The following is a 144,179-nucleotide window of genomic DNA, read 5'->3' as shown; positions in this document are numbered from 1 at the left end:
AAAAGCGGCTTGCTTTTTCGAAAGTACTGGTTGTAGCCTAGACACTCTTTTTTGAAAGAGGCTTTTTAAAAAGTATCTTTCGAAAAAGCCTCTTTCGAAAGAGGCTTACAGTCTAGACGTAGCCTTAGATACAGAAAGAGTTCTCCATTGGATTTAGTAGCTAGCCAAAAAAAAGTAACCACCACCTCACTAGCAATGCTGATATGCTATCTCCTACCAATCTGGAGATCCAGATTCTAGCCTGTGATATAACAAAGGGATTATAACAGATTCCATGTATATAGTATCTTTTACTAAGCCGGATCAAGGGTACATAACAGGATAACATTGAAATGATATACAACAGCTAGGTTACATCTATACAACAACATTATTTGAAAATAACTAGTGTTATAACAGCAGGCAGTTATTTCAAAATAATGTCGAAATACTATCAAGCTGGAGGACTTCTTACTCTGACTCCTGTAACCCTCATTATATGAGGAGTAAGGGAAGTCGGAGGAAGAGTGCTCTATTTCGAAATAAGTGTTGTGTAGACGTCCCCAATTTTGAAATAAGGTACGCAATTGATGTAGCTCAATTTGCGTAGCTTATTTTGAGTTAAACCCTACTGCGTAAGACACACCCCTAGAGACAGAAGATGAGCATACTGTGGAAATAGCAAGAGGAATTCAAGTATAAAGAAAGTAAATACTAAAACTGGAATTTGGCCAGAACATCAAGGTTAATGCCTCTAGTCTGAGTCTTTCCATCTTCTCTGTAATGATAAGTGGCCAGCACCTTGGTTTTACCGCTCAGCTGAAAGACATAACTTTCAATGTCTGTCTTACCAACCCCTCTTCCTGCAGCAATGTGGAGTTACCCCATGAGACTCCCATTCAAGTACTCAGAGTTAATTTGTGATACCAAAGCCAAGGTTAATAGGACTTCATATATTCAAAACACAGATCCGTCAAGGACTGAATCAGAAGTAAAATACCAGAGCATAATGGAATTCCGTTTTTCATTGCCATGGGGTTCAAATAATTACTTAATACAACATTCATTATATATTCAATTAAATTTTGTCAACCACAAGAGCTTAGAAATACAAGCCTGTCCCAACTATGTTGAATAGAATTAAAACCAGTTTACTAGATACCTGAGAACTCAATGGAAAAAATTGACCAATGTATGTTCGGGGGTTTTTGCATGAGAACATACAACACATAATGTGCTTCCTGGCAAAACCCCAGACATAAATTGTCTTAATGCACTCCGCAAACCAAAATCGCTTTCCATGGTCTAATCGAGTGTTCCATTCTTTTGTTGAGAAACAGGAATATAAGCTCCATAAAAACCTCTGAAGACCTGTCCAGAGAATAGTTCCATCTGCAGCACTCACGCAAGACCCTGCTTCCAGCCAAGCTTCCATAATTACTCTTCCACTGAAACTCCCCCATCTTCAAAACTCAGCCCACTTCCGAGCAAAGCAACTTACTCAAGCATGTGTCAATTTCCACGAATCAGTCCCCAACCTGCCTTTATTTAAAGTATCAGCAAGCAGTCAGATATTCCGACACCAGTAGGAGGAAGATCTTCATTGCCTTGCAGAGTTCAGACTGCAGCTTAATTAGTATAATAAACATCCATAAAACAACAAAAGGTGAGAGGCAGAGTAGAAAGCCGAGTTCCAGTTCAATGACTTCCTAGCTCCACATGCATTGATCTATACGCTGTAATATTCTGGCCTCCTTCCTTCCGTCCCATATTCTTGTCTGATATGGTGCCAGATTCACAGTGTGTGGATCATACTGTGTTAAATTAGTAGTTTGGGGGTGTCTATATGTAAAACCCCCCAACTCCCCACTGTGCACAGTACCCCGGGCTGCACAGTACTCATTAGAAGTTTTGCTGACTGAGTTTTATGAAATAGTAATTAGAGGTGAGTAGTTCTGCCACCTGGTACTTTAGGTTCCTTCAGACACAAATGTAATTTAGCAGCCCCACCAAACCAGTGGAGCTTCTGCGTGCTTTAAAAAAAAATGTAACCAGGCACACAAATTTGCAAAGACCGGGGGAACAAGCCACATGAAGGAGCTTCCTGCAACACAGCATGAGCCCTGCATTTTGTAGCATTACCAATTTCAAGACACATTTCTTTCTAAAGTGGCTAGAAGTCAATAACTTCCTATGGGTAGAAGTAGCTAATTGATTTTGCTGCCACCCATGAGCCAAAATAAGCAGTGGGTTTCCTATTACTTACTAGCCAATTTTGTACTGCAGATGGTATTTCACATTAGCAAACTCCAGACAAATTATTCAAGTTTCACATCTTTTTTATTGATGCTAATATCATGTTTCAACAAATGGCTATACATTACAAAATAGACAAAGAAATATTGTTATAAATATTGGCTCGGGCAGAATATATCCCCCTACCTGAAACAGTTATAGAGTTATAGAGTTATAAAGGGAATGTGCTAAGAGCATGAAGAAAGGCTGGCTGAAAGGGAAGGTGTGGCTTTAGACCGCATTCATAACCCACTTGTGTGACAATAACGAACATGAATGCAAAGTGCTCCACTTAGGAAGGAACAATCCGTTTTACGCACGCAGAATGGGAAGTGACTGTCTATGAAGGAGTCCTGCAGAAAGGGATCTAGAGGTCATAGTGGACCACAAGCTAAATATGAGTCAATGGTGTGACATTGTTGCAAAAAAAGCAAACATGATTCTGGGGGGCATTAACGGGTGTGTTGTGAGCAAGACATGAGAAATGATTCTTCCGCTCTACTCTGCACTGATTAGGCCTCAGTTGGAGTATTGCGTCCAGTTCTGAGCACCATATTTCAAAAAAGATTTGGAGAAGATCCAGAGAAGAACAACAAAAATTATTCAAGATCTAGAAAATGAGCTTGAGGGAAGGCTGAAGGAATTGAGTTTGTTTAGTCTGTAAAATAGAAGACTGAGAGGGGACATGATAGAGATTTACCCACCTGGTTCAAATCCAGCCAGGGCTGGCCTGGAAAAAAAAATCATTATTGCTCGGTGTCCTTTATGACCTACAGTTATGGGTCTTTATTGGCCAAAATGGTGTCCATGCCACAACCATCACCACAACAGTTGCCACCTTTGTTGGTGACAGTGTTCAGTTCTATACCGATACTCTCACCTGAGACGGCCCACAAAGGCGGTCTGTGTAGATAAGAGCTGACAAGTGCCAGTACGGCAGTGTATGCCAATGTCTGTGCTGTATACACCCAGTGGATTACAGCAGTGACCTTGAGAGCTGTGAGCCTGGCCAGTGTCCTTAACACGTATCTAAGGGTATGTCTAGACTACATGCCTCTGGCGACAGAGGCATGTAGATTAGACTACCCAGCATAGGAAAATGAAGCGGCGATTTAAATAATCGCCGCTTCATTTAAATTTACATGGCTGCCGCACTGAGCTGATCAGCTGTTTGTCGGCTCAGCACGGTAGTCTGGACGCTCCGCGGTCGACATCAAAGGCATTTGTCGACCTCCCAGGTATGCCTCATCCCAGGTTGGTTGTGAGGGCAGGGGAGTGAGGCATACCTGGGAGGTCGACAAATGCCTTTGATGTCGACCGTGGAGCGTCCAGACTACCACGCTGAGCCGACAAACAGCTGATCAGCTCAGTGCGGCAGCCATGTAAATTTAAATGAAGCGGCGATTATTTAAATCGCCGCTTCATTTTCCTATGCTGGGTAGTCTAATCTACATGCCTCTGTCGCCAGAGGCATGTAGTCTAGACGTACCCTAAAAGACAAAAGTTCTATCTTTGCACATCGAGATGGCTGAATAAAATGGCTGCTGAGGGTGGAAGGTTTCTGAATACTGAGTGGTGGTAGCTTTCTAATCCTTCACTTGAGGGAAGAGGAAAGAGAAAGGACCCTGGAGCATTTACTGTCAGTAAAAATAATGCCATGTCCTTTGATAGCAGAGAGCACTTCTCAAAAACCATTTCACTGAATCTCACACCGCCCTATGTTCTGGGGTGCTCACATCTCTAGGGTGCCTGTTCCTGGCTGTGCTGGGGAATTAGCTCCCTCCTGGTCTGCTGCCCACTTCTGCCACTCATCTACATCCTGCTTTGAGGGCTCTTTTTGTGGGTGGGCTCTCCAGCCAGCTCACAGGAGTCATTCCTTTCGGGGGTAGCAAAGTCCTAGTGGATAGCTCTTCCAGGCACTGACTCAGTCAGTGGTAGGGGAACCACAGAATACTAGGGCTGGAAGAGACCTCAGGAGCTCATCATGTCCAACCCCCTGCCTTAACCTGGGACTGCGCTCTACACCAGGTTCCAATCCAGGGACCCTATGTCTAGCAACTGACCTGCTTTCTCCTAGACCCAGTTACTATTTCCTGGACTCCTTCCCACATGTCTGGATTTACCTCCACCCAGACAGATTACTTCACCCCCCACCCATAGCACGCCTTCCTTCTCCGACCTAGGGCATAAATGCAGACTACTTGCACTGCAAACTTCTTCTGGGCCCAATTTCCAGGCTTTAAACTAATCCCACCAGGTCCTCCTCAGCTGGGCTCCCTCCTAATTCAACCTTCCCAGCCCTGACTCTCCTTGGGATATAGCCTAAGAGATTAATTAACTTAATTTAAGCTGCTCTGCCTCGTAAATCAGCGTTACAATGGCTCTTTGATGAGCTGGGTCAGCTGAGGCCTAGAGAGGTTAAATGATTTGCTCAAGCCCATGCAGCCATGTCAAGGCTGGGACTAAAATTCAGGATTCCTGACTCTCAGGCCTGCACTTTCACTACACTTTTCCTCAAGTCAGCACTGTGGCTGTTTATAGGCAGCACTAACGCTGTTCTCTAACATTGGCGTTGTCTCGACAGGCGGCGGCTGGAGGACTCTGGAACAGCGCAGATTATGCTAACGCCTTACTCCTTTTAGGCAATGCTCCATGACACCATGAAACGGGGACGCCTCTGTGGAATAGCTTGGGGTGACGCAGTGCATCTCTGAATGCACACCCCACACGCTACTGTAAGACTCTTTGTACAAGGAACGCCTTGTGAGGTATCTGAAAACTGGTTGGTAGTATTATGGTAAAATGCGTGTAGCAGTGTTATGTGTAAAGCTCTAAATATCCTCTATCTGATGCTAAAATACAGGCTCAGACACACTTAGCATCAAGCAGACCTACCTTGGCCTAAGGAATGAATGCTCCTTACTTGGCATTTAAGCAGTAAACAGAGTCATCAAGCAAGACGAAAGAAAACAGAAGCTGGTGAGAGCCAGGGTCTGACTGGCAGGCTGCAGGTACTCAAAAGTTATTTGGGAATGTGCCTAGCACCTTTAAAAACCTGGCTCTTGGACTAGACCTCTCCTTGGTGATCTGCTCCCTGTGATCCTACACGACTTTGGGACTTGCTGTACACTAGCAGCCAAAGGCGGTACGCCAGGGAAAAGAAACTTCGCCCAAGCTGAGAATACAATGTCTGGAAAATTGAAGTGACAAGATAGCATGAGTAGCTTGTTCCCAAATTAGCAACATGCGCTGTTATGATCTTAATAAAGACAGACACAGGTTTTCATCATGTTCAAAATAAAAGCTTTTCAATTCCTTAGATTCAGCACGGCACATGCAGCTTAAACTGCAATCAGGGTGATTCTATGATCATTAACAATAGTTACATAATAGGTTGATCCAGGAGCACCAAATCTTGCGCTGGGGGACAATGCAGTGGTTCAAGTAGACCTAGGTTAAGGAAATGAGGTTGATTTCAAGGGGCTGGAGGAGCACACAAAAGGAGGAAGGGCTCAGCCACTGCGAGATCGGTTAGCATGAGAATTCATAGTGTCGCATGGTGATGCAAAATTGTGGCAGGTTGAAATGCAGCATAAAGGAAAAGAGAGTTACTCAAAGCTTTTTCCTCCAAGGCTCAGGGAGAGGGACAAGCTAGTGGCAGAGGCAGAGTTGTTTCAGACCTGCTGGTGACAGGTGGGTATAAGATTTGTAAGGTTTGGTTTCGTTTTGATGGGGAATTGCTGAAAACAAAACCGTGAAACTGTAGCATGGATATAGTTGGAAGGAAAAAAAATCTCTGCATTCCAAAGCCTGGACGACACAGCTATAGCTGAGGAGATGCAAAAAGAGCCATTTACAAATATATCCTTGTAGCTTCCATCTCCCAGTCTGCTGATTAATGTAATTAGGGCAATTTCGGATCCCTTTCCTGATGAGCTCCTCATGAGACAGCACCTTCTGTTTGTGATGGACAAGGGCAAGGTAAAGTCGCGCCCTCCTCCCCCATCTCTGTCTCCCTTCTCTAACTCCCTAACTAATGTTTGTAAGTGACTTGGAATTATGAAGCCCTACGCAAGTGCTAAGAATTACTAATCTCATTCTCTTTTCTGACTCTTCCCCATTTTCCTCCTCTGCATCCTTTCTCTTGTTTCTTCCCTCACTTCTATTTCTTGTTTTCCCACAGGCTTCCAATGCTCATGCCTTCCACTCTGTGTGACCCATGGTTCTTTTGTCCCTCTGGTTTACCTGCTGTATCTTTTCTCTGCTCGTTCTCTCTTGCTTGACAGTTTCCACTTCCTACCCTGCTCTGATCTCTGCTTGGATCTTTCTGCATCTTCTCTGCTTCCTGACTTCTCCAAGATGTATATGCACAACGTGGAAGCTCTTCATACTGAATGGGCCTATTTCTGGGGGAGCAAGGATCTGTTAATTGTTTCTCCCAGATTGTCATGCATTCTTTTTGTGTTGACTATTTCTTCCATATTCCCAAGAGTATTATGCAGACGAGTGGTGCAGCTTCTGCCTGGAGAGCTGATAGAGAGCTCCAAAAACTCCTTACCAGGGGCAGGCAGGATCCCAACAGCTCCTCTTGCCTCACACATTTATTGTATCATCATCTCTCCAGGATGAGCATTAGATGAAAGCATATTCCTAGTGGCAATGTGGAAGGACAGCCACAAGAGTGCTATAATTACGGTGACCATATTTTCTGAACAAAAAATGGGGACACATTGGCCACGCCCCCTGACTCCTTTAGCCATGCCCACTGATCCCTTAGGCCCCACCCACCTGCCACAGGAAGTCCCGCCTCTGGGTTAGTACTTCCAGTGTCAAGATGGAGACACGACCGGAAATAAAGGGTGTCATGTGACCTCTCTAAAAACTCCTCCCACTGTCCTCTACCAATAGGGATGGGTTTGGGTCTGCAATCACATTAACCCAGGTCCCGGACTAGAGTCCCATGACACTGCAGCACCTCAATTTAAGACAAGATCCAGGATCCGAGATCTATTATTTTGCAGGGTAGATGCAGCCCCATTTGACTCATCCTGGGAGTCATCCTGAACTATCCCACAATTGCATGGGACAACTTCCTTAGCCCTCTGAACAGATGATACTTAGCAGATCCAATTAACTAGTAATTAACTGGAAAGGGCTGGAGCAGCTCCCCACCTGCTGCAGGCAGGGGGCTCCCCCAGCCCCACAGAAGGCCTGCTATAGACAAGGGTCGCTCTCATTCAGAGCAGGTAGGGACTGCACCTATGTCTGAAGCAGCCTCTCTCCATGGGGAGTCCAGCTAGTTGGAGACAGGGGATGCTCCGGAGGGGGCTGGGAGCCAGCAGCAGCCCCAGTGTGATCTAACATAAACCAGTTCACTGAGGAATGGGAATTTACGTCCCTAATGAGAGATACTGTGACTGCGTTTTTTGAAGTTACTGCAAAACTATCAAGTGTCCTCCATTTCCACAAGTCATAATGGCAATACTGAACTAACTCTGACAGTTACAGGGTGGAGAAGACCATGTCACTAACCCTCTCCCCCCACTTCTTGAACGGTCCATTTCCCATGGAGGTCAATGGGGCTGGGCTATTTTATATGTAAAGCTACTGAGAAATGTATATGTCAATACCATGATGGCAATGCCTATATTAGGTAAATAATACCTAATAATATTGCCAAATGAGACCACTTCCCAACCTGCTTACAAAGGGTCTGATCCAATTTAAATTTAATCTAGGACTGAGCACAAATCAATCTGTTGATTTCACCTAAGACGACCCAGTTTACATTTAGTCACCCTTCAAAAATACAAGGGACCAACCAGTAAAAGCCCCACTGCCGGTAGAGGCAATCTTTGAAGAAAATTGGAGAGACTTTGAATTGACTTCTGACAGCAACGCTTTCTCTCACAGAATGTAGGGTCGTTAGCACAGATTTCACTTTTAGTGTCAGAATAACTCAGAAATGCGTCATCACAGCCAACTCCATTCAGGTCTAAGCAACGTGCAGCCCAAAGACAGAAGAACAAATCCCTTGAAACTTGAAGACAAAACATCTCACCTCTTCACAGAGCTCACAGAGGGCCTGTTTACCCAGACACACAAGTCATGACAACTCTCTCTGGAGAGAGATGATACATCCTGCCTCCCTGTGGATGCACCAGGTGTTTTCACGTGGCATCTTAACATGCTGTTTTAATCATCAACTGCTTGGATGAGGAAGACTCACAAAGAGTCTGTCCATCATCCACACCACAGTGACATGGTGATTTCACCGCCGTGGTAACAGAACCGATCTCTCTGTGGGCTCTTGTGGAGCAGCTGGGAGCCTGGGGTTGTTTCTCGGGGGGGGGGGGGGGTAAGAGATATAAGGGTGCCTCTTTCAGTGATTCTCAAACTTTTTGGCCCATGTCCACCTGGCTCAATGTAAAGCTTTCTGCAGACCAACACTTGCTAATGGAAACTCACTGTTAATTACATAATTACGTCTGAGCCATTTTGCTAGTGCTGCAGCTAGGGAGAATGGTTTAATTTAAATTATTAAACAGATTCAACATTTTAACTTTCTCATGATAGTTTGCCAAACTTCATTTTAAATAAAGTAAATATTAATTTCTGTCCAACACAAAAGATTTCAATATTTTCTTCATTTATGGGAACCTTTTTTGGGTCGGGGGCCACTGACCCACAAAAAAAAATCAGCTGGAGACCACACAAGTGAGAAGCAAAAAAACTCCTCCAAACCCCCCAGCCCTCACTGATGTGGCCCCCATCTGAGACCCTTCACTCCTGTGGCACTCCAGCTCCATGGGGTGAGAGTAAGGGACAGGAGGGATTGAGGTTCAGGGCTTCCCATAGTCCAGATTTACTTTTCTGGGGTTCCGGAGTTAGGGGATTTTATGGACCCCCTTAGTCTCCGAGGTGGGGAAGAAATGAGGGATTCAGAGTGTGGGACAGGGCTGCCAGCAAGTGGGGGTGCAGGATCTGGGAGGGAGGTGGGGTGAGAAGGGGGAGAGGTTGCGAGGTCTGGGTGGGAGATAAGGTGCAGAAGCAGCCTGGGAGTACGGTGTGTGGCCAGGCGGGATGGGGCAACAATGGATGCAGGAGCAGACTGTGGGGACGGAGGTGCAGGAGCAAAAGAGGGTGCAGGAGCAGATTGGGAGGAGGGTGTCTGCCCAGGAGGGTGCTTGGAGTAATGTGTCTTTCCAGGGGGTGTGCATCTGGGGGAAGAGCCTTGGTCATGTTTTCAGGATTTTACCTCCTCACCCATAGACCCTGAGCTGCATTTTTAAGAAAAGGAAACGAAAACTCTTGTCCTGGCAGGGGAGGGTGACGACCACCCTCAGTGTGAGCCCCACGTGGAACGTGCACGTGCCTAATGCCACGCAGCACCCGCCTCATCAGCGCAGGGAGCTGTCTCCCGCACGGACCCCACAAGCGCCAAAGGCACCACACCTGGCCTCTGCTCCTAGCAGGAGGGTGCTGTTGTGCATGCACATTGTGGCTTGGCATGGCTTGGAGTAAGGCCGCGGCTGCCTTTTCCAGTTCACAGCCCTGCCCGTACCATAGAAAGGGGTGGGATTTTAGCACCCGCCCTTTGATTGACACGACGCTCTCCCCCGCCCCGCAGTAGTTTGCAAGGTGTCTGCGGTGTCCCTAGAGTTGGGGTGGCTGGTGCAGGAGGCTGAGGCATTGGTGAGTGCAGTGAGGGGGTGTGCTCGGTCTGCAGGGGGGCAGGTGCTACTGACTTGGCCCACAGGAGAGACGCTGCTCACAGGATGGGAAGACCATTGGGAGAGGGGGTGCGTTTGCAGCCCCCTGCATACAGGCCTGAAATCCAGGACATTTCATTACTTGATGGGGACACTGGGCCAGAGTTTTAAAAATAGGGACTGTCCTGGAAAATGAGGGATGTATGGCCGGCATAGCTAGTGCCTGCACCTCGGGGGCGTCAGTCAAACTTTTCTTGGCATCCATTGAGCCAATGAGGAGAGAAATCTGTTTCTGAATGGCTGTCTGTCATTTAACAATCTCCTTGGAAATTCTGACAAATGACTCCGGTGCTAACTGCTGAAATTCCTACATCAATTCAGTAGAAAACGAGCACTTACCAAATAAATGTCAAATCACCCTGCTATCTGCATATCATGTGCCAGTCTTCTCTAGACAAAGAGCATTAGTAATTGACAGGACAGCAAGACATTAAAATTCAAAAAGAAACAGCCCCGCCGCCGCCCGCTCCCCTTCCCCCCCCGCCCTTGGCCCTTTGATTCCATCCCAGTACAGCTGAAGCGTGACAACGCAGAACTTCTATTTAAAAACAGCAGCCACAAAACAGCCTGCTTCAAAATTTCCTACATTCTGCTTCCCTGTGTGGCAGAGTTGTACTGACTTTGTGGAGTCATAGCAGCTGCTTGTAAATGATGTATGAAAAGAAAAATTCCTGGCCTTCCAGTGCACTGAGAGAATTCTGTAATCCCTGCTAGGCTGCTTGCTTATATTAAACTCAAACACAGCCAGGAGAGAGCTTGAATGCAAAGATTATTAGCTTTCCCCCACCCAATTACATCTTTTGCTACTTTAGAAGAGATTTATTTGTCTCTCCAGGAGTCTTCTTATCTCCCTCCACCCTAGCTGTAGGATTTGGGGAAGAAATATACCGAATGCATTTGTTTGGAAGAAAAGTTTTAAGACTATTTTTTTCCAGGGGTTGGGTGGGGTTCTCTCTGGCCAATAATACAAAGAAGATTTCCTCAGAGTGGCAATCCCACTGTCACAAGAGGTTTCTGGAACAATGTCACCGTAAGACAGTCTGACAGCAACCAGGAGGAGCCTAGCTGTGCTGTATTCCCATTCAAAGTTCAACCCCTCTTGGCTTGGTGGTGTGCACAGACTAGTCAAACCGGCCCTCGGTGACACATAGTTACAGTTGTTCCATCTGGCGCTGTTTGATTTTTAAAAAAAAAGTCTGTATTTTAATCACAGTAGCACCCAAACTCTGAAGTGACGTGATGGTGGGCTACATTAGACTGTTACAGGAGCAATTCTTTAAATGCAGGTAAAATAGGTACCCCGGGCTGCTTGATCTGTTTTTAATTCTGGAGTTAAATAATGACTCCAATAAAGCCAATGGGAGTTTTGCTACTGATTTCAATAGGGCCAGGATTTCACTCCTGATCTTTTCACCATATTTTTGGGTGAGGCAGGAGAACTCCACTATAACACAGTAGTTAATCTTTAGAATACAGCCTGTGAATTAACAGAGCAGCAACACTGCACAAAATACTGTGTTTATTCACACTTGCACATAAAGGGGAGTTAAGTGCATAACAAAACCTTTTCATGGATTCTCTGTTCAAGGGCCCTGTGCTACCAGCTCTAAAATACTGTATCAACATATACATGTGTCACAGGGTGGTTATGCCCAACCCCCTCTAAGGCAGGGAGTTTAGAGTCCCCTGAAGAGTTCTCTACCCCATGTGTGTCTCATCCCTATGGCTCAGGTCCTATAATTACACCCCATCTCTAAAGAGACAATCCAACCTAGCAACCCCAGTCTGTAAAACACCCCTTTCTAGAAGGATAGAAAGGCCTAGTAGCTAGAGTCAGTAGCAACACTCCCTGCTCTCAGGGCAGTAAGGCCTAGCAGCCCAAGCCATTAATCACACTTGTAGCATCCCCCAGAGGGAGTTAATGGGGATGGGGTAGGAGGACCCAGGCCCCCGCTCTCCAACAGGTCCCTTTCAGTGCCAGGGCTGCCCACCACTAGCTCAGTGCCAGAATCCACCCAAAACATACCAAGCTCTCAGGGCGTTAGTTCGAATTAACTTTGATAGGCGCTACACATCCAAACTGCTAGTTCGAACTTAATTCGAACTAGCGGAGCGCTTAATTCGAACTAGGTAAACCTCATTCTATGAGGACTAATGCCTAGTTCAAATTAAGTAGTTTGAATTAAGGGCTGTGTAGCCACTTAATTCGAACTAGTGGGAGGCTAGCCCTCCCCGGCTTGCCCTGGTGGCCACTCTGGGCACCACCAGGGAAACTCTTCTGCCCCCCCTCCCTGCCCTGGAGCCCTTAAAGGGGCACGGTCTGGCTACGGGGCCCGTAACAGGTGCAAGCCTGCCAGCACCCAACCAGCAGACCCTGCACCTGGCACGGCACGAACCAGCCACCCGCTGCCACCCAGCCCTCCGCCTCTTCCCAGGACCAGGCTGGCGGCTCCCGGGAGCCTGCCCGGGGCCGCAAGAGATGGGCGCCCGCCTGGTCTAGTGCTGACATCGTGGACCTCGTCCACGATCTCCGCACTAGGCACAGGAAAGTGGCCGTCTAGGGCAGGAGAGCTGCCAGCCTGGCCACCCAGGAGCAGGTTTGCATAAAATCAAGGTGGTCCAGTGAGACCCCGCTACCCTGAGCCCTGAGCTTAGAATGGCCGTACTGGGTCAGACTAAAGGTCCATATAGCCCAGTAGCCTGTCTGCCGACAGCAGCCAACACCAGCTACCCTGGAGGGGATGGACTGAAGAGAATGACCAAGCCATTTGTCTTGTTCCATCCATCTCCAGCCTTCCAAAACAGAGGCCATTTCTATCCCCTGGCTAATACCACTCCATGGACCCAGCCTCCATGAATTTATCTAACTTCTCTTTAAACTCTGTTATAGTTCTAGCCTTCACAGCCTCCTGCAGCAAGGAGTTCCACAGGTTGACTATTTGCTTTGTGAAGAAGAACTTTCTGTTATTAGTTTAAAGCCTGCTACCCACTCATTTCATTTGGTGTCCTATAGCCCTTCTATTATGGGAACTAATGAAGAACTTTTCTTTATGCACCCTCTCCACACCACTCGTGCTTTTATAGACCTCTATCATATCCCCCCTCAGTTTCCTCTTATGTAAGCTGAAAAGTCCCATTCTCTTTGCCTCTCTTCATATGGGACCTGTTCCAAACCCCTGATCATTTTATTTGCCCTCCCCTCTCCCACCCTCTCTCTTCCCCTCTCCCACCTCCTTTTCCCAGTCTCCCCGAGTTTTGTTCAATAAAGAGAGTTTCTATTTTTGAACACACGTGTCCTTTATTACATCAGGAAGAGGGGCTAGGGAGCGGTAAGTGGAAGGAGGTGAGGGAGGAATGGGGTACGAGCCCCCGATGGGGAGGACTGGGTTGGTTCTGTGGGCTTCTCGGAGTAGAAGCTCTCCTGCAGCCCTCTGATCGACCCCTCCCCCGGATGGCAGCCTGCGGCAAGTGCAGCTGGGCTGATGGCCGAGTGCTGTGATGTGCCCAGTGTGGGCACTCAGGGCACTCCAAGCCAGGACTGCTTTGCAAGCGGGGCACCCCTGAGAACTGTCTGTCCGGGATGGGGGTCGGGTCCCTTTAAGCACAGCCCTCGGCTAGCCTGAGACAGCAGCTCCACACTCTAAGTCCTAATCTGATGCCCTGCCAGCACTGCTTCCGGCCATCCTTAACCCCGGTTCAGGGTCCACTCTGTCTGGACATGCTAGTTCGAATTAGCAAAACGCTAATTCGAACTAGTTTTTAGGTCTAGATGCACTAGTTCGAATTAGCTTAGTTCGAATTAACTAATTCGAATTAAGTTAGTTCGAAATAGTGCTGTAGTGTAGACATACTCTCAGGGTTCTAACTGCCCACCCTGGGCCATTTCTACTGGACTCACAGCAGTCGCCTTCTTTGCCACATCCCTCCACAACGGTGGCTTCTCTGGCCATTCCATCCACTGCTCTTCCTCCAGGGCTCTGGCAGCACCTCCTTCCCCAGCAGCGCCCAGACTGTGCCGCCCCAATGGCCTTTATAGCTGTCCTCTAGGTGGACCGTGCCCAGCAGGGTTGTGGAGGAGGGGCTTTTAGGCCAGGTAACCTTGGTTAACCCTTGCCAGTCCAGTGCAGGGTTGGTACCCCCCGTCAGGAAAAAGTATCCTGGCCCCAGCTGAAGTGTGTTGTAAGGAAGTGGCAGATTAGCAGCCCTCCTGCTGTAGGAAGGGATGGATTATTAGAGCTCCCTGATGATGTGCTCTTAAATCTCTAGGTTCAGAATGGCCATGTACAAGAACCAGGAAGGAGTGAGTGTGTGTGTGTGTGTGTGTGTGTAACCCACACACCTTCTGACTGTGCTTCACTGTCCCATGTAGTGACACCAAGACCACTCAGAAGCTGTCTACACAGCATCCCTCTTCCGCAAAAGCCTAAGCGAATGAAGCGCAGATTAGCATATTGCTGCACTTCATTTGCATAATTAATTAGGATCCGTTTTTGTGCAAAAACCCCCTCTTGCACAAGAACTGTTATTCCTCATTTTTCAGGAAGAACGGCTCTTGTGCAAGAAGGTGTTTTTGCACAAAAAGGTGCTGTATAGATGGCGCCTTTTTGCACAAAAACCTCTTGTGCAAAAACGGCTCCTAATGAATTATGCAAATGAAGTGTGGCAATATGCTAGCCTGAGAGAGACTGAGTCTGCTCTACAGCCTGCTCTAATAGCCTCCTGGCTTTTAACTCCTGCAGTTGAGGCCCATGTTCTAAACTCCACAGGTCCCTGGTTCAATTCTGCCTCCAGAAGACTAGCATCTGCTGGTGTTACAAGTGGAGATTCACCTGGGAAGTTTCTAAAGCTTGGGGATGTGCTTCCTCAGCTAAGAGAAGCATATAACCCGCACATTTCCTGGGTGTGAGGTACAGGCCCACGTAGTGGCACTGAGTCCACTTATGTAGAGAATAAGGAGTCTGCTCTGCGGCCCTTACTAACAAACAGCTAGCTTTTAGCTCATGCTGTATGCTCCAGAGGTGCCAGGTTTGATTCTGCCTGCCGCTGTTACAGGTGCATGAGGTATACTTTGTATTTCTGCACACAAGAAAGAAAAACTCTAAAAGGGAAAAGAAACAGGAGCATCTTCCACTGGCCCATCAGCATCTGGAAGCTTTGGGGGCCAGCACAGGGAGGGTATACTGAGAAGTGTAGTAAAATAGGGCACCCATTTTAAAGAAACCCTCTCTTAAAAGGGGGAGGGGCTCAGCCACAAATATCACCTTTAAAATCAAATGGCACAGAGTGATGCATATGAGAATTACATTCAGCAGCTAGATAAAAAGAAAGCAGAGGGTGATCACCCATACCAAGCCAAATACCCAGATAAAAATCTATGCTGCAACTCCTCCTACACTACTGCACTTTACCAGATGCCCCCACACACAATTTCTTTCTTTCTCTCCCTGTCGTTGGGCTGAGAGAGCCCCAGCAGACAAGGACTCTTTGACTGAGCAGAGAGCAAAGAACTGGAGGTGCTACACCCTTTCTCACAAAGACCAGGAACACGAGTCTTGGGAAGGAGAAAACCAGGAAACATACGCAGAAAAGTACCCCAAGTCCAGTGCAAAACACCACGTGAGTGTCACCTACTTGGCTCCCCATGTGCTTCCTTCCTCCAGAGCAGTTCCAGGGAGCTGGGATGGCCCATTCTGTTGCGGTATGCAGTGGTCTGGAGCTGCTAATGTACTGTGAAGGGAAGCTGACTGCAAGAAAGGTTTGATTAAGATAAGTTAGGTGCTGCATTCTCCTTTTTTCCTGCTAGCTGGAGTTGTATTTTGTTTTACAGCGGCATGCAGAGCTCCCAGCTGGGATCAGGGTCATGTTGGTTAGCAGCTCTGTAAGCACATGTATGAGATAATACCTACTTTGGAAAGCGGATGGTCTACAGCATGTCAAAAGGCATTCAGGACATCACAGTCACAGGACTCAACTTTTAACAGTTATTCTATCCCTATGTTCCCAACCTGTGGTCCATGGACCCCTAGTGGTCCGCGACGGTACTGTAGGGGGTCCGCGGAAAGTTTAAAATAGAAATTAAAATAAATGTGCAGTATATACAAACACTCATGTATTTTAATCAATAAATATTCATATATTGTGTAATTATAAATATATATGAAATATTTAGTTCCGTGATCATGTTACATGAATACGTCACCCTGCTCTAACTGTTCAAAAGCTATTACAGTGGTGGAGAGTGTTTAGTTGGGCTAGCAAAAATGGATCAGTGGATCAAGAAGGGATGCTGAAAGAAAGGAACTGGGGGACCATTTTGGAATGTCAAGTTCCACTTCAAACCAAACACACAGTAAATGGAAAATGTGAAAATATAGCAACGTATACTTGGAGCTAGGGCTTACATGGACTGGCGATGAATTGGAACCATGTCCATTATGTTTACTCTGTAAGAAGGTGCTGTCAAATGAGAACTTAAAACCAGCTAATCTTTGGCGTCACATTGAAATGAACATGGTGAATATGTTTCTAAGCCAATTGAATTTTTTTGAGAACAAATTCAAAGAATTTAAGGAAAGTAAGAAATTAATCAAGCACATAGCCACAGGCAGTGACAATTTGACAAAACTGATGCTATGGCTCAGAATGCTAAGGAACGACTGAGAGTGTGCAGAAAAGTCGCTTTTGTTCTTTGCAATTTGATGAGTCAATGGATATCGCAAACCATTCAAACTTCCTGTCAGTCATCAGATATGAATACAACAGAAAGGTCCAAGAAGACTTTCTCTTTTGCAATTCTTTGCCCACGTGCCCAACTGGTGAGGCTATTTTTGATGTATTGAGCAGTTTTGTGAGGGAGCATGATATGACTAGTCAAAATGTGTGTGGATCAGTACTGACGAGGCTTGTGCAATGATCGGCCAGTACACTGGAGTAGTTGCTCTAGTTAAAGCAGTGGCACTGTTAGCTATATTCATTCATCACAGCATTCACAGGGAAATGCTATCTGTTAAAAAAATGCCTGCTGACCTAAGGATAGTTTTGAATGAGTCGGTGAAGATCATCAATTTCATCAAGGTCTGTCCACTGAATTCAAGACTATTGGCTGCTTTGTGAAACAAGATGGGCAGTGATAAGAACATAAGAACGGCCATACTGGGTCAGACCAATGGTCCATCCAACCCAGTATCCTGTTTACCGACAAGATGCCCCAACTTCTTCTTTACATTTTACACAGAAGTTCACTGGCTTTCGAGAAGAAAGTTTCTCTTGTGCCTGTTTGAATTGTGTGATGAACTGAGGATTTTTTTTTTCTGGACAAGCATTTTGAGCTCTCTCATTACCTCCTTGAGTTTCCTTGGCTAGCTAAATTGGCTTACTTAGCCAATATCTTCAGCTACCTAAATGGACTTAATCCAAGTCCACATGGAAAAGCTGGGACCATCTTCCATGTCCATGACAAAATTGATGCTATGATCAAGAAATTGGGCCTGTGGACATCTCGATTTCAATAGTGCAACTATGATTTTTTTCCCAAATCTGTCCGATTTTTTTGGCCTGCTCAGAAATGCAACTCACAGATAACGTAAAATGTGAAATCAGAGAGCACATGCAAAACCTCCAAGTACCAACACAAACAACACTGTTACCAACACAAACAACGACTGGATCAGAAACCCATTTGTGGACATCCCAAGATGAACTATCACATGACAACTCGTTGAAGCTTGTCTTCAAACAAAAGCCCCTGACTGACTTTTGGCTACAAGTTGTTACTGAGTATCCAGAACTTTCTTACAAGGTTGCAAAATACCTGATGCCTTTTCCAACAATGTACATTTGTGAGACTGGATTTTCTGCGCTGGTTGCATTAAAATCGAAGTACCAGAGCCGACTGATCGTAGAATCAGATCTGAGGCTGAGACTGTCATCACTCAACCAGACATCCACACTCTGTCATCTTCTCTAAAGCACCCAGCCACCTCATTAAGTAAGTAAAGTACAGGGTGTCCACAGTGAAATGTAACAAGTTTGAAGCAATATGATTTTTTATGTATGAATGTGAGAATGTTGAATCTTGCACAGATACCACATCATATATCTAAGTTTCTGTCCTTATGTTCTTCCATGTTTCAGATTGACACCTGCAATGTTAAACAGTGTGTGGAGGGAAACTGACGATCGGTGTGACATAGTCTGTGCTACGAATGGTGTGTATGTCGAATGTGTACCCTAATGTACCCTAATAATGTATACCTGTATGTCAAATGTAACTTAAGCCTATTACCTATGAGTTGTCTACATATGGTTCTGTTTGCATTATTCAGTAAAAATATATGGTATCTCAAAGTTGCTACATTTCAATGTGGCTCTTTCTTTGCTTCCCAAGCCCCATAGGGCTGTTCTATCTCCACTAGAGGCTGGGCAGGCCTTTCTGCATGGCCTCAGGGTATAGGGAGAAAAGAGTTGTTTCCTATCCCTGCCCTGAGCACTGAAACAGAGTAACTGAGAATCAGGCCCTGGTGGGCTTGTCTTCATAGGGTCCTAGAATGCTAGGGTTGGAAGAGACCTCTGGAGGTCTTCGAGTCCAACCCCCTGCCCAAATCAGGACCAATCCCAACTCAATCATCCCAGCCAGGGCTTTGTCAAGCCGGGACTTAAAAACCTCTAGGGATGGAGATTCCACCACTTCCCTAGGTAACCCATTCTCTAAGGCAGGGGAACCTTTTTTGGATTGGGGACCGCTGACCCGCAAAAAAATCAGTCAGGGGCCACACACAAATGAGAGACTCCCCTCCCGCAAGAAACCAAAAATAAAACCCCTCACTGATGTGGCCTCTGACTGAGGAGAAAGACATTTCCCACATTCCTCTTCTACACCAGTTGCCGAGTGTGTTGTAGGGTTGCCAGGTGTGTGGTATTTTCGCTTCCTTTTTTTCCTGGCAGGGAAAAAAGCCCAGAAAATACCTGACATTTTAGGTGTCAGGTATTTTCTGAATTTTTTTACTGGACAGGAGGCAAAATACCGGACTGTCCCGGTCAATACCAGACACCTGGCAACCTTATGAAGGACTGAGCCTGCAAGGCTCCTAACGAGATAAGGTGCTAAGAGAGACAGGCATTCTGGGTAACGGTCAGGAAATGGCTCTCAATTTGGGAGAATGAATTAACCATGCGGTGGTGCCGGGTACAGAGCTTGCTGGTTGAGTTCCTCTGTGCTTATTTGCAGCGTGACACATTTGATCTGTGTACAGGCACCACACACCAACAGGCACAATGATCTGTTTACACAGAGCCAAACCGAGGCGTTAAAGAGAAACGCCAGATTAGTCACATACTAGCATCAGGCCTTTCCGTGCTGTAGCCTTAGGTGGCGTCTGTCATTCTCCACTGTCACTGCACTCCACACAAGTCGAAAATCACTCTGACGCAATGGTTATTGCATAGGCCAGGGAAGCAGGATTCCAGGGCGTTGGCCCAGAGAGAACGGGTGCAGAATCCGTTTCACTACATGTAAATGTGTTGCCCACAGAAAACAGTCAGGGAGCAATTGAGAATTTAGAGATGATGCAATTTGAAGCCGCTAATTGGAAGGTTTTGCTTCTGGCTCTGTCACTCATCTGCTGTGCGATTTTCAGCAAGTCACTCACAACATCTCCATATGCCTCATTTTCATGATCTGAAAAACCACCTCAGGTTTGGGATACCGTTTGGCCGTGGTGGCCTTATAAATCATGCACATTATTCTACTCCTGAAATCTAGTCTCAGCATGGGAACACGCAAGATCCCTGTCATTGCTCTAGGACAACAGTTACTCATCTCACCGAAAGACGCAGGAACCTATGGGAGAACATAACGTGTTTGACTCCTGTAGGGAGGAGCCAGGAAGGGCTATTTTAGATTCCATATGCTGCAGGAAGTTATGCAGCAGACAGGAAAATATACAGCAGATCCCTGTTTTTGAAGTGGAACACCACACCGTTTGCTATTGCTAGTGTAACCCAGACATGCTGAGACCACTGACAATGGAGAGCGAATTCTGTTCTGCAGCCTTAGCTAAGAGGCAGTTGGCTTTAAGCTCATGCTGTAGAAGTACATGGCTTTAGGCCAGGGTGGGCAATCTAAGGCCTAGGGGCCACACCTGGCCCCCAGCTCGCCTGGATCCAGCCCCTGAGGCTTGGGGCTCCCCCTGCCCAGCATTGGGGAGCCCACTCTGGTGCTCCTTCCTCCCTGCCATCCTCTCATGGGTCCGGAGCACACAAAATCTACTAGCCTGGGCCTGCCTAGGCTCTGGTGTGTGAGAGGAATGTGGGAAGGATCTTTCTCCTTCTCAGTCGAGGGCCACGGCAGTAAGGATTTGGGGTTTTTTTTTGCTTCTCACTTGTGATTAATTTTCTGTGGGTCAATGGCCCCCAACCCGAAAAAAACTCCCACTCCTTCTTTAGGCCCTGTGGTCGCAGGTTCAGTCCCTCCTGCCGACGACCAGGGTCCATTGGCTTTCTACTAGTATACACTGGGGATATATGCACTTCAGGTATTTTTAAAAGTAGCACAGAGGAAGCACTAAGGCAGGTGGCAGCTGTCTAACATACTTGTGAAGGCTGGAACATCAGATTTTATCCATAAAATACTGATGATGCGTCATTTTGATTTGGTCTCTGTTTTGTGCATGTGTGTGTTTCTAATGGGGTGTGTCTAGTCCGTCCCCACAGGTCGAAATAAGCTACGCAATTTGAACTACACAAATTGAGTTGCTTATTTTGATCTAATTTCAAAATAGCATAGTCTGCACTGCGTCAAATTTCAAAATAAACCACTATTCCAAAACGTCCCTTAGCCGTCATGGAATGTTACAGGGACATTGGAATAGTGACCCTGTTATTTCAAAATCTATTTCGAAATAATGGGTTAATTCAAAAGATGCGGAACAGAGGTAATCCCGAAATAGCGCCGCAGTCTAGACGAGTGTTTCTCAACCAGTGTTACGAGTACCTTAGGGGTACTTGAGAGAAGTCTGGCAGGTACGTCAAAACAACTGAAATTTGAAGAAAACTGAATTTTAGTTTTAATTTTTTACTGTGCTTTATTATTTTTGTACTTTTTACACCCCAAAAATTCATTACCCACCAGGATACGATTATGTTGTTTAAACAAATGTGTTACAATGGTAGAAAACAATTGTGTGTGTCTGAAAACTGTAGGTACTGGAGGTATATATATATATATATATATATATATATTTATTTATTTAAAAGGGGTACTTTATTAAAAAAAGGTTGAGAAACACTGGTCTAGACATACCCCTACTGAAGAGGTGACAGGGATTTCCAGCAGTCCCTGTTTCCTTTTCAGGATTTTCTGATCTGCTCTATTAATTGTCTTCACTCTCCCCTTCAAGCTCCCCCCTCCCCGCCCCCGCAATTGTTTTCTTCTTAAAAGAAATGTCACTATATCTTCTCCAGACTTTGTAGATTAAAACAAAAGAAATCCTGCCTGCAGGGCACTTTGAGTTTAATCATTTATCTTTATATGCTTTCATGCATTCTGGGTATACAAATATTATGTAACCTTAGGTACTTATGGTAGTCATTATTATAAATTGCCTGGAACTTTTGCGTCCCAAATCTGCCCATTCCCATTAACGGCAAACATCGCTGTTTAACTGAGCTGCTAGGAAAATGTTGATGGTTTTGAAACTTTGAAGGAAAAAGAAAAATTATGAGAAGATTTTGTAAGATTTTTTCCATTCTCTCTTTTCATTTTTCAACCAACTCCATAGCGGGGTGGGAATTATGAAAAATTACCAGATTACAAAAAAATCACTATGTTGTTCATAGTGATTTTTCTTTTCTGTTAGCTTCCAGTCTCTACCATTCTGCATCTTTGCGGGAAGCAAGAGTCGATCATCAGAGCTGCCTGGATGCTTTTCTAAACAAATCAACTCCTCACAAGTCCTGAAGAGGATTGAGGTATATTTTTTAGATTAAACACTAGGTGTTGTTCTCTAGAGACTGAAAAAGGGGACTAGAGGTCAAGACTCCCTGGGTTCTATTCTCAACTCTGCCACTGATTTGCTATGTAACCTTGGGTAAACCTTTTAACCTCAGTTTCCTGGGCCTACTAATACCTCACTCCCAGAGGTGTTGTGAAGCACTTTGAGAGCCATTGTTCAGTGAAGGTGCAAAATATTAATTTTTAGCAACAATCTCCTAACCTACATACCTTAGGAAGAAGGAAATGAGAAAAGAGAGGCAGAGATAAAAGACAAATTAACCAATGAATGGAAATTACACGGAGTCACTGTGTGTTAACATACAACCAGGGTTAGGTGCAACCAGGGTTAGGTGCAGGATTCCTTCCCTCTATTGCACCTGGCATCCATAAATGTGTAACCCCTTTTTTCCTCCCTGGTTTACTTGGGAGCAGGTCACACTCACATGTGTGCCTGAGCGCCTGATGTTTTTAACATAAAAGCAGATCCTGAGAACTTCAGTGGTGATGTTGTTTAGTTGGGGGGTTCCCCGTCCACCCCCTTGCTGCAGTCCCTTGCTCCCTAAGAATATACAATGGTGGTGCCCCCACCTGACTGGACCTGTACACACTTATGGTGTGCATTGGGAGCCTCCAGGAATAAAATGATTCCAGCAGTAATCTGGATCTAACTCCAGGACAACAATAATATACATCTAATTGATTACATAGAATTAACACACCTTTACTTAACCACTTAAAGAGACAGGGTTTAACAGGTTAACAGTGAATAAAATCAATTAACAAAGTACACAGAAATAATAGGAACTTATCTATCTGGCATTTGCACTGCCACCATTTATCCCACGCCAGAGTGTGCGCTCCTCTGAAGTCAGCGTCCCAGACACTTGCTTGTGTGGGTACACTTGGAGGTCTGCAGCTGGAGAGAACACAGTTCTGTGCAGGTCCCGTGTGTGTTATTCCAAGCTGAGCAGCCAGCAGCAAAATCCCTCTGCCACTGGAGCCGGCTCCACCAAATGCCAGCAGCTCTGGTTCACTAGGCTGGTCGTTCTGCCTCCCTTTGGACCCAGAGTTAGTCTATATCCCTGAGGTCCGTCCCAGGCAGCACTTTCCCGAAGAGCCCAGCTACTTACAGTTTCCTCTTGTGTGCAGGTATATGTAGCCCTTCTCAGCCACAGGCACTGCCAGAGTCTTTCCCCTCTAGGGACAATCAACAGCCCCTGAAGCAGCCTGCTAGATTCAAGCCCCACCGGCTCTCAGCCCCAGGCTGTAGCTGCAACACAACAGCTCCTGGACTGAACAAAAGCTCCTCCACATCAGCCTGGTTCCTCTCTATCAAAATGGAGAACCTCTCTCCCAACATGACCGGACAAGCCCTGCTTCCTCCATTTACCTCAGGGGCTCATGGGAGTCGTAGTCTCTAGGACTAGATTGCAGCACACAGGATCCTCCATGAAAAAGTCAGAGGCCCCTTTAGTAAGGGGACTACAAATGCTATTCCTCTGCTGATTAGCATGATACACGGTATCCAAAGAGTTCAGTAGTTCAAGGCCACTGGACAGACACCAAACCAAGATGTGAGGCCAACATTCCTCAGCAAGATACAGGAGGAAAGCAGCATGCCTTCTCTCTCTATTTTTAATTGTCGCTCTGCTGCCTCACAGACCACACATCGCAGCATACGTCTCAATTAAAATCCCCCATATTACATGACCAGTTGCACAAGTGATTTATGCTTCACACGCCCTGGTAGCTTCGCACATGGCTGTCTCGGGATCTGAAATCCTCTTGGAGATTCTTGGTGTGATGAAATGCCTCCCACAGGCCTTGATGTGTTTTAAATTGATGTCTGGAACCACCCAGTGCTGAGATGAAACATGACGGGGATGACAAAGCTAACACAAGCTCCCCTCTGCCCTGGATTTTGAACGACTCATTTGGATCTCCCTGCTGTGAAGTCCTCTCTGAGCTGGCAATTGGCACTAGCAGTTTGTCAGGCTGTGTTTTTAAAAACCGTTATCCCGAGGCACTGATGCACACCACAGCAAACCTTGTAAGTGTGGTTTATAGTGTCCCTGTGGCTCGACACATTAGAACAAGCACAGTGATGCTCCTGTCACCGATGGTTTTATATATATATATATTTTGGTGGGAGATGAACTGGGAATACTTGATCCACATTCAAGCATAGGTAGAACCTCCCTGGTCCTGCACCCTCAGGGCCTAAGTGGTCCCGAATGACAGAGTTTTCTGGACCAGGGGAGGTCCACCCTGCTCCCCATTGCAAGCCCACTGCCCCTGGCCCTGTGCTTCCCACGCAGGCCCAAAGCTACACTCCCCAGCATGCTGCCTCTGGCCCAGACAGGGGCTACACTCCCTACCATGCCAGCCTATCCAGGACCGTGCTGTTAGCCCTTGCTGGCCCCACTGCCTCTGCTGCAGCTGTGCTCCCCATCATGCTGGCCCTACTACCATGGGGACTGTGCTTCCCACTACCAGTCCAGCCCCTAAACGTGGACAGCTGGGGCTCTCTGATCCAGCAATAGCTGTGGTCTTTCCAGACCCCGGATGTTGCCAAGCCAGCGAGTCCCAGATTTTAGAGGGGTAACGTGTACCAAACTATGCATCCATGAAGCATTATTGGTTTCCCATTAGAAGAGGGGTCTGAATACCAAAATGTATGTTCATAAATATTTGATTCCAAATCGCTTTCTTCAACTCAGCCATGCCACTTTTTAATTGGCTGTTTGCAGACCATGTCCAGGCAAAGGTTTTTGGGATGATCTCAAACCAGAGTCCCATATGAGCAAGGTCCCTTGTGCTATTCATTACGAATGAATTTCACTTGTGCACATGTAATGCCAACAGGCAAACTTGAACCTGGTACCTTTAGTGCATGAGCCTCTACAGCTCAAACTAAAAGCCCACGAGCTCTTAGCTAAGGCTGTAGAGCAGACTCATTATATTCTCTGTAAGTGGTCTGTGCCACTAGATGGGACCACGCACCTTACCCAACAAGTGTGTGGGTTATACACACACAGAGCTTGAGACCTACGCCCAACTTAAATGTTCATAAATTAGGCCTCAATGATGTCTTAGCCTTGTGCTGGTTCCTTGCACATGGGTGAATTTCATTCCTTTCTTCTTAAAAAGAAATCTTCTGCTTGCTTCAATCAAGATGGCTCCAGTGATTTCAACAGAACTATATTAATTTACACCAGTGAGGCATATAGCCTCACATGTCTTCTGATGACCAGCTGGGCAGAGAACAATCTAAGCAAAAGGTTCACGAGCAATCCTCAAGCTAGAAGTGGTCCGTGCAAATGATTCTCTTACCGCTTGTGAATGATGAAGCACATTTGCAGCTGTCTGCCCCAGGTCCCGAATCATTCATAGGCAAAATGTGCCAGAGACTTTATTTGGGACGAAGAACTGGAGCAGCTTTACCCCTAAGCACGGTCTTTTCAAACTGCACCTGAAAAGGCTGTCTAAGCTATTCTGTTCCACTTAGCATAACTCAAATATTTCTGTAGAAATGGCCAACACTCCCCCGTCCCTCCCCCTTCCGTTGATCCTGTTTGCTTCCTTTGGCCTTCTAGCTTATATTGTAAAAGTACTAGAAACTCGAGCCTGCAAGCCATGGGTCTATCTCAAAGCCACCTAAGTTCTACAGAACCTTGGCCACCAGGTTATACCCGATTATCTAGCCACCACTGGTTAGAACAGTGTCCCCAGAGGCTCCTTAGGACGTCTGGGCAGTCATCTTTTCCAGATTCACGTGTCCCACAGGTCTCTAGGGATTTGGGTCTTTGCTAGCTAGAAGGCCTGAAGAGCCTCTGGGACTAGCTCAGCAGGGAGTAGCAGGAACAATCAGGTTGTATCTCAGCAGGGTGGTGGAGCAGGACAGAAGATTCTCTGTGACTGATACCTGATTTCCCTGAAGTGAGACTCAGGAGGTTTTAAAGACCTTGGAGGGGGGGAAAAAAAAGGAAAATTTTGCAGCTGTTACATTTAAACTGGTTCCTTAAGGTGTTGGCCTTAAGGGATTCCGACTTGGAAAAAAAAAGTAGGGGTTGTGCAAGGAGAGAAACCCGACATTTGCTTTGTGTAAAACATCCCCGAGTGTTGTGGGCGGGGAGATGGGGTCGGGGAGGGACAGAGACGTGGAAGATTACTTGTTAAGAATCTTAAAGTTTCTTCAGGGACAGTTCTTTTCAAAATCTCGTTTGGTTTGCTGTAAAATGAAGCAATTTGTCACTGAACAGAAGTAAAGTGCTTCTGACCTTTAGCAGAGACAAGACACTCATCAAATGCCAAATACTTTTACTGTCTTCCCCTCCCCCTCTTTATTGTAAAAATACGACAAATGGTGCACAGACTAATCACTTAGAAAAACAAGCCGTCAGGGAGGGCTTTCTGCAAAGCTGGATAGAAACCTTCATACTAATGGCAATGTCACAAACAAGTGGCAACGAACTCAAAGTCACTTCCTTGGTATAATTTTCAGTGACATTAGAAGAGCTGAAGCTCAGCCTGCAGGTGGCTTAAACAATGTTGCTCAGCAACAACACTTACACTTACACACACACAAACACACACTGACAAACTGGGGTTAATTCTGCACATTTGTGATTCAGGACAATATTTCTCTCTCCTTCTCTGCTGCATGAAGGGAACTGAGTTGGTGACAGGTGTACATGCTATTTGGTATTCTTTTGAAATGATAGTAATAAAAAGGGTCCACATAGGCAGGTACACAAGTACATTGTTACAGCTGAGAATGACAACATGAAATATAGCAGCCATTTTTCTCTGGAGAAGAGACGCTTATAAATTTACTTGGTCCAAAGTATCTCTCGCTTCAGCAATATATCAAACTGTGCAGCCCCATCAGTCTGAATCAATTAGAAATTACTCACCAAGTAAATTACACTGAAAAGCTTTGATTTGTTACCGGAGTTTGTTACCGTTCTCTTCAATCTTAAAAGACTGAAAGCAAAAAAGTAATAACGTGACAGTGATAGTGAAATGTAACTTTTATTGAGATAGATGGGAACCTATTTGCTACAATATTTGCTTTTAATAATTTAATTTTTCAAACACTGCAGAGAGTGCCATAAATATTTGATTATGAAGCTTTTCCAATTTATGGTACATTAGTTTGCACTGGTTGCCTATCTTTTCAACATTCTTATATATCACTTAATAATTCTATCAACCATATGTCCATAGCCAGTTCTTAGTTTGCCTTCTAATTGTGTTTTTTAACTTTCATCTGTTAGGCTGTTTCTGACGTGCACTTCAGGCAATGAAACAAATTGTAAAATGATGACTCCTTTTATGAAATTATCATTTAATTATTGTTTAGATCTCTGATGTCAGCTTTAATTTTTATTTTATTTTTCTAAAAAAAGGCTTAATCTTTCTTGGGTTAAAGTCAATAGCAAAACTCACGTTGACTTCTGCAGGAGCAGGATCGGGTCCCTTTTTCACATTAATCTTTACAGCTGAGGGGTTCGTGGCATTTCAGTGCTAGCTGATTTTGAAATAGAAAATTTCCTTTTACCCACAAGACTTGGAATGGGCGCTATGAATACGAATAGTCCATATATGTAATTTAGACTACATCTGTCTGGATATGTGTCTGCCAACAAGTCTGTTTGTTCAAAAACTTCTTCTAAATGGTAAGAGCGAGGGCCAACAAATTTGGTTGGCAGCTTCCCCTTCTTCTCACTTAAAGCAAGGCCATTAGGGTTTGGTTGTGCCAGGTCAACTGGACGCACCAGGAAAAGGACTCTTTTCCATAACATGCAAAGGGAGAGAATGCTGTTTGGAGGGATGCAACATGAGAGTGGCCACTGAGGACAGCCAGCCTGCAAGAGAGAGCTATCCTGCAGAGTGTCCACAGTGGGGACACCTGTACCTCCAAGGGAGTAGCCAGCTGGGCTGGGGCTCCACCATCTTGCCTGCCAGCACACTGGGTAAGTAGCCCCCCTGCCCCAAATCCTTCCCTGGCTCCCAGCCCTTGGCCACAGTGGCAGAGGGGAGGGAGAAAAAAGACTCCTAGTAGCTAGGGGAAGGCGAGAGGGAGAGAAAATGCCCCTCGTGGTGGTGGTGAGGAGTTGGGGGAGAGAAAACACCCCTGGTGGCTAGGGGGAGAGAAAATGCCCTGATGGCTGAGGGAGGTTGGAGGGGGAAGAAAATGCCCCTGGTGACCAGGAGGAGGCTGAGGAGACAGGAAATGTTCCTGGTGGCTGGTGGGGAGATTGGGGGGAAAGAAATGGCTTTTGGGTGGCTTATCTCCATGGGGACCATTAGGCATTGGTCATTTTTGGAGATGTAATGACACCATTGGTCTTTCCCAGTTCTTCTGGTCATGTGTGGAAAGCAAGTGAGTGAGCTCCCTGTCTCTGCTTTCCAGATGGTTTCAGCCATATCCAAGTGTAAACAGAAATGAGCATTGAAACAGCTTCCACATCAGGGTCCTAAACAGACAAAGAGACAATTTGTTCCTCACCATTGAGTGGACTCTGTTGGTTTCTCTTGTACTGCTTGGCTGGGTGTTAAACTAGGATATTGTACAGATGCCAGCTGCAGATTTTCTAGTAAGATACATTAACGTCCAGAAAACCTTTGACAAATAGGGTGTCTTCGAGCTGAATTACTTTACCTAGTACCTGGCAAAGACTTCGGGTGCCAGAGAGGTCAGCAAGAGAAGATTAATGTCCTAACATTCCTGACCCTGGTGTTCTTAACTGAAGATTAAAATAAGCAATTTAGCATAACATGACTGCAACATCGTACATGATTGCAAATGTGTTCCAAAAGCATTTCTGACAAAAGGTATCATCAGTAAATGTTAGCTTCTAAGGTGCGTCAGTTCTGGAGAAAATGGCTTAGAAAATGAAAAACAATGCACATGAAATCAGGCAGGTTGAGATCTTTTAAAGGCTAGTAAGTAAATGGCAAATGTAGTTCAAAGAGTGTAGGTGAAGAATGAGTCATTATTAATGACCAAGGGCATTGGTTATTGGTGCTGAATGGAAAAAAAAAAACAATTATTAAGTTTGAAGCTTTACACTTGTGGGAGAGCGAAAATTATATGCAATCCCTGCTAAGTGCCTGATTTTGCTGCTAGAAAATCCCTCTGACAGAAACTCACTTCAAAGTAAACTACTTTAGAATTTCTGTGCACTGCTGGATGCCTAACCAAAGGTCACTTTTCCTCGGAGTGTCTCTGTGCATCATTTTAGTGATTTTTCTTTCTTGAGCCCCCTACCTACCCCCCTTTTTGCAGTTTACATAGATTTTTCTAGATCTCAAAGGAGCTAAACTGAAAATTGGAGAACCGGGTTTGGGCTTGAAATGCAAAAGCAGGAGCCTGTAGTGATTTAAAATGAAGATGTTTATTCATTATAGACCTTACCCTGCAACATGCAGGTCTCCCTCCTGCGCCATTGAACTCAGTGCGTGTAGAGAGACTGCGGAGTATGAGCCTCAGGTGTGAGCCATATTGAGAGCTGGATTTCAAGCCCTCTGTATTTCTCCCACGCAGAGCCCAAATACTCAGAATATTTACCCTTTCCCCCTTTCTACAGCAAATTCTCTTAAACAGAATTTACTGAATGGAGCCATCAGAACTGTCCCTAATAAAAATCTCTCATCGGGGAAGGCTTTTTCTTAGAGTGTTGGAATTCTTGCTTTAACATCTCTGCCTTTCAATGCCTTTATTAATCTACTTGTCAGGTAGAGCAGCGTGATGCCAAGACCCAGCCGAACGCTGAAAAGGAATGGCTTGCCATGCTTCACTCTTAACATTTCAGTAATGGAGAGAAACACAAGTGAAGCAGCCGGGAATGTTTTGAACAAGAGAGAAGGCATTGCATAGGAGGTAATGGGCAAACCTCTGCTATCTTGTGACTTTGGTAGAAACCAAGGACCAGATTTCCTGGGATGCATCTAAAGGCTTCATCTACACTGCAGCGCTATTTCATTCCCCCTCTTTTGAGCATGCCCGTTATTTCAAAATATAATGGGCTTGCTATTCCGATGTCCCTGTAAACCTCATTCCATGGGGAGTAACAGACATTTTGGAATAGGGATTTTGTTTGAAATAAGTGCTGTGTAGACAGCGCCAAATTTCAAAATAAGCTATTTCGAAATTGACTCAAAATAAGCTGTGCAATTTGTGTGGTTCAACTTGTGTAACTTTTTTCGAGCTAGGAGTGCAGTGTAGATGCACCCAAATTGTACAGGGCACCTTTAGTTCTAGCAGGGGTGCTATCCATGGACAGAGAGGAAGGAGCTATATTTGTCTTTCGGAGAACCATAAAACAACAAAAACAAAAGTCTTCATGAGAGAACATACAGTGGCTGCTCTCTCAGGCTATGTCTACACTACAGAGTTTTTTCGGAAAAACGGCCATTTTTCCAAAAAGCTCGCGGAGCGTCCATACCTCAAGTGCGTTTTTGTGCAAAAAAATTAAAATAACAGAGGGGTTTTTCTAGAGTAGGTATTCCTCATTCTACAAGGAAGAATGTCTTTTTGCGAAAGAGCTCTTTCTCAAAAAAGTGTGTGTGGACAGGGAACAGAGGTTTTTTGTGCAAAAAGAGTAAAGAGGAAAAAGCGCAGATGCCCTGGTGGCCATTCCATCCATAGCAATCAGAGTTTACTTTCGAGAGAGCGTCCACGCAGTCTGGATGCTCTCTTTCACAAACTCGCATCACTTTTTTGATGTGCTTTTGTGTGTGGACATGCTATTGCGCAAGAAGTTTTTGCATAAGATCTCTTCCGATAAAAGCTTCTTGAGCGAGAAGCCTGCAGTCTAGACATAGCCACAGTGTGCACTGAAATGAACTCAAAATGGTGCCTGACAAACTGCAGAAGAGCAGAAAACAACATATGGCAGATGTTAGAATGCAGCTTAATGAACTACTGGAAGGCAAAAGCCTGGGATAAAAACTTGCATAGAATCCTCAGAGATTTAAAGTTCCAGTACAGAGAAAACAAAGAATTACATAGCTATGCACACAGCCATTTGGACCCCAGAAATATTGAGTAGAGACATGAAAAGTGAAGGGTTTTTAGTCACCTCAGAGGGACTGTACCTTCAAGTGCAGCCAGGAATGTTACTGAAGTTCAGGACATAGCAAGGAGCAGCTGGTGGGAAGGCTCACCTGAGAAAAGCAGAGAAAAGGTCTTTGTAAGTATCTGGAGGGAAAGGAATTGGAGCGGACCAGGGCTGAAGTTTGGGAGGTTTCAGAACAGCCCCGCCCTGCGAATGCTGGCTTTTTGTGAGATGTTATCAATTCTCAGGGAGACAGAGGTGAAAGGGTTTTCCATAGTAAAAGATATTTGGAAAAAAAAAATCCAGCTCTCGTTGCTGGTATGAAATTAAATTTGAGGATGGACTCAAAGCTGCAGAGAACAAATGAAAAGGTCTGATCCCAGAAATATCAGGTCAGGAATAGGACTAACCTCTGAGGTTCTGGTCTTTGGGGAGGCAGGAAAACTCTTTAAATGTTAGAAAAAAATCCAGCAGTTGTCTGAAGGTGAAGTTACAAGTAAATTGCATTGTGAATCCCAAAGGTTGCCGAGGCCTCTATAGCAAGGAAATCACCAGGGCAGGGGGCCTTAAGGGAGTAAGATAGAAGTGGGCATGATGAGAGGACAATGAAGGCAGATGAATTCCAGCACCGAGCAAAAGCAAACACGCCTCTCACCCTGAGGTTTGCACATGACTTACGCTCATTGACACAAGATTTAGTATATTCCTTAATGAGGACAAAAATTTAATTAATACATGAAGAAAATAATTTTGATGCTTATTAAAAAAAACCCAAAAGACTGCCTTATGTTGCCTTATAAAGAAGTGAATGTGTCTCTCCCTTCAAACAGACAAGAGTTTGGCTGAGGAAATTGGTTGTGCCAAACACAAGTGTGATTTTCAGACATGCAGATTGGATGCGATGTGACATACTTGTCTAAAAATCCGTGGTGGGTTCAGGGATGGGAGCGATACAATGTTTGCTTTCTATCCGCCCCCCCATCCCCATCTTCAGAAATATGGGGCCATATTCACCCCGGGCCTTAATTCAAATCTATTGGACGTGACTCTGCTCTATTTGTATCAGTGTGTAAAATGGAGGCAAGCAAGAGGGGAATCAAACTCAACTGTGACTATCATGGGTCTACTTCTGAGCACCAAAGAACTCAAGGGAGGTGGTTGCCATAGGCAGGAAAGTGCCTTCCACATACAGACCAGGACCTACTGTACCAACTGCAGTGGAATCTCAGAGAATCCATGTCAAGATTTTACAACACCGGCAGCACACACTGGTGCAGGACTTTGGGAGTTTTAATTGGGACTATGAAGACACAAGGCCAGACATGTTATGTTCAATAAAGCAGTAAGTTTTTACTTCAGATATGAATGTTATTTTAATATAAGCCCTCCAGAAGTCTGAAACCCAAGAGCAGAGTATGGGGATGACAAAGCTACCCCTACATACATGGGGAGAGCAGAGATATTAATGACCTTAACGGCATACTGTTTCAAACATTGTGGAGGAGCAAACATATACTTTTCCATGGGTTAATATAATCAGCAGCTGGTAGATTTCAGAGGATTATCTCCAATCATTTGAGGAGAAATTTCCCTTGTGGGCATAATAAAAATTGTTAATATGTTGCTGCTGTTTTATTCAAGGTGAAAATTTTACTTTAATCACTTTCAAATAAATGAGAACCTCTACTATCACTCCCTTTTAATAACGCCAACGGAAATAGTTCACACTAAATCTAACATAATGAACACAGCATGTTCATAGAGAACCAAGTGTTCCCCTTTAATCCATAATTCCTTTGGAACTATATATTATGTCCACATGCACACCAAAAAGAGGTTTATGATTAGTGTTATTTTAATGAATAATAGAAGACTTGATGATGATTTGACCCAAAGATATTTGTCTTTTTTTATATGTACATGAAGATTTTGTTGTGGGGTACTCATAGGGAGTGTCTACACTACGGCGCAAGATCGAAATAAGGTATTTCAATAGCCCAATTTCAAATTAGACCACTATTCCGACAAGTCCTTTAATCCTTGTGGAACGAGGTTTACTGGGATGTCAGAATAGCATGCCCGTTATTTCGATTACATTTCAAAATACCGGGTGTGCTGCCAAGACACGGAAAACACCATTTCAGGAAAACTCCGGTATCTCGAAATAGTACCACAGTGTAGACATGCCCCCTATATAGTGCAATGGGGCACTGCACACTGACTAGAATGGGAACAAGTTTGCAAAGTCATCTAAGCAATGTGAATATAGAAATAGGTGAAGCTGGTAATGAATGCAAACTTTGAGTGCCCTCAATTATCCCAGAATTCTTTGCTTATCTATGATGACCTATGAAATGTATTACATTTGGTACATATAGGCTTAGAAAAATGGAGCTAGTAGGACTAATTCTGATCTCACACTATTGATTTTTGTTACTTTTGATTCAAGATCAAAATTGGGTTCATGCTTAGTGACTAGGAATCCTGGTTTTCATTCCTGCCTCTGAGCCAGCTCCTCAGCTGATGTAAAATTCAATGAGATCCAGAGAAGTTAATGGAACTATGCTGATTTACACCAGCTGAGGCTCTGAAGTCTAATTCTCTATGTGACTTGGGGCTTTCAAAAAGGATGGGCAATTGTAGATCCAATTACTTATGTATGAGTTGGAATTTCTCAGTATCAGAGTATTGTTAGATCATCTCTGGGAAAATTGTTACCACGGTAGTCTAAATGCACAACGAGACACCATAAATACTTTCTACAAATGCCTTAATGATGGGACTGGGGTGCAACATATAATTTTGTCCGGCAGTGTTCCCGCTAATTGTTCTTCCGTGTGCAGAATAAATTTTGTTATGTGCACCAACTCATGTGCAGATGTACACCACCAAGAGAAACACATGCTGCTAGCTGTGGGAGGTGGTGGGCACTCTGCTATCTCCTGTGCAGCTGCCCAAGCACTACTTGGAACACTGCTATTCGGGATTGTGGCACATAGTGGGTAAAACAGCATCTGCCATTCACTAGGTGCCTTGAAGACTTTCTTATTCAGCAGTAGCTCTAGTCAAATCAGCTTGGCTCATCTTTTCATGAATGCGACAAGAGGGAAAGGAAGCTGTGCTGTGCAGTAATAGTGCCTCCCAAGGTGGAAATAATGCTGTATCCAACTAACCTGTTAATGAAAACCCTGTGGTAGCTGTTAAGCACCATGGATAGAAAGGTGTCTTTAGTCCGGGCTCTGTGGGATCCCTTCCTGAACATGCCAACACCCTGTAACTATCACTAAAATTTCACCCTCTCCCCTGCCAACTGTCTCCCTCAGGAATCAGTGTCGAACCTCCTCTCAAAACACTGCAATGAGTAGTACTGATAAGAAATGATTTCAGAAAGAATTTAAGCAAGGGCTTTCTCATTGGCATGAGCTTCCCAAAGAAGAGTGACACAAAGCAATCGACAGGGGTTCATCTCTTCATCTCTGCTCCAAGCTATAATGGCAGGTATTTAGATCCCAGCGTCTGGCTGGATTTTGCCACCAGTGAGTCTGGATGTAACTGGGAGCAAGTTATGACCCACCTTCCTCAACAGGAAGCAAGGCAGGGAGCATCTTTGTGCTCCCGGGAGGGGTGGAGCCTCTGGCGGAAGGGGAAGGGCTGAGGGCAGCCAGCCATTAGTGCTGCCCAGAGACCACAGCACCCTCCCACCCCCCGTCCCCAAACCAGCCATTAGAGATGCCCGGAGCATGCTGTGTGGCACTCCAGTGGTGATTTAAAGGGCCTGGAGCTCTGACTGCTGCTACTGCCTCAGAAGCAGTGACCAGGGACCCTGGGCCCTTTGAATTGTTGGGCTCCAGAGCAGTTGTCCCCTCTGACCTCCATCAGTGGGCCTCAACGGTCCTGCTGTTGGCTCACGCGGTGTTGTCCTACACCTGCATCTGTGAGGTCCCATCTGTTGCCATGGCAATGAATGTGATGCCATGAATGCCTCACATGAGGACTTGCCTGGAGGTTTAAATGCAAAGAAAATACAACACGTTGCACAAAAAGCAAGTCCAAGCTCAACTGTTCAGTATGATGGACGGGAACCGGGGCCAGCCCTCTGTGGTATGGCGAGACCTCAACTGCTCCTGACGTCAGTGGAATTTGAGGTTGTTCAGCACCTTTTAAGATCAGACTCATAATCTGAAACAACATTCATGCTGACATCCCTCTTTTCACTCAGGGATGGGTTTTGAATCCCTGACAATTATTTACAATGTTTCTCCAAACCCTTAACCTAGTTACACTCTTTATTAGGGAATTTGGACCTTCTTCTATTCCCAGGCAGTTCCTTGGTTTAATCCAGGGCCTTCAAATGAAATGTGTAATTAGAGGCAATGCCAAACCAAATCCCTATGTCTGAACTGCCTCCTTTTTGGGGGAAATGCTGATCTGGATGTGACCTTTGTATCTTAGACCCATCTGGTTTTCAAATAATCCCACGCTACTGGATTGGCGACGAGAAAGTGCATGTTGGGTGATTTAGTTAATATTTCATTGTGAACCATCAGCTGCCAGCCTCCCATCAGATTAGCTCCAAATCTAAAAAGAGTAACAGGCACCTGATACATTTGTCCCTCATCTTTTATAGACAGGTGCTGAATGGACAGCGCAAGGCAGGAAGACAGATTATTCCAAAAGACCTGTTTTTCTTTAAAGAAATGAGTAAGACACTTTGTTTTCTATCCCCCTGTGAATAGTCAAGAGGTAGATCTACAAGGGCTACCGCAGTTTGCGGGCTGCGATGGTTATTGCCATTTCCAGAAATGCCATCTCTGAGAGGCCCTAATTTCACCATCAGCTACCTCAGTGCTGCCATTTCGCCTTCACTGTTTCACCATCAGTTCTTTCACGATCACCTGGTAGCATCTGCTGTGTCAGCATCATCTGTTTCAGCATCGGCGTGTAACCATCAGCAGTGACACCATCTGTCACTGCAGTATTATCATGGCAGCACTTTTGTGCTTTAAAAAACCTGCACCCTTTTCTTAAACCCTGTCGGCGCCCCCCCCCCCCTTGACGGGGGTTGCCACCCTCCTCCAGGGCATCATCCAACCAGCTTAGGCCTCAGCCTAAAGTGTGGTGCCCCTTTTTAGGGGAAATACAGCCTCATGGCCTAGCCCCCAAAGTTCACTGCCCCTGCGACAGGGGAAATACGGCCTCCTGGCCTAGTCCAAAGTTCACTGCCCCGGCAATAGGGGAAATACGGCCTCCCAGCCTAGTCCAAAGTTCACTGCCCTGGTACTAGGGGAAATACGGCCTCCCAGCCTAGTCCAAAATTCACTGCCCCGGTACTAGGGGAAATACGGCCTCCCAGCTTAGTCCATAATTTGCAGGCCCAGAGGCCTAGTCCAAAGTTCGTTATCCCAGCCCCCCACTCGCCGGGGTCTCGGGCAGCAGGGGTAGGGGGGCCCGGGCCCCCCCTCCCCAACCCAGGGCCCTAGTAGTGGCGGGTGGCTCCCCCCCGCAACGCGCCGAGCCCTCAGGGGCTTCTACAGCTCCCTGCCCTGGGTCACTCCCTGCCCCGGCGCGGTCCCACCTGTCGGCGTCGGGCGGGTGGCTGTACTGGTACTTCCCTGGCCACGTCGGGGTTGGCAGGGTCCGGTCCGGCGCTCGGGTCACGTGGGGTCGGTCGGCAGCTCCGGCGTTCAGCCCTCTTGGCGACTCCCTCTCTGGCGCTAGCTCCAGCTTGGGCCGCAGTCTGTCTCTTCTGAGCAGGCCAGCAGCCTTTTGTACCTGGGCTCCCCTTGGAGCATGCCCAGTAGGGCTGTGTGGGTGGGGCCCTCTCCGCCCCCGGCACCAGGTGGTTTCCCTGGGTTTGAGTGCGGGGCGGGGCCGCCCGTCACAAACCCCTTCTCCCACTTCGGCATGTACCATTCCCCTAGGTAACACTGTCCCCTACCCAGTCAATCACCTTTTCTTTGCTCACCATGAAAGAAAGAAATTTGCTCGAAAAAGAAAACGATTGCAACGGACCATTCAGTTCCACGAGATGAACGTTACAGATGTCTCATTCTGCGGTGATCTGGTCTCCTCTGACACCTGCGATGGCTGCTGCCTGTTTCAAGGTCCTCCATTGTGAAGGTAGGAGTGCTGCTGACTGTTAAATGAGAAGTTAAATGTGGGCTGGAGACTGCATTTTCCTACAGCACATTGCTAGAGATCTTGGGCTTGATTCTTCTCTCCCTTTGTTATCTGCATTGTGGCAGTACATAAACAACAGCACCGAATGTGGAGATGTGCCGCCCACTTAGGGGATGCAGCACACAGAGTCATTTTAGTCACCTTTGTGCCTTCCTGTTTTGGGGGTAAGGGGGTTGCTGTGCCCCAAGGTGCAACTTAGCTAAAATTCTAGCAGCCCATCCCACACTGCGTATATGTAACTGTTCTACTCAGAAATTTCCACAGTTATGTGCTGCAACCTTGCCTCTTCTGGTTACTGGCGTGCTCATCCTACCCCTGGTGGTGTCCCCTGAGCTAGGTCCTGTCTACGGTCACTATCCACAATATTTCTCTGGGGGGAAGTTTTCCTTTGCCAGCTAAAAGACTTTCCCATTCATTTTACACAATCACTACCCACTTGCAATTTGTTACCTAAGTGACACTCACTTTGCACAGGCATAAATGACTTACACAAGTTGCAGGCCAATGGAAAAAATCAAGCCCTTTTTGGATATACAAGATGTGGCAGGGAGCTACCAAGGCCTCATGGAAGGCAGATATGTGGGCCGCTGGGTATGTTCCCTGAGTAGGCTGTTAAAGATTCTGGCCCAGCCAGCCACACCTGAAGCCTGAAGGGAAGGCAAATTAGAACACGTGCAGCCACTTAAGGTGGATGCACGCACTATAAAAATACTCCCCAGGCAGGCTAAGGGGGAAGGAGAAAAGGGATGGACTAGAAGAGAACTCAAGGAGAAAGGAGCAGCCCAGAGCAAGAAAACACACCTGAGTGAGCTGATATGAAGATTTGCTCTGTGATATCAGGAATGAGGGATTGCAGAAGGGGTTGGGGAAGTGGCCCAGGGAGGGGCTGCTCTTCAGGGTCAAGGGCCAAGCTACACGGCCTGCTTGGTGCTGCCCCCTCCTATAGGGTCCTGAGCCAGAATCTGGAGCAAGTGGGGGGGAACCTATTCCCCCTTTCTGGTTGGAAGGGCCAGCAGGGACTGGAGAAAGAAGGACACTGGACTGACCAATGATGAAAGAGGCTCTGGTAGCAGGGCACCCTTGCCTTTGTGGCAGCAATTAGGGACACTGCGAGACTCTGAGAAGAGCGGGACCCACAGGGCCTAGCACAGACTCTGCCACAAAGAGAATCCAGGGAGCTCAGACAATCGGCTCGTTTCTGCTGGATTTCTTACATCCCATCAACATTTCTTCTGGTGGGCTACATCTACACTGGCACGAATTTCCAAAAATGCTTTTAACGGAAAAGTTTTCCGTTAAAAGCATTTTCGGAAAAGAGCGTCTAGATTGGCAGGATGCTTTTCCGCAAAAGCACTTTTTGTGGAAAAGCGTCCATGGCCAATCTAGACGCGCTCTTCCTCAAAAAAGCCCCGATCGCCTTTTTCGCTTTTGGGGCTTTTTTGCAGAAAACAGAACCATGCTGTCTACACTGGCCCTTTTGCGCAAAAGTCTTTCGGAAAAAGACTTTTGCCCAAACGGGAGCAGCATAGTTTTTCCAGAAAAGCACTGATGATTTTACATGAGATCGTCAGTGCTTTTCCGGAAATTGAAGCGGCCAGTGTAGACAGCTGGCAAGTTTTTCCGGAAAAGCAGATGATTTTCTGGAAAAACTTGGCAGTCTAGACACAGCCTCGGTGTAAGAATCTCACACGCAAGTGGTAACCTGGGTCTCTGCGCTCTGCTCTTTTGCTGGTAACTGCAATGTGTGTTCCTGGTTTAAGATCATGACCGAGTGAATCTGATTCCTGTTCAGCTTGCAGCAATTATTTTTCGAATCCACACCGTGTAAAGGGTGTCATTTTCTTTTACCTCCCTGCAAAATTCGTCAAATGCAAATTTTGTCAGCTTCTCTTTGGGTGTGAAATTTTCCCACACAGCTCCTGCTTATCTATAGAAAGCTGTAACTGGAAAGATATCTTTTTGAAAAAAAAATGCTGTGTATAGGGACTTGCATGAGAGATGTAGGGCTCTTTAGATTAACAGGAGTGCTGTAAGCAAGACATGAGGTGTAATGCTTCCATGCCACTCAGCACTGATAAGCCCTCAACAGGAGTACTGTGTCCTGTTCTGGGCACTACATATTAGAAAAAGATGTGGACAATTTGGAGAAAGTCCAGAGGAGAGCGAACACCATGATTAAAACATGACCTATAAGGAATGATTGAAAAAATTGGGTTGTTTCTTCTGGAGAAGAGAACACTAAGGGGACGGAGCATTAATCAAGTACATAAAAAGTTGTTATAAAAGTAGAGGATTATAAAATCTTTTCCTTAACCTCTGAGCACAACCCAAAAAGGACTGGGCTTAAATAACAGCAAAGAAGATTTAGGTTAGACATTGGGGAAAACTTCCAAACTATTAGGGTAGTTAAAGCACTAGAACAAATTACGTAGGGTGGTTGTGGAATTGCTGAGATTGTAGGTTTTTCAGAGCACGCCAGACAAACACGTGCCAGAAATGGTCTAGATAATATTTAGTCCTGCTTCAGTGGAGGGACTGGACTAGATGACCTATCAAAGTCCCTTCTAATCCTACCTTTCTGTGATTTCCAATTCTGCTCGTTGGGTCAGAAATTCAATTATTATAAATAGTGGTTTTCTAATTTATATTATACTGAATTAAAAACTAATTCTTTGGAAACCATTTAGGAGAAAAGAAGCTGAATCAAGATCATCCAAGCACCACAAAAATCTCTAGATAAAAGGTCACTTTTAGCTGTCCTCTGATAATTGCAAGTGTGATCTGGCATTATGGTCATCACTGGCTAAAGGCGTTGCTATAGCTACCGATGCCAACAAGCCTAAAGGAGGAGTTCGTAATCAAATAGAGAATATAAACCCAACTATCACTGTGACTGTAAGAATGGACAGGGAAAAAAATAGGCCATTATTTACAGAAAGTCTTAGATTTAGAAAGGCTTGTCACACAAATGTAGCACACACCACTCATTTGGTGGTTGGTACGGTTCTGAAAAGAAGGTCTTTATTTTAGAGAAGGATGTAGTTCTTCAGTGTATGTTTTTCTGCAAGAACAATATGTGTGTGACTTTGCCTGAAAGAGTGAATCCACACTGCTTTGTTTTTGCTGGTTTAAGAGATTTACCTGGGGAGCCACAGTCTAAGCAGATATCCCCGGAGACATAGTCCTGTTGTTGGACTCTCTGCATTCTAAGTTTTTCTCACAGCAGACTGTGGGGTACCTCCTGGAATCTATTGAAACGCTGAGTCATGGGGTCAAATTAACACACTCCTAAATCCATTTCTTAGTACCCCATAATTCATGCAGTTTTCGTGATCCAGCATCATTTGCAAATTGCTGCCAGGCAGCCTGAAGAAAGCACTGCTGAGCATCCCAAGAGCCATTAATATGCACAAAGGCCAGGTTATTAATTCGTGTGTCCCTTTGCAAGCTGTCCTTACACTGGAGGGTGTTAACCCGATCCATTATGAAAAGGTCCTTGTTGCCAGAAAGATGTGCAGAATAGTAGGTGGTGAAAAAGAAAGGAAACACCAACACCTCTTGTGAGCAGCCTCAAAATTCTGTTTTGAACACCTGCTAGGCAGTGCAAAGTGCACTGCAAAATAATTAGACTTTTTCAGTAACCGCTGTAATGTCGTTAACAATAGTTAGGGGCTGACTGACAGGAGCTAGAGCGTTCTGTAACTGGTGCAGCCACGAAAGCCATATAATCTTTATGCATTTTGAAATATCCCTGTATGCCAATTTGTGTAATTTGTCTCCGAGTCCAGCATGCATTTAGAGATGTAATGGTAGCTAAAAGCTCAGGTCACTGATCAAACTGTGATCCAAAGCAGATCTTCTGTTGTTTGCTGCTTCTATATCTGCTGCAACAATAACACATGATTGGGCTTTTTAAACCCCCATGCTGTTGCCATTGCCATCTTGAATGTGTGTGTGTGTGTGGCACCCTCCCCCCAGTAAACCAGGAAGGAGCTGGAACATGAAGCAGCATGGATGGGGATAGAAGAGCATCACATTTGGTCCAGGGTTGTGAAATGTCACATTACAGGAAATAAACCCTTCTGAGAACACCATTTTGAACACCGGAGGAAGGTAGTTCGGGAGAAAAGGGTGAAAAAAGTGAACAGGCAGAGAGAGGCATTTCTATCTATCCTCTCACATCACGGGTGCTGGAACAATGTTATATAAAGGGGGTACTGAGAGCTATTGAACCAAACTGTAAAGCCTGTAAGTAATGGAAACCACTTCAAGCCAGGGGGTGCTGCAGCCCCGCTCTCCTGCCCACTTAGTTTCAGCACCCGTGCCTAGCCTCCAGCTGATAACCAAGACCAAGTGTTTAAATCCCCCTATGAAAGCAGTACCTGGACAGTTTTTGGGACATAGCACAGAATACTTACTGGTTGATGTTCCCTCCATTGTTACCTTAGCTCAGGTGTCACTGGGACCCACACACCTAGGGTGTGTCTACATAGCACTTTTACCTCAAAATAGCTTATTTCAAAATTTGGCGCTGGCTACACAGCACCAAATTTCGAAATAAAGCACTATTTTGACAAATCCCTTAACCCTCGTGGAACGAGGGTTACAGAGATGCTGGAAAAGTGTGCCTGTTATTAAATATATTTCAAAATAACAGGTGCATTTAAAGATGTGGAATAGCTATTTCAGGATACTTGAGGTATCCCAAAATAGCTCTGCTGTGTAGACATAGCCCTAGTGTGGTTCACTGCCCCAGGTAGTGGCGCTTATACCACTTAGAGTGAGAGATAAGAACAAGGGAGCTCTACAGTGAAAGCTAAACACCAGCTGGCTTTATAGCGCAAACGGTAGAGGCTCTTATACTGAGGTCCCAGGTTCAGATCTGCACAGTGGTGGTTACATCCTCTCTGTCTCTGTGTGGGTCTTCAGCTTGAGTTGAGCATGGCAAAACTCCTTCTTGCTGGGCTCCATGGCCAGCTGGGTGTCCTTCAAACTGTCCATGATGGGCTCCTTAGCAAATACCTAATTCAGCTCCTTAGTGTATGCAACTGTCCTGGGAGTATTATTGGAGGCCTTGTTTATTCTTCCAGAGCGCCTTAACTTTGGGCATGGTTGGATGATGTCCTGATAGTGTTCCCTTGCATTTGTTCTGGTGGCTTGTATTAAGATGGGACTGGACCTTTCCTCTCCTCAAAGGGCCAGAAGACCCAATACCGCAGGATGAATTAACATAGAAACATGGGTCCTGGTTATTAGAATGGATCGGGGAAGAATATATGAACTTGCCAAACTGGAAAAGCAAAGCAACAGACCTGACAGTATGCCAGCATTTGAACAATGAGCTGACATCTGGAACAGAAGACAACACACAAGTAAATAGACAGGCCGGTACAGGGGTGAAGCAATGCAATGTGGAATAGTAATGGAAAGACTGCCTGAAGTGGTAGTTAATTTGAAACGGAGATACATCAACATGGACCTCATGCTGGCATAACTCTTCCAGGATAAAATGAGGTGACTGGGCAACAAAATGGCACATGAATTTTAATGCTGATAAAATGCAAAGTAATGCATATTGGAAAACATAATTCCAACTAAATGTATAAAATCATTTCATTTAGCTGTTACCATTCAAGAGCGAGATCTTGGAGTCATCGTGGATAGTTCTTTGAAAACATCCGCTCAGTGTGCAGCAGCAGTCAAAAAAGCAAACAGAATGTTCGGAATCATTAAAAAGGGATAGAAAATAAGACAGAATATTTTATTGCTTCTGTATAAATCCATGGCACACCCACATCTTGAATACTTTGTGCAGATATGGTCACCTCATCTCAAAAAAGGTATGTTGTCACTGAAAGTTCAGAAAGGGGCAACAAAAATTATTACAAGTATGGAATGTCTGTCATATGAGAAGAGATTAATAAGACTGGCACTAGTCATCTTAGAAAAGAAGAGACTAAGAGGGGATATGATAAAGATCTATAAAATCATGACTAATGTGGAGAAAGTGAATAAGGAAGTTATTTACTTGTGTCTACAATACAAGAACTAGGGGTCACCAACTGAAATTAATAAGTAGGGGTATATCTACACTACCCTCCTATTTCGAACTAGCGGGGTAATGTAGGCATACCGCAATTGCAAATGAAGCCCAAGATTTGAATTTCCCGGACTTCATTTGCATAAGCAGGGCGCCGCCATTTTTAAATCCCCACTCGTTCGAACCCCGTGCCGCGCGGCTACACGCGGCACGAACTAGGTAGTTCGAACTAGGCTTCCTAGTTCGAACTACCGTTACTCCTCATTCCACGAGGAGTAACGGTAGTTCGAACTAGGAAGCCTAGTTCGAACTACCTAGTTCGTGCCGCGTGTAGCCGCGCGGCACGGGGTTCGAACGAGCGGGGATTTAAAAATGGCGGCGTCCCGCTTATGCAAATGAAGCCCGGGAAATTCAAATCCCGGGCTTCATTTGCAATTGAAGTATGCCTACATTACCCTCCTATTTCGAAATAGGAGGGTAGTGTAGACATACCCTAGCAGGTTTAAAACAAACAAAAGGAAGTATTTCTTCACATAACGAACAGTCAACCTGTGGAACTCCTTGCCAGAGGATGTTGTGAAGATCTGGACTTTAACAGGATTCAAAAAAGAACTATATAAATTCAGCGAGGTTAGGTCCATCACTGGCTATTAGCCAGGATAGGTATGAATAGTTTCCCTAGCCTGTTTGTCAGAAACTGGGTATGGGCGACAGGGGATGGATCACTTGATGATTACTTGTTCTGTTCACTCTCTCTGGGGCACCTGGCATTGGTAATTGTCGGAAGATAGGATACTGGCCTAGGTATACCTGTGTTCTGACCCAGTATGTCCATGCTAATGTTCTTAGAGTCTTGTGACAGAATCATGTCACTTTCAGAGCGAATTAATTAAGGCAGGAAAATATACTAAATGAATAAAATAAAGAACTCTTGTGAGTGGACACAGTTGATGCCAAAAAAGGATGTTCTACTAAAAAAGCTTTCCCATGTAGACAATTCCTTAGAGTCCCTATGACATTCTGAACATGTGGAAGATGGAGAGCTTGTGCTTAAGTGCTTTTAAAACATGTTTACTTAGTCATTTTTGTCTGGGTACATTGCTATGAAATAGCCCACCTTTCGGTGGGGTCTCAGCAGAGGGAATACTTCATTTGACTGGGATTTTCTCAGTAGTTATTCTTCTTCTGTGAATAGAACTTGATATTTCTAAGATCCAACACCAGTGGTAATGGCTACAAATACTTTCTATTGTAACTTACTAAATTTCACTTTCAGAAATAAATCCACAAGTGCATTCCAGCCAATATAATCTTTTACTGCCAATAGAGACTGATTTGGTACTATTAATCATTCTAGCCTTGTAAATTGTGGACGGCTCTCTTGCAAAGTGGAAAGTAATGCTTCCAGCAGTAACATTATTAACTGAATCCTGGGTAGCTATAACAGAAATTCATGATATACAGCTTACGACGTACCTGGAAACACAGCTGTTCCTTGAAGTCTGAGCTGATCTTTGATTTCAATATGCAAGACGTATTGTTGGAAACTTCTACAATGAAGCTGGAGAGGTTGCAGCTTTTGTTTTTTTGCAAAAAAGCAATGGATGTTAGTCACCGCTGAGTTCATGTCACTTCTTATTTTTCGTCAAGACCAGAAACTACTGTCATTGTCTTTATCCTTTAATATGAATATTAACACAATATTTTTATGTAGAAACACACAAGTTGAGTGCATTACCAGGATTGCATTTTACAACTCACATTTTGCAGTTAAATGCACACTACATGGCTACGTCACCATTTTCGCGATCGGGGCTTTTTTGTGCAAAACAAATCTGAGCTGTCTACACTGGCCCTTTTGCGCAAAAGCTTTGCGCAAAAGGGACGTTTGCCCGAACCGGAGCAGCATAGTATTTCCGCAAGAAGCACTGATTTCAGACAGTAGGAAGTCAGTGTTCTTGCGGAAATTCAAGCGGCCAGCGTAGACAGCTGGCAAGTTTTTCCGCAAAAGCAGCTGATTTTGCGGAAAAACTTGCCAGTCTAGACACAGCCCATGTGTCTCCTCATGCAGCTGTTCCCACTCGCTGCTCAACCAGGATTCTTTCTTCACCACCAACATCCTTCTCTTCCCATACGGTGTGTTGCCATCTTCACCTAAGAAATATGAGGATTATAGAGCAAACGCCTGACCACATTAAATTCAGAAACACCACATTTTAATGAGGGATGTTAAAATGTGGGTAGTTGTGTAATTGTGTAACTGCTGAAAAACTCAGTGGTTACATGGACCCGCAGCTGGCTCCCCAGGAGCCAGTGAGTGCTGCTCCTGGGAAGTTGGCTGCCACCCCATGCTGCTGCCTCTGTATCAGATGCAGCCGCACAGGCTCCCTGTGCATACCAGCTCCCAACTGCCTCCCTGTGCTGCTGCTTCTGATGCGGTGTAACCATATAACATTAACTGATATGCCCCGGCATATCGGTTAACTCTCTACACAGCTATACATTCACATCCCTAATTTTAATTCTGTTTATGATAAATGTACTAGACCAGATACTCATTTACACAAAAGATCATCTGGATTGTCCTTGATGTGTAAAGGCGTCCCAAAGTGAGTGCAACTGGAAATAAGAGTCAGGTCCATCATTTTACCTCAGGACATCTATTAGGTCTATGGTATATTTACTTCATGCTACCTCCGGAAACTTACTGTTGGGATGAGATACTGTTTGATCCTAGTTTTTTTTTTCCACCTTGCACTTTCAAATTTCTGTGCTCTCGCATAGAAACTTTAGTTTTGTCATTTTTCTTAATCTAAACTTTAATCTGAAAATACCATTTTGCTCTTTGGTGGTTACAGAGGAAAATCTAATCTTTGGTAAATGGGAAAGCCTAAGGATGTGACATTCAGGGTTAGTAAGTGGTGTAGACTGTGACAGGCTGTGGGCTTTCTATGCCTGTAAAATGGGAATGATATGATCTCCCTTCCTGAAAGGGGAGTTTTAAGGTGCCATTCGTTTATTTATATAGTGGCTGAGATGCTCGGATGAAGGTGCAAGATACTAGTTCTCAGATCATTTATTGCATGCTAGATTGTGCCCTTCTCTTAATCAGTCAAGCGGAAGACTGAGGCTCCACCTCACAACTTGCTCTGCTGAGAAGGACCGACCCAGATCTTGGGTACAGATCTGGTGTGGAGCAGAGTGGAGCAGGTGGCACCTGAAGAGCAGTATGTGAGCTGCAGTACATTCTCCACCAGACTTATACCCTAGATCTGGGTCAGGCCCACTCACTGGCTAGAGCAGGGCTGGGCCATAACTTTCAAAGGAGAGTCACTTCATGAATTCTGGTACATGGGCATGGGCTGGGGCCAAGCCCCCCAGAAGGGGCGAGGCTGGAGCTGAAGAGAGAGAAAGAGAGTGAGTGTGAGACACATTGTGTGTGACACAGATTGAGAGTGTGTGGCACAGAGACTGGGAGAGTGTGTGTGTGACTGCCACCGCCACACAGTCACTGAGTGTGTGTGCCGGCTGCTGCTGGGTAAGTTTCTGAGAGAAGCCATGCTCCAGTCCCTTAGACAGGGAAAGCTGTCCTGCCCTGTTGTCTCTTCCCTCTCCCGCTCTGCAGAGATGGGGCATGGGAAGGATGGGGGGGGGAGTGTATGTGGATGAGAGACCGCGCACAAGCACTGAAATCTTAGAAACAGGGCACTGCCTCTTAAGACTGGCACTCCTCTGAGTCACTTACCATCTATGCTTCATATTGGAGCAGCTCTGCTGTGTGTCTCCCTCTGGACGCCAGCTCTGTAGAGCAGGGGTGTGGGAGAGTCAGGAGAGTGCCCTGATTTCAGCACTCCCCTCATGCACAGGGGAATCCTGGGACCAATTCTGCAGCAGGACAGAGCAAGGTGGGGAAAGGGGCAGCTGAACGCACCTCTGGCTGAGTATGAACCTCTGCTAATCCACTGGGAGAGCTGCAGAGAAATGCCAGGTGGGCCCAGAGACTGTTTTTGCCCATCTTGACTAGAACAACTGGCCATGCACAAATGAGGAAGAAAGCTGCATCCTTTCAAGGACTGTAGTAAATTTCTTCCCCTTAAATTATGAGGGAAGGAAAGTATCAGAGAATGGATGCCAGCTGGGGTTACTCATGGTGATGTTCAGTTTAAGCTCAGCTCCTTGCTCAGGGCAAACCCAGTATTGAGCTCACTAATATTTAGTAGAGTAGATGTAACGTGAGATTGGACGCTGAACTGCTAGGCTATTGATCATGCCCCGTATTCCTCTGCTCCTCCTCCCTCCTGCAAGTCTGAAACACAACAAGGTATTTTTAAATTTGTGACTCATACTTGTTTCAGAAGGCGGTCAATGGAAGAGGTTTCCTTCAGGAGAAAGGCAGACCCCAAACTTCACAATTGGAATGCAAGAAAAAAATTACCTTTCTTCATTGTTTCCAGGTAAAGAGATTTGCCGCAGTTGCATACATATATGGATTATGCTCTGAAGGAAACCAACAGCCTCTGTCAGAAGGTTACCTTCTGAGAAGTGTGAATTTCATGATCGCAAGACAAATGTTTGTCACGAAAAGCAAGAATTGCGATTTGAACACAGATAAATGTGTACTCCTCTTCTGCTAGGTTTTCCTTAGCTCTTTTTGACATGTAAAAATATCCTGCTTTGGAAAACGATAGAGTATTATTTTAAGAATAAGAATAAACAAATTTATCATAATTGAACTGAAATTCATGAAAATTAACTCTTTTGGTGTGTAGAGAAGGGAGTGAAATGGTTTCCATGGCAATGCCTGTCTTACCTTTTAGACAGAGGACAGCTTGGAGCTGTAAAATGAAGTCCCCTTTTACACCTCCTTTCTCATACTAACAGAAAAACTTCCTGTGCTTTAAACCATCAGAGGGACTTATATTTTCTCATAAATCCAACTTCAAAATCAATTTCTACTGCAAATTTACCTTAAGTAATTATTTTAATAAGTCAATCAAAGAGTTAATGACAATACAAATCCTTATTTTAAACAGAACGGCCCATATTATCCTCCCAGGGATCAGTGGGGAGTTGTAGAAATATAGCAGAGAATTTGACCCAATAGATTGAATTCCTCCCTGATGCTACGCCAGTAACTTAATTGGAGTTGTGCCAGGGATAAATTTGGCCCATCGCAAGTTCAGCTCTTTCCCATCATTAGGATTATTCGTGAAGAATGTTATTATAACCTATTTCTGAATCCAGCCATTGTGCTTCATTATGATTTGCTTTTGATTCTGTTACCATGTGAACAAAGAAATATGTATAGCTGCGGCACATGATCTCAGAATGTCAACTGTGGGGTGCTCTCCCCTCCTAAGCTGATTGGTAAGACACGCAGTGTCCTTTGGCAGCTATTTGAAAAGTTGCATGCATGTTTAGATCGAAAATTAATTGGGATTAAAGTAACTAAGTAGCAGGTTAAGGAAAAAAAATGTGTAACATCTGAAAGCCTATAGTTTTCACTGAGAAAACCTTCACCATAAAGCAAAATTTTATAACTACGGATCAGGTCTTCGGCTGCTGTAAATCGGCCTAGCCCCAATGACTTTGTTGGTCATTGATTGCAGTAGAGTTCTGCTGATTTACACCAACTGAAGATATGGCCCTGTATGTACAGGTCCATCCTGCAAGCTCTCAGTGTGTGGCTCTCTTATTGAAGTCAATGTGTATGGCATGAGAAGTCTTGTAGAAATTCCCCCTAAATAAATACTCATACTTTAAGAAGCTTACAAACATAATTCATTGTTATTAAAGACCCAGATCCATTACAGCTGGTCCCCGAGTTGTGAACAGTCGATTTGCGACTGTTCGCATTTATGACCAGACCTCCCATTAAGCGGTTGTAAAAGGCGGTCCCTGAGTTACGAACACGACCCTCGGTTATGAACAGCGCAGTCGCTATGTAACTCAACGGGGTCCGACTTACAAACATTTCGAGTTACGGCCAAGTGTTTGGTCCCTAACTCGTTCGTAACTTGGGGACTGGCTGTACTGTGGCTGACAAGTAGGAAGCAGAAACCATGATGCAAAGATGCCACAATGTCTTTACAATGTCTCAGTTGCTTATTTTACTAACAAAACCCGATGTCCATGGCTGACAGCACAGCAGAACCAGTACACTATGGAAGAGGGAGTTGGATCCACTCCACTGTCAGGCATTGCTGGTAAACTTGTTGGCTACATTCAGATTCTAGAACCTTGATAATTGGTGACCATGTGCAAGACATGCTAGAACCCAGGTGGAACATCAGAATCCAGGCAGAAATTGCCACGATTCCAGTTACAAAAATCATCTCTTTGACTTTCAAACTGTGCCAATTTAACTGTTCACTGAAAAGTTAAGTTATGGAGCTCCTCAAGAAGTGGCTTTGTTGAGTACATTCAGCTGTTTGGTCTGTTGCATGTAAACAACGCCCAAATTGTCTTGCTCTGGCACACAACCATTCTTGCTTAAAGTCTGGATTGTTTCTACCTCATTCATTCCAAAGTCCTGAGCTGAACCATTGTCCAAGGCATTACAACTTCATTCTAAAAGGAAGGAGGCAATTGTATTTTTCAGTCTCTCTCCTTTTTTGCCAGCTTGTATATTATTTTATCATCAAGGTGGAAGCTCAACATTTGTTTTCATTGCTTGCTATGTTAGACAGAGTTTCCTTTATGTAATCTGAACCAGGGAACGTAATGGGTCATATGATTTGTTTTGCAGCTTGTGCACTGCAAATTCATGCATGAAGGAGCAGCAGCAATGTTCCTTCTTTCCCCCATCCATGTGCAGAATAAATTTTGTTATGCACACCAACACATGTGTAGATGTGCACCACCAGTAGAAATACATGCTGCTGACTATGGGTGCTCTGCTAATCAGCTGGGTGGCATTTGAATCTGTGCTGGGTGGCTGCACAAGTACATTGCCTGCAAGGAACACTGCACAGTGCCCTCTATGGTCAGATGGAGCACTGCACACAGTTCTCTTGGGCTAGTGGGGCAGTTAGCCACTCCCTGCGCCTGAAGCTAGGTCTACACTACACCCAGAAGTTTGATTTAAGATCCACAACTCCCGCTAGATCAATAATGTAGCTGGAGTTGACATAACTTAAGCAGAGCTTGGCTCCATCTCCAAAGCGAGAGGTTGAGTTGAGAAACATTCACATCAACTTCCCTTAGTTGCAAGGAGTACTGGTGCCACCGGAGCTGCCATCAAAAATCAATTTAGAGGGTCTTTACTAGACCCACGAAATCGAACCCTGGAAGATCGATTGCCAGAGTGTTGATCCTCTGGTAAGTGGAGACATGGCCTAAGTCTCTATGGGTATGTCTACACTACCCCGCTAGTTCGAACTAGCGGGGTAATGTATGCATACCGCACTTGCTAATGAAGCCCGGGATTTGAATTTCCCGGGCTTCATTAGCATAAGCGGGGAGCTGCCATTTTTAAATCCCCGCTGCTTCGAACTGTTACTCCTCGTGAAACGAGGTGTACCGGTAGTTCGGAATAGGCACCCTAGTCCGAACTACCTAGTTCGAGCCCCGTGTAGCCACGCTACACGGGGTTCGAAGCAGCGGGGATTTAAAAATGGCGGCTCCCCGCTTATGCTAATGAAGCCCGGGAAATTCAAATCCCGGGCTTCATTAGCAAGTGCGGTATGCATACATTACCCTCCTAGTTCGAACTAGGAGGGTAGTGTAGACATACCCTATGACAGTCTCATTCCAGGCTATGCAGGGTGTTAGTTGTAGTCCCACTGGGTATGTCTAGACTGCATCCCTCTGTCGGCAGAGGGATGCAGATTAGGCAGGTCGACGTTGCAAATGAGGCAGGGATTTAAATATCCTGTGCCTAATTTGCATAAAAATGGCCGCTGTGTTTTGCTGACTCAACACTTTGTCGGCAAAAAGTGGCAGTTTAGAGGGGGATCTGTTGAGAAAGAAAGCCTTTGTTGACAGATCCTGTAAGCCTCGTCTGGCAACCACCTCTGTTTCTCCGCTCTTATTCTCCCAGCTGTGGTGAAGCTGGCCACTAGCACTTCCTGCATTAACCCATTGGTTGCCAGATCAGCCTGGGCTATATGCACCCCATGACACAACCTAATGATCAAACTATGATTCCAGTCAAGTAAATTATTCAGAGAGTGTTCGGAAACTGCGGGGCTTTGTTCCATTTCTATTACTTCTTCCCTGACCCCATCTCTTCTGACCTGCATCACTCCAACGCTAATAAAATGTGCCCTTGGCTTTTTGTTTAATGTACATGGCCACCCCTGAGTTACTGTTTGCCGAAAATGACTTAAAGGAGAAGATTAGGTTGCAGTTTCATAGAAAGGCCCCCAAGTAACTTTGCAGAGACCAGCAAGGGGTGGGGAAGGCCTGGAAATATAAATGGACTCCAGTGCCCTTTAGAATACTTTTAAGACTCTCTTGTTTGGCATCAGCTGCTCCTAATACTGTGTCCTATGGTTTGCTACAAATTACACCTCGCTCTCAGTCCAATTCAATTGCAACCCTGGCACGATAGACCCCGTTCCCCGAAGAAGTGGAAGAGGAGGAGGAGGAGAAAGCATATTACAGTCATTCATTCCACCTCTGCCTAACAAAGATGAGTGGCCCTCTGATCTGCAGCAGAAAAAAAAAGGGAACAGCTCCAAATGCGATTGCAAAGGGCTGTAAAACGACTGCCATTACATAATGCCCACAAAGGGCAAAGGAAGAAAAACGGCTTGGGTCTGCGTGCTGCCGTGAGAGGTTTTAGGAAGTATTTTTGTCTCGGGGGAATATCGGTTCTGGAAGGCTGAAGGGTGTTTTTTAGAACAATGCTCAGGAGAGGACTGGGTTAAAAGCGCTATGGGCCAGCATTGACATTTAAGCAGGTTAGTCAGGAGATCTGGGTTCAGTCCCAGCGATGCTACAGAGTCCTTGTTTGACCTTGGAAAAACACTTCATTTGCCTCACTTCTCCCTCTATAAAATGAGGGTAATAGCGCTGCTTTTTTCTCCCACCCTTTGTCTGTCTCGTCTCTCGTGGATTGAGCATTCGCAGTAACATCTGCTGAAGCTTCTGCACTGCAGGGACAGGTCACCTCAGCTGTCAACTCTTCAGGGAAAGGCCTCTTTCATACTCTGTGTACGTACAGATCCTGGAATTGGCTGGGCCCTCTTCTAGGCCAAGGGTGGGGAAACTTTTTTGGGTTGGGGGCTTCTTACTAACAGAAAAATCAGTCAGGGGCCACACAAAAGGGAGAATCAAAAAACAAAAATAAAAAAATCCAAATCCCACATTCCCCTCACACTCCAGAGCCTAAGGGGCCCAGTCTAGTAGATTTTAAGCCCCCCTTACATTCTGAAGGGGGGCCAAAATGAGGAGTTCAACCCCAAAGCTGGGGCAGGGGCAGGCCCGGGCTTTGGGGGGCCAGATCCAGGAAAGTCGAGGGCCAAATCCAGCCCCTCAGGCCGTAGGCTTCCCCAACCCTGTTCTAGGCAGTGGTTCTGGAACAATCTGTATACTGGGTCTGTGGGAGCCACTGAAGCAAATTGTAAACCCTACCTGTGATGGAAACCGCTTCAAGTCAGAGTGTGGGGCAGCACCCCCCAACATCAGCTTGGATGTCTCCAGGCTCTACTGTAATATAATATAAATAACACTAATTTTAATTAATTAAAAGTCATCCCTCAAAATCCTGGCAGTCTTCCTGTTAGCCCCTCATCCCCCAGTTTCTTCTCTCCCCACAGTGTTGTCTCCATCTTTTGTTCTTGCCCCCAAAGTAGTCCTCACCTCCCTGTTTTCAGATGGTCTTCTGACTTGGCCACGAATGGTGAATAGCAGATACTCATCTTCTCTTAGGGCGCCCTGGTTTTAAACTCATTGGAAACAAAGGGAAATGCCATCGGTGGCCATCTTTACTCGTCCACATTCAAATAATGACATCTTAGGTGAGGACAGACTGGCGTTAGTCCAGCTGAGAACAATTGGAGATAGCGGCCATTCTAGTCAGAGAAAACTGATAAAAATGGTTTAAACTTTTCTTGATATCAACATAAGCAGCTTTAACAAATACACCAAACACCATGACAGCTGTCAACTATTTAGTGGTCATGACAGCTGTCAACTATTTAGTGGTCATGGCTGATTTAGAGGATGTAGTTATGTCTGCCAATTGGTAACCAGAGGTTAGAGTAGTTGCCACTGAGCAAAGAACTTTACTAGAATAAGGAAAACAGCATTACCCTTAAAGCTATACTTGTCACTCTCCCTCTTTCTCTCTGACTCATGGTGGAGCTTCTGCCTACTACTTTCTCCTGCTCTTCCTTGCCTGGTGTTCTGCTACAGATTTAAAGAAAACATACATAATCAAACCGATTTCCCTGGAATTTTCTGTCTGCATAATTTACAGATTTGGTGCACCGCTGCAGAAGAAATCCTGGATATGCTCCAGAAATCAATCAAGCTTCATTTTAAAATAGAAACTTTAAGGGGAAAAAATCTATTCTTACTGTAATTTTTAATGAGATACATATGCTCAAAAATCTTGTTTCACCTCACATTCCTTTCCCTTACTGCAAAGAACTATACCTCAGCAAGTGCTCATCTCAGAATAACCTCCTTGAAAATGTAATGAAATTAGACGAGGGAATACAAAGAATTTAAGTAGAAATCCTAGGTCTTATTGAGAGTAAAGATTCTAATTCAAGAAATATTCCTAGTCATGAGATCAGGTTTTACAACCTGGAACTAGACTTGACTTAATATCAGCAAGTGTCAAATTCTTTGACAGAAGAATTTGCCAAGTATTGGAAAGTGGTTATTGCAGTCATAATGCACACTCCACAATGGATTATACGACACTCACATAATCAGTATTTCCTCAGTCTCCTCTTAATATGAATCAACACTGAGGCACACGTATAATATTAACCGAAAAGCCAAACCCTCAAACCAATATAAAGCCACATCACTGATTTATACTTCAGGACTCAAGCTACATCTAGACTGCACTGTTAAATTGGAAAAAGATACACAATTTGCAGTACGCAAATTGCGTATCTTTTTTTAAATTTACTTTTGAAAGAGGCTCTTTCGAAATTTGGCATGTCTATATGGCACCAAATTTTGGGGAAAAGTGCTCTTTCAAGCCATCCCTTATTCCTCGTATAATGAGGTTTACAGAGTGACGAAAGAGTGCGGCCCTTCTTTCACATTTTTTTTTTGAAAAAAGGACGCGTTCCTTGGATGCGGAGTTGCTTTTTCAGGATACTTCTGGTATCCCGACATAGCAATGCAGTCTAGACGCAGTCTGCAAAGATTGGTCAATCTGATTCTAAGGGGCAGAGAACAAAGGGGTTGGACTGGAGGAGAAATGCCATTCCTCATGAGGTCATGCAAATTCAGAGGAAGGAAGGAAGTAGCTACTGATCTGAGAAGGATCCAAATAAGAACCCACCTAGAAGAACAAACTTTTCAGAACTGAAAGACATCAGAGCACCTGCTTCTCCTCGTGTATTGGTATAACCCAGAACAAACCCTTTGAAATAAGAATCTGGCCCACTGATTTCAGCTACGCCACTCTAAATACAGAATAATTCCTAGATAGCAGTGGAGATACTCTGGAGTAGCAGTGACGTGAGATCCAAATCTGTCCCAATGTGCCGCATCAGTGAGAGTGGACAATCTGGATCACAGACGGTAATGCCTACATCCTAAATTCTACACACATGCAGCAAAAGGCATTGAAGGAGGACAGGGAAGGTACAGCAGGTGGGCTCTACGTACCGAATGAGACGCCTGTGACACACAAGCACTTCAGTGTTGGGCCAAGAAGAATTAAAGAGGAGGCAATTAAAGAGGGAGGCAGGGTTGACTATGTCCCACTTAAAACAAATGATAATGGACATTGTGATGTTGAGCAGAGGTAACAGCAAAATGAGACTAAGGCATATTCGCCATGAAGCTGAAGAGTTGCTTTTTGGGAACCTAGCACTGCAGATCCCTTAGGAAAAGCGATTTGGGTTCAACTGATGTTTTGGGCAATGCTGCCTATTCCCAGTAAGCAAAGTTTGGGCCCGTAGATGCCTCAGGAATGAGAAGAAAGGAAAAGATGGCCAGATTTCCTGGCAGTGATACCCCGTGAGGAAGAGGGGCGGCTCCTCCTAGGGTACGAGCTGGTATTCATGTCCAGGAATATCATTCTACCCCAAAGGTTTGGTTCAGTAGACTCAAGAAGTGTGTGGGCTAGATTCTGCCTGAGTCCCCAACAGCGAAGAAGGAGAGGAGGTCATGAGGGTGGGAAATGGTTGAAACAACTTCTCTTTGCTATGGGAGCACTAGGCAACAAGAACCACTTAAAAACGGGAGTCCTGAGGAGGGAAGGGCTGGCTGGAGGACCATCTGATGGCCTGTCACCCCTCTGCAGTTTCCACCAGCAGAATTCCTACACGCATGCAGAGGACTTACTTGTCAGTCCAGTAAGTAGGCCCTGTACTTTCCCAGGGGACCATGGTCTACATTAGAACTACCTCCTTCAAGCAGACCCCTGAGCTAGACAAAAGCAGAGTTCACCCTCCCTCCCCTCTCTGGCTTGGGTAAGCAGTGCTCCCCTCCTATCCCTCTTCCTCCTCTCCCAATGCATGGAGAGCTTGGTTTCATTCTCCTTTACCACTCATCGGTTACAGTGGCAACACAACGTGCTCGCCTCTGGGGTGAATTGTTTCCTGGGTGCAGAGATCTGGCAGCGGGAGAGAGACGCTACTCACAGCTCCATGCACCAGCACGAGTGAGTCTGGCCTCCTCTTCCAGAAACTGGGTTAGCCTAATAATTCGCCTCTGTGTTTGGGTCCAATTCTGTGTTGATTGATACCCTGCGCGGTGCCGTTGCTTCAGGGAGGCTGCCGAGGGTTTGTCTCACGCGGTATGTTTTGCAAACTGAAGCCATAGAGAACCATTGCTGCACTATGAATTGAAGATGTCCAACTTATCACCGAGGCCGTGTCCAGACTCAGGGGTTTTTTCGGGAAAAGTAGCCTTTTCCCGAAAAAACTTCCCCTGCATCCAGACTCAAGCCGCGTTCTTTCGAAATTATTTCGAAAGAACGCAGCTTTTCTTTCGATGGCGGTAAACCTCGTTTCACGAGGAAGAACGCCTTCCTTCGAAAGTTCCTCTTTCGAAAGAAGGCGTTCTTCAATGTAAAGAGGCCATCTTCGAAAGAGAGCATCCAGTCTCGCTGGGTGCTCTCTTTCGAAAAAGCGGATTTCTCTTTCGAAAGATCCGCCTGCAGTCTAGACGCGATCTTTTGAAAGAGGCTCTTTCGAAAGATGCTTTCGAAAGAGCCTCTTTCGAAAGAAGCCTGCAGTCTAGACATAGCCCTATTGGGGTATCAGCTTGCTGCCTGATAGGCAGGAAAATCCTTGCGGTGCCTTGTATCAATGTCTTTTCTCTTCCTGTGTGCTGCCAGAGCAGGTTTCCTGCAACACAATGGCCAGAACTATGAAATCTCATGATATTTGCCAGGCAAATTGGAGTTGCACACGATGCTGCACCTGCAGTCTGTGCTTGGCTAGGAAGCCTGAAAGCCACACTGATCCTTCTCAAGTACAGTGTGATATAACCTTTACTTTTTCACTCCATCCAATTTCTTTAGATCATTTCTGTCGTTCAGCACATTGGCAATCTTTATGGGTAGATGAGCACAGAAATGTTCCAGGTTGTATTATGAGGAGTATCTGAGAGGAGTGACAAGGAAAGGAGGCATTATGAGGATCTCAGAGAGATTACAAGGAAGGCAGATGCTGTATTATAAGAAGTCTTTGAAAGGCAGCATGTGGAACAGATATATAGTATTATAAGGAGACATTGACAGTATTATTATAAGGAGCACTGAGTATCAAAGGATGGAAGGTATTTGCGACATATGGGAAGGAAGAAAAATATTCTAAGTCATCTGAGTGATGCGACGAGGAAGGGAGCTATTTTGCGACATCCCAGGTGCTTTTTATCATAACTGCTGTATTTACCACCTCCCATAAACAATTCAGGAACAAGCAGATATTTGGGTCTGGGACTGTCTGGGGCTGATGAAGCCACATAAAAGGCTATTGGCCATTGAATGGTTGTGATGGATGACACCACTTGTGCTGTAGGATTGAAAATGTCCTGCCTGTTTGGTGAGGCGCTCGGCACCTTAAGTGAAGTCAATAGGGGCCTGATTTTCAGAGGTGTCGAGCACCCATGGCTGGTGCGAACTAACCGGGTCCGGCAGGAGGTCATCACCTTTGTGCTGGGGAGTTGAAGGCAATCAGTTGGCCCCTGGCAGGTTCGGTCCAACGTGTCACACTAGGGCAGTGATGAATATGTTTAATAAACTCCAGTCACCACCACGAGTATGCATGTGCTCACACACTCTCCACAGATAGCCCAGAAAGGCTCTCTGCCCCTGCATCTTCTGCAGCTAACATGATAAAAATGTCATGTGTAGCTAAAGGCAATCAGGGAAGCAGTAATTATCACAGCAGGCCTGAAAAACAAAGCGCTACTTTGGAGGGCAGGGTGGTAGGAAGGAGCTACAACATGTCTTGAATGCAACGCAGTGAGGGAAGAAAATTTCTTTTTTAAACACAATAGCTTATTCCTTCTTTTTTTCATAATGAGCAAACACAAACTGCTGCATAATACATGCATTTGTCCACAGACCCCTTCACTCCTTTGTTATAGCCATCCATAAACTCACGTTTTCAGACAATCCATCCTTCCTTCTCTGCCTCATTAACTATCTCTTTATACTCCCTCCTCTCAAGTGTTGTCCTGGGTTCGTCTTATTTTGGGTACACGCTCTTCAGGGCATGGTGCACGTCTACGTTTATGAGGCTATAAAAGTGCATCACGATAATGCTAATGATGAGCATTAATAATCAATTCGCATTTGCATCAGGAAAGAACCTTTCTCAAGCTCCTCTTGCAAATGAAAATGTGCCAGGCGTTTTAGGTGACAAAAGAACCATACGGGTGGGCCAAATTCTGCAATGGTGTAAGGGAGAGTGCCTGGAATTAGCTCTAGTTAAGACCCTGCAACCTGCACGATTTGGCATTTTGAGGGTCTGCAAACCAAATGGTGCGTCCATGCTGAGCAGCTGAGCAGTTAGTGGGAAAAGATGTGTGATGAAACGCCACCCCTCACTGTTGAAGTGACTTTCATTTTGCATACTTGCTGATTGCTTAAGAGATGAGAGGCGTAAGTGGGTAGAGCAGCGCCACTATCTTCTTCCTGCTTTTCCCCAATACAAAACTTACACCCTCAGTCACGCCACTACCTGATTTGGCCCCGTGGCTTCCATGGCAGTTGCAATCCCCAGGGTCACATTCTGCCTACTTTACTTGATGCAACCCCATGTCTGGGTAAGGTCTGGCCTCTCTCACTAGTCAGTGACCCAAGCACTTCTGAACCAGTTTAGCTGTTGGAGGATAAGATGCCAGTCGGTGAAGAATGAGTAGTGCTGCGGGAAGACTGGCACCAGGAATTGTTTTGCTCATTATACTAGTTGTGTTTATGAAGTCAGAAGTTCCCAGAGTGGTGTGAGGAACTAGAATCTAGAAACAAGCCTGGCCTTAGTGCAAGGCAAGCAAGGCTGTTGCCTTGGGCCCTGCAAACTCCTTGGCCCAGTGGTCTCCAACCTTTTTAAACCCAAGATCACTTTTTAAATGACAGAACAAGCCAAGATCTACCGCCCCATCCTTCCCCCAAGACCTCACCCCTTCCTTGAAGTCCTGCCCCACTCTCTCTATTCTTCTCCTCTCCATCACTTGCTATTCCCAACCCTTATACTGCTGCTTTTTAAAAAAAAATTCTTCTGTAGGAAAAGGTTTTTCCAACATTTAGCCTGTCTAGACTGGACCAAATGTCAGAAAACCCCCTTCTTTTGGAAGCCCCCTTATTCCTTGTGGAAAGAGGAATACAGGGGTTACCGAAAGAGCATGTTTGCTCTTCCACTAAAAAAAAGTGGAAGAACAAACACAGCCCTGGATGCAGAAGAGTTTTTCTGGGATATCTCTGGAATCCTGAAAAACTCCTGCAGTCTAGCCGTACCCTCACTGGGTTGAGACAGGATGTGTAGGCTCTGGGGTGGGAATGAGGGATTTGGGGGTGGGAAGGGGTGAGAGATGCAAGCTCTGGGAGGAAATCTGGATGCAGGAAGAGGTGGAAAAGGGGACATTGGCTCAGGGAGGGGGCTACACGCGGCACGGGGTCCATCCTAGCCGGCATTTAAAAATGGCACCGGACGGCTTTATGCAAATGAAGCCCGGGAAATTCAAATCCCGGGCTTCATTTGCAACTCCATATGACTACATTACCCCCCCAGTTCGAACTAGGGGGGTAGTGTAGACATACCCTAACTGTGGTTAGACCGTCTGCCTTGCAAGCATGGATTGTTTGAAGGGAGCACGTGTTTCTCCTTCACAGCAGCAGGATGGATGTAAAGAAGGAACTCTTCTAACCAATGTATGAGACGTTCTTAACCAATTACAGACCAGACAACCTGCATGTGTCCCAGTTCAAAAGTCTTCTGTAGTGTATGCTTACAAAAGGACGGCTCCATTATAGGTAGAAAGAAGAACATAGCTTGATATGGGTACCACAGATAGATAGATGGATTCCACAAATAAGATATTAGGCTAGTGTCTTAATATTTACCACTTAAAAGATAATTGAGTGATAAGGGATGAGTTAGATCACAAGGCTACATCCAGACACCAACAAACATAGGAAACTCTCGTAGATTTCAATAAGTTGGGTAAAGAAAAAAAAAGTACCCGAAGTACTTGCTCCAGCTACTTGCCTGGAGGGAAATGCCAGTCAGTAAACACATGAAATTGTCAGATGTCATGGTCACAGTCTTTATGTTTTGTGTTGTTTTAAATTCTGTACTTCCTGGAATAAAATCAACCACATTAGTTAATCAGCAGTGATCTCACGCCAGAAGCATTGCTTCCAGGTGGTATTTGATCATGAAGACAATGGACCTGGCCGACATATTACAACAACTCTTGGGCTTTGTACCTTTAAGCCCTCTGCTGCTTTGTATTTTTAAGCCCACTTTTGAAAATTCTTCTTCTGAGCATGTGCAGCCAGAATCGGGACCAAGAAACCAGTTAGCAGCTGCTATGTTTTTCCTAGATCTTTTCCTCCCCCACCCCCCAACTCCACCCCCCGTACTTGTTTATCATGAGCCTAAATTCTGATGGATGTCTGTGCAATGTGAGTTACTTTTTCTACAGCGGCATCATCTCAGCCTCTTTTGTCTGAGATTTGCTACAAGGGCTTTGACAGCCTTTATGTTTAACTGAATTTTTAGCCTGGCAATCATGATTAACTTCTCTCTACAGAAAAGTGCTATCTGAATAAGACTGAGTGAACACTTCTAAGAACATCCTTTTCTCCCCCCCTCCTCCCTCCTTTTGTGCAGGCTTTTATACGAGGCAGAATTAAGAAGCTGTAACTAAAGTTTAGATTCAGCACAGCCAATTCTTCTCTAGACCCTTTGCAATATTGCTGAAAGTTTCTAGTGATCCCATTTATTTCAGTTATGTTTTAGTAGCTAAATTCAGGCTTCCAGAACAAAATCCATACCCTGTAAGCAGTTCTAACTCCTTATTTGGGAGAAAAAAATCATATGTTCAAAACCACAATTTTTTTCTAAAGTAGAAAAAAAACTTTCAAGGCTCATGTCCTGGACTTGTCTCATATTTAAACCATAAATACGAAATTCAGGCCCCCAACTGAGGGTCAGGATCGTGTGATGATGAATTGCTGTTTGTCTTTTCATATAAGGATCTTAAAGAGCTTTATACATATTAATGTGTTAAATCTTGCAAGCCACGTTCTCTACACCTCCCAAACCCAGCTCTGGTGCAGTACATAAGCTTTACTCTCTTTTTACAGATGGAGAAAAATAAGCAATTAAGAAGTCCAAATGACTTGCTGACTATCCCACAATTAATCTGAGGAAGCGCAAGGAAGAGAATTTAAGAATTCCCTTGCTATTTTGTAGTGAGTTAGGCTGTGTCTAGACTACATCCCTCTTTCGACAGAGGGATGTAAATTAGACACGTGGAAAGTGCAAATGAAGAGGGGATTTAAATATCCCACACTGCATTTGCATAATCGTGTAATGGAGCTCTTTCGAAAAAGTGCCATTTCGAAAGTAAAACCATGGTCTAGAAGCTGTTCTTTCAAAAATGGCAGGCTTTTTCAAAAAGTCCTGTAAACCTCATTTTTTGAGGAGTACACGATCTTTCAAAAAAGCCTGCTGTTTTCGAAAGAACCGCATCTAGACCGTGGTTTTACTTTTGAAATGGCGCTTTTTCGAAAGAGCTCCATTATGCAATTATGCAAATGAAGCATGGGATATTTAAATCCCTGCTTCATTTGCACTTTCCAAGTGTCTAATTTACATTCCTCTGTTGAAAGAGGGATGTAGTCTAGACATAGCCTTAGAGGGAAACCAAATGGCTTCCATGGTGCACTTTGAAAGGATGGGTTGGAATCCAAGTGTCAGATGATAGGAGCCCATATTGGGTTGTCCTGATATCCGTAGATTCAGACAAGGGACAGCCAAGCAACAGATGAAGGCCAGTCCTGAGGATTATATTCTCTTATTGTTGCATGAATTACTGAAAAAGCTGGATCTTTTCTGCTCACAAGAGTCCCCACCCAGCTCTTACTCACAGCAACTCAATGTTTAACCACAATCCTGAGAATAAGCTACTCCCTATATTACATCTGTCTGGGACCCTAACAGTTCTTTGAGAAGATTCAGGGGGTAGCCGAGTTAGTCTGTACAAACTGAAAAAACAAGAAATAGTCTGGTAGCACTTTATAGATTAACAAAACATGTAGATGGTATCATGAGCTACATGTTTTGTTAGTCTATAAAGTGCTTCCAGACTATTTGTAGTTCCTTGAGACCTAGGCAGGATGGCGGATGAGTTCAGGGATAGAAAAAAGCATGAGGAAGGGAATAAGAGCACTGTAGGATCACTGCAGTTCAAGTCTTTGTGGTGTATTCTGACGTTATACCAAAAGCTTTGAAAGAACTGTTAGAGAGTAGTGAAAAATTCTAGAACTGCCCTATAACTCCATAACCTTATCAATAGTCTTCTAGGGCTCTTGTAGGTTGGTTTTATGGGAGACTTTGCAGAAAGTGAATTGAGGGAGTTCTATATGAATTGGATGCCTGCAGTTTCCTTTTGTCATGCCATTAAACTTTGTTCCAATGCACAGGTAGAGTAACAGCTTAAACTCGCCCTGTTGAGGCATATAATAAAATGATCAGTAATCAATAGTGATCTCTCATCTTTCCAAAAAGATCTTAGATGCTGGGGAGGAGGGGTAACGTCGACAGGGGTGGGTGTATCCAACTGGAATCTACAGCTAGATGCTGTATGGGGCTGATACCCTTACAGAAACGCACTTGTAAAAGAGAGAGGATAATTTCTGGTTCCTGCTGCACCCTGAGAAATCACATTCCTGCATGAACAGTGCAAGATAATCACATTGGAACTGGATCAGTGAAGAAGTGTTAAAAATGTGCCAGCATTGAAGCATCTATTTGAAAACATACATTTACCAGTCTTGGGAGTGAGAGAATAAGAAAGTGTATAATTCAACATTTCCTTTTGATCTGTAAACTACTTTTTTTCTTCAGAGTTAATTTGCTTAAAAATGCACAAAGGGGGAGGGCAAGGGAAAAAAGTAAACGTGCTAAAATGTTTGACAGAAATTCAAATGTTTGCGAGGAAGTATGTTTGTTATTCCAGGCAGACAGACCAGTAGTCATTGCTCTGCTTAGTTGGGTGCATTAATTCAATGCCAAAAAGGATTTTAATACGGTGTTAGATTTGAGACTAAAACTTACACACCTGAGCCTCTGTCTCTGGGAAGGAAACCTGCTCTAGTCAAGGGGCACCATGGTAATTACACCATGCAAACCTCTAATATAGATGCCATATAGTGAAGCAAAGCAGGTGCAGCTGAATTCATTAAGTCACTGGGCCATGACTTTGCTGTAAACACAGTGCTGCAGTCCCATTCGTGTGGATTTCCTACATGTAGCCGGGGCCTGCAGTCAGTTTCCTTTTGTTCTCCCTTTGTGCTTTACCTCCTTTCCCCATTGCCTGTATGAACTGTGAAACAATCGTTAATGGCATAGTTGCTTAACGCTAGGCAGATACACGACATGTCTTGGCCACTGATGAAGAGACGAGCGCTCCCTGAGTCAACGAGGTTCAAAACATTTCTTTGGGCTAGATTTTTCCCCTCAAGGGATAGCAGTGCTTTTTGGCTACATCTACACTGCAGGCTTCTTGCACAAGAAGCCTTTTTTGCAAAAGAGCTTTTGCGCAAAAACTTCTTGCACAAGAGCACGTCCACACCTCAAAGTGCATCACAAAAGTGATGTGCTTTTGCGCAAGACAGCGTCCACACTGCATGGATGCTCTTGCACAAGAAAGCTCTGATGGCCATTCACAGAATGGCCATCAGAGCACCTGTGCTTTTTTCCATAGGGGTTTCCTGTGCAAGAAACCCCTCTGGAGAGACCACACTTGCCTTTTTGTGCAATAGCTGTAGCGCAAAAGGGAGTTATGCCTCGTAGAAGGGAGGTTTACCTACACCGGCAAACGTCCTCTGTTCTGCCATTTTACTGCTGATTTACTTGCGCAAAAGTGCATTTGAGGTGAGGATGCTCAGCAGGTTTTTGAGCAAAAATGGCCATTTTGGCACAAAAACCTTGGGCTACGTCTAGACTGCAAGTCTCTTTCGAAAGAGGCTTTTTTGAAAGATACTTTTGAAAAAGCCTCTTTCAAAAAAGAGCATCTAGGCTACAACCAGTACTTTCAAAAAGCAAGCCACTTTTTCGAAAGCGAGCACCCGGGCAGTCTGGATGCTTTATTTTGAAAAAGCACAGTTTGCATTACATAGCACCTTTTTTCGAAAGAGCACTTTCGAAAAAAGGCGTTCTTCCTCGTAAAATGAGGTTTTTCACTGTTGAAAAAACTGCTGCGTTCTTTCAATTTACTTTCAAAAGAATGCGGCAGCAGTCTAGGCGGAGGGGAAGTTTTTCGAAAAAAACCCTGTAGTCTAGACACACCCTTGGAGTGTGGATGTAGCCTCTCAGCACTACCCAGGCTGAGTAGGAGCTCTGTTGATGACTGTGTCACTCAACTGCTACTCACTGGGGTCAACATCTAGGGAGGAAACAAACACCCAACCTCATGTCCTTGGTGAGGGGAGTTCCCACCTCAGCTGTCAGTCGGGGAGAGAGTGATGAGGCTGCTAAGCTGAAGACAGGCTTTTGGGAGGCATCTAGCTGTTATCAGCCAAGACAACAGAGCCCTGATATCAAACTGAATAATTGATCATTAACGGCCTGTATTACATGAGTATGTGAATGCTCCAACAAGTGACCAGGGTGTCAGAAATGGTAAACGCACATCTATAAGGGAAAAATAGTTCTTTGCCCAAACAACTTAGCATCTAGGTAAAACCTACTCTCCTTCTCCTCATGCCCAGGGTATAGTTGCATATTTTGTGCCTACCTCCACGGCGAGAGCTATGGTCTCTAGGAACACCTAGGGCTCCAAAAACTCCATGACTCTGGCAGAAAGGAGAGGCTGGGATATTCCACTTGTAGTGGAAGGAGGGGAATTAGTGTCCAGACTTCAACAGCTCCCAAAAGCGAAACAAACCTCTTCCTCCCTGAACCCATCAGCAATGGGGAAGAACGGATAATTCCTGATCATCGAAGGATCACACAGTATAGTTTACACAGTGCATCGGGGATTCTACGCACCACACCACTGTATAAAGTGGATTTAGGACTTAGTCACTTGTCTGTCTGGACAAATCCTGAGTCCTAAGTTCAAAAAGCACATTGAGAGGCATATGAGCTACAGGTGCCATAGAAAATCAAGATCACACTCTTTTGCTTATTTCATCACATTATAACTCAAATTAAATCAATGGAATTTTTTAAACTAAACACACTAGCCTTCTTAACAGGCCTCCAATTACCTCCCCTCTCCCCCATGTGTACAGCATAGAAGCAAGCATGCTAACTGAAAAACCAGGGCTAGCATGTCCCCAGAATATCACTGGTGGGACCCGAATGATGGGAAGGTGATATCATATGGCAGAATTGGAGCAGCCACACTGAAACACAGGGACCACTGGCCTAGATCCTAATCTCTACCCTGCAATCTCCTTGGTAACCTTTGCTGCAGAGAACCCACGGACTGTAAATTTAATAGAAGCTAAGACAATAAGGAATTGGTGCAGAAATATATTGTACTTCACAGTTCTTCCTATTCTTCTAGGGATAAGTGTGAACTGAAGCCATTACCCTCAGTGCCCCTACACTCTGTGAAAGGGGTATTTTGAATGACATACCCAGACCTAGCTATAGAAAAGACCATTCTCATTATAACGGGCTAAAGTTAAACCACTCCACAAGCCAGGCTGAAATTTGGAGTGGTAAAGACTAGATCCAAATTCTGTGACTTGGTCCAATGTCTATGTGGCAACTCTCCATCTTGAAAGATGATGGGGTGAGCACCAAAGAGGCTCAGTTATTGCGAGTCACAGGGTAGCATTGTAATTTGCTCAGAAATCCAATTTTTGAGTGACGGTCCTTGCCACAGATAATGAAACTAGCACATTACTAGTGCTTGAGCCCTCTTTGTTTTTCTCTTTTCTTTCCTGTCATCCACTTCTCTTCAGCCGCTTTAACTCCCTGGTATAACACAGCTCCCCATTAGGGACCATGACTTCCTCACCCTGCCAGCTTGCAGTGTTGACGCTGAAAGTTTTCATGTCCCTCTTGCAAATGCCCTTAAACATCAGCTTATGTTGGTAATTTCACTTTTTCAAGTTCAAAGTGTTAGGAACTTTTGTTTCCTAATGTAAATTTAAAAAAAAAATTGTTCCCCTCTGTGATAAATTAGGTCAAATTGCTGATGACTATAAAGAATTAATACTAACTTGTTTTCCTAATGCTTTGCCTCATTGACAAATGTTGTAAAAGCCCATTAGGTAGGTTAAAAAAAGTACATCAAGTAAAAATTAAATCTTCTACAGGAAACAAAGTAAAATATTGAATAATATAATGAAGGCTCATTAACGAAATGTTCATTTTTTAAGATTAAAAATTCACAAGCATTGTCACATCTCTCATCTGAACCAGATGAGGTTTTGTGTATTGTATTTTCATACATATTTACAACTCTATTTTCAAAATTCCCTGTCTTTTGCTTTGTTTTTAAGTATCTTTCACATGTGCTCACTTTTCAGAAGGATTTTTGTCATTTTACAACATGCCTGGTGCCTGCAATGGTTCACTTTCAAGCTAGGGAGTAAACGGTGACACTGATTGTTATAACCTGCCTCCCAGTATCCTGCTACTCTAGCCCTGTATCTGCAGAGTGTACCTCTCCCAGCACACCAACTAGCATATGGAAGGGGGGGACATAGTCAACTATCCATCCATTCTCTGACCTTTCCCCATTCACATGCTTGGTAGCACTCCATAGAGGCTGTCTCCCCTTTGCGCTGCTACTCCTGGCATAAGAGGCTGGTAAAGTAGAATAAGTGGCTGCCTTCCACCATCTATCTTACCTCATGAAGGACAGGCTACAGTCTCACTTTAAAGTAAATTCTTTAAAAATATAAATCTTTGTATACTTTTAAACCATTGTGCACGCAATCTATTTCTGTCAGACAAGTACAATTCTTCTGTCAGTGTCCTGTCTCCGTCCAGTGTCCTAGAAATGGCTCAGAGAATTTAAGATATAATACAATAACCCACTGCAATTCATGTCAGATCTCATTAGATCTTGCCATCTTAACAGGGTTGAGCTCGGTCAGCACTTGACTAGGAGGCCTCCACGGGAAACCAAGGTGGCATTCATCATTCTGAGTCCATACAGAATTATTTCCACAATATGTGTGTGAGAGAGCCCAGTGCTGAGTCTTTCAAATGAGAAATGAAAGTATGGCCCATGACTTTCCACAGTCCTTAAAGATTCCTTGTAGCTTGTTGCAAAAATAAGGACATTAATCTCAGTCTCAGAGGGAAATTCCAAAATAGGTTATTGCTAGAGCTAGGTAAAATTTTTCAGACAAAACTTTTGTCAAGGAAAAATGCACATTTGGGTCGACTGAAAGATTGAATGAATTTGTGTTGAATCCTCTGAATTGTTTCAGGTGAAAAAACAGAAGAAAATCCACCCTCCTCCATAATCGTCATTGAAAACCACTTTTAATTCAGAATTTTACTTTTTGGTGGTTTTTACCCCTTTTTAAACAAAATGAAATGTTTCATGTTGGGGCAAATTAAACTTTTCTTTCACCCAGAATTCAATTTTTTCAACGTTTTCATTATGGCAAAAACAATTATTTGGGGTCAACTGAAAATGAAAATCTTTTGAGTGCTTGGTTCAGCACCTGAACTAGTAACTGGTTATGTGCACAACTCTCATAATTACAGAGATGGGTGAAACTGGAGAAGATATTGGTCGGTGAACATTAGCACGAAATGTTCCCCCAATCTGTTTCATGTGATTTTTCATGACACTACCCCTTCCATTAAAAACAAAGTCAGTCTAGTGAGAGTTTCTTGTGGTGAAGTATAGGCAAATACAAAAATCCCCTAATCTGAAAAAATTTCGACAAGTCATCGGGTTTATAAAATGGGCACAGAAACTGGGAGCCAAGCCTTCCTGAATGCTATTCCCATCTTTGTCCCTGCCTTGCCTTAATACTCTATTGAACACAGAGCACTTTTAAACTTTTGCTCGGGTCCCATTCGGCAAAGCACGTAAGCACATGCTTACATGACTCATTTGCTTTAAGTGCCTTACTGAATCGGGGCTTAAATCGGGGTTCTCAACACCTTTACACAGGCACGAAACTATCATTTTCTCTTTTAGAGACAGGAAAAGTACAGTCATTTGTCAAGGGACACAAATCAAAGTGCCACCAGAATGGGGATCAAAGTAGCATTAGACCCAGATCTCCTGATTTCCAAACCATACCTAATAGTCTCAGGACTTGAATACAAAAAGGTTTAATCTGCAGCTTTTTGCTGTGCCTCAGACAGCATGCATTATGCCAACTGTAGTGATAGTTTGCATGCTGTCAAAGCACATCCTAGTGTACACACATTGGCAGTTTGAAGCCAACCAAGATCATGGGGTACATGGAGGATATTCTGTGCTCCTTTGCTTCCTTGCCTCAAAATGTGCATTTTAAAGTTTTTTTCACAGTGCAGCATGGGCCACACAGCGGAAGTCAGAGGGGTTAAATATTTTTTTTTACAAAATCCCAAGATTCTTCTGTCTTCACCTCAGACTTCCTCTCTGGGCAGGAAGTGCCCTTTTCAAATTGCTGTCAGGCAGAATGGAGCCAAAAATGAGCTCTGGTAAGATGCCGCTGAGTTGAAATGTGCAGACAGAGCTTGGGCTGCATTTCAGCTCTCAAAGCTGGACAAATTTGGCTCTGGACTCCCTCCACTACCTCACTGAGCCGATGCTAAGGCAGCAGCAGCATCTCCTCCAGCACAGCAGGATCTTCGGTGGAGATGGAATTGGGGCCCAACAAAGAAGAGAGGTGCACACTGAGATCATATACGATTGGTTCCTGGAGCAGCTTCACAACATGCACTGCTGTTTCTGGGCTAGGGAAACCATCATGGATTAGTGGGGAAGGATTGTTCTGCAGACCTGAAAGGACCAGCAGTGATGCGAGAATTTCATGGCGAGGGAGGCCACCTTTCTGGAGACATATGCTGACCTAACTTCAGAGCTACAGCAGCAAAATGCCAACATGTCCAATGGACAACCCATGGACAACCAGGGAGCAAGTGCCATGTGGAAGGGCCCAACCCGCAAATGCTAATGGTCTCTAGGGACACAATTTGGCATGGGTGGATTGACCACTGGGGCCATTGTCATTCAGGTGTGCGATGCCAAGGAAAAGCTATGTTTGCACTAAGTTATAAAGCTTGATATTACTTAGGAGGCTTTAGTAGGCATAGGAAAACCATCAGTTCTCCAATATGCTTTGAGAATGCCATGTGTTAAATCTAATATTTGTTCCATCCCTCCTTAGGGTCCCAGAACTCATAAACAGAAAGAGCTATTTCTCCACAGTGCTCCTGGGGATTGTAGGCCACTGTGGCAGGTTTATGGACATAAATGCAGAGCGGTATGGAAGGGTTCGTGATGTTTGGTTTCCTCAGAACTCTGCTCTAGTTAAACTATTGGAGAAGGGTCTGTTTGCCTAGGGGGAACACTATGGACATTAATGGTGTTGACACTGCTCCAGGTATTTTGGGAAACCTGGTTTATCCTCTGCATCATTGTAAATTAAGCCATTCACAGGCCACTTGGACAGAAGGAACTGTTTAACTACTGTTTCCGTAGTTGCAGAAGGATACTGGGGTGTGAACATTGTATTGTTTGAATGGGAGATGGAGCTGTATTTGTGATGGGAATCAGCAGAAAAGTAGGTTGGTTGTAACTTAATCATCTGTCTCAGTATGGGATAATATCTATATGTATTGTACATACATACATATGCATAAGTACATCTATGTTTAATACCCATATGTTGCTGGGTATATGCAGCTATAGGTCTTCTGAGTCCAATTCTCCTCTCATTTACACTGCATAAATAAGGAATAAAACTGGTGAAAAATCAGAGGAAAATTTGGGCCCCGAAGGCTTGAATATATTTAGATTTTGCCTGTGGCCCTGTAACTTTGTTTCTAGTCAGTTTTACTTTCAGGTTCCCTTGGGTGGCAAATATTGCAAGGAGGAGGTTTAAATAAAAAATACACTCTAATGATTTTTACTGAAATGTTTAAAAATGCATGAAAACAGTTCTGCTAATATTGGGGGTTTTAACTTTCTCTCCCAGTTTTAAACAAAACAAAATAAAATTACCCTACTTTTAAGACTCTTAAAATGTCGGCATGAGGATCCTTTAAATATTACATTGAAAACTTGAGATTTCTTGTTCTTTTGAAGTTGAACCACAAATGAAGTAGCCCAAACAACAGCTTTATGACCAACCTTTTTTAATTCGAGGAGGAAGAAAATGGAGAATGGTGGATTTCATATAGAGCTGTACACATTTTTCCGGTTTCTGGACATTCTGAAAAAAAATCCATTCGTAGAAATCCATTGAAAATTACTTCTTTTCAAAAATTTTGGCAAATTGAAAAGCAATTGGTTTTAAATTTTGGGTCCAGGGAAACATTTCATTTAAATAGATGCACAATGATTTATTTTCATTTTGAACATTTTAACGGGTTTTTCTTTTAAAAAATAATATTAAAGGAAACTTTAAACCAAAAATTGTTTCCAAATGTGTAATGTGTCATATAGAAATTTTCAAAACAAAATAATTACTATTTTATTTTTAAGATTTTTTTCTATTGAGACACTGGCAATATTGATACGGATCTGTGAAATCATTCTGGGTTATTGAATCTGCAGCTACCTTCCCTTCCCAGTTTTTGTTGAAAATTTCCCCGTTTTAATTTTGATTTCCAAATCACTCAGACAACAAAGAAGAGGGCTGCTTCTAAGATCCAAAACAGAAGTAGCCTCTCTGTTTTCTGTCTTTGGTTTGGATGACCCTAATGACTGGAAGTCTTTTTGGAAGATATACTTTAGTCAAACACAAGATATTGGATTCAGTACAGGGATAATTGATGAAATTCTATGGCTTGTTTTATATATGAAGCCAGAATAGATAATCTCATGATCCCTTGGCTTTTAAATTTTTGAATCTACAAGTTTATTCTTGTGAGACTTCAACTGAAGATGGCAGAAACCATACAAGATCTCATGAGAATACTACCATTTCAAATTGAAATCTCATGAGAACTGCTCATCAGACTTTCACGGATAGAAAAGCAAACCTGAATGATACTTCTTACTTAGCCTAGAAGCCACAATGTCCTAATGTGGATCAGAACAACCTCCTGGATCCATCTGCAGTTTGAAGCCATTGCTTAACTCTGCACTATACTGCTTGTTTATTTTCTGCAGTGAACAAAAATTATGAGACGAGAAGATAGGGATGAAGAATGTGAGCAGCAGAGAATACTGAGGGTGAGACCTGCAGGACTGTCTCAGAGTTCCTCAACTGGACACCTCCACAAGCCCACTAGCCTATTTGGCATCGATATTGTTCTCCAGCATTCAGTCTCAAGGATGAGACGGTTATATTCTCCTTCAAACCTAGACTACGCTACCTTTGGCTTTCCTCGTTCACGGTGACAATGTCATTTGTTCAACCTAAGCCTGCTCTGAAAATAGACCCTTGCTGTTCATTTGAACCGCCTTCATTAGTAGGGTTGCAATGTTACACACATGAGCCAAAACCAAAAAGGAGAGCCAAAGAGGGCAGTTGTGGCTCAGAGCGAGAGCTGAGTGGTGCTCCTTGTCAATAAAGATTGTTAGCACTGTACAGGTTACAGAAATGCACACAAAGTTCTTCTGTTATTCAAATTACAGTGGTCTGATCTACACGACATCAGCAGGTCAAAGTAAGATACGCAACTCCAGCTATGTTAATTACATAGCTGGAGTTGATAGATCTTACATAATATTTCTGCATCATCCACGCTGCGGGAGGCCGATGGCAGCAAACCCCCCACATTAGCTTCCTTTACTCCTCATGAGGAACAGGTGCAGTGGCACCAACAGTAGTGCCCTTTGAGTTCGACCTAGCGCATCCATATTACACCTGCTAAAGCGAACCCCAGAAAATAGACCACAGCAGCATCCAACTTCTGTATAATGCCCAATGTGACTATGGCCACAGAGAAATTGGTCAAAGGCTTGTTCTGATTGCTGGCTGCTTGTTAAGCATTGTGCGCCATCCCTCAACTAGGGAACAACTCTCAGGGGTATTTGCTTCCATGGTCATTACCTAAACTAAAAGTTCATAGGACTACCATGTAAAATGGGCTTCATTTTTTTTTAAAGAAAAGAAACAGGGAAAATATCCATGTACATTCTTCTACCCTGATTTTTAATTAGTATGTTTACAAGGCATAGTAAAGTTTGGCTGCAAATTAACCAAAGGTTCCCTCTGCTGCCATTACTCACTTCTCCAAGCCTGCCAACTGCTCGTTCATGGCAGCTATTTGGTATGCTTTACGCTTGCCTAAAAACCTGATCTGGGATCCCTGAAACAGCTCCCACTTCATCTTTGTAGGTAAAGTATAAAGCTGCTCAGCTGCTTGTGGATGAATGGGAATTGGGGTGATTTCCTTTGAGGCTTAGAGGCTTGAGAAAATGCTCACTCAATTAAAGCAGAAGGGAAACTGTTTTATAGTCTCTGACACCGGGCATCTGTAATGCTTTTGTCACAAAAGATGTCTCTTTTTAGCAACATGGTCTCCTTGCCACCAACATAAGGCTTAGTTTAATTTAAAATACAATTTAAAGTTTTGTACTTGGTGAGAACTCTCTCTGTCAGAACGCTCGGCTGAACACAATGGGTGCAACTTTCTTTCAAGCATGCTGTGCTGTTTTGGAAAGATGTAGAAACAAAGGCGAGGCTACACAAATGAGCATCCAAAATTACACTTGAGGGAAACTTCAGCCTTCCAGGGATTTTTCAGCAGATAAAGATTTCAGGAAATGGACAGATGCCGGCAATGAAAAATGGAATGCTTGTGTTATCAAAGTAATCTGTCTTTATTGGATTAGCTGGGAAATACTTATATCTCCACAGATGCTTCTGCAAATGACACATTTAATTTATCAAGAAATTAAAGGACAATAATAGATTCAAATGAAAATGCACTAGAAAATATAATACAAAAACATTTCCCCCTATAAACAATGTACTTTGTTTTAGATAGCTTTCTTTTATCATGGTAATATAGAGCTCAGCATGCCTTGTATAAAAAACTGTGAAGAGGATTTGGGATTAGTTTTCATTGAGGGAGAATTGTGAAATACCACAGGTGACAAAAGTAAGTAGTGAGACATGCTAAGCTTAATCATTTCTTTAAAGCACATAGGCTGTATATTATGCCCACACCAGTAAATATGTTTTAGAAGAATACGGATCCTTTCTACCATAAAGAAAAGAAAATAAACAAAAAAAGTCCCCTGAGATGGATCCTTTATCTATTCGCTGAGTTCAGGCTCAAGTATTTATGGAATTTTTCAAACATAACAATGATTAATTTGAGAATAAATGTAAAAAATTGTCTAGAGAGATTCCTTGGTTCCTAAAAAGTCATTGTGTTGCCAATGACTATGGATCAAGTTCAGTGGTGAAATATACAGTGGCATACATCATCTTGTGCCATTGAAATGAAATTTTACTCTGCGATCCTCTTCTGCCATTATTTCTATGAGCACTGAACGTGACGCAGGCTAGGTCTACAGTAGATTCGGCAGCTCGGCTTAAGGGATGCAATTTTAATTATGTAGCTTGAGTTGGCTTCTCCTAAGCTGAGCTTGGTGGTGTCTCCCACAGTGAGAGGCTGACAGGAGCAGAAGCTCTCATTGGCTTCCCTAACTCCTGGCAAGAGCAGGAGTACTAGATGCTGGTTGGGGCACCCTCTGAGTTCAATTTAGCGAGTCTTAACTAGACTTGCTAACTCTAACTCTGGAAAATTGATGGCAGGCACATTACACTATTTTTTCTAAAAGCACATTTCATGGACATTACACTAATGTTTGCCCTGTGGGCATTTGGCCCGCTGTCAAATCTAAGCTGATAAACTGCTGAGTCACTTACTTCCACAAGATGGAGAACTGTGTGAGAATGCCTGAACTTCCCTCCACAACATGGATGACAAGCAAAGCTAACAGGGCTATCCATAGAAACCAGTAAATATGTCTATCAAAAGCCTTGTTTCATGACACAAGGACACCACAACCATCTAAATCATACAGAACTTGTATTTGGTGCTCATAAATATTGGACAAACAGATACAGGTGATATTGAAAACTTCTGATAATTAGGTTCACCTTACTGCATGAGACAGGCTTCCCTGTCATCACTGGCAAATCAAAACCAAAACATATACTACAATAATCCCAATAAAACAGAAACTACAGTGCATAAGCTACAATAAAATTTCATTAAAAAAGGCATAGGGATTTTTAGCTGGCAGGTTGGGTGGACATTCATGGTAGCCCCTTTGAGAGACTGGAATGACTTCCAAGCAGCTGTTGTAGGTGGTTGTGTTTATACTTTGCAGATTAAAGTGTCCTCAACTAGGCTTTGACACAACAGATGGCAATGGCTCCTTTGGTATTTTATTTGTGGTCGGTTGTATCAGTGATCATACAACGTTTTCAGTGCCTTGTGTCCTTGGGTATTTCACGCCAATGAGAAGCTGAATTGGATGGTTAATTATTGATGCCCTTTTGGAAAGCTATGTGATTTTGGGAGCTGTGAGTGTGCTTTTTTGACTAGAGTGTCTGGAAAGATCAGAAGAAATGTCAGTGCAGGATGATAACCACCTCCCCCCCCCCCCCAACCGCCAAAGGGCACGGGTGTATTAGTGATAAGCAAAAGTAGAGTTTGGATGAGAAAAGACACAAAAAGTTAGGATCCTTCCTAGAACCATAATTATTGGAATATCTTGATACTTCAAATTTAGGATAAACAGCTTGAGGTTCCAGGCCTTAGAACAGGACTCTCAAAACTATCAGCTTCTGGTCTGATCTGTCAAGCTAAAGGGACTCAAGTTTCTTGGTGATATTTTAGCATGTGTGTTCCTGGACTGCACTGGTGTTGTGGGTATGTGGGAATGAAACATAGCAGTGATAAAAAGTGAACAGTCCTTGTTCAGAGTGCAGAGATGCTGCACTTCAGGTTACAGTTTGGGCTGATTATTTTATCTGAACAAATTTGTGCATGCCTGAATTTTCATGAGACCTGGATACCTCCTTCCCGTAGACTTGTTTGAAAACTCCTGCCTTAATCTCATTAAAGATTTGATCCACCTCCCACTAAAATTAACAAGAGCCCAATTTGCCCGATCCAACCATTTATTTTAGATTATACAAAATAATGCTCCACTGGCCTTAACACAAAAAGAAAGGACACATTATATATGTCATAGAGCATTTAAAAGAAAAAAAAGATTAAAAAAATCCAGCCCTGAGGGACACAATATAATTGTGATCTTATAAAGTGTGGACTGCATCAGTAGGTTTTTGTTTGTTTACTTGTGTTTTAGGTATTCTTGTCAATCTGTGCTGTTTCCCTGTATCTGAAGCTTATCCCCTAAAGCATTTTGCTGCACTTGGTTGTGGTTTTTTTTCTAGGTTTGTACCTTGCCTCCCCTCTTACACTCTCAGAGAGTGAATAATTTCCATTGCTTATGTAAACTGGCACGGTGCCTGACTTTATTATCGGTGAAGAAGAACTAGTGTACAACAGAGACACGAGTTTAAGTAATTATCATGCAATAGCAAGTGTTATTTAGTGGTAACAACATGGTAACATCACAGTTAATACCTGCAGCCAGGGTAATTACACAGTACCTTATCTTAATGCATTTACATTCAAATTGGATCAGTGGACTAATAAGTAGTCTCACTACCGCAGGTGACTCACTGAAGCGAGGAACTCAATGCAATACCCCTGCAGATTACAGTTTTTGTTCAAGGTTTACTCCAGGAGTCTGAAGGGGAGCTCATCCAATCTGGAAAAGGAGTTTGAATTTCATTTTGTACATTCGCAGTAGACCTGATGATGCAAGATAACATTACAGGTGACATTTTCAATGGCCTCGCATATATTGGGAGCCTGCACTCATTAGCGCAATCAGAACACCCACCTGTGTATGCAAATTGAGTCATTTCATGCTTAGCTCCAAGTGTACATAAGCAACTACCCAGTGAATTCGTGGACCGCCATATGTGTGAATTTTGCAAGCATACAAATCAGAAGCTCTCCAAAAAATCGGCACATGTTAACAGTGACAATATAAAATGAAAGAGAGCTGGCGAGGAGGGCGCGTGAGAGAATGAAAATACAGAAATGATGAGCAATCCAACAGAAAAGTGAAGACCAAAAGGATTGTTCAGATTGAAGTTTTGGATGTTTGCATTAGAGGAAGGGTGCCGCCAGCCTTGTTAGATAAGGCTTGTTAGAGCAGAAATTAAAGGGCTAAGGGAGAACAGACACATTTTTCAACGTAAACGAGGAGTAAGCACAAGGAGGAATGTCACAAATGTACCCCTTCGTAGTAACCACTGGCATATAGCAGCTGCAACATCCAGGAGGGGTGGCACAGGTCTCCCCTGCACCCTTCATAGACTCAGCTCTGAAACCGGATTCCTGAAGAGATATTTGTTTCTCATTTGCTGTGTTACCATAGGTTATTGCTTTCCCTGCCGCCTTCTCTCTCAGCCATTCAAATCTTTACCCTCCTGTTTCCTGGCCTTTGAGCTTGCCAACCCTTAGTTCTCCCCCAAACCTCTTCTTTCCCCTTTCTACCAGGCCCAGCCTCCGGGCAAGTTGAGCAAGGCAATTGCCTTGGGCCCTGCTCCTTCAGGGCCCGGTGCTGCCTGGTGCCTGCTCACCAGACCGCTCACTAACTTCCCTGGCTAGGAACCACCCAGCCATATGGCATAGCCAATCACAGCGTGCCACCTTGGGCCCCGCAAACTCTTTGGCCAGGACTGCTTTCCATCTTCCTGGCCCTCAGTTTCCCTCACTCTTCCCCAATCCACTCCCTCCCGTCACCCCATTCCTGTCCCCTCTCCAACCTTGGTGAGCCCCCATAAAATAAAACAAAGTGGCCATACTGGATTCTGAAAATGTAACTAATGCATAAGCCCATCTTTGACCCACATCTTCTGTTTGACTTTTTACGTATTTAAACTATAAGCTGATGATGGCAGGGACTTAAATAAAATAACAATGGAGATTTACAGCTACTCAAGATGTGTCCTAGAAATGAACCAGCAGGGGGCCTCTTCTGTCCCTGAGGAGGCACTGAACCTGTAATGACAGAACCTGTAACAACAGGCCTAGAAGATAGCCACGCAAGACACACTAACCCACTGAGCTGGGTTTCAGCAGTGGCATCTGGCCTGGTAGAGGCAGAGGTGGATACGCTGAGGAGGGGAGGGTGTTAATTATTCACATCAACCTGAATATGAAAGAGGTTCAGAATCTGGGCTAAATTTTAGAGCCATTTTTTCCTTTCCTACCACTTTGCCCAACCTACAAACCTTAAGTCGGAAGAGGTCTGAGGACCAGGCTTAGAGTATCTGATTCCTTTCTCATTTACACAGGTGTAACTCCCTGGAGTGCAGGAGACTGACGCCCAATTTCCATTCGTGTAACTGAGAGGAGAGTCAATCCATTAATTTGCATGCAACCAAACATTTTTTGAAAAGAGGGGAGACATCAAGGATATAGAGGATTAAGAGTGTCGATGAGAAATTTTAAGATGCGCTTCAGAGAATTAATAGGAAATGCAAACTGATCCTTTGTGACACGTAGCTAATTTCACATGTAATAAAGAGAAATTAATTAATTGCTTTGACTATTTGATGCTGGCATCAGCATTGTGGGAGTCCTAAAAAAAAGAAGTGTCAGAACTCACAGAAGTCTGGCCACGTATCAGGAGGCAGGGCACCACCTTCTGTGCAGTGTTGCCAGTGTCGTGATTGTGTTGCTAGACCGAGCGGCTTTTTAGGTCTGCTTACGAGTTTTCAAGCTTTGCTGTGACAAGTTGTTAAATTGCGACTTTTAATGGAAACTGGAGACCTTCTGGCAGTTTCTGCGAGATCTGACACCAAAATCGCTACTTTGGAAGCGACCCTCGGGGACGCAAAGAGGTGGGAGAGCCATGAGGGTGGAAAATGGGGGAACAGGGAAGGTGAGCAGGGGTTAAGTAGGGGAAAGGCAGGGGAGAGATTGGGCTGAGAACAAACAGGGATGTAGCGACTGAGGGGAAAAGGGAGACATTGGGGTAAGGCAAATGGGGCATTGGACTGAGAGCAGGGGGATAATGGTGGTCAGGGAAGAATAGGTGGGTTTATAATGGGTGGGGATATGGCTCAGGGAAGTGGAATGGAGGCTGCCCGGTCAGCTCTTTGCAGTGCCTGTCCCCTCTCCTTTGCAGAGCTGAGTGGCTCCTGTTGGAGGGAATCAGGGGGGCTCGCTGTCACCAGAACTCAGCTGTGGGGTGCTTTTCCAGGACAAGCTGTGCAGTCAAGGCCTCACCCCTTCGCACTCAGGGCTTTCCTGTCCCTGGAGATACAGATCCTGGCACAAGGGACACACCCTGGGTGGAAGGTGCCTGATGGGAGCGTTTTACACCCGCTTTGTATGCACTCCTGAGTCCTGACTGGGCAGGGGGACAAGGCAGCATGGGGCTGAGGGAAGGCAAATCTAGACTATAAAAGCTGGGTGTGTGCATTGTGACAAACCACAGCCTGCCAACTGCAAAACTCTTATAGAAGGCAGCCATATTGGAAGGTGGGTTAGTGCTTTCTTTTTTCCAAATTAGCCACACCTGAACACAGCCCAGCAGCCAGGGTAGAAAATAGAGGCCTAATTAAGAGGCAGCTTGCAGCTGGGGTTAATTCAGCACCTGCTGCCAATTAAGGCCTCCAGGGTTCCTATAAAAGGATTTCTCCCAGGTAGCAAGGGGAGAGTTTTTGGAAGGTGCCCAGGCCCATGCCCGTGATGAGAATGACTTGGAAGCGGGGACCCTTGCCTCTAGGGAAATCCCAGGGCAACAAAGGGGGCTCTGTGAGGCTCTGAGGTGCTCAAGTAACCGCCAAGAAGCGCAGAACCCCCAAGGAGCTACCAAGGGAATTTGTCACAGCGTATAACATTTTCAGAAGCATCTATGTGACCTGGGAGTGCAAGTTTAATTAAAAGTGCTGCCTCTGCTCCTAAGTCACTTAGAAAATCTGTCCATTTTACTCTGGTAGTCCAGAGCCCCCTTTAAAGGCTTAGCTTTAGAAGTGGTTTTCTGCTCTCCACACTGCCTGGGCAAACCCTATTTAAATCACACTGGCCTCCTCGTCCTTTAAGGCATGTTAAAAAAACCCAACTCTGCTGACACAGTTTGATCTTCAAAGAAGATGAGACCTTAAAGCAGCCTTAGAATCATAGAGCTGGAAGAGGCCTCGGGAGGTCATCAAGTCCAGCCCCCTGCCCAAAGCAGGACCAACCCCAACTAAATCAACCCGGCCAGGGCTTTGTCAAGCCGAGACTTAAAAATCTCTAGGGAGGGAGATTCTACCCCCTCCCTAAGTAACCCATTCCAGTGCTTCACCACCCTCCTAGGGAAATAGTTTTTCCTAATATCCAACGTAGACCTCTCTCCACTGTAACTTGAGACCATTGCTCCTTGTTGTGCCATCCGTCACTACTGTGAACAGGCTCTCTCCATCCTCTTTGGAACGTCCCTTCAGGAAGTTGAAGGCTACTATCAAATCCCCCCTCACTCTTCTCTTCCATAGACTAACAATCCCAAGTCCCTCAGACTCTCCTCGTAGATCATGTGCTCCAGCCCCCTAATCATTTTGGTTCATTAATTTGCTTGGCTTTGGTTCATTAAGTTGCTGCCTATTAATAAACAGTGAAGGATCTGAAGTTCAGCATGTAATGTCCCATTGGGCCAATCCACACTACACCAGATACATCCCTGCATCTCTTCTGAGCTCAGTGGAGTCACATGGGTGACTTTAGCCCATTTTTCCCTCTGGTTTGAGCTGACTGGGAAGCCATCACAAGTGCCAGAACAGAGACTGGATACAGTTCCACTGACAAGACTAAATGAACATGACTGAAGGGCGGAGATGGGAGAGATGAGGAATCCTCCTTTGCTTCTTCCTTTGTGAGCCGAGGAGCGGACACTGATTTTTGGCCATCACTACTAATTTCGCTGGCGACTCCTGGAAATGCCAGAAGTGTACTTCACAGACAGATCAAACAGAAGGAGAAACCAGTCTCTGGAAGCTCCTCTCCCAACACACACATCCCCATTCATAGCTGAACACAACATTTACAGTAAAGAAAGATCAATTTTATTTTCAAGCATTTTCCCAAACCAAAAACCCCTTTTCAGGGGAAGTTTATACATATCTGACTTCAGAAGATTCACTAGGCAGGAAATGCCCTGATATTAGCCTGTAACGTTTTCCTGCCTGTGTTGTATTCCCTGTATTCTTTCATGATGTAACTTTATTCCATATGCTTTATAATCCTGTGGTTTGCTTTATTGATTTGTTCTTACCATTTTAGCAGGGATGCACTGACCTGAAGGAGGTCTTCTGATGCCAGTGGCTATACAGCTCCTTGGCCAAACATTATTCCCTCTATAAACAGGCTTAATGCCTGAGTTTTCATGGCAGTCAGATGAAAGGGAGCCCTCCTATCACACCACTGAGTTGTAACACAGTTTCTACTGCAATGAAACAGACCTAACATTGTTTCTGGCTTCCAGCCCAAATCCCCCTCTGCAGGGGAGGAAAGGGAACAGAGGTACATGACAGGTAGCGGGTAACCTTGTACCTTAAGCACAGGCTCCTTGCATCATGCCTCCCTCTTTTTTTTTTATTTTTGTTCTGCACAGTGGAACCACACCTGCCTTTGTGTTTTTATGCCCACAGTGGGGAAGGCACGGCAGTATTTGGCTTTCTATATTGTAACTGAACTTTGGCAGAAAGGGACTGGTGGGGAGCACATATTTAGGCCATTCCTCACAAACACAGTTTTCAAAATATACAGCTGTCATTCCCTTTCATACAGTGGGATGCTGTGGTGTCATTCTTAGTGCGAGGACTCACGAGAATTCTCTCAGCTATGGTACCGGTGCCCAGTAGGTGCCCACTGGTTTGGAAATGAGGGAACAAGGGGTCCTGAGCCACATTCCACACAACATTCTGAGGCCTGGTCTACACTACAACAGAAGGTCAAATTAAGATGCACCACTCCAGTTACGTTAATTATGCAGCTGGAGACAACGTATCTTAAGGTGCATTTCTGTGCTGTACACACTCACAAAAGGAGGCGTACCAGATGTCGGCCCGAGCTGCCTTCAGTGTTCAACTTATAGGTCTATACTAGATCCACTAAATCGAACGCCAGAAGATCAACTTCTGGAGCGTTGATTGTCTGCATAGTGTAGATGTGGCCCAAGATACTTTCTTTGGGCTATACTGCAGCCTCCACTTCTGACTGTCAAGGCTTTTTACACTATAGAACAATTATTTAATCATCTGAATCAGTATTTTGACTTTCTCCCTTTTAATGAATGCTGAAATGCTTAAATGCCAATTGGTATTTTTATTTTTCAAGATTACCACAGAAGCTTTTTCCCCAAGGACTGAAATAAATACATTCAAGTAACCTAAGACTATAGATGGTTCTGTAGTAACTAATTTGCTATCTCTGCTACACCAGAGGTGAACAGATTAAACTGGCTACTTTACTATCTACTAGATAAGAGGAATGAATTATCATTTTCTCTGATTACTATCTTGTGCAGGTAATTATACTTCTCTTTTGCACATAATTAAAGTGAAGGTTGATTTCCATTCATTCTTCACAGTGGTAAAATTATCAAGTTACCTTTCAACTAATTATTTTCTGTAGTAGAGCAGTATCTCAGATCCCTGTCACATTCCATTTAACAAACACAACATAGCTCTGAATTAGACTTATCACAGCCTGGGACTTTTATGCTATTAATTTGTAGGGGGAAAAATCTTTAGATGGATGCTATCCAAGCTGAAAATGAATTTCTTTTAAAAGAATCTAATCAGGGTGTTTTTTTCCCCCATCTAGTTCCGAATCCTTTGCTCATTCCCAATTTCAATTGTCTTTTTGTATTATGTAAGTTTTTCTTAATTTGTTCGAGCCTGCTACATTCTTATCTTGCTGCGTTTTAGTGGGTGATCAACTCTTTTCTACCAGGAGTTATTTCAGAAGAGTTGCATACAGTACTGTTTTCAAGTCTTCAGGGTGTCAGACACAATATAGTCAGACTAGTTTTTTTGAGACACAGGTAGAGCCTTTGCCTGTATTGTGATATATAGAAGTACACCCATGCAGAAAGATCTGGCAAGAAATCCGTATAATATCAGCAGAACCAATTGCTTATTGGGACCATTTTTTTTTCAAAGAGAGAATTTCTCTGTTTTCCCTGCCAAAAGCACTTAGAGGATTCTGACTGATTCTGTTATTTACAGGAGGAAAATTTAGCTCTTACTATATTATTTTTCATCACTCCATTCAGAGTCCTTTTGAAACAGACTTTAAATTACCTGGTCCACCCCACTACTGATTCTTAGATATGTCATCCTTTTTCACTAGTTCCCTCTCCTTCTAACAGTGAGAATGAAACATAATCACTACCACCATTTTTCAGGGATCAGGTTTAAAGCCATCCCCAAACTCCTCTCTCTTATTGGGGTAATTTTTCTTCTGTCCACTGTGTTGCTCTAACTACTTCGCTGTGCTCAAACGTATGAATTCTGTTCCTCGCATTGTTTTTTGCTCGTGTTGTTCTCTGCCGGCTGTGTCAATCTGATCGTATCATGAGACCAGTCCTTAGGGCTGCATTCTTCTCTGTTGTCCTAGCGTGACTCCGTTGAGGTTCCCTGATGCAGGCTGGTGAAGATAAGAACAGAATCTCTCTGCCCGTGGTGTTTACAGCACATAAGCTTTTTGGCTAACTGGTTCTGAGACTCACTCTTTTGAGAGCAACAACCTTCCTTATTGGTGGCAGGCAGTAACAATGTTAAATCTGCCCCTACCCCCCCAGCTCAATATGGCAATATCTTAACAGTCTGAGGCCATGTCTTCATTATGCAGAAGATTGATGTGGCCACGATCGATCTTCCGGAGTTTGATTTAGCGAGTCTAGTTAAGACTCGTTAAATTGAACTCAGAGGGTGCCCCTGCCTCTGGCTGATACTCCTGCTTCAGTGAGGAGTAAGGGAAGCCATCGGTCTCCCGCTGTGGGGACAGCAGGGAAACTCGAAACAAGGTACGTAATTAACATAGCTAGAGTTGCATATCTTGATTCAACATTCCTTTTTCATGTAGACCTGGCCTTAGATTTTACCATCTACTTCCACGTTAACTTTTGCTTGACTCCCGACTGGTGATCTTGCCCCTGATATGTTCTTCCCTTCATTGTTTCACTGTTTACTATGATAATTAGATGTACTATAATAGAAATTGCACCCCTTTCTTTCCTATAAAGCCTTTTTATAGCCTGTTTTCATTATTGTCCAGGCAAGGTGCCATCAGAAGCCTTTCACAATCTTGAGAAGTGCAACTTGCCTGTCAGATCCTATTTGCGTCTTGAAAATTTTACCGTCTGCAAATTATGGTGCAAATCAGCCTCCTTTCCCCGTTACAGACAGAAGTTATGACTTACTTATAAAATATTTAAAAATAAAACTTTTAATTAGGCCTGATACTCTTTCAGTGCCTTGATTTCATTTTATCAGTTAATTTAATGCTCAAGAAAGTTGCCAGATTGGCAGCTTTAGAAAATTAAGTTTGTTTATCTACTGAGTAGGTCACAGCACAAACAGCACAGACTTTTCGCTACCGTCCTAGGAGTATGCCTCACTAACAATACAGAGAGACCATCTTTAGGGGTAAAATGATAGTTTAGTCTCTATGTACACACAGGCCCTGATCCAGCAAAGCACTTAAGTGAATGTATAATCCCATTGACTTCAACAGAACTACTTATGCACAGAAAGTTAAGTGTTTAAGTGACTTACTTCATTTGCACTACAATCCCTAGACTCTCGGAGACCTGATACATTCTAGTGCTAGTGTTTGTTGGTTGGAAGATGAACTGTTATCACCAGTTCAATCACAGGTGAGAAACAGCTACCCTAAAGCAACTATTTCTGGACCCTAGTAACTTGGAAATGAAAAATAGTACTTCCTGTCACCTCTCACCTAAGCCACCCAAATAAACTTAGTAACTTTGCACGAACCCAGGGAAATTTCTAGATTCTGTTTTAGCAAGCCATCAGTTGAAAATCACATTCTAACTTGACTTTTGTATCTGACATTTCAAATGGCTTTTATTAATGCTTGAGCTAATCTTTTCTTTGTGTGCTCTGAGAAGTACTGTGTATGTGAATGATTTTGTTTTACATGAAATAATCGTGGGTGTAGGAAAGGGAAGTGAGAAAATATTCTCTGTGTATTTCACACCTGAGAGCAAATGAAGGCTTTTCATTTTGCTAAAAGTAGATTATATAAATACCCCTCTCCTCAGGTCCTTTTCACAGCTTTTGATACTGTATGTCATCCTTGCCTAGAAATGAATGTCCTTTGAGGGCAACACTCAAAACCTGAGAAACTGTCCAGGAAAGGTATTTTAATTCAATGAAGAAATATGCTACACTGCTGTGTGTGCAATACCTGATTACTAGTGCAAGACTTCCGTGTTCAGTCCTCGGCCCCAAGCAACTGAGAGCTGCAGCAATAGTCAGTTAATACACACTCCAGGAACAAAACAGGAATTTATTCTGAGAGAATAAAGTAGCTTTTCTAACTAGTACTGTGTTGGGGAAATAGGCAACAAGTGTAAAGAATACAAATTAGAACTTTTAGAAATAGGATTCTACGTTGAAAAGTGAGAATGAACAAATGACATTAACTTATGCACCAGTTACTCGCTTGTGTCAATGGCTCCTGATAATTTCTGTCAGCACTCTGCCACCATCAGAGCTAAGCAGATATGACAAGCAGAAAACCCCTTGGCTCACGCAAGACCAACAGAATTGTTAAAGCATTGCCAACTTGCCGGACCATGTCAAGTGGGGTTGCGCAGGTGTAGCAGACGGCAAAATTTGGGCCCTGCCGAATCTTTGTTACTGGCGATGAACCATGATGAGGGAAGGAACTCAGTTTGACCTTGGATTTCGTTTGCAGGGATTTGCGTTAGTGGGGGGAAAAATCTCTCCTGGTACGTATTCCTGATCATATAACATAATCATTAATTAAAGATTGGGCCCGGAGAAGAGGAAGTGACCCAGGACTGAGCACCAGAGCCAGGAAGCCACTCGAGGGTTGGTGAGTTACGGCAAACCCCACCAACCGGGCAGGGAAACGTGTCCCTGCCCTTAGGGTCCTGGGTTGGGACCTGGAGAGAGGGTGGGCCCAGGTCCCCCTCTCCTCCATCCGTGGTAGAGACTAACCAAGCGGGACCGGGGCGAGCGCCCGGGGATCCGGCGCTTAAGGAGTACTGGGGTGGGGGGGCACTCGAGATAGTAGATATTCGATGGATGCCCAAAATGGGGCCGGACGCCCACCCCCTGATGATGACTCTGGGGTACACCCCATGACACACCCCCAAAAGGCTGCTTGCATGCAGAAATGTCAGGAAAACTCACTGAAACCACTGGTTTGCCCTGGAAAAAACTGAAAATGTAGATGTTTCTCAAAGTTTCCCCTTCCTCTCCCAAAATATTCCATAGATTCAAGAAGCCTAATGAAAACATGGTGTTTCTTTTTAGCATATGTTCAACATGTCTCAGGTAGCATGTGATAGGGATTCATTACCAAATTTGAACTGCTTGTTGGATTGTTAGCTTCTCCAGCCCAAACCTGGTACTGATGGGGAATGCAATGTGAACATGCATTCATGACCCCTGGTCTATGAATGGCAAGCTAATAATAATGCTCAGATCCTAAAGAGCACTTTTCACTAGCAGATCTCAAAGCAATGATGTGGTTATCTACCTGATACTGACTGTTGGGCAATATCCCAAGCTATACAAATAGGAAAACAGGCAAGTTAGCAAAAACGAAGGTTTGTTTCTTATGTGGTGCTGAGTACCTATTCTCTGCACTTCGGCATTCAGTAACCTTTCAGTGTGGGTCCACATGTGTTTGCTTTCTAGGGCTAGGCTTTATACTAGGATGTGGAAGTATAAGAATTTGACCTAAACATTTACCTTAGCATTCTGCTTTATGATAGGACTGGCTATTTCTCGCAACACAAATGGAATCTGCAGTCTACTGAAAAACAAGCAAACAAAAACCTTCAGAATATGACTGAATATGACCTTCAGAATGACTGAATATGACCCATCCTAGATGCTACAAGAAGGTTTCTCAATCTCCTTTTTTTAAACAGTGAAAATCATTCTAACCATTTGGGTAGAATTATCAATCCCCAACCTTCAAATCATGAGGAATTTTTCCAAAATCATGAGATTATCTTTTAAATCATGAGGGTTTTAAAAATAAATACATGATTTTTATTTGTTTTCTGGTTTTAGGACCTTAGGGCTCATGTTTCATGATTTTCTTTACAACTGCAAGGGATAGAGAATTCCTTTTTAAATTGCAGATTTTCATGTATTCACATGACTGTTGGAGCTACAGCTTAAGGAAAACAGAAATCAGCTTGAGATTCATGGATTTAGATTTCTAAGAGCCTACATAGCTATTATATAGAAGACTTTGGCTTCTAGGTCTGTTAGGCCGCTTTTTTGAAATTACCACATTTGTGCCTTAGTTTTCCATCTGTAAAGCAGAATTAATTATAATTTACATTTTCCCATCCATTATCTGTTTTATCTATTCAGTTTCTAACTTTCGGAAATAGGGACCATTTCTAATTATGTGTATGTACAGAATTTAGCACAATGTGACCGTTTCCTAAGTTGAGTTGGTCAGCACTACCATTATTGTCATAATTTCTATTCCAAGACATAGTGGTAATAGGTTGAGCTCAGCCCCACAAGGAAAGTGAGATCCTTGAAAGCATTTTTCTCTGTGGCCTATAAGTAAAGGATATCACAATGGATCTTAAAAAAACCCAAACCTGTTAAGAGTCTAATGTTGCCATATCTCATGATTTGATAATTAGCAGTATTGTGAGGTATCTATGTGAGTTAGGTTTCTAAGTACGTACGTGATGTCTGAAAACGGGGATCTGGGTAGTCACTTAGGCATATTAGAAAATATAGGTGAGACAGGTTAAGTGATTTGCCCAAGATTACACAGGGAGTCTGTGGCAGAACTGATGAATGGATCCTAGATGGACAGCACCCAACCCCAATGCATTCACCACCACACCTTTCTCCTTCTTGCCTATCTTGTAACTCACCGTGCTCCACTCCTAGGACTTGCCTCCTCCTGAACTAGATCTTGTAAAATGAAGACAGTACTGCAGGGACAATTTTTCTTGAAGATTACAAGGAAAACTTGAAACAATAGATTAGGCTCCAGCTGGCCAACGCCATGTTAATACATTGTCATCTGAACAACACAGACAGTGGCTGTGGCATGAATATAGCGAGTGCCAGCAGGAAGATTGTTTGCATGAATTATTTAATATGGTGGTGCTTTAGGACAAATATTACCCAGCTGATGAGCTAACAGAGCTTGTTAGCACTGTGTCAGGATAGAAGTTCATTATGAAATGAATGCAATTCCAAAACATCTATTTACGTGGCGAGTGAAAAATACTGAGCTGAATAGCATCACTACAAACATTCATTTCTCTTTATAATAGCAAATCCCACGATGGCAAGAAACCTCATAAAACTGGCAATGTGGAAAAAATTACAGGTTGAGGCACCCAAGAAGTTTCATTTTGACTTTTTTTTAAAATACTTATTTTTTTTTATTTTGACCATCCCTCCCTACAAATCATTAGCTTAAATGTCTAAACAAAAAGAATTTTTGAAGTGAAAAAAGAAGGAATTTGTCATATTTTTCATTTGGAAAATGTTGAAATGAGGCATTGTAATGATTTTGAAACTTTTTTCTAAAATTGTTTTAAAATGGGGAATTTGATCTTTCTCCACAGCCAGTTTTGATTTCAACCAATCAGCATTTTTCAAGAAGAAACACTTCATAAAAAAACATTTGCTGACTCTACTGGTAACCCTTTTATCAAATCTTACTACTATGGTATAGTCTCATGCAATCAGGAAGACATTGATTATTCCTGTTCGTGGAATATTGATGGCCCCTACTTCCTATTCTAATAGGTTACTTATTACACCTTCTACACGTTCGTTTAATAGCCTAGTACCTGATGACATACCAGAGATAGTCATAATGATAAACAAAGGATATGAAATAATCAATGTAATACTCCCTACGAACTGCTTCACAAACAATTTACTCAGAAGCTCCAATAAAGCCTATTCATTGAACAACAAATACATCCATAAGGACTACAATCTGTTTTGAAAATCTGTACAAACAGTACAAAAGACCTGATGCCTTTTCCGCACAGGCTCTCATGCCCTTCCCACACCTGCTTCCAAGCTACTTGTCTCTCATTCAAATTGCTCTGAAGACTCACTTCTTATATGTATGCTTATAATATTTGCAGTTGACATGAAGCCAGGAGGGGTTTCAAGCACTTTGAAAATCAGGATTAGAATTGAAAAGAACCATGATACATCATAGAATTGGTCTGAAATTGAGAAGGTTAAATTCAATGAAGATAAATGAAAAGCATTTAGGACAGAAAAATCAAATACAAAAATACAAATACTGGGTAGGTAATAGTACTGCAGGAAAGGATCTGAGAGGTATAGTGGGTCACAAACCAAATGAGCCAATAACATGCTGCAGTTGATAAAAAAAATAAGTATCATTCTGTAGTGTACTTACAGGAGTGCGGTACCTAAAACATTAGGTCTTTGCTTGATTCTAATGAGGCTTTAGCAGGTATATTTGGCTGGGGATGCACTAGATGATTTTCTGGGGTTCCTTCCGGCCCTACATTCCTATGATTTTTGAAGAAGATCCCCATAGGATGTGAGATGATCAAAACAACAAAAAGTAATGGGACAACCAAGATGTACAAATGACTTGCTGAGAAACAACATTTTTTTAATCTTTCATTTTTTCTTTCATCTCCAGGACCCTTATTTTTATTTATTTGAGAGTCCTATTAGTTATTTCAAATTTAGCTCTCATTCTACAATGTCACCTGTGTCAGCACATCTCTGCCACCCATTTCACACTGGTTTTGCCCACAGGGATAAATTGTAGGATTGGGGCTTTTAATTGGCAGTCTTTGTTTACTTCTGTGAAGGCTTCTAACACTTGAAAAAAAACCCTACCACCACCACTACAACATCAGGACAGTCACACTAGCGCTACTGTTATCCCAGATAACGTCTACTTCTAGGGGATACTGGAAGTTTTCAACTGAGTAAAATAATATATAGTTATAAACAACATGGAGTCCTGTGGTACCTTAAAGATTAACACATTTATGTCAGCATAAGCTTTCACACGCTGGAGCCCACTTCATCAGATGTGTGGAGTAGAAACTTCAGTTTGGCAGGGATATATACACAAATGCAAAGATGGGAATATTACAACACTATGGGTATGTCTAGACTACATGCCTCTGGCGACAGAGGCATGTAGATTAGGCTACCTGGCATAGGAAAATGAAGCGACGATTTAAATAATCACCGCGTCATTTAAATTTAAATGGCTGCCACGCTGTGCCGATCAGCTGTTTGTTGGTTCAGCGCGCTAGTCTGGACGCTCCGCAGTCAACATCAAAGGCATTGTCGACCTCCCCGGTATGTCTCGTGGGATGAGGTTTACTTGGGAGGTCGACAAATGCCTTTGATGTTGACCAGACTAGAGCGCTGAGACTAGAACGCTGATGCCTTTGATGTCGACCGACAAACAGCTGATCGGCACAGCACGGCAGCCATTTAAATGTAAATGAAGCGGCGACTATTTAAATCGTCACTTTATTTTCTATGCCGGGTAGCCTAATCTACATTCCTCTGTCGCCAGAGGCATGTAGTCCAGACATACTCTGTGTGGAGCAACAGAGCTAACAAGGCCAGTTCCATCAGAATGGATATAGCCAACTCCCAGCTATGGGTGAGAAGGTGAGAATACCAAAATGGGAGAAATCACTTTTTGTAGTAAGCTAGCTACTGCCAATTTCTATTCAGAGACTGCCAAACTGAAGTTTCCACTTCATGCCTCTGATGAAGTGGGCCCCAGCCCATGAAAGTTAATGCCAAAATAAATGTGTTAGTTTTAAGGTGCCACAGGCCTCATTGTTTTTGCTGACACAAACTAACACAGCTAGCCCACTGAAATATACAGGTATAACACTTAAGAGACAGGCACCCCAAACAGTAGGAACTGCCAAGTCGGGACTCTTGAAAGAAAAATCAAACAACATACACGCAACCATCAAATTGCATTTAATAAGACACCAAGAAAAACTATCACCCACATGTCACAGTAATAGCCTAGCTTTGCAGCATTTAGAGTGAATGATGGCTTGATGTGTTTGTTAATGTATGTCAAATGTGGCTAATGGACTTGTGGTTTTTAAACCCATGGACAGGCAATCAGAACTTCTGGGTTCAATTATTTGCTTTTTTTGACCATGTTTTTCATATTTAGATGTGAAATGATTATATGTAACTTGTCCATTTTACAGAGGTGTTGCAAGGCTTAAATAATTATATATCCTTTTCAGATCATCACGTAAAAACTTCTATGCAAGCACATTTTTTATGATCAGATGCATAAAAAATTACCACCTTTTTATGGACTGACATCTACTTTCCCTATCAAATTAGATAAGATATTTCTGCACTGAATTAGCTATAGAATTTTCATGTATGTTTCTTAACTTGAGGATACAAGAAAGGTGAATAAAGGTGTATCCTGGTAAACATTAATTCCGATAGTGGTTTTTTTGTGACAGTATGCACCAGTACGGCGTACCGGCACCTTTTTTTGGGAGCACTCATGCCGTACTGCTTCCACCGGCATAGCCCCCAAGTGACCTGGGGAGCACTCGCACTGCACCGGTATTTTCTAAATAAAGACATATTTCTGCTTTTCTCAGGCCCGGCTCGGTGTCCGACGGAAGCCCGCTCGGAACATGCGGCAATGAAAGGGGCCGTGACCACATTTCGGCCCCGACCTCCCGAATCCCTCCTCCCCCCAGTCTCCCGGGTTACTCCCCGGCGCTTTTTTCTTTTTTTTTGCTCTGCAAATTTTTATCAAAAAAGCACCGAATTCAGTTATTAATGAACTTTTCTCATTGCCCTTTCAACACTTCTCAACAATATGGGGGCAAATATAGTTCTCAAATATCTAACATGTTAAGCATGTAAGAAAAACAATTTTTCAGGGTGAATCCCCTATTTGAATTAGGAGAGAGAGTGCATATGGTAATCAAGAGAGGGGTAAAGAATGGGTCATAGTTACTAGTTGAGAAATCAGCAATCATTTTACAAGTTTCCTGTGAATTGTTTAAAAACCATTTCTTGGAGTACATGGAGAGCTAATGGGCCGCACTTCTGTACCTTTGACTAGGATGGGAGCAATGACAACTTTTTCTATGGGTAATTTGCATTTAATACAGTTCTGGAGGAGCATGACACATAGTTTATAAAACAAATCTTCCCCATCCACTTCCATTCATACGTAAGTGACTACAATTATCATTACAATGAAGAACCACATAAGTTCATGCTGTCTACATGTCAATTCTCTTCAAACCCTTTGTTTTGGTGTTTGTTCACTTATCTTCCTTGCTAGGTAAAGTGACTAAAACTAGGCAAAGAGGAAACCGAGCAGAAAAGTATGGAGAGAAGTAGGATGGCAAACCACCCAGTAAAAGCCAATAGACGTAAGACAAAAATTCATGTATTTTTAGCTTCAAACATAGATGCCATCAATTTGGGTGTGTCTCCGTCTATTAAAGACACATTCAAATGAAAGGATTGGTTTTGTGTGTGTCAAAAATAGGATTACTTGCAGAGAAAAAGTAATACTTTCACTTTTAAAAGAAGCACATATGGCAATGTTAATTTTAATCACTTTCTATATAAGAGTAAAACTTTCAGCACTTCCTTCCTTACTGTTTCCTAATTGGCAAAAGCTGGAAAACAGTCACAAAGTATGAGTCTCCCTCTTCCTTTTCCCCCCACCCCACCCTTTTTGATTCATTTCAGACTTTTGCTTATTGGGAAACAAATCAGCTACAAGTTGGGAAAGAATTAGAAAGTGGGAAAACAGTTTTTTTTAATGTATCCTGTCCCCATTTTCCCATAGGAAAAGTTTCTTTCCAACAGGAACATTCCTTTTTTTTCTGTAAAAATTCCCATGGGAATTTTTTTAAATTTTCCAACCAGCTTTATCCAGTGCTATTTGCTCTCCCTTGAGGCACAGCTGGCTTGTATCTTTGCCATGCTGCTTTCTAGTTCCTTTTACATGTTGGATGCTCAAGTCACTGGTTTTATAGTCCCTTTTATTTCAACTGGTATTTTCAGGGGCTGGGTTACCACACCAATTATCATTTTCCACATCTTTATTGACAAGTGGAGAAGGTTATCCATAGGGATTGGGTACTTCCACTGTCTTTCATCACCAGTGGCAGGTGAGAGAACTAAACAGGAGTTCAGCGGATGCTCCTTCCTTGACCCCCTCCTAGATTCCTGGCTTTGCTCTAAGAAATCTGACATATCCATATTTTATCAAAAGAGAGAGGAAAAAATGAATGGCAGAAAAGACAGCTGGCTCCTCCGATGTTTTGTTCTCTTCTGGGCAGCCATTCCATGCTGTGATATAATTTTTCAAAAGCTGGCTACTGCTGCTCTAAGAATAAGGGTAAGGAACTTGTATAGATCTCAGCTGTGAGGAGGGCAACTGTTTGGATAGACGAGGGGCTCTTCGCTCCTATAAGATCCTGTCATTTCATAGACACAGCTACAAGCAAATCCCAGCACATGGGCTGGCCTGTCTCGAGAGTCATCTACCTTGAAAAGCTAAACAGTTTTTGGGTTTTCAAACTGCTCGTGTATCTATCACAGGAAAGAAAAGGCCAGGCATGCCTGGCATTGTGTATCGTCTACCTGGTTAAAGCATATGCAAATACCTTCCTTTTATGATCCTTTTTGCCTAATATTGAGTGCTCTCAATCTGCTCTTTCCCACACCGTTTTCAGGCTACCCTCCAGCTTCAGGCAATCACACTCAAAGGGAAACTTATGATCCAGCTGGTTAGTAGTTGCCTATTGGTCCACTTCTCCCACAAGCGTATTTCTTCTGTCTGCCACCCTTTTTTGGATGGAATGTGCTCCTTAACTAATTCTTAGAGCCACCACCCTGTTTTCCTTTGAATCACATTTTAAATTCCACTGGCTCCATGATGCCTTTTGAGAATAACTTAGTAGATGGCCAGTAGGGATCAGTGAGACCTATTTTATTCACTTGCCAATTTATGTCTCATAATTAAAACCCCCATCTACCTCAATGATGCCATAAGAACGGCCATACTGAGTCAGACCAAAGGACCATCCAGACCAGTAGCCTGTCTGCCAACAGTGGCCAATGCCATGTGCCCCAGAGGCAGTGAACAGAACAGGTAATCATCAAGTGATCCCTCTCCTGTCATTCACTTCCAGCCTCTGACAAACAGAGGCTAGGGACACCATTCCTACCCATCCTGGCTAATAGCCATTGATGGGCCTAACTTTCCTGAATTTATCGAGTTCTTTTTAGAGCCCTGTTAAAGTCCTGGTCTTCACAACATCCTCTGACAAGGAGTTCCACAGGTTGTCTGTGTGCCGCATGAAGAAAAACTTCCCTTTGTTTGCGTTTAACCTGCTACCTATTAATTTCATTTGGTGACCTCTAGTTCTTATGTTATGGGAACAAGTACATAATTTTTCCTTATTCACTTTCTCCACACCAGTCATGATTATATAGAACTTTATCCTATGCACCCTTAGACTGGGACTTTTCAGCTTAGAAAAGAGGAGACATTTAATCTCTCTTCATATGGCACCCTTACCAAACCCCTAAACCACCTGACTATGCTCTTAGCTAGACCTATGTAGGAACATGTTCCTATTACTGTTATCCTGATCTAACCCTCTTCCCCCAGTCACACCCACTTGTTTGCATATCAGCAAGTAAGAGAAGGGACTATCTATTGCACTATTTTTGTCCAGTGCCATATGGTTACATGGCAAGAAGTTATTCAGTTCAGAAAATGGAAACAACCACCCAACTGAAGCCAATAGAAAGAAGCCTAAAGTGAAGCAGAAAGTACAGTTGGTAAAATATAGCTAGATGGAAATTAGAAAGGCAAAGAGGAAAACTTTGAAAATCATGTTGCCAAAGATACAACCCCCCCCCCCCCCAATAAAATCTTTATAAATATCAGAAGCTGGAAATCTGGGAGAGAATTTATGGGTCAGGTGAGCTACCTGAAGTAAAGAGAGCAGTTCAAAAGAATAGGGATGTTGGGGAAAAGATGGTGTAGCGTTTACTATATTCTCCTCTTTGATTGAGGCGTGAAATCTCTTTTATGCACATATAATAATAATGATGATAATACTTTGCACTTCAAAAGCTATTTCTATCCAAGGATCTGAAAGATTAATGAATTAGACTTCACAAAACCTATGCTAGTTAGGGTTGAATTGATCATAGTATTTACACTGGCATGCACATCTTTCTTTTTTATAATAATTTAACTGCAAAGTTTATATTTTAATATTCACTAAACTACAAAGACGACGGAATTATAACCATTATGGGTCAAATCCTGCTTCCCTCACTCATGCTAAAAGAGCAGCGCGAGTTGATCTTATCTGTTTCCTGTAAGAAGTAGCAACATGTTTAAATGACTGAGTTCTGGAGGTATTATTTGTGCTGATGAAAATGTTCCTTTCTCTCTGAAATCCTCATGCACAGCATTCTTCTTTGTCTCAGTCTCTATGTATTGTTTTGATATCTATTTCTGCTGCTTCTCCTTTTACCCGATAAGGGCTAGGGCAGGTGAGAACGGTACTCTTCCTCTATCATTTTTTATTAGCTACTCTGATTTTTCTTTCTGAGCTGTAAGAATTCCAAAAGCTACCGTGTGTCTGTCAGGGATGTGCTGCAGCACACAAATCAATATTCATGCTGGGGCTGCTCAGAGCGCAACTGTAACACGATGATCCTGAAATGGAGCTAGAAAATATGTATTAGTGTGTGGTGGTCTGTTGTGTCCCCACCAATCAAACCATATGCTTGCCATCCTCTCTCAAGCTCCAAACTCATGAATCAGCTCATCCTGGGAAGGAACTACAGACTGCTCTTTACTGCAGGATCAAGGTTCTTTTATTCATTACAGGTCTACTGAGTGTTTTCTTTCTTGAGTGTTTAGTTCCTCTGGGACATTCAAACTCCTGTGAACCACTTAATGAAAATGTAAAGGACAGGAGGAGAGGATGTGGTCTGCAGAGACCTGCCCTGACTAACCTTGGGAAAAGCCATGCATCACAAATCCTAATCCCCTTTCTAAAACAAAGGGAGATGTGGTCCCTAATATTTCTTCTGTTCCAAATGGTGATCCAATTCTGTCCTACTTATTCAGGTACATTTCCCAGTTTAAGAAATGATTACTCACCTGTGCAATATTAACTGTGGTTCTTTCAGCTACATGCCCCTACGGATTGGCCATTTCCCATAGCAGTGTCCATACGGCCTGTGCATGTGCGTTAGTCAGTCTTGTGCTGAGGGAAGTGGCAACATAGGCTATGTCTAGACTGCAAGCCTCTTTCAAAAGAGGCTCTTTCAAAAGATACTTTCGAAAGAGCCTCTTTCGAAAGAGAGCGTCTAGACTGCACGCAGAACTTTCGAAAGAGCAAGCCACTTTTTCGAAAGAAAGCACCCAGTGAGTCTGGATGCTCTCTTTCGAAGAAGCCCTATTTACATTCAAGAACGCCTTCTTTCGAAAGAAGCACTTTTGAAAGAAGGCGTTCTTCCTCGTGAAATGAGGTTTACCGCCGTCGAAAGAAAAGCCGTGTTCTTTCGATTTAATTTCGAAAGAACGCGGCTGCAGTCTAGACGCAGGTGAAGTTTTTTTGAAAAAACCCCTGAGTCTGGACACAGCCCTAGAGTTTTAAAGGTAGAATCTTTACCTGTTGAACCTTGGGCACTTTTTTGAAGGCTTCAAGAGGCATCCTGTATCTTCCTCAGGGGGGCCTTAGAACTGTGGGACTCGAGGGCAGCAAAAATTTGCTTGGGGGCCAACATTCATAAGGAAGAGCAGCTTTATTTTTCTACTTTTCCTACCTCTTGTTTTTAATGCCAGACAAAATTGCACTTTTGAGTGATGTTCAGCTCTCCAAGGCAACAGAGAATGCAGAAAGGCCGTTGTTAACCAGGATCACCTTCCAACCGTGACACACAGCATTGGAAGACAAGACAACCAGGCATCACCTTCTAACTGAAAAAAAAAATCATCAGAACAATCTAAAAACTATCTAAATAGGAGAGGAAAGAAATATTTTTGTTTCTCAAAAATAGAAGGAAGTTTCTTTAATTCTATCTACTAACTATGGAAAAACTAACTACCACTATTAGAAAAAGAGAAAATTAAGTTGAGGAATCAGCCTCAGAGTGTTCATAGGCTTACCCCAAACTCTATGGCTTTTCAAAAATAAGTAGCTGGACAAACTACCACTAGGATCACTACATCGCACCAAATGGGTCTGCTCAGCCCAGAATCCTTCCTCAGGCAGTAGCAAATTCCTTCCATTTCAGAGGCAGAAAAACAAAGCAGAGAACATAATGGTGCAATAGTGAGAAAGTTTGAAGAAAGAAGATCCCTTCCTGACCCCACAGCTTATTCACCTGTCAGCTTGCCACGTACCATGAGATTGATCGCCCCTCTGTTGGTTTGTCTTCTATAAATAGGTCAAAAACTTCCTTTGAAAATCCAGCTAAAGTGCCAGGGACCCACACGCTTTGCTCAGACACCATATTATTAATGGGTAATTGGGCAGAGAGGTGCCAGATTACGATCTCACATACACCAGGGTAAACTCTAAGGGTATGTCTAGATTGCATCCCTCTGTCGGCAGAGGGATGCAGATTAGGCAGGTCAACATTGCAAACGAGGTAGAGATTTAAATATCCCATGCCTAATTTATATAAAAATGACCACCGCCTTATGCCTCCTGCAAGGAAGTTTACGGGATCTGTCGAAAAAGGCTTTCTTTCTTGACAGATCCCCTGCCTCTTTTTGCCGACAAAGTGCTGAGTCGGCAAAACGCGATGGCCATTTTTATGCAAATTAGGCACGGGATATTTAAATCCCTGCCTCATTAACAATATCAACCTGCCTAATCTGCATCCCTCTGCTAACAGAGGGATGCAATCTAGACATACCCTAAGGGTACATTTACACTGCGGCACTATTTTAGGATACTTCTGATATTCCAAAATGGCTATTCTGCATCTTGACACCACACCCGTTATTTTGAAATATCTTTCGAAATAATGGGCATGCTATTCTGACTAAACCTCATTCCACGAGGCGTACGGGACATATCAGATTAGTGGTTCATTTCAAACTTTGCAAAATAAGCCATTTTGAAATAAGCTACACAATTTGGGGTGTAGATGCACCCCAAGAGTAATCTGTGAACTCCAGTGGAATTACTTTGGTTTACTCTGGTATGACAGAGATCTGTCTCTTTGGCTTACACTGCTATGACAGAATCCAATTCTTGGAGTGTCCCAAAAGGGGAGCACCAGTGCTTATGTCTAAACATGGTTCCTCTTCTTAAACGGGCAGAACCGTGGAATGAATTATCGCTGTTGCCTCTCACATCTGAACCTATGAGAGCTGCTAAATGATGCAGACTGGGTAAATATGGGGCACATCACTTAAATGAGAGGCGCAGCAATGGCAGTGCAGCCGTGATGGGAGGTGAATATAATGATAGTGCTACTGATGAGCGGATTAATTTATTTAGCAGGTTAGTAATTTAGAACAGTAATGAAGAGTCATCTATTTGTTGTCTAAATCCTATCATCTGTCACCTGCAGAGACAGCTTGACTTGTCCTAAGCACCGGGCCTGCTGTTCGCCTGTTAATGATTTCATAGTTCATTTTGGGCCCCTTTTTTTGGTTACATAACTTCATATGAGTGACTAGAAAACAAAAAGCAAATAAACCAGCAGCAGCCAGAACTCTGTCGTAAAGGCCCTCTAGCCAAAAGTATCATTTTGTCACTGCTACTCTGGCCGATTAATGTAATTTTCAATTACATTTAATGAACTGCTCTATTTGGTCATCACTAGATCTTAAGTATCTTCTTCTCTCTTGACTTAAAACAGAGCATTATTGGGAAATTGTTGCCCTTTCTAGGAGGAGTCGAGTCTATTGTCTGTCTTTAATAGGTTGCTTTGAAGTCCTAGAACTTTTCATTTGGCCGTTTTTCTATAGAACTTGTTTTTTTTTGTTACTGGTTTGCCTTGTGTGGGGTGCCCAAAGACAGCATAGGATCTCATCTGCGCTCTTACAGTTTGGGACCTTGAATCCTTTCAGGAAGCCAAAGAGTGAGAAAAAACCTGTTGTGTGGGGAAGGATTCCAGAATTTGGGCCCTTCCTTTGCAACTGTAAAGTAAGCCAGAGAGGAAAGAGAATGAAGAGCCTGACTTTTTACTTTGGTATCAAAAATGGAAGATTCATTACTCTGGCCTGGGGCCCTACCAGAAAGCTATAAACGCTATGGGTATGTCTACACTACCCCGCTAGTGCGAACTAGCGGGGTAATGTATGCATACCGAACGTGCAAATGAAGCCCGGGATTTGAATTTCCCGGGCTTTATTTGCATAAGCCGGCCGGCGCCATTTTTAAATGCCGGCTTGTTCGAACCCCGTGCCACGTTCCACGAGGCGTACAGATAGTTCGGAATGGCTAGCTAGTCCAAACTATCTAGCCCGTGCCGCGTGTAGCCGCGAGGCACGGGGTTCGAACAAGCCGGCATTTAAAAATGGTGCCGGCCGGCTTATGCAAATAAAGCCTGGGAAATTCAAATCCCAGGCTTCATTTGCACGTTCGGTATGCATACATTACCCCGCTAGTTCGCACTAGCAGGGTAGTGTAGACATACCCTATGATACTTCTCTCTTAATGAGGGCACAGAGGAATGGAGACAAGAAATGCAACAATATTTTACAATGATGGTCCAACATACTTTAGTGCCACTACTGTAAAGTGTTCTCTTTGCATGGAAACATGACGTAGGACCATGCCTTGCTTTAGGGACATTAACTCTCTGCCATAATATTCTGTACAGTGTTTTTGCTCTTTGAATAAACTTGTTCTAAAAGCACTTATCTAGGACTCCAGATGTACAGACCCACTTTAAAGACATACAAAAAAGACCCCATAGACACACAGAAAAAAATTGTTATATGTTTTCCAAAGCCAAACCCATCTCTCAAGGTATGAATTGCTGCTTTAATCAAGCCACCATAAGTTACAGCCTCTGCTATCAGTCCAACTCTCTTAGAAAAGTCCAGAAGTATAGTATCTCCATGAATTTATCTAGTTCTTTTTTTGAACTCTGTTAAAGTCCTAGTCTTTACAACATCCTCTGGCAAGGAGTTCCACAGGTTGATTGTGCACTGCATGAAGAAAAACTTTATTTTGTTTGTTTTAAACCTGCTACCTATTAAGTTGAATTAAAGGTGTCTGGCATACCTTTAAGCTTCAGTTAGGTCTGTGACTTCTTATACATCAAAGGACTGGTCTATCCTACAGTTGACCTACCTTGTGCAGTTTAACATGGCTTAGGTTGACTTGTGTTGTCTACACTGTGTTGGGTTGACAGGAGAAATTATCCCATTTACTTTCCTTACACTTCTCATTCTGGTGGTGTCTTGGAGTCAAGAGGAGAGTAATCACCAATGAAGCAGGTCTTCACTAGACCCACCGAATCAACCCCTGGTGGATCAATCACGTCTGTGTAGATCTCATTGGAGTGGAGGCTTTCTGGTAGTCATCAACACCCTCAGTATAATGATCTAATGTAATCAGATAGGCTACGTCTACACTGGCCCCTTCTCCGGAAGAGGCATGCTAATTTCAAACTTTGGACTAGGGAAATCCGTGGGGGATTTAAATATCCCCCGTGGGATTTAAATAAACATGGCTGCCGCTTTTTTTCCGGCTTGGGGAAAAGCCGGAAAAGAGTGTCTAGACTGGCGCGATCCTCCGGAATAAAGCCCTTTTCCGGAGGATCTCTTATTCCTACTTGAAAGTAGGAAGAGATCCTCCGGAAAAGGGCTTTATTTCAGAGGATTGCGCCAGTCTAGACGCTCTTTTCCGGCTTTTCCCCAAGCCGGAAAAAAAGCGGTGGCCATGTTTATATAAATCCCACGGGGGATATTTAAATCCCCCGCGGATTTCCATATTCCAAAGTTTGAAATTAGCATGCCTCTTCCGGAGAAGGGGCCAGTGTAGACGTAGCCATAGTGAGAATGGTAGATCCCTCAGAGGATGATCAGGTTTGTATTACGGATGGACAAGTCTTTATTCTTTCTGTGTTCAAATAAGCATCCAAAACCTCAATTGTTTATCCAGAACTAAAGTTCGTCACTCCTGTTCAAGAACCTGGAATCATAAGACCAAAGTCTTTTTTTTTTCAATTTTTCCACATGTCCTGTTTCTTGCCATGCCAATAAATATGGTGCAGTCATCCTGCTATGAGTAGTGTACAATCAGAAGTGTGCAAAAATAAAAAATATTTGTACATTGACAAAAATATTTTAAGTTCCAGGCTGAGTCTAGAAATTAAATTCTCAGAACCATGTATCATGATTCCACTTCAAACTTTGTATGAACTGGCTCCTTTGCATATCTACCTGCTATTTGCCTGCAAATTGGTTGGGCCAAATAGTAGCTTGCTTTCTAACCAGTGGACTCAATCATCAAATTTAATGAGGCTCATACAATCCTGCTACTATTCCTGATGGTGTTTTCTGTAACTACAGAATGCCAGTATTTTTGTTTTCCCTTGCTTAGTCTTCAATTAAATGAGATTTGATTAGTATAGAAGCAAAGGACTGGAAGGGATCTCGAGAGGTTATCTAGTCCAGACCCCTATACTCATAGCAGGATTAATTGTTATCGGGACCATCCCTGATAAGCTATTTTAGTGTTGTCAAAGTAAAAAGTTCAAGTAGTGGCAAGCTGATAGATAGTCCAATACAGTGTTGTTGTAGTTATGTACCCAGACCCGAAGAAGAGTGCTGTGTAACTTGAAAATTTGCTTTTTTCACCCACAGAAGTTGGTCCAATAAAAGATATTATCTGACCCACTGTTTCTCTCTCAAACAGTTCAATGTCATCTCTGTAGCAGCCTTTCTTTCTGCCCAGGGTGAGACGTTATTTTTCTTCATCATTTTTTGATAAGTCTTGATGATTCCTGATAGTTTGAAGAAATCTGTCTCACACATTTCCTCTTATGTGGGACCTTAGAATGAAAAATGTCTCTTTGTTTGGCTGCTTTTCTTTCACACTGAGTCACTTCTCAGGGGCTGGACTGGGTTACGTGACTTCAAATTTCCACCTCTAGTTTCCGGTCATTGGTATTAGATATTTGGTCACAGTCTGTCTTACCATCTCACATTTGTGTGCAGTAGACAACTCTGCAAGTGTAACAGCTCTGAGTAACAATCATTATGTTACTTACCCACGGTGCTTTGCTGAAACAATCCTTTAAAACACACACACACACACACGATAAAGAAAGGGATGATGGGGAGGAGTTTGACATTTTTACTGACCCAGTTTCCCATTCTTCATATCTATTTGATTCCCACAGACACATGAACTCCCGCATCTTTTCTTCCTCTAGTACCTTCTGTACTACTCCATATGGATCCTTTCAAACCCTGACTTGTTTTTCATCCTTCCCTCCCTGTGCTCTGTCTGCATCAGTGCCCTAATTTTATTCCTTCTTTCTTGGAAACTGTATTCAAAACTCTCTTTGTTTGTTATTTGCTAACCCACATTTTCCCCCCTTTCTTAGTCAGCTTACCTTTTCTTTAGCCCTTTTGATTAAGTCCTCAATTCATTTAGTATCCTTCTGTTTCTAAACTAAAATGGCAAAGCACTGCAGGGAATACAGGGTGTATTTACCTCTCAATGCTCCTAGCCAAGGAAGCTTTCAGACTGACTTGCAGACTGCATAATGCACCTTATGACTTTCCAACACAGACACTGAGCCATTTCACTCATTTCTTTCTATTCTCCTCTGACAACAGCAACAGTCCTAGCCCCCAGGAGGGTCTTTTTGAACTATAGCTTGCTTCTGCCAGGGTCCTCTTGTGATGATCAGATGAAGTGAATAACCTACACCCTTTCAGCATTTGCAGCATAGCTACAGTGGGAGGGGAGGGGCAATGGGTTGCTACATTAGATGAACTTTTCAGTGTGCATGTATTGTGGCAGGTTTTCACCAAACCTCTGACAGACATGGCAAGAAACAGGAGTAATATAGTCTGGAAATTCTGCTGGGATTTATTTCCTTTGTTAAAGAAAAAATGAGGGTAACTAACGAAGAAATATTAAACAGCTGCCAGATTAATTTTGAGCCTTCTTTTTTCCTACAGACCCTTTACCTCTTTCACAGATACTGCTCTGCAGCATTTCTACCTGCTCCATTAAGACCAGAAAGAGCAGCTTTCATTTTGCTGAAGTTGCTTAGTAACAATAGATGTGGAGAGAGAATGTCCATTCTGCATTAAGCGGGCTTACATTCAGGTCCACTGCTAGAGATGGATAATGGCCATCTCTGTTTTTACATATGAACCAGCTGATCCATTTCATAATCATTAAGGAACTCTTAGATGAGCATTTCTGTCATCTTTCCTCTCAGCCTGTACATATCTGAGGTGAACAGAGGCAGAGTTTTCATTGGGCCTTGTCTGTATCCCCTCACATTTTTTTAGCACCATCCTGGCTTCGTGGGTGAATTCAGAGATTACCACACATGGCCACCCACACCATATTTTGTCAGTTGTTGTCATACGGAACTTCCATCCAGCCCATTTTGACTGGAGTCCTCAGAATTTTTCATAATGTAGGCGATATCTTGACCATTTGAATGGCTCGTGGCCAACTTCTCCTTTGAGTCAGAACTGCCTCCACTTCAATGGCCACTGTCTAACCCCCCCAAACTGCCTGTGCAGACACATGACAACAGGAAGCATAGAGGGTAGGAATTTCAAAAGTGCTCAGTGGTGTCCTATCTTCACTCCCACTAAAGTCAATGGAGTTGAAGCTAGGCCAACCTTGAATGCGCTTGAATATCCCAGTGTGTCTTTAGCCGTCTTTTCGGTGTGATTTAGTAGGAGAAAGTCAAGAGAAGAAGCACACACCATGTGACCAGCTGCCTCTCCACTGATCCACAGACCATGTTCTGGTAGTAAATGGCCCTGTATACTTCATACATAACATATTCCTCTAACTTACCACTTTTACTCTGCGAGCGTGTTTTGTTACCCCTCGGGGAGTCATAAACACAGCACAAGAGGTTGATCCAGTTCTTACTGAAGTTTTACCATTAACTTCAGCATGCTCAAGACTATGGAGTCTACTTTTATAGGTTTTTACAGATCAAAATCTTTTAAAAGTTGAGTGCGGAGCCCAGCGTTGAATGTATTTATGTTTAAAAGGCAAGAATGGAACTATTTCTGTATCTGACTGGTATATTTAAAGCTTTCCTTTCCTTCCCGGTGTGAGACAGCATCCTGTTTCTTAACGTGTGATTCTGAGGAGAAAAGGGGTTGTTGCTTAGGCTGCATGGTATTACTCATCCTCCACTCGCCATGGCACATTTGTGCTTCTCACGTGTGGCAGGGAAAGGTTAGACACAAGCTGGTGTAGTTCAGTCCATAATTAATGCAAAGCAGGAAGTATCTTTACATTTTAAGATCAAATGTGACACCTAATGTGCATGTTTTATATAAAAACCCAGTGGAATTAGGTGCGCAGGCACTGACAAGAAGAGCCTTATATCCTCAAGGATCCATCTAGCTAATCCTGGTGTATCACTTCAACCAGTTTGATTGCAAGGGTATCACAAGGGCAAACTCTGGCCTCTTTCATTTATATAGAACAGAAGCTTGTGTATGAAAACAATGGCATGCTAAATGTCATTTAAGTTCAAGTGATGAGACACAGCAATTGTGCAAGGTTCCCCACTCCCTCCTTAGCATTGAAGAATTAATTCCATGTTGTATGAAATTAGGATTATAAATCCTAAACAAACACATTACATTTCCACAGAGTGCTTCACGCTGAAAGATCCCAAAGTATTTTAAAGACAATAACTTACAGGTGCAGCAATAATCTACTCCTTACTCAGGCAATGAGGTTTCAATGGGAGTTCTTCCTGATAAAAGATTTAGGATTGTGTCTAATAAAGAAATCAACCCATCTACCTTGCAAATGAAGACATATCTCAAAGCTTCATCCAACTGAAGACTACTGAATCCAAGTGAAGACTACTGTTTTCAATTGAAATGGCAGGGGGAAAGTTAGGAGGCAAAATACAATTGCAAAAATTAGAATTGGAGCCACCCAACAACCAAAAGCATGAGAAGAACTTAAGTATCCACAAACAATAAGCAGGGAAACAGCCACATGTGTTAAACCAGCAATGCCTTGAAAGCCATTCAGTGAAAAAATGGGTGGCAAAATAATCAGCCATATGACATGAATTGGCAAGCAGTACTACTTTACATTCTTGGTTACCCAGAGCTTAAAATGTGAACCATTGTTATACATGTCACTCAACACATACACCAATGTCATAAAAAGAACTAGATCATTCTCCTCAACTGAGGAAAAGAAAGAAATAAAAAGAACTAGATCATTCTCCTCAACTGAGGAAAAGAAAGAAGAAAAAAATGTGAATAATAAAATCCCATTTCAGAGTTCTTCCAGCTTTTCTGTGGTTACGGCCAGCAGTTCCCTTGTAGTTTTGTGTACATTGTAAATGCAGTGGCCATTATTAATTCAGCATGTTTGTTTTTTGTAAAGTCATTTTTAATTTTTAATATTCACATTGATAGTCTTTGTTCACCAGAGTGGTGCACAGGGGCATAGATCTGTTTATATTTATTCATTAGCGTGTTGCTAATTAAAAATGTGTTTAATTAAACTTGTAAAAAAAGATAAGAGAATGAACACGTTGAAGTAAAATACCCCAAGGCTATGAAATAACTTCCACTGTTGAGTTGTTAAAGCTAATGTGGGCAGCAGGAGTGTCAAAAGTGTGTAATGCTTGCTACAAAGTATAAAGTTTGAAACGAAATGCTTTGTGCCAGAGGTGGCAGGTGAAGTTAACATGTACCTGTCGCACATGGAATATTCGTGCCTGGGACTCAAAGAGCTTCTGTCACTTTCCCTCTGGCTGCTCCCCTGGCTGGCGTTTTGCATTGTTTTCTTAGAAGTAATTCTGTGCAAAGATGTACAAGACCACACTGCATATAAATGAGTATTCCCCTTCCATAGGAAGTGAGTGCATACTTGGACCATCTCCGCAGGGTTGACCAACATTATGCTGTCCCCTTCTCAAAGCCTTCGTAGATCCTTGTTCAACTGCAGAAACGCCACATGATCTTCAGAGCTTCCCTCGTAGATAATTAGCTTTATTTCAAAATGACAATGCAAGCGTCTACACAGCCATTCCATTATTTTGAAATAGGTTTGAAATAACGGACGGCTTATTCTGACTTCTGTAAACCTCATTATTTTGGAATAGATGTTATTCCTCATAGAGCTATTTTGAAATAAGGTGTGTGTAGATGCTCCATTGCTGCTATTTTGAAATAGCCCCTCACAGGGGCCATTCTAAGTTATTCCTCTCCAGTGCCTCCAGGAGCTCTAAATCCAGATAGCACGTCTACATTAGGAAAGCCTACCTCGGACTAATTTTCAGGCTTCTCAAATGTGTAGACATGCTATTTTGAAATATGCTATTTTGGAATAACTTATTTCAAAATTGCCGTGCAGTGTAGATGTATCCTTAGATCCCAATCCTGCAAACAGCTATTCTTGGCATTTAGTTGCTCCTGAAGGCTGTCAAGTCAGCAGTCATTATATACTTCTCCTCTCCTTAACCTGCAGGCAACTGATGGCTGTAGAAATGCTGGACAGCAACAGAAATTGGTGTGGTACACTGCGGATCTGTATCTGGTGGGGCCGCATGTGAAGTGCTATTTTGGAAGAGCTAAGGGTGAGCTGGGCCTTACAAGGAGTCAAAACACAGCTAATGAAACCAGGAATCTACAACAGCAGAGTTGCTATGTAGCTACTCTGTATCCTCCAACAGATTTATGACCCCTTTTTTCCCATGTAGATCTTAAACACACATGCTATGTCTACACAGCAACATTATTTTTAAATAACTAGCCGGCAGTTGTTTTGACATAATGTCGAAATACTATCAAGCTGGAGGACTTCTTACTCTGACTCCTATAACCCTCATTTTATGGGGAGTAAGGGAAGTCAGAGGAAGAGTGCTCTATTTCGAAATAAGTGCTGCGGAGACAGCACCCAAACGCAAAATACGCTATTTCGAAATAAGCTATGCCATTGACGTAGCTCAACTTGCGTAGCTTATTTCAAGTTAAGCCCTGCTGTGCAGATGCACCCGCAGTGTGGCACTGGGGCCTGGATTTGGCCCCTACTTCTTTGAATATCATCTACTTCTTACACATAGATATACTGATTTGTCTCCAGCATGGAAAGTCAGTCTCTTTGACCGTTTAGGACCATTCTTTCCTTGCCATCTTCTGACTGACTTTGGATAGAAGTGAATTCTTAGGAAGGTGAAACCCACTGAAAGGTACAGTAAACAAGAAGATCACACAAGGAAGGACGTCTCAGTCATTAGCTATAATAAGTGACTGGTTAGCAAGCAAAGAATGACTCAGTTGTTTGGGAGAGAATAACCTTCAAACTGAATTAAAATTTAGGCACTTTTAGCGACATATGGAATGTCTTTCCATTCAAATTTAAGATGAAAATTTTATGATTGTTTCATGAAATTTTAACGATCATCTGGAATGAATGACTTATGTTTTCATTATTTCCTTAGGATATTTATTTAATTCTTGGTACATTAAAATATTAATGTTCAATTCCATATCAATTTTCCTACCTTCTTACAATCCCTCCAATTTGTCCATTAAAAAGATGCCTTCAAAAGAAGTTAATTAAAACATTTTTCCCAAGGTTTATAGAATATTTTCATTGTAAAATGTATTTAGCACTGTACATTTACATGGTGTTTTACAAGCAAATTGAGAGGCTCCCTACCCCAGAAACTTTACTCTATACAAGGGAAGTGAAAATACACACATTTCAAGATGCTATGACAATAGTTGATAGGAAGGTTATTGACAAGGAGAATCATATATATAGTCTATATACAGTATAGTCTGTGACTCTGTAACACTGAAATGCTGGCTGTTCCCTCTGGTTGGCCCGTGCTGCATGGGGAGTGTGGGGCCCAAACGGCTGCTTGTGCCACTTGCTCCCCCACGGTGGCCTGGCTGAGTGGCACAGAAGTCAGCCGAGTGCCACGGCAGGAGGCGAAGGGGGGTGGGGCAGTGACATGAGGCGTGACAGCGGCTCCAGGCCCTGCCCCCTGGCCGTGAACGTCACCGTCCTGCCCCCTTTCACCTCCCGCCATGGTGCTTGGCTGACTTCTGCGTCGCTCAGCCAGGCCGACACGTGGGAGAGAGAGAGAGAGAGAGACGGAGCGAGAGACTGGAGGCTCAGAAGAGAAGACCAACGTGGAGGAGAGACCTGAAAATCCTGTCTTATGGCGGGCTAATTGCCTAGTAAATTAAAGATTTTTTGAAGGCATGGAATGAAATTCTAGGCTCTCTGAAGTGAATTGGAGGATTACCACTGACTACAACAGAGGTAGCATTTCACCAATGGAACTGAAGGAAGAATTTGAAGGAGGACAGAGCAACTCCTTCATGGAAGAGACAGAACAAACACTGGCAAGTCACGTGGAAAAGCACATTTCTTTTACAGAACATCTGAAGCAGGAAGCTTGCTAAACAGTGAGTGGGTGCCTGGACAATTTAGCTGCTAAAGGAGCTCTCTAAGATGACAAGATCATTGTGGAGAAGCTAAATGAATTCTCTGCATCTGTCTTCACTGCAAAGGACTTGACTGGGGGTGTGTCTAGACTACATGCCTCCGTCGATGGAGGCATGTAGATTAGACAGATCGGCAGAGGGAAATGAAGCCGCGATTAAAATTATCGCGGCTTCATTTAAATTTAAATGGCTGCCCCGCTCTGCCGATCAGCTGTTTGTCGGCAGATCGGGGCAGTCTGGACACGCCGCGTCGACAAAGAAGCCTTTCTTGATCGGCACAGGTAAACCTGGTTTCACAAGGCATACCTGTGCCGATCAAGAAAGGCTTCTTTGTCGACGCGGCACGTCCAGACTGCCCCAATCTGCCGACAAACAGCTGATCGGCAGAGCGGGGCAGCCATTTAAATTTAAATGAAGCCGCGATTATTTTAATCGCGGCTTCATTTCCCTCTGCAGATCTGTCTAATCTATATGCCTCCGTCGACGGAGGCATGTAATTTAGACGTACCCTGGGATTCCCACACCCGAGTCATTATTTTTAGGTGACAAATCTGAGGAACTATCCCAGGTTGAGGAGTCAGTAGAGGAGGTTTTGGAACAAATTGTTAAACAGTAATAAATCACCAGGACCAGATGGTATTCACTCCAGAGTTTTGAAGGAATTCAGATATGAAATCGCAGAACTATTAACTCTGATATGTAACGTATCACTTGAATCAGAACCTGTACCAGATGACTGGCAGATAGTTAATGCAATGCCAATTTTATAAAAAGGGTCCAGAGGCAATCCTGGAAATTACACACCAGTAAGCCTATCTTCAGTACCAGGCAAATTGATTGAAATGATAATAAATAAAGAACAGAATTATCAGACACACAACTGAACATGATATGTTGGGGAAGAGTCAACATAGCTTCCGTAAAGGGTTATCATGCCTCACTGATCCATGAAAAATCTTTGAGAGGGTACTTGGACTTTCAGACAGCCTGACAAGGTCCCATATCAAAGTCTCTTAAGCAAGTTGGGAAAGTCCTCTCATAGATCTGTAACTGGTTAAAAGATAGGAAATAAAGGGTGGAATAAATTGTCAGTTTTCACAGTGGAGAGAGATAAATAGCCAAGCCTTGCAGGGATTGGTACTGAGACCAGTGTTGTCCAGTATATTCACAAGCTACCTGGAGAAAATGAGGGCGCAAAATTTGTAGATGATACACAATTAGTGAAGAGAGCTAGCTTCAAAGCTGAATGCAAAGGGCTACAAAGGGATGTCATAAAACTAGGTGACTGGACAAGAAAATGACAGATAAAATGCAGTGTTGAGCAATGCAGAATAATGTATACTGGAAAACATAATTCCAACTATACATACAAAATGATGGGGTCTAAATGATCTGTTCCCATTCAAGAAAGAGCTCTTGGAGTCATTGCAGATAGTTCTCTGACAACACCAATTCAGTGTGCAGCAGCAGTCAAAAAAGCAAACAGAATGTTAGGAACCATTGGGAAAGAGATGGGTAATAGGACAGAAAATATCATAATGTTACTATAGACACCCATAGTATACCCACAGCATGAATACTGATGGGATTTCTGGTCATCCCATCACAAAAAAAGATATATTAGCATTGGAAAAAGTGCTTAGAGAGATAACAAAGTGGTTCAGGGTATGGAACAACTTCCACATAAGAAGGGATTAAAAAGACAGGGCCTGTTCACAGCAGAAAAGAGATGACTAAGAAGGGAAATATGGAGGTCTATAAAATCATGAATGCTGCAGAGAAATGAGTAAGAAAGAGTTATTTACCACTTGAGTAACACAAGAATCAGGTGTCACCTAGGCATCAGGTTTAAGAAAAAACATATGGAAGTACTTTTTCACACAACACAGTCAACCTGTGGAACTCATTGTCAGGGGATGTTGTGAAAGCCAAAAGTAACACTGAGTCCAAAAGAGAATTAGAAACATTCCCAGACGATAGGTCCATCAATGACTATGAGCCCGGATGGCCAGAGATGCAACCCTATGGTCTTGGTGTCTCGAAACTTCTGACTCTCATGCCCTGATACCAGCCCCAGCTTCTGAAACACTAGACAATTGCCCAATCCTGCCATTCCCTCTGAAGAATCTGGCACTGGCCACTGTCAGAAGACAAGATACTGAGATAGATGTATCACTGGTCTGGCCCATGGCCATTCTGATGTAAGTCACCATAGCTACCATTTCAAATGGCATGACCCCTGATTTGGGTCTCCACTACCATGCTCTCCTCACAGAGGAACTCTTCTCTCTCATTTCCTGGCTGCTGACTGTGGTGCTTAGTGAGAGCACGTTCACTGCCTGCCCTGCTCACCAGCGATACATAAGGTGTGAGAACTGAGTCGAATGAAAGGGTTTCTGTGCAGATACTGTATTATAACGTTCCCAAGAGCAAAAAATTCCAACACACACATTTGTTCACTGTGTGCTGTAAAACATGAGAGTTTTCCTAGTGCCAGCTGTGCACAAGGCTTCTGGGTAGCACTTGCTCCTCATCTGGCTGCCGATTAGTACCTTTCTTGCTCAGAATATTTTTATCAGTTCTACCCGCTGACCTCTGAAGTACGATATCCTGACAGCAGGTTCTCAGACAGCAGGTTAAGCCGAACCCCCTTGGTGAGGCATATCATTTATTTGTGGGCCTGCCAGTCCATCCCTGACCTGTCAGCGGTCTCATGTAAATACAGTCCCATTTGAAACAGTGACTCCAGGATAACAGTGCCCCCAAAAGCCTACTGAGAGGTGCCCTAGCTTTGGCTCCAGTTACTATAGCAACAAGAGTCTACTTCTTAAGAATGTGCCCCATGGCATCCAGGAAAGATCCCCATAGATTCCTACACCTGCCCTAAACACCACTGGGGCTGGCACATGTGTAAAGGAGCTTCAGAATCAGAGAATGACTGCCAGTACCCTAAGAGCCTCCCGGCACTTAAAAGCTGGGCTCTGCAGAGAATCTCACTCCTCGAGGGCCGAAATGACAGTCTGGACCTCTACATAGAATGCTTCCGCCGACGTGCACAGGCAGAAATTGTGGAAAAACAGCATCGCTTGCCTGGTAACCTCAGTCGTGCAGAACGCAATGCCATCCACAGCCTCCGGAACAACTCTGACATTATAATCAAAGAGGCTGACAAAGGAGGTGCTGTTGTCATCATGAACAGGCCTGACTACCTAAAGGAGGCTGCCAGACAACTCTCCAATACCAAATTCTACAGGCCTCTTTCCTCAGATCCCACTAAGGAATACACTAAGAAACTGCACCATCTGCTCAGGACACTCCCTACACTAGCACAGGAACAAATCGACACACCCTTAGAGCCCCGACCAGGGTTGTTCTATCTATTACCCAAGATCCACAAACCTGGAAATCCCGGACGCCCCATCATCTTGGTCATTGACACTCTCACTGAAGGACTGTCTGGCTATGTGGACTCTCTGCTCAGACCCTACGCCACCAGCACTCCCAGTTACCTCCGTGACACTACGGATTTCCTGAGAAAACTACAATGCATAGGTGATCTTCCAGAAAACACCATCCTAGCCACCATGGATGTAGAGGCTCTCTACACAAACATTGCACATGCAGATGGAGTACAAGCTGTCAGGAACAGTATCCCTGATGATGCCACAGCACAACTGGTGGCTGAACTCTGTGAATTTATCCTCACACACAACTATTTCAGATTTGGTGACAACATATACCTTCAGACCAGTGGCACTGCTATGGGCACCCGCATGGCCCCACAATACGCCAACATTTTTATGGCTGACCTAGAATAACGCTTCCTCAGCTCCCGTCCACTTACACCCCTTCTCTACCTACGCTACATCGATGACATCTTCATCATCTGGACCCATGGGAAGGAGACTCTGGAAGAATTTCACCATGATTTCAACAGCTTCCACCCCACCATCAACCTCAGCATGGATCAATCTACATGGGAGGTCCATTTCCTGGACACCACGGTACAAATGAGTGACGGTCACATCAATACCACCCTATACCGAAAACCTACCGACCGCTACACTTACCTGCAAGCGTCCAGCTTCCATCCCGGACACACCACACGATCCATTGTTTACAGCCAAGCACTGAGGTACAACCACATATGCTCCAAACCCTCAGACAGAGACCTACACCTACAAGATTTTCAACAAGCATTCTGTAAACTACGATACCCACACAAGGAAGTGAGGAGACAGATTGACAGAGCCAGACGTGTACCCAGAAGCCTCCTGCTACGGGACAAGCCCAAGAAAGAAACCAACAGAACACCACTGGCCATCACCTACAGTCCCCAGCTAAAACCTCTCCAATGCATCATTAGTGATCTACAACCATCCTGGACAATGATCCCTCGCTTTCACAGGCCTTGGGAGGTAGGCCGGTCCTTGCCCACAGACAACCCGCCAACCTGAAGCATATTCTCACCAGCAACTACACACCGCACCATAATAACTCAAACTCGGGAACCAATCCTTGCAACAAACCTCGGTGCCAACTCTGCCTACATATATACACCAGCAACACCATCACAGGACCTAACCAGATCAGCCATACTGTCACTGGTACGTTCTCCTGCACATCTACCTATGTAATATATGCCATCATGTGCCAACAATGCCCCACTGCTATATATATCGGCCAAATTGGACAGTCCCTACATAAAAGAATCAATGGACACAAATCTGATATTAGGAATGGCAACATACAAAAACCTGTAGGGGAACACTTCAATCTTCCTGGACACACAATTGCAGATCTAAAGGTAGCCATCCTGCAGCAAAAAAACTTCAGGACCAGACTTCAAAGAGAAACTGCTGAGCTACAGTTCATCTTCAAGTTTGACACAATCAACTCTGGATTAAACAAAGACTGTGAATGGCTCGCTAACTACAAAAGCAGCTTCTGCTCTCTTGGAATTCACACCTCCAGATCAGCTACTAGAAGTGGGCCTCATCCTCCCTGATTGGATCCACCTCGTCATCTCCAGCCTGATCCTGGCCTGCATATTTATACCTGCCTCTGGAAATTTCCACTACATGCATCTGATGAAGTGGGTCTTTGCCCACGAAAGCTTATGCTCCAACACTTCAGTTAGTCTATAAGGTGCCACAGGACTCCTCGCCGCTTTCACTCCTAGAGTGTGATTCTCTAAGGGCTCGTCTAGACTGCATTCCTCTCTCGAAAGAGGAATGCAAATGAATCCAATCGAAAATTCAAATGAAGCGCGGATTTGCAAATCTCGCGCTTCATTTGCATAATCATGTGAAAGCACTTTTTCGAAAAAGGATTTTTCAAAAAAAATCCCACAGTCTAGATGGGGTTCTTTTGAAAAAAAAACAAAAAAAACCCCCTTTTTTGAAAGAATCTGTACTCCTGAAAAAATGAGTATGGGTTCTTTTGAAAAAGGGTTTTTTTCCCCCAAAGAACCCTGTCTATACTGCAGGGAGGGGGTTTCAAAAAACCCCTTTTCAAAAAAGAGCTCTCACGTGATTATGCAAATGAAGTGCAAGATTTGCAAATCCACACTTTATTTGAATTTTCAATCTGCGTCATTCGCATTCCTCTATCAAGAGAGGAATGCAGTCTAGATGAGCCCTAAAGGGATCTAACTCGACCGCTTTCGTCAAGGGCATGTCTACCCTAGGAAATTATTTTGAAATATCTAAATTCAAAATCATAACTCCCGAAATAGCTATTTGAAATAGCGTGTCCATACTACAGGGAAGCCTTGAAATTAGTCCGAGGCAGGTTCCCTTAATGCAGACGCGCTACCTTGACTTAGAGCCCCAGTAAGCACTGGGGAGTAAGTAATTTGAATGACTCTGGGGGAGTAGTTCTTTCGAAATAGCGGCAGTGGGGGTGTACACACTATCGCTATTTCGAAATAAGTGTTATTGCTTGTGGAAAGCAGGAGTTATTATTTTGAAATCACCATCCACTTATTTCTAAATAACAGGCTTGGTGGTGTTGATGCTCCATTTGTGATTTTGAATAAGGAGAATTAGCCCTAGCGTAGACCACATTTGTGGATGCAAATCAGAGGCAGCCAAAAGATATGATCACAGTGGTTGTAGCTGAACAATGCCACGCTTCAAAGTAGGGAAGTACATGTTGGGGAAGTCTGGATCTAAGCAGGCCCCTCCATAGAAGCCAGACCATTACATGACTTCTTTTACTCGCTGTTTCTATTCTTGCTCACTCTGTTCTTTTCTCATTCTCCGCAGGTTCTGCCAGTGGTTTGGCAACCCAGCCTTTGTCAGAGCTGCTGCAATGCAGGCAGCCTCTGGAAGCAATAGAAAAGAACAGAGTTATCAAGGCTAGAAACAGAAAGTACAGCAAGTCATTTAGCTATTTGGGCTTTAATTGCAACGGTGTGTGTAAGATTCCCCATCTCCACCCCATTAAGCCCTCGAGCAGCACACCTGCTACGTACTCAGGAGTCAGGTATTTTTTGTGCAGCACCTTCTGACCTCCGTGAAAATTGTATAGAGCTCTGGAACTTACAGCATATGATCAGTGTGCCACACATGTGCCACTTTGATGGATGGATGTACACTGAGCAAATTGCAGGGCAGAAAACGGGTTATAAAAGTAAAACAATTTCTTATACTCTTATTGAGTCTGCTACACTGCCTCAGTCGATTGGGTCACATGAGCCAGCTTTCTGCAAGCGGCAATAGCTAACACCTGATTATTAATTATTATGTATACGAACATGCTTTTCTACAAGGCAAAACCCCAATGCCACCATGATACAAGTAGTGAATTATGAACTACATAATGCTGTAGAGTGTACAGTATGTGGGGTGGGAGTAAATTCCACCTTTACCCTACAGGTGGTCAGTTTATGACCTAAAGCAGGCGATTTGATTACTCTTATAATTATCCTAGCTCGTATGACAGCTACAAGCAATGATACTGGTCATAAAATTATCCAACCCATTTCAAAATCCAGCTCCAGTCTTTGCCTCTCTGACCCGCTGCTCCTGTGAATTCCGCAGATAGCTGATGCTATGGGCAAAGAAGGTCTATGTGTCATTTTATTGCTTCTAAATTTATTGCTCATTAATTTCAGTGACTGCCCCCTTTATCCTATATTATGGGGCAGAAAGAAGACTAATGGAGGAGCTGATTGGTTTTCATCACTTCATATACCTCAATCAAGTCCTCTCTACTACTCAAACTTTACAAGTGAAACAACAACGAATAGCCTTTCAGTACCTTAAAGACTAACAAAACATATAGATGGTATCATGAGCTTTCATGGGCACAACCCACTTCTTCAGATGAATGGAGTTATTAAGGTCCAGTTTCAAAACAAACAGGATTTAGGGGGCGAGAGTAGGGGGAAAAAAAGAGGGGAGAATTCAATTAGAGAGACTCTGACTATTTCTTCCCCCACCCTTTATTTTTCCTTCTCTCCGACCACATCCCCCATTTATTTCCAGTTATAGACCAACTTGGCTATCTCTCTGAAGCATTACAAGTGAAGTTAACCAAACCATTGCAAACAGTTGGACCCTTGATGTTCCTCAGTGCCTTTATGTATTTAAATGAAATAAAACACATACATGGAATTACACCAATATGTGTATTACAGAGAGGGAGGGATGAAAGAAAGCAGCCTCAAAATTCCCTGTGGGAAGCCAGATATTCTGTGGACCAATTCAAAACTATATCCCCATTTTAATCAGCAGTAGGACTTGAACAAATACTTCCTTCTTTCAAGCTCAACTGGGCTCTGTGATAGCCTGTCTAGCTTTGAGCCTACCAAATTTGCAGACCTTATAGGATAAATCCACATGTTGAATTAGAAACAGGATTTGATTGTGAATGTGCTGTAACAGAATCAGACCAGAGGACTACAGGAAAGTGGTAGAGGGGAAATGTAGTAGCCCCAGAGTAAATAGGGTCCCTGCTCCCTGGGTAAACTAGCACAGGCAAAACTAGAACCAGCAGGAACCTGTTAGAATCAAACAGGAAAATTAAGCCAAATGAAACAGAGCAAAGATAATACAGTATTGTATTAAATATAAGTGTGGCGGGGTAGCCCCGCCCCCTTCGGAAACCGCCGTGGTGCCGCGGCAGCGGGGGAAAGGGGCCCCCCCGAGCGCGGCGAGTGCGGCCGCCCACACCCCCCGAGTGGGGGCGGGGGCGTACCGGCCGGGTAACGAGCCGGGACGGGCGGACGGCATAGACAAGGGGCGGGGGGGAGGAGGCAACGAGGGTGACGTCACCGGCGCGCCGGCCCGGAGAGGGGCCGGAGGACGACGGGGGCGGTGACGTCATCTGCCTGCGACCGGCGGGCAGTTTAAAAGGCCGCCCCGGACCAGCGAGAGGGGGGAACACCGGGGAGGTGGACCCACCTTGGCAGCGAGCTGGGGGACTCAGGTACTGGAGACCCTGGGCGGAGGCCCGGGTGGAAGGCCTCGGGGGTGAGGCGATTTAGGACGGGGGAAAAAGTGGCCCAGGGCGGGGACGTGGACCCCGAGAGCGAGGGAGTTTAGGGTTCTCGACCCCCCCATTAGGTGAGGATTTTATCCTGACCTTAGGGCCCTGGGTCGGGGTCCGGAACGAGGGCAGGCCCGGACCCCCTTCCCCAACCAGCTGAGCTGGCCGGATCTGAGTACACGCCGCCAACAGCGGATAAAAGGATTGAGGGGGGGAGCGGACGTAAGCCTCCCCCGGGGGCAAAACCCCCACAATAAGCTATCAAAAATAAAGAGAAAGCGGCATTTTTTTGTGTCGTGAAGTTTAAAAGCTGCACTAAGTCCACGCTCAAGTGTAAACTTTTGAAAGGACATAATGCTTTGTTCAGAATCACGAACACTTCAGAGTTATAAACAACCCTGATTCCCAAGGGGTTTGCAACTTAGATTCCTACTCTGAAAGTGTGTCGACACAGCCACCTAAACGCGACATAAGATATGCAATTGGCACTATGCAAATTGCGTATCTTATTTTGAATCCATTTTGAACTAATGCACTGTATCGAGCCATCCCTTAATGCTCGTGCAATGAGACTTACTGGGATGATGAAATAGCGTGCTCATTATTTTGAAAAATATTCGAAATAGCGGGCAGCTTGTGTAGACATGGGGTAGCTACTTTGGGATACCTGTGGCTATCCCGAAATAGCCATGCAGTGTAGACGTACCCTAAGTGATTTTAGCATCCCTGCAGCTAATAAATATTTGATTGCTAATACTCCACTCCTTAAAGACCAGGCATGGTGGCCATAATATCTGAGGCTGTGAGCTATCAACGATAGAAAGTTGAGCAGCATTAGTTCTGCTGAATAGTGGAAGAAGATACATTAAAGAAACATTCTCCATTAAACAGCTGTATAATATTACTGTGGAAACAGCTGTAGGGTATAAGGCGGTGCATACAGATGTATAGTATATGATTAATCAACTGCTTTTGTGCTTTCAAAATTAACTTTTGAACATTAATTACTTTTAATGTGGAATATTCTTTTGTAGATCTTGCATGCTTTGGGGGTACGTGCCTGCACATTTTTAGTAAGGGTCTTAAAACAAAATAAACAGTGCTGAAGGAAGCTTAATTTTATTATTTTTCACTCTCTGTGCTGTAAAGCCATGATATGCAATTTTGGTGTTCTTGCTGAATTCACATTTTTATTTGTTTATTTTTTAATGCAGGGGTACCTATCAATCACGTTGTCAAAACAGCTTTGTTGTATTATCTGTCTAGCATTACCTGTCTTTAGCAATGTTTAAAGCTTCGCTGATGTGGAAACACTGATTTACACTCACATGTCTCCCAGACTGGACTTACTATAATTGTCTGTAACCTGGCCTTTCACAAACTTTAATGAGGAGATTACATAGTGGTCGAATGCCTGCTGCCAGACACTTTACTCTTTCCAAATTCAGAGACATTACTTCCACTAGATTGCATTGATCGCAATGGCATTCTGTGCAATAACCATGATGATTTCAAAATTCTTACTTTGACATTTAAATTTCTTCATGACCTTTTCCCTTCCACTCTCCCCCTCCTTTGCTTGACTAAACTTTAAAGCCCATTGTATTGTCTTCATTGTGATATTTCAGTCTTGGGACAGAAATTAGCTAACAATAAGTGGGGCTACGTCATGAAACTTTTACTTTATTAGGAACCCACTGGAGATACAGCTTTTCTGCTTTCCCACACTACCCAATCTGCTCTCTGCATTCTAATACCTCACTGTAGCTTTGCAGTCTCTGAGGGCTTTATGAAGTCTGGGATTAATTATATTGGTCAGTGGAATGGAGTCAGAAATTCTGGAGTGGATTTTGTAGTTCAATGAACTAGTTGACACATTATACTAGGTTGAACTAACCACAGTTTATTTTATACTATACACCTAGTATATTAGGATTTATCGGAGGCAGCTGCCTTAAAGGTAGATGGCGGTGCTATGTGAAACATGCAGTTGGAAGCATTACCTTTGCCTATCTAGTTGTTGAGAAGGGGATGGGTTGTTTGCCTATCTAGTTGTTGAGAAGGGCACTTCAGAATGTCACAGTGATGAAAGAGGGAGTTTCAAAGGTCAGATAAAACAACCAAGAACTAGGAGTCACCAAATGAAATGAATAGGTAGCAGGATTAAAAAAAACAAAAGGAAGATTTTTTTTCATGCAGTCCACAGTCAATCTGTGGAACTCCTTGCCAGAGGATGTTGTAAAGACCAGGACTTTAACAGGATTAAAAAAAAAAAAAACCCTAGAAAAATTAATGGAGGTTAGGTCCATCAATACTTATTAGCCAGGATGGGTAGGAATGATGTCCCTAGTCTCAATTTGTCAGGGACTGGAAATGGTTGACAGGAGAGGGATCACTTGATGATTACCTTTTCTGTTCATTGTCTCTGGGGCATGTGGCATTGGCCACTGTTGGAAGACAGGATACTGGGCTAGATGGACCTTTGGTCTGACCCAGTCTAACTGTTCTTATCATTACATTTCTGAAGCTATGAAGTTTTCTTATCTGAAAAACTCTTCCTAATACACATGTCTGTACTAGGACTGATATAGTGCAGTTTTGCAATAACAAGTAAAGCTTCAGTGTTCACAGAAGATGGTATTTTAGTCCATATAATGACCCATTCAGTTTTTGGTGGACCCGCAGTAATTCCAACCAATGTGTCTATGAGAGAATGTTACTCACCCTCACAGCAACCATGGGTGCTCACTCTAGATGTCCATGAGTTCCATGGACATCAGGTTAGAGATTATAGGTTTCAATGCCTGTTCCGGCCACCTATGTGCCCTATGCAGCCTCAGGCACTGCACTCTGGCTATACAGAGGTGTATGGGCAAACCTCCTCAGTTACTTCTGTACTCCAGAGGTCTGTGGCAAAGCATTCAAAGCAGAGGGAAGGAGGGCAGGGAATGAGCATCCATAAGAACACACATCTTGAAGAACTACAGTTACTGCACCAGCTGAGTGACTTTCTCTTCTTTGAGTAGTGTCCCTATGGGTGCTCCGCACTAAGAATATGTCTACACTATGGGATGAGGTTGGATTAAGACACATAGCTGAAGTCAAAGTACCTTTACTCAACTTTTGGCACGTTTCATACTGCAGGAAGTTGAAAGGAGAACACTGCTCCCTTTGGAAACAGGACTACCAAACTCTCAAGTGTACATGGAGTTCTTCCATGAGTGGTGGGTAATGGTGGGAGGGGAAGGGAAGCAAGCTCCCAGCTTCCCCTCAGCCCCACCCCTTCTGCTGAGGCTCCTCCCCAGTGGGAGTCAAGCCACCTCCCTGTCCCACCTAGACCATAGGGAGGGTGGGCAGGGGGCGCACGGCCCTGGCCTCTGAGCACAGAGAGGGAGGGAAGCATGTGGCCCCAGCCTCCCCAGCCCTGGAGCATAGGAGCAGGTGGGCGCTTGGAGCCAGCAACACTCCACCCCCAGTATGCCTACAGTAGGATTTCTGGGGGTGGTGTGTGGGTGGGGCAGGGTTGAAGGTTTGTGGGCGTGGCCAAGCATACCTGCCACCATGAGCTCTTCTTCAGATCTGCTTCTCTCTCTCACCAACAGAATTTTGTCCCGTCCAAAATATTCTCCCGTTCACCTTCACCTTCTCTCTCATTTTCTGGGACCAACACTGCTACAGCAATGCTGCATATTCCAATGTGCAAAGTTAAATGTGTGCACAAATCTTTGCAGAATTGGGAACCAGGTGCTTAATGAGTACGAGGACCAGAGAAGATATAGGGTACACACAGGTTTGTAGCGAGAATAATATGGAGAAGTCAAAGAAGAACAGCAAGGACAAAGGAGCAAATAGCATCCAGGTTCCTCTAGTCTCCTTTAAGGTCAGATCCACACTATGAAAAAGGTATTTCAGACACACATTAGCTAACACATATTAACAAATGTGTTAAAATCCTAGGGTGCGTCTAGACTAGCAAGATTTTGCGCAAAAGTGGCCTGCCAATGTAGACGCGCTTTTGCGCAAAAGCGCATCATTATAACAATAACTCCGGGACCAATTTAGACGCGCTTTTGCGCAAATACTTTTAATGGAAAAACTTTTCTGTTAAAAGTATGTCCGCAAAATCATGCCAGTCTAGACGTAGCCCTAGTGTAGACAAGGCAAATTGCAGTTAACATATGTTATCTAGTTGAAGTAACCTAGGGTGTGTGTAAACTACATGGCTCCGTCGATGGAGCCATGTAGATTAGGCTGATCGGCAGAAAATGAATTTAAATGGCTGCCGCGCTGAGCCGACAAACAGCTGATTAGCTGTTTGTCGGCTCAGCGCGCTAGTCTGGATGCTCCTGCGCCGACCTGAAAGCCTTTTATCGACCTCCCCGTTAGGCCTCGTAGGATGAGCTTTACCGGAGAGGTCAATAAAGTGCTTTCATGTCGACAGGGGAGCGTCCAGACTGCCCCGATCTGCCGACAAACAGCTGATCGGCAGAGCGGGGCAGCTATTTAAATTTAAATGAAGCCACGATTATTTAAATCGCGGCTTCATTTCCCTTTGCTGAACAAACAAATCGACATGGCTCCGTCGACGGAGCCATATAGTCTAGACGTACCCCTAGTGTTTACCTCCACCTGCTAACATCTTATAATTATAACTTGTTTCTTCAGCATGAAGGTTTTAATACATGTAAGCTAGTATGCCTTCTTTTCCTAGGGAAGGCAAGACCTATGGGTCTGTGATAGAAATAATAACTGTTCAGCGAAGCCTAAAATCGCACGTGCTAACAAGGTTTTGCAGAGTTTCCTCTGTATTGTTTTGGTAGGTACACAAATGCATAGAAACAATAAGTCAGAGATACCTCATTGAGCCCAACACACAGCACTTTTTTTTATAGAGCACAAATATGCATCTGCTCATCCTATGAAGACAGATGCATGGTTATGGAACTGGAGTGCACTGTTGATCAAGCTAATTCTAACCTGTTGCAAATAATATTTCTGATTTGTTAGCTCTAAAACATTCATCAAGTTGCATGGAAATTCAGTGAACATCTTTCTCTGAGGCATCTTTAGGGAAAAGCATCCCTAGCATGTTTTCTAAATGGATGCATTTTGTTTTTAATGAAACTAAACTAAAACGTTTGTCTCAGTATACATAGACTGATATTCTCTGTCAAAATGTGTTATCTCTCCAGATAACAGTGCAACACTCGAGTATTATTTGACACATTTTTAAAGACTAGTTTGGCTTATTTTTGTCTGCTTATTTTATGTATGGTTTGGGGTTTTGTTGTTTGTTTGGTTCAGAGCTTAATCTAATCTCTGCGTTTCCCTGTACATTTTCAACGTGACTTTCTGGATACTTAAAGGGAGACTGACAAGGTTGGTGAGTCCCAAAACTGACCTAAATTTCTCCCTCTTTTATTGTGTTCATGGGCCTGATCCAAAGTTCATTTAAGCTAATGGAAAGACTCCTATTTACACATGCATCTGACGAAGTGGGTCTTTGCCCACGAAAGCTTATGCTCCTACACTTCAGTTAGTCTATAAGGTGCCACAGGACTCCTCGCCGCTTTTGCAGATTCAGACTAACACGGCTACCTCTCTGATACTATTTACTTCTGTATGCCTTAGATTCGGGAATGAAACATGCTGTACCTTCATAAAACTCAAGTGTTAGGACTCTATGGGTGTGTCAAACTACACCCCTCTGTCGGCAGAGGGATGTAAATTGGACACATGGAAAGAGCAAATGAAGTGCAAATAAAGTGGGGATTTAAATACCATTTACATAATAGTGGCCGCCGCTTTTTTTCGAAATGGGACATTTTGAAAAAGCCCAGCAGTTTAGATGGGGCATTTTCGACAGAAATGCCCCATTTTGAAAGATCCTCATTTCTGTCAAAAATGCCCTGTCTATATTTCCGGTTTTTTTCAAAAAGCCCTGTTCTGAAAAAAAAAAGCGGCAGCCGCCATTATGCAAATGAAGCACGGGATATTTAAATCCCCCGCTTCATTTGCACTTTCGATGTGTCTAATTTACATCTGTTGATCAAGATGTAGGTACACAAATGCACAAAGGTTTAGACACACCCTATCTGTGCTGAGTGGAAGGCGGAGATAGAAAGTGAATTTCATCCCACCACACAGGCCCCTGGTACTGGATAACGAATGGGTCAGAATTATAGATGTTTATTTTTTTAAATATAAACACTTGAATGCTCTTCTTTCCAAGAAAAATCAGTAGCAGTGTCTGGGTACGTCTACGCTGCAAGCTTATTTTTGAAAAAGCTATTCCGGAAGATATCTTTCAGAATAGCTTATTTCAAAATAGAGCATCCACAGTACAGAGAAGCCTCCAACTTAGTCTGAGGCAGGCTTCCCTAATGTGGATGGGCTATCTTGATTTTGAGCCCCAGGAGGCACCGGAGAGGGATAACTTAGAATGGCCCTGGTGAGGAGCTATTTCGACATAGCAGCAGTGGAGTGTCCACACATACCCTCTTGTGAAAGAGCTTTTTTGGAAGAGGCCTTATTCCTCATGGAATGAGGTTTACCAATGTCGGAAAAAGTCCATTTTCTTTCAAAATAATGCAATTGCTGTGTGGATGCTAGTATTGTTTTTCCGGAATATTGGTACAGTGTAAACGCACCCTTGGAAATGGGTTACCCCAAGAACAACAAGAGCGCAAATGAATGGATGGGAGAGGGGAAAGAAGGAAGGAAGCAGACGTTGTTTCAACGATTTAAGAATTATTAAAAATGAGTAAAATAAGCCCATTTTAAAATTCCGGAAAAATTACCAGCAATAACCTCCCCAGCAGGTACCATATTCTGTCAGCTTGAATTTCCCAGTGCATGGCAATGCATTGGCTTTACAGAGACGCTTCCAGCTGCATATAGATTTGAAACAAAAGCAAATGGTAAAAAGTCTTCATCCTACACACTCACACACACACAGACACGCCAACTCACGGTACTGAGCCTCCGCGCAAGGGAGGGGAGGGATTGCAGTACCGGTAAGAAATTTAAGTTACTTTCATCCCTGTACCACCACAGAATAAGCCTGCATAAAGGCTGCCAAGGCCGGCTCCACTGTCCGACTGACCATGCCAGAGTATTTATATGTGGTGGAAACTGTATGTATCCTGGAAGTGGACCAGGACACAGTCTGTATTCCTGCAGATCCAGAATCCCCAATACCATGTGCTATGACTGTAGAGGAACTACTAGCTGTCCTACACTCCATGCCTGGGTTGAGGGATGCATTCACTTCCCAGCCTTCTTGCCCTCTTCCTCTATAGAATCCAAATACTTGAGCTTTATGCAAGGGGAGTGAAATTCACTCCCTGGTACAAAGGACCCTCACAAGGCACCTTACACTACTTGAGCTTTTAACTTTGGGGATAATTTCACCCGTAACCAGCAAGACACTTACTATTAAGTGAAGTCCCCCAACCACAGTGCGTATGTGATACAGAGGGTGGGAGTCAACACGTAGAATATACTCTGAGAACTTGTGCCATTTCTGTACAAAATGACAGTATCTGTAAGAAATTTAAGTGTAGGGTACAGAGGGCTCAGGGCAGGTGGCTGGGTGTGTGGGGGGGCACCCAAGGGCAGGGAGTGTGTCTGAAGGGGTGCAGGAGTTAGGGCAGGGGGCTGGGAGTGTGAAGGTCTAGGAGTGAATGCAGGGCTTGGGGGGAGGGGTGTAGGAGGGAGTGCTGGCCCTGCGCTCAGGGTCCCAGCTGCTACCTTGCATGACAGACTCTGAGGCCTGCCCCTGGGGCTTTGCCCCTCACCTCAGCTGGGGGTGGGGGACAGCGGTAAGAGGGCTAGATTTCAGCCTCCCCTCCCCCCATACTCTTAAAATGTTCTGGTTCCCCTGAGCAGGAGCCCGGCTGTCATTGTGCTCTCTGCCTACAGCGCACCCCAGGCTGGCCTCTTTAACTTGCCTACTGCTTAGCTTTGGGCATGGGGCCACCACCAAAACCTTCCTGCTGGGAGTTCTGCCTCCTCCTGGAGCAGAGCGCCCCCATGCCAGCCCACTCCTCCTTACCAGAGGGGTGCACTGTTTAACTGCCTCCTGTGGGAGGAAGAGGGAGGTGTCTTTGGCTGGCCCTGGACACCAGATGTGAACTTCACCTCAGTGAATGAAGATGAAAGCCAACTGAAAATCTGAGGATTCCGCTCTTGGGAGCCACGTGACCATGATAGAGCAATGGACAGAGAAATTCATGAGGCAAATATGGAATAGAATTTGATTTTATACAGGGCCTTATTTACCCAAGGCATCTGCAAGTACTTTCTGAAAGTGAATACAGTGGTTACATATTGAAGGTGTGTTGGCTGTACAAACAGCACTGAGTAGCCGCCCATAAAGCCTTAACTATTAAGGCCTCTTGTTACCGAAGGTTAGAACGTTGGCCAAGGAACCAGAACGTTCTGTGCTCCGAGAAGAGCCATGGCTCTCTAACCTCCATGGGTTCAAGGTCCAGTGGACTTTTCAGTTTGTCCAGACAACCATCAGGGTTGTGCCTCGGAAGAGATGTGGAAGTGGGGACTTGACTTTCACCTCTCTTCAGAAGCACCTCAGACAATCCTCCAGTGCCTTAGTGCAGTGTGCGTAGGAGGCATGAGGCCAAGTTATCACAAAGAAATTAAACTCATAGCCTTCTGGCCCAGAGTGGAGTTTGCTACGAGCTGAGTCATTCAAATAACCCATCCCTGGTGCATATGTTTGTTAACACTCATCGGTGACCTCAGACATTTTTGATCTACCATTTGGATAGGAGTCCTTATAGAGACATACCTCATGGGAGAAAGCCCTTTACCCTGTGCCCTTTTGACTCACTACCCCAAGGCTGATAGACTATGGGTACAATTCCCTCACATAAGGTTGTTTCACTTTTCTGGGACAGTGTGTAAAATGTCTTAAATCAATTAAAACCACTGGGATTGGAAAGAGAGAGAGAGAAGAAATGAGATTAAAACAAAGGAACGGTGTGTATAATGTAGTCTAGATAACCACATATGTCGTTACAGGCAATAAGCAATCTCTTGCATTAGTAGAGAATACACTCCCTTTTTACCACTTGTTCCTTTTTTCCTTGAGCCTTTTTTGCAAGCAGCATATCAGAGAGAGTCTCTGACTGGTGTCATCACCCTATTTCCCTCTCTGTCTAGTGTCCTTCTCATTATACAGCACATTCATTTTGATCCTACGGTTCATTATGATATCAAGCATGCCCTACAAAGCCAAAGTGCCATATTCTTATCTCAATCATGCCAGTAGAATCCATCTGGGTAAGTTTAATTGGTCACAAAGGACTCAGTTCTGCAAGCTCATCACTGCCCCTTCATAGGTACCAGCCCTTTCTTGAGAGGTCCAAGCATGGAAGGGTTGCAAGATTAGGCCCACAATTTGATCAAAAGATAAATTTGCTCATAAGCCACTGTACAATGTTGTTTATTGCAGTAATTCAACTGATTTTTTTTTGTTAAAAAAAGTGACAAAAGTTACAAAAATTCTGCTCTTTAGAAGGATTTTCTAACTGCACTTCTATTTTGTTTTGAATATTCTCTTTCTTTCACCCTTTCTGACTCTCAGATGCAGGCAACTGATGATGGTTTAGCTCTTTGGTTACTGAATACATTGATTACAAGAACAGTAAGCAAATGCATTCCCTTGTTTATATCATTGTGTGTGTGTTTGTGTGTGTGTGAACATTCAGACAATTGTGAGAACACAAGGGGCTGCTTGCAAGCCCTGGATGGAGGTACTGTGAATTGGTAGTGTGTTCCATTGACTCTGAACCTGAGGCCATGTCTACACCATGTGGAAGATCGATGCAGCCGCAGTTGATGTTCTAGGATTCAGTTTAGCGGGTCTAGTGAAGACCCGCTAATTCGAAGTGAGAGGGCTCCCCTATCGGCCTCGGTAGTCCTGCTCCTCACGAGAAGTAAGGGAAGCCGATGGGAGCATTTGCTCCAATCAACCTCCCGCTGTGTGGATGTTGAGAAAACGTGATTTAAGATACATTTACTCTAGCTATGTAATTAATGTAGCTGGAGTTGCATCTCTCAAGTGCACCTTCCCCGTTAGTGTAGACCTAGCCTGAAAAACTTGAAGTCATCTGGACAGATCACTATATCGAAGTAAGGGTCTTTTCCATAGAGAGAAGCATACCAGTTACCCCGTTATCAAGAAGGAATTATGGAAACAAGGGTAATCACGAAAAACCTTATTTACTTCAGGTTCTTGTTTTATTATTTTAGATCTAAAATGAGTCTGAGACCACCTTTTGCTTTGGACATAAGGAAATAGTGGGCATAAAAACCTTTCTTCCTCATTTACAAAGGAATTTATTTTTTATTGCTCTTGTTAGGAGGAGAGGTTGGACCTTCTGCTAATGAACAGTCTTGTGACAGTGTTCCCTGAATAGGGACAGGAAAGTGGGGTGGGATAAAACCAAACTGAAGGAAATATCGCAGCTCTACCATGTTTAGGGCCAGTATTCCAATATGATGCGAACCCCAGCATGAAGCACGTCAGACAGACAATTGGAAAACTGGCAAAAAATAACGGATTTGTCTATAAGTACTGGTGTGCTGCCCTCCACAAAACATCAAAATGCACATTTTGATTGGGCCACTGATTGAGGGGAATCTTCTGTTGCAGATAATGAGAAGGATAATGGCTACCTCTTATAATTCCTGCCCATTTTTCTTGAGGTGTCTTTGGGTCACAGAATAAAGCTCTAATAAATTTGCCTGCTGGGACTAGAATTGCTTCCTTTTCAACACCTGTGTGTACCTTCCAAGTGACTTCATTCTTGCCCTGGAATCTTTCAGGCTATGTAGCGTATAATCTGTCTTTTCTGAAAAAGCATGACAAGCCCTCAAATGGTAAACCCCAAGTGGTCTGCTGTAATACAAGAAGGAGCCCAGAAAACTGCAGCCATGAACACTTCCTCAGAGATATGGCAAATGGCACGGATCACGTTGCTGAGTCTACTGCATCAAAATGGTCCTGAAGAACTGTCCCTGCCTTCACCATGGGTACGTCTACACTATAGAGGAAGATCAAAGCTGCCACTGTCGATCTTCTAGGGTTTGAATTAACGGTCTAAAGCTAATTTGGAGTGAAGGGGCACTCTGGTCAATGCTGGTAACCCTGCTATCATGGGGTACGTCTACACTACAACGTTAATTCGAACTAACTTAGTTCGAATTAATTAATTCGAACTAAGCTAATTCGAATTAATGGATCCAGACTAAAAAACTAGTTCAAATTAGGTTTTGCTAATTCGAACTAGCATGTCCACATTAAGTGGACCCTGAACCAGGCTTAAGGATGGCCGGAAGCAGTGCCGGCAGGGCATCAGAGGAGGACTTAGAGCGTAGAGATGCTGTCTCAGGCTAGCCGAGGGCTGTGCTTAAAGGGTCCCGACCCCCACCCCAGACAGACAGTTCTCAGGGGTGTCCCGCTTGCAAAGCAGTCCTGGCTTGGAGTGCCCGGAGTACCCACACTGGGCACATCACAGCACTCGGCCATCAGACCGGCTGCACTTGCCGCAGGCTGCCATCTGGGGAGAGGGGACAATTGGGGGGCTGCAGGAGAGCTTCCACCCCCAGAAGCCCGCAGAGCCAGCCCAGTCCTCCCCATCGGGGGCGCGTACCCCATTCCTCCCTCACCTGCTTCCACTTACCCTTCCCTAGCCCCTCTTCTTGATGTACAAAATAAAGGACAATTGTGTTCAAAAATGGAATCTGTCTTTATTGAACAAAACTGGGGGAGACTGGGAAAAGGAGGTGGGAGAGGGGAAGAGAGAGGCTGGGAGAGGGGAGGGCAACTAAAATGATCAGGGGTTGGGAACAGGTCCCATATGAAGAGAGGCTAAAGAGACTGGGACTTTTCAGCTTAGAAAAGAAGAGACGGAGGAGGGACAGGATAGAGGTCTCTAAAAGTAGGACTTGGGTGGAGAGGGTGCATCAAGAAAAGTTCTACATTAGTTCCCATAAAGAAGGACTAGAGGACACCAAAGGAAAGGAATGGATAGCAGGCTTCAAACTAGTAACAGAAAGTTGTTCTTCACAAAGCAAAGACTCAACCTGTGGAACTCCTTGCTGCAGGAGGCTGTGAAGGCTAGAAATAGAACAGAGTTTAAAGGGAAGTGAGATCAAGTCATGGAGGTTGGGTCCATGGAGTGCTATTAGCCAGGGGGTAGGAGTGGTATCCCTGCCCAAGGTTTGTGGAAGGCTGAAGAGGGATGGCACGAGACAAATGGCCTGGTCACTGTCTTCGGTCCATCCCCTCCAGGATCCCTAGGGTTGGCTGCTGTCGTCAGACAGGCTACTGGGCTAGATGGACCTTTGATCTGACCCAGGATGGCCATTGTAAGCTCAGGGCTCAGGGTTGGGGGTCTCAGTGGACCACCTTGATTTTCATGCACACCTGCTCCTGGGTGGCCAGGCTGGCAGCTCTCCTGCCCTAGCCGGCCACTTTCCTGTGCCTAGTGCGGAGGCCGTGGACGAGGTCCACGATGTCCGCACTAGCCCAGGCAGGTGCCCGCCTCTTGAGGTCCCAGGCAAGCTCCCGGGAGTCACCAGCCTGGTCCCGGGAAGAGGGGGAGGGCATCGGGTGGGTGACTCGATCCGTGCCAGGTGCAGGGTCTGCTGGCTGGGTGCTGGCAGGCTTGCACCTGGCACGGGCACCGTAGCCAGCCCGTGCCCCTTTAAGAGGTCCGGGGCCGGGAGGGGGCAGTAGAGTTTCCCTGGTGTTGGCCAGAGTGGCCACCAGGGAAACCTGGGGAGGGCTAGCCTCCCACTAGTTCGAATTAAGGGGCTACACACCCCTTAATTCGAACTAGGTAGTTGGAACTAGGCTTAATCCTCGTAAAATGAGGTTTTCCTAGTTCGAACTAAGCGCTCCGCTAGTTCGAATTAAATTCGAACTAGCGGAGCGCTAGTGTAGCGCCTATTAAAGTTAGTTCAAACTAACGTCCGTTAGTTCGAACTAACTTTGTAGTGTAGACATACCCATGAGGAGTAAGGGAAGTTGAAGGGAGCGAGTGTTCTTCCTTTGACTTCCTGCAGTACAGACAGCACCAAAAGCTGAGTTAAGCTACTTTGACTTCAGCTGCACAATTTATATAGTTGAAGTTGTGCATCTTAATTCAACTTTGTCCTGTAGTGTAGCTGTACCCCCATGAGAGTAAAGTCTAGCTTGGAGTCCTCTGGAAGCCTGTCTTTACACTTAATGATGTTTTCCCACAGGGTGAATTTGTAGGGGCTTAGGAGAGACTCAACTATTCTTAGCTGTAGGCCTCCTGTCAAATAAAGCTTGTGACCATACAAATCCAGGTTTTTTGATCCTGTACCCCTGTGCTGATGCTTGGTGTCCCTGCTATTCCTTGTCATTAGCTGCTGCTACCACCATGGAGCCTGGAGGCAGGTAGCAAGTGGCAGTAGAGCTGTTTGAAGTGTTAGAAGGGACATAAGACCTCCTTTCTACCCACTTAGCCCTGGAGGGTCTGCTACAGTATTTTAACCAGCCCAGAACTGAAGGGCCTCACACATGCTAAAATGTCCATTAGTTTGTGGGATTTTTCATTGGCCTCTTCTGCTTGAATGTCTAAAAGAAGTCATCCTCTTAATCAGTTCTTGGTGAGACAGAAATTATCTGCTGGTGGAAAATCACTCACCATCTTTTCCTCCGCATCAGATGATGAGGAAGAAGATGCACCTGCACACAGAGGAAATGACTGTTCTGCCTGTTGACATGGACGATCTGCTATTGGAGAATATCGTGTGTGCAATGTTGATGATCTTGGTGCACCCTCAAAGTCAGTCAACTCAGATGGCTGAGATGTACTAGCAGAGGGAGGGACCCCTCACGGTGTCCAGAAATGCCACTGGTATGGTGGTGGCGATTCCCATACTTTCACAAGAGTGAGATGTGCCCACTGCTGAGACATTCATGGACCCCAGAGCTCTGATGGAGGCCAAGGTTCCTGTCTGATATGAACACAAAAATCTGAATCTGATAAAGATGACACAGTTCTGCAATAATGGTGGGGCAGAATCCATGGGGAAATATAGGGAAGCCCAACTCAGAGATGGTGGGACCAGGGATATTAACAAAGGCTTGCCGCTGGAATGTAACAGCCTCCTGGGTACTGGAAGTGGCAATGATACTGCAGGTCCTTACAAAGCTGGTGTAGGGACCATGGTCACTGATGCCAACTGTAGCCCCCCTGCACTGTCAGGGACACTGGTACCAAGAGGTTAAGCAATTCTCTGGCAGTAAAATATGTTTCTAGTGTCATTTGTACTGGAAATGTTTTTTTGATCTGACATATAGGAACTTGAAGGGTAGAACTTCATGGACCTAGAATAGGTTCCTGAGTCAATGAACTCACCCTTTCTAGCAAAGGAATGCTCTGTGGAAAACTTGCCCCCAAAGTACTGCCAGAGTTCCTGCTTCTAGTGGCTTCGGTACCAAAGATATTGCTGGACAGGTTACCATGTTCTGAGTAGATTGGATGGAGCTTGGTCCTGCCTTGAGGGTGGGGGGCTGGACTCGATGACCTCTCGAGGTCCCTTCCAGTCCTATTATTCTATGATTCTATGATTCTATGGTGTCTTTCTTGGATGCTGTATTCATAGGCATCTCAGGTGGTGTGTTCTGTACCCACGGTGTTCTGATGGTGGGTGAAGTGCTGACTCCATTAGAAGACATCTTGTGATGGTGCCTCCAAGAAGGCTGACAAGACTACTGCCACACACCTTCCTGCTCTGTGGGGCTTCTCACCACCTGGTCCTGCTGGGCCAGCTGCTCTGGTCTCCCCCAGCCAAGGCCCCAAGCTGAGATCAATGCCCTCTTGAGAAGCAACACAGACACAAACTCTTCAGGTTCAAGGAAAGTTCAGTTTAGGGCTCAGATTCCTGGGTTGGGTTCAGAACCCCAAATGGGATCAGAACCCCAAAGGAATTATTTAGGTAAGCCCTCTTGAGCAATGAAAGGGGGAATGTACACACTGGTTGTTCCCCTGAGTAATAATTATGTACACTGGGCTTGATAATAAAATCACTTTTATTTTCTAAGTACAAGCAGTAGGATTTAAGTGGTCATAAGTGAGAACAGGCAGAGCAAAGTAGATTATGAACTCAAAATAACAGAAAATGCTTAGCTAGAAACCACGGTGCAAACTTATTTGCAAACTCATTACAAATTTACCCTAAAACTGTTTATTTTCCAGCAAAACCTTCCAAACCAGGGCTGTTCCTCACCCTGGGGTCTTTGGTCCCTTCTCTCCAGTGTGCCAGCCAAAGACAAAACACCCCTACTTTCCTATTGTTTTTAAAGATTCCCTTTTTGCATGGGAAGTCACCTGGCCAGTCCCCAACCACTGCTAAGACTTAAAGACAAAAGGCTATTTGCATATGATTGCTTTCATTTACACATTTAAAAACCATAAAGTTTGAAACCATTCCATACTCCATATGTCTAATTTTACTCACAAGAATGACACATGCCCCCAAAATATGATACACAGACCCAGCAGATTAAGACATTGAGGCTGTGTCTACACTGGCCATTTATTCCGGAAAATCAGCCGCTTTTCCAGAATAACTTGCTAGCTGTCTATACTGGCTCCTTGAATTTCCGGAAAAGCACTGACGATCTACTGTAAAATCATCAGTGCTTTTCTGGAAAAACTATGCTGCTCCCATTCAGGCAAAAGTCCTTTTCCAGAAAGCTGTTCCGGAAAAGGGCCAGTGTAGACAGCACAGTAGTGTTTTCCGCAAAAAAGCCCCGATCGCGAAAATGACGATCGGGGCTTTTTTGTGGAAAAGTGCGTCTAGTTTGGCCACGGACGCTTTTCCGGAAAAAGTGCTTTTCCGGAAAAGCATCCTGCCAATGTAGACGCGCTTTTTCCGGAAATACTTATAACGGAAAACTGTTCCGTTTTAAGCATTTCCGGAAAAGGGTGCCAGTGTAGACGTAGCCTGAGAGTGATAGGTTACATGAGGCAATTTGTCCAATTATCTTGGAGTTATGCAAATTTGTGTTCATAAGTCCATTTCATAAAGAATAGACGGATCCATCACACATCTCCTCTATCTTTTTTAACATGAGGCTTAAACCCTATACAAACGTGACACTTGTCACTGATGAGGGACTCCCTCAAACATTTTAGGCAGCTGGGGCAATTTTAGCATCTTAACCTGATACAACTTACCATACAACGGTCATTTATTCACCACTGCAACACAGCCCCCACTAGGGCAGAGATAGACTTGTGATTATTAACCGTGTGCAGTTCTACCACACCCCAGATTAAGTTAATATTTCCTCCTCCTACTGCAGAAACTGCTAACAAATTAATGTCAATGGTGATAGAGTTTTATAGGATATGAACTTTTCCCACTAGGAAATGAACTGTCTGCCCCACCCCCCAATAGTTTCACAGGCTACGTCTACACTGCGTGGTTATTTTGGAATAAGCTATTCTGGAATAGTTATTTCGAAATAGCTTATTTAAAAATAGCACGTCTACACTGAAGCAAAGCCTCAAAATTAGTCCGAGGCAGGCTTCCCTAATGGAGACGTGCTATCTCAATGTAGCGCCCCAGGAGGAATAACTTAGAATGGCCCTGGTGAGGGGCTATTTCGAAATAGCAGAAGTGGAGCATCTACACATGCCTTATTTCAAAATAGCTATTTCGGAATAAGCATTATTTTTCATAGAATGAGGTTTACAGAAGTTGGAATAAGCCGTGTGTTATTTCAAAATTATTTCGAAATAGCGGAATTGCTGTGTAGACGCTTGCATAGTTATTTCGGAATAACGTCCATTATTCCGAAATAACTTTTCTGTGTAGACATCCCCACAGAGGCCAGCAAATGCCAGTTAGATAGATAAGATTTATACGAACTATTGACATGAGCTAAACTCAGACTTATGACCAGCTCCATATTTCATTACCAAACACCCTTCACCTACACCGAGCCAGTATCTGTGAAATCTGCCTCTATAAATTTAACAAAACCGCATGGGCAAGAAAAATATATTAAAGCTTGAGAAAAAGCAATCGGCAGGAGACAGAAATACGAGTGGTTTATTACCATGCGCGTACGCAGAAGGGCACCCATAAGCACTGAGCGTACTAGGCATGGAAATGGCATGACTAGAGCAACCCGCAATTTAATTTCTCTGTTCTGAACTTTACTGTCATTCTGTAAAAATACCGATGACTGCTGCTGTCTGAAAATGCTTTGAGCAAAAGTCTTAACATTCCAAATGATCCTGAAAATCTCATTTCTGTATGCTTTTTAAGTTGTTTAAAGTTCTGACTCAGCAGTCTAAAAGTGTGTTTAAACACTGCAGGTAACCATTTCGCATGGAACAAATACAGAGGAAATCAGGTTACGAGGAGGGCACCCAGCAGGACTCTTCCACTGTCTACTCAATGTCAATGTAAACTGATTTCTTTAAGAAAGACACTCAGGGAGAAGAGAACAAATTGAAGAAAACATGTTCTGCATGCAAGAAAGTGCAAAGAGATGGAACACACGATACTATGAGATAATTATGCAGAGGGAGGGGAAAAACAGAGGAAACAGGACTGCAGAAGAATAACAATATTCCAGCAGGTGGGAGTTGTTCAAACCAGGCTGGCTTGCAGCCGCACAAAACAGATAATACATGAGTATTTTCTCTCTGACTCTCCCTAATTCTTTCATGCAAAATAATTGCCTGCTCATACGTTCCTGGCGGTTTCTTTATCATGGTTCGTGTTGCTAAAATTGCTGTTCCCTGAGCATTAAGTTTTGAACTAAATTAAAAATGTGCCACACAAGAACTACAAAGAAGTTTACACATTACATTATAAAAAGAGAGAGCGTGTGTGAGAGAGAAATAAATAAATAAAGATAAAGGGAGCCCAGAAAATTGAGGAAGATTTGCTGTAACAACCACACAGCTAGACCCAGAGAGATGCCATCTAGCTGTAAATCTCAGAAGCCTCTCAGAATGGGGCCTTTCGGGAGGCACATACTGGTTATGGGGGAAACAATCTCTCTAGGTATGGTCTCACAGCAGATCACACAGTATGAAAGCAAAGAGACTGGTCGAGAGAGATTGCAGTGGGAGATGCATTTCTCTGATACAACATCAAACAGTTAGTGCATCACTTCAACATTATTCAAATATTCCCTAGCAATGCTCTAGCCAAATAGAACACAAATAGACAATATCAAACGGACAAGAATACATTAAAGATTTCTGCAGAGTGCTGTTATTGTTGACCTACAGTTTCATTATTTTCTGTTATTGTATTACAGATTCTCTGTTCTGTTCTGGTCCTTTTATGCTGCACTAGCTACATGCTGTAAAACCAAGTGAAAGAGCCCCTCAGAAATACCTGCTGGGGAAGCTAGTCCTCTGGATGCCCTCACATCTCCAGGCCTAGGGGGCATGCTCCAAGTCCAGGATATCAGTGGGGTATTACTTAAAGCTACCTTGGCCTACATCCTATGACTGAGCAGAACAGAGCTCAGTTTGAAAGGAAAATAGCTCAATTTTTCTGATCTAATTTCAAGTCCGCTTCAACATTGTGACTTTGAAAGTTCAACTCAAACTGCTTTTGTGCTTTACTTAGAGACTCTGAATTAGAGTAAAAATGAAAACTCTGTTGGGAAAAATCGGCTGGAAAACCAAGACGGAAGAATGAAAACCTCAGTAGGAGACTATTCATATTGCTAAACTGGAGGTGGATGGGTAGTTCCCAGCTCAGGTGCACTAACTTGTTAGCATGTCTGTGCACTAACTTGTTAGCATACTAGCATAGTTCAATAGAAATGTATCCATGGCAGCAGGGGGGGCTATCTGCCCCAAAGACAATTGAATCCAGGATCCTACGTATTTACTTGAGATGCCAGCCCCATCCCACTTCCTTTGCCCCTCCAGTAACACTGCTATTTTTAGTGTGCTAGCTCAGTCAAAAGCTAGCATATGTATATCTGAGTTGGGCCTAGTTCCTCCAGCTCCAGTTTAAATGCGCTTTGTAAAAAAATAAGAGAAGAAATGTGTATGTGTAACCTGTGTGTTTTCTCCTTTCCTTTCTATCTAGATGTGTGTGGGAGAGATAGGAAGAAAACATACAGCACACACACACACACACACACACACACACACACACACACACACTCAGGGGCGGATGAGAGCGCCGCGGGGCCCCGGGCAGCAAAATTTCGCAGGACCCCCCCCCTTTGACACAGCGCATGCGCCGTGGAGAACCTTTTTTGGGTTGGAAGCCACTGACCCACAGAAAAATCAGTCAAGGTGCATCTAGACTACATTCCTCTTTCGAAAGTGGAATGCAAATGAGGGAAATCGAAAATGCAAATGAAGCACTGATATACAAATCTCATGCTTCCTTTGCATAATCTCTTCCGATTGCTTTTTCGGAATATTTAAAAAAAAAAGCAGTCTAGACGGGGTTCTTTAAAAAAAAACCTTTTTTGAAAGAACCCTTTTTCCTGAAAAAATGAGGTTTACAGGGTTCTTTCAAAAAAGGTTTTTTTTTTTCAAAAGAACCCCATCTAGACTGCTTTTTTTTCCCCAAAAAATCGCTTCAGAAAATGCGATCAGTAGAGATTATGCAAATGAAGCGCAAGATTTGTAAATCAGCACCTCATTTTCACTTTTGATTTCCCTCATTTGCCTCCTTCTTTCAAAAGAGGAATGTAGTCTAGAAGCACCCTCAGGAGTTGGACACAAGTGAGAAAGAATGAAACAAACAACAACAAACCCCACAAAAAGCCACCCCACACCAGCATGGGCTCTCCAATGCTGGGGCAGCCCCGAGCTTAAGGGGCTGGATCCCAGCAAGCCAGGAGCTGCCTCCCCCCCCGGGCCTTACGCCCCCCCACCCTCTATCTAAAAGAACATACAGTTAAACTGATTCATCCTGGAAACAAGCACAAGGCAAAATACCCGCAGATTCAGCTTTGTTCTGTGAACCCCAAACAGTACTCAACAGGATCACAAGACCTCAAAAGCGATGCCCTGTTCATTGCCCCCTCCCAGTTGAAAGCAATAATATTGCCAGGACAAGGTTTGAGCTTTCATCTTCTTGTTTATCCTACTTCTGAAGCGGCTGCTTCCCTCCTAGATCCTTTATTGCCAGAGTAGCAGCTCAAAGCCAAATGAAGGCTGGTACGTGGCATGCCAAGGAAATGAAGCCCAGTTTCAGGCTGCAGGAGACGGAGGGCTGTGATTTTGCTAGCATGAAGCTGTTGCTTTGGAAGGAGGAGGATGAGCGAGAAACAAGCGAGACACTTGTCAGAATTCTGGGACTCTCCTGTCTAGAACACAAACACAGATAAGGGGGCCAAATCCAAACAAAAAAACACAACCCCAAGCCTGAAAGATGCTAGACATCTGAGTAGGCAGTGAAGCAGAGCAAAGGTCACAGCGACCACCCGTTCCCATTTCAGTACAGTAAATAGTAGGAGGTGTGTTCTCTGCTAAGGGCACTGAGTGGGGAAGGAAGGTGCACAGGAAGCACTGCCACTTGGATGACTGATCACACACAACACAACAGTCGGACTCTCACAGCCGTGCTTGGTGTTCCAGTGGCTCCTCTTTCTAAACTAGCCTTGGCCAGGTACTTTACCTTTCACATAAAGTGGAGGGTCTCATGAGAGGAGGGTGTTCTTTTAAATAGCCTCATTGCAGCCATGTTTGATTTTAGAGCTTATCATGGAGTTTGCAACTGACAACTCAAGCTGCAGATTTCAAACGCTCTTGGTTTCACAGCTGAGGTAATAGGAAGCAACTTGTCCTCAGCATTATTAGCTGGCACTGAAAAAAGCAGTCGACAGAATTAGAGAAACAGATGATGTACTTAGGAAGAGCAAGTAAATTAGAGACGTGCATGGATGATACATGGCTCGAGCTAGCCTTGGAAGAACCAACAGTAAAAAGAGACACAATTCAGTAATTGTAAGGAGACTGTATGTGTAATAAATAAAGCCGTATGTGTAATAAAGGGATGAAGAAAATACGGTGGCAACAAAAGGATCGTAGGAAATCAATTCTGTGAACAGTAATTCAGAAAATGGAGTAATAAAAAACAATTTGGGAAACTAAATGAGGAAGCAAGGGAGAAAGAATTGGAACAGAGAGGTAAGGAGGAATTTGTAAGTGTGCTTTGCTGGAGAGCCATTTCTTTTAGAAGGGTCATGCTAATTAGATTCTGAAGCCAGGGTTAAGGAGGAATTAGATGAGAGGGTTGCAGCTGAACTTGTTAGAGTTTTGCATGCTTGGAATAAGGGTGACAAGAGATATTTAAGAGCTAATTCAGAGACTGGCCCAAGATGTGGGGGGGGGGGGGGGGAAGAATATGAAGTTATATTTTCAGCTGTGCTGCCAGTTTTGTGATTGATAGACATGAGAGATGATCAAATAATTATGAACAATTAGCTCATGGAATTTCATCCTGCCCCTCATTTTAAATTTTTCTACACCTGCAGGAAAAATTTGTTTAAGCTGTTCATTATTTGTATTGTCTTCATGAACACTGGCAATAAATACTGCAGTCTAACAAGAGAAATTGGTTATTGGAAACCATTGTGTTCCATTAGCTATTTCTGCATACATGCAATGGTAAGTTCTATACCAAAGAAACTGAGCATGGCTTCTTGTTTGCAGAAGATGAAGTCAAATCTTCCTTGTAAGGTCATGTTCAAACTGTTCATCTCTGTTGATCATGATGCTCACAGACACAGGGAGATCTTGCCAAACACCTGTTTGTATTCTCTTGAGAATCTTAGGCTTCATTTACACTACCAGTTTTTTCGGCAGAACATATGCTAATGAGGAGCTCATTAGCATAATTCATTGTCTCGTTAACATATTTCTGCCGATAAATTCTGAGATATTGATATTGATTATAATAATAAATATGGAACAACGGGGTGTGTGACTGGGTGATTCTAGAGATGATGCAGTGTTGATTTCTTATTTAATATGCCTCGGACTAACAAATTTCAGCTGGTTTGCCTCTAAGCTCCTTTTGAACCTCAATGTATAGCTTCTTGATGCATAATGAAATACTTTCTCTCTTTTTCCCTTTCCTGTCCCTCCTGTACCCCTTCCTCCACAAGTATGTGGAAATAGCTACCAGAACACAATGGTTTCACTTTTTTTTTTAGGTCTCCAAACATTTTCTTTTAAAATCACCTAAATGTTTGCCCAACAGTAAGAGAAATGAGAAACATACATGATGAGTTTTATCACTATGCAGAGGGGCCCTTTATATCTGAAAAGTCCTGTTTTGGAAGCTGTGACGGACCGGGCCGTGTCTGGGCACAGCTGAGGGCGTCCGCTCAGGGCGAATTGCTCGAATCTGGGGCTTCTTACAGCCCCCGACTGGTGACCTTTCCACACAGGCCACAAACCAGTCCCACAGAGCGCTTCAGCTGCCTGCCTGAAGCCTCCCGAGCAAAACCCCTCCGACACCCCAGCAATATCCGTGCCCCAGATGGCCCCGGGCCTATACACAGGTGGGGGGTCCTAGCACCCAATCCCACCTACCCCGAACAAGTCCTGTCTGGTTCCAAGAAACCAGCCACAGATCCCTGGTCAATTTACCCTCTGGACCTTACCCACAAATCACGCTGGGCCTATCCTTTAGAATCTATATCTAAAGGTTTATTATTACAAGAAAGAAAAGCCTGAGAGTAAGGTTATTAAAGTACAGTACGTTACATGCACCGAATCTCCCAGTTCTCGATGCAGGCTCTAGCAGAGATGTTGCAGCTGCTGGTTTAAAAGTTCTTATTGCACATCCTACGATCAGGATGGGTTCACAGGTCTTCCGGGCTCTTCAATCCCTGCAGTGCTGCCTCTGGGATGAAGTGCTGAGCTGAGAACCAAAATGGCATCGACCACATGGCCTCTTTATACCCCCTTCCTGGCCTCTTCTGGTATGCAGCAGGTCACCTGGTCCTCAGCCTCTCTCTGCTGGCCGCCCTTAGGTGTCCGCCCTCATGCTTTAGGTGTGTCTTTGGGCCATCAAGTGCCATTGTTCCACAGGGCTTCACTACTCAGCCTGTCCATAGCAATGCTCAACCACATTCAGAGAAATATTCAACTTCCACACAGATTATAGATCTACACACACAGACTCACATTATATACTCACATAAATAGTGTACACAGGATCAGAAAACAACAAGCTCCCATTCAATACCCCACATGGCTCCCTTTCATACCAATTTCTGGGGCCAACACCCCCACGTAGGGGTGCAGCAGCGATCTGGCTGCTTCCCTCCATTTCGGTAATGTGACAGAAGCTTACCTCAATTTAAAGTAGTTCGCTGGTCTTCTGCTGCACTGATAAGTTTCAAGCTAGAAGAAATGACATAGTGATAAAGAATCAATACATTCTTGTTTTTAGTAGATGGGAACATTTTAGAATGATATAAGTGATTGTTAATTAAATTCCAACCTGATATCATAATACTAAATTATGGGACTGGAGTTACATTGTGCAGTTGAAAGAACACAGGAAATGCTCAGTAGCTTGATAGGGGCTGTTTATCTATTGTTCAGAAATACTGTGCTGAATTTGGGTTTTTAATTAAGAGTTTCTCCTGGACAGGAGATAATGCAGTGATGTCTCTACATAGCAAAAGCTGTGCACATGCTGACCAGCTCATGCAAGCTTGAATCCTAGTAGCAGCGAAGACATTACAGTGCGGGCTTCCAAACAGGCTACCAAGCTAAGTATGTACGCAGGGTCTCTACTGGATGTGTATTATCTATGCTGAAACCTGCATTGCGCTGACTCCACAGCTACTATAACACAGGTTACCTGGATTCAGGCTAATTTGGGCTGTGAGGCTGTGTAACTCCAGAGAAAGCAATAGCTTTGTGTTGGTGTGTAATGTGGTTGGTACTCACCTCACATGAGCACTCCTATTTGACTGAGTGCCGGGTCCTGCGTGGCCTCAGTTTTAAAAAGGCTTGCAGCTAGTCAGCCCTTCGGCCGAGACACGCAGACTTGTATGAAATCACGAACTGCATTTCTAACAGAGGCCCATCCCGGTGCCCTCCATAGAGTGTCTCTCTGAATCTAGTCTCTCAATTTGGATTTCACCACTCGGTAGGAGAATGGTGCCTCAAGGGCTTCTCCTCTTGGAGACAGTGTTTTAAACAGCTCCCCACTCTGCAATGTCCTTGGTTCTGCCAGCCACCCATCCCTGACCTTCTCCCTTCCAGGTCTGGGCTGCTTCTAGTCTTGCAGCTCCTTTTATATTGTCCTTCCTGGCCCCTGATTGGCTGGTTTCCTCCTAGCCACTCTAGCCTCCTGGAGGACTTCTCTATGGTCCTTTTGGCCTTAGGGCTTAGCCCCATTACATGGTGTGAAGTGGAGTACTTCAGCAGTGAAACAGACTCATACCATCCACAATTAATGCTGGGTTGAAGTTTACTAGGTAGGACAAACGGAAGTGAAGAGATCAACAAAATAAGTATATTTTTTATGTAGGTACTATAAAACATATATTATCTGGCTGTCAAATTCAAGGTGTATACATATATATGTTGCAGAAATGAGATATTTTTGGAACAACAAATATGGTGAAGTTAGGAAATTGACTAGAAATTTAAAATATCAAAATGCAGAGCTTGCTAAGTGATAGGTAAATAACACTTGATAAAATAGAGGTGTAGATTTTGTTGAGGAATATTTTATGCCTGCAGCAAGAAAAGATATAAATATATTGGCAGACACAACAAAAGTGATTTGCAAGAATAAAGACAAAAATATAGTAATGTCATTCTTGGCTGTTAGTACACTTCTGTATAACAGTGTGAGACACTATTTATATGCACAACATGCTTATAAACATACCAGTACATTGATCATGGGCAATTTTAACTCTTTTCACTGAGCTGGGTTTTTCTGACAAACAGTGATAATGTATTTTGGGCCATTGCTGGTGGCAAACACCCCAGACCTGCTGGCAGTAAGAGGTTAATTTCTGAGATATTGATTATAATAATAAATATGGAACAACGGAGTGTGGGAGTGGGTGATTCTAGAGATGATGCAGTGTTGATTTCTTATTTAATATGCCTCTTGGACTCACAAATTTCAGCTGGTTCAGCCTCTAAGCTCCTTTTGAACCTCAGTGTATAGCTTCTTGATGTATAATGAAATACTTTCTCCCTTTTTCCCTTTCCTGTCCCTCCTGTACCCCTCTGTACCAATATTCCACACCTCAGGTTTATCCCACAAAGTCCCAGTGGTGTCAATTAAGTTATAATGTATCTTATGTACTAATACTCCCAATTCTTCCCTGTTTAGGGAAGATGTTACATACATTTCCTCACTGTTAACCCACTTGTTCCTCTGACCCTGCTGTAATTTTCAATTCCCATCCCCCCACCACCCACCCTTTGCCCCTACATTTAGACCTCTCTTAAGGTCACCTTTCTTATATAACAATCTGTGGTTGTTGGTCACCTGCCCCCTTTGAACTTAGTCTAAATCTATTTTGCAGGTTGTGAATCCAACTTCTGACAACAAACTGAGAGGTTTAAGCCTTTTACTGTGTCTACTGAGTGTTTAACTGAGCCTGCAAAGCTGCCAGCATGATTAAAACTATGGTGAACCCAGCACTGCTAGGAATGATTTCCTAACCTCCAGGACCAGAGGTGCCAGATGTTTTCATTTAAAGCCGTCCAACTCTGATATGGAACCCCCTGGACCAGATTAGCTGCTTTCCATCAGTGCAGCTTCACTGACCGAGTTGTCAGGTGTAAATCAGGGTAGAATTTGGCCTATGCAAGGTCCTTGTTATATAAAATGGTACCCTGCAATACCTGATGCTGCGGAGCTAAGAGTATAATTCCTATCGACTTGAATAGAAGTGCAGGGCATTCAACACCATGAAATATCAAGTCTGGGTTAGTGCCAGCAAGGACAGACTCTGCTTCTCGTGCATACTCAGAACTCCCCGGACATCAACACAAGTTTTGCCTGCGCAATGAAGACAGAAAAGGCCTCCTGTTATTGTATCTACCTTGTTTCATGTATCGTAAGGAATAAAGAAATGTAAACATTTTAGATCTTTAAGAGGCCAATTTCTTTGGGATTCTTCCCCCTTTTATAAAATAACCTCTTGTTCCATTTCCACTAAATCTGCTCTGTGCTTTCTCTGCTAAAAAAAGCTGAAGTTTGATTGCGTCAAAGAATGCCAATAATCACAAATCACTCCCCACAACACATCCTGCAGTAAGCCCCAGTGTATGGAACTGTGTTGCTTTTGCCAACATTTTAGATAGTTTCATGCTATTCCTGCTGTTTCTCATGTCACGGAGGTTAGTTCTCCTGTGAATGAGTATGAAACAGCTAGTAAAAAGTAACTATTATCTGAATCCAAGTACACAAAATATTCCCAAGTGACTAGCATTTTTCTTCTGGTAAGCTGTGAGACTTGATTGTGTAATTTACTGTATACAGCCATTAATAACAACATGACCTGTTATTGTATGAGTACATATCTCCTTAGAGCACTGTGCCTGCAAATTGTCCCAAAATTGCAAGATCAGGGGAAAAAAAACCCAACTAAATAACAGTTTAAAAAAAGACAATTTAAAAAAGAAAAAAAAAATACTGCACCACCCAGCTGAGCTGAACTTTCTATTTCTCTCCTCTTGTTTTTAAGCATGAATCCCCCAAGGAGAGTGATATAAATACAGATGTAAAACAGTTAAATGATACAGCAAGTGATTTAATATGTGAGATCAAAACTGTAGAGACAAAGAGCATTTAAGGTAGCATTTCAGGATCGCTGCGTACAATAGAGACAAAAAGGCCCAGTCCTGGAATTCTTCCTGACTAAGAACTCCTAGAACCAGTCCTGTATTGATACTGCTTTATAACTACAAAAGATTTCAAGTCTTCAAAACAAGGCCTCAACGCTTCACCCATGCTCATCAGTGTTCCTTAACCATTAGAGAATCATTAATTCCTAGACCATTCCAAATCCTGTCCAAAATAAGCAAATGCAAATCCCATGGCAGGTGCTGGGCAAACTCCAATGATAACAAATTGGGGGGTAAAGTTTCGTACCAGGTGGAAAGTGGTTATGAAAAGTGGACAAAGGCAGGATTGTTTAACTGGCACCAGTATGGATTTCAGTGAGCGTGCAAATGAGTATCTTATAGACAAGGATTAAATGATTGTATCTCATGTGGCCATTGGCACCAGAGAAAAGTGGGTGTAAATCATTAGCCTTCTGATCTA

At 43.8% G+C, this 144,179-nt stretch overlaps 1 long non-coding RNA gene across 2 annotated transcripts; it reads left to right on the top strand.

Moving 5' to 3' along the window:
* Positions 1-35,111: 35,111 nt before the first annotated feature.
* LOC112543768 (uncharacterized) lies at positions 35,112-114,972 on the top strand. 2 transcript variants are annotated; one of them, XR_003086993.3, is made up of 5 exons: positions 35,112-35,248; positions 35,731-35,804; positions 37,077-37,223; positions 85,406-85,472; positions 86,380-86,631. It is a non-coding gene; the product is annotated as an uncharacterized LOC112543768 (long non-coding RNA). The 2 variants fall into 2 exon arrangements; XR_003086995.3 differs by lacking the exons at positions 85,406-85,472; positions 86,380-86,631 and adding an exon at positions 114,623-114,972.
* The last annotated feature ends 29,207 nt before the right edge of the window (positions 114,973-144,179 follow it).

This window comes from Pelodiscus sinensis, chromosome 13, assembly GCF_052426305.1.
Source record: "Pelodiscus sinensis isolate ZL-2025 chromosome 13, ASM5242630v1, whole genome shotgun sequence".
Taxonomy (NCBI): Eukaryota; Metazoa; Chordata; order Testudines; family Trionychidae; genus Pelodiscus; species Pelodiscus sinensis.
This window is presented reverse-complemented; position numbering and strand designations above follow the sequence as displayed.